Source organism: Rhinatrema bivittatum, chromosome 3 (genome assembly GCF_901001135.1).
Source record: "Rhinatrema bivittatum chromosome 3, aRhiBiv1.1, whole genome shotgun sequence".
Classification (NCBI taxonomy): domain Eukaryota; kingdom Metazoa; phylum Chordata; class Amphibia; order Gymnophiona; family Rhinatrematidae; genus Rhinatrema; species Rhinatrema bivittatum.
Window position 1 is genome coordinate 312,945,633 of NC_042617.1, and position 129,083 is coordinate 313,074,715.

At 45.5% G+C, this 129,083-nt stretch overlaps 1 protein-coding gene across 1 annotated transcript; it reads left to right on the top strand.

The window, feature by feature from the left end:
* The first annotated feature begins 35,229 nt into the window (after positions 1-35,229).
* MAP3K12 (mitogen-activated protein kinase kinase kinase 12) lies at positions 35,230-117,879 on the top strand. The gene is made up of 13 exons (XM_029596837.1): positions 35,230-35,668; positions 52,970-53,153; positions 55,044-55,235; positions 57,210-57,368; positions 74,786-74,944; positions 75,306-75,414; positions 91,061-91,170; positions 91,522-91,638; positions 102,728-102,874; positions 103,044-103,749; positions 105,707-105,777; positions 116,342-116,624; positions 117,784-117,879. Exons 1-13 carry the CDS (start codon positions 35,230-35,232, stop codon positions 117,877-117,879), a joined length of 2,772 nt encoding a protein of 923 aa, XP_029452697.1.
* The last annotated feature ends 11,204 nt before the right edge of the window (positions 117,880-129,083 follow it).

A 129,083-nucleotide genomic window follows, 5' to 3' on the forward strand; every position in this document is an offset into this window, starting at 1 on the left:
ATTACAGTATAGTGCGCTCCGACGGAGCGCACTGTTAGCCTGCTCTTGGGTGCGCGTTTTCCCTTACCCCTTATTCAGTAAGGGGAGGAAAACGCGCGTCCAACCCGCAGCACCTAATAGCGCCCTCAACATGCAAATGCATGTTGATGGCCCTATTAGGTATGCGCGCGCGATTCAGAAAGAAAAATGTGCAGCCAAGCCGCACATTTTACTTTCAGAAATTAGCGCCGACCTTTATTTCTTCCGGCACCGGGAAAGTGCACAGAAAAGCAGTTAAAACTGCTTTTCTGTGCACCCTCCGACTTAATATCATAGCGATATTAAGTCGGAGGTCCCGAAGAGTAAAAAAAAGTAAAAAAATAAATAAATAAATTTGAATTCGGCCCGCGGCTGTCGGGCCGAAAACCGGACGCTCAATTTTGCCGGCGTCCGGTTTCCAAGCCATGGCTGTCAGCGGGCTCGAGAATCAACGCCGGCAAAATTGAGCGTCGGCTGTCAAACCCGCTGACAGCCGCCGCTCCTCTCCAAAAAGAGGCACTAGGGACGCGCTAGTGTCCCTAGCGCCTCTTTTTACCGCCGGGCCTAATTTAAATAAATTAACTTACTGTATCGCGCACACAGGAGAGTGTCCTGTGCACGCACTGGGAGAGCGGGCGCTCGCCCGCTCTCCCGCTTTTTATACTGTATCGGCCCGATTGTTACGATACCTCTAACATTTTATGAACAAAGAAGCTCGCAGTACTGGAATCCTGGCCATTACTGACAAGGCACTGCTGCATAGAAGCTCACACTGATGTGCTCTTGGTATCAAGAGAGGCTGACAATGCTTAGCACTGAGTGGAGCTTGGTTTGAAGTGATACCCTATAGGAAAAGGAAAGCAGCAACATAGCTAGAGGCAGCTATAAGTGTGGAGATGAGGTCACTCAGAAACACAAGGGCTGCACAACTTCCGTGTCCCTTGGGGCTGTTTGGGGAGAATCCATGAATGAGGCACCATGTGATTTCATATCCTGTGCGGGATGGAGTCCCTTCTTCCTCTCCTCACCTCACCTCATTCATAGACTGTCTCCCTACCGCTGCCCCGTGAGGGGAGAGATGAACTCATTTTCCAATTAAGTTTTCGGAAGTGGTTTTCAGACTGAGCCCTTCCTGTCTCCTTCAATATTGTGTTTCACAGCCTTCTTCATTAGGAGGAGTCAGGAAAAAGCTCTCCCATTCATAATGGAGCCCTGAGAAGCCTTTAGAACCCAGACCCCAGTGAGGCCTCTGACCCCCAAGGTCACAGTCTGGCTCTTCTTTCATTGAAACCTGTCAGTGTCCCAGAAATAGATGTCCATCACTGCCCACTGCACACCCCGAGCAGCAAAGCAAGCAGTGTGTGTGTATTCCTCTGCCACTAGAGAAAGGGCACCTGTCAGCATCACAGCCGGTGGCAAGCCATAGGGTCTCAAGAAGGTTGCTAGCCTTCAAGGGCAGACCGTGCTAGATCTGGGCTTGGCCTCTTGTTACAGGGCATGTTGGGGTTTATAGACTGCTTGCCTTAGGCAAGAGAAGCCATAGCTTCCTTAGGAAAAAGAAAGCTCACTGCTTATAACATCAGGAGTAGGGTTACTACCTCCCCCCAGGTCCACCAAACAGGCTGAGCTAGGGTTGGATTTGCCTGGTTACATGCATGGATTTGTAGTTCAGAATTTCAATGGGAAAAATCAGAATTATGAGTCCATGCATTCATATGGGGGTAAAATCAGGACTGGATCAGTCTTTTTAGCGTTGCCACTTCACCTTCAGGTCAAGCAATTGGGAGCTGTTGTCAGATGAAGTTTTGAGCAGGGTAGGGTGCCATCTGACTCCAGCTTCGCCCACTGCATGTAAGGATTGTAGTTCTGAATTCCCTAGTGCAGTCCCTAAGAAAAGTAAGACTACAAGGCCCTGCATGTAATGGGGGAAACCCAGGATTGGATCAAACCTGTCGGGCAAATCTGGAGCCAGCTGGCAACCCTAGAGCAGGGAGAACTGAATTTCTGCTTCAGCAGTTCATTTCAGTGCCCAGAAACTGTGAGCGTAGGACAGTAATATTAAAGGAATGCTGTCAGCCGTGATAGATGGAAATATGAACTTTCTATAACATAATTTCGTTGGATCTTGCATTTTGTTCCTTATGAAAATGTGTAAATTTTAGGGCTGCTGGATTCCACACCATGTTGGATGGAACCGATTTTGGTGCACAGAGGGCCACAAAGGAAAAAAACAGGAGGAGAGAGACAGGGAGCAAGAGAGATGGAAAAGGATGACACAGAAATGAAGGCAGAAAGACAAACAAATGAAGAGAGAGACAGTCAGAGGGGGAAGATACAAATAGAAAGACAGGAAGAGGGACATGACCTTGGGATTGGAGGTAAAGATTGATTTAGAGAGAGGGTAAAAAATAGGAAAAAATTACAAAAAGAATAGGGATAAACTAAGAGAGAAAGGGAAAGGAAGAGTAAAATAATGTAGAGATAACTGATGGGGTGGGAGGAATAAAACAGAAAGAGAACAAGAGAGTAGTTCAAATCTCACTTCCCATCACATGCTCCACCACAGCACAAATACAGCACAGGCAGCAGCATTGCAAGCTTCCCTCACTCACACACCCACTCACTGCTTCACCACAGAACAGATACAGCACAGACAGCAGCAGTGCAAGCTTCCCTCACACACACACATACACACACACACACACAGCCTCACCACAGAGCAGGTACAGCAGAGGCAGCAGCAGTGCAAGCTTCCCTCACACACCCACACACCCACACACCCACACACACAGCCTCGCCACAGAGCAGGTACAACAGAGGCAGCAGCAGTGCAAGCTTCCCTCACACATACAGACACACACACTGCCCCACCACAGAACAGGTACAGCACAGGAAGCAGCAGTGCAAGCTTCCCTCACACATACAGACACACACACACTGCCCCACCACAGAACAGGTACAGCACAGGAAGCAGCAGTGCAAGCTTCCCTCACACATACAGACACACACACACTGCCCCACCACAGAACAGGTACAGCACAGGAAGCAGCAGTGCAAGCTTCCGACACACACACAGTCCCACCACAGAACAGGTACAGCACAGGCAGCAGCAGTGCAAGCCTCTCTCTCTCTCTCATATACACACACACGCATTGCCTCACCACAGAACAGGTACAGCACAGGCAGCAGCAGTGCAAGCCTCTCTCTCTCTCTCATATACACACACACACGCATTGCCTCACCACAGAACAGGTACAGCACAGGCAGCAGCAGTGCAAGCCTCTCTCTCTCTCTCTCTCTCTCATATACACACACATGCATTGCCTCACCACAGAACAGGTACAGCACAGGCAGCAGCAGTGCAAGCCTCTCTCTCTCTCTCTCTCTCATATACACACACACGCATTGCCTCACCACAGAACAGGTATAGCACAGACAGCAGCAGTGCAAGCTTCTCTCTCTCTCTCAAACACACACACACACACACACACTGCCCCACCAGAGAACAGGTACAGTACAGACAGCAGCAGTGCAAGCTTCTCTCTCACACACACACACATACACACACACACACACTGCCCCACCACAGGACAGATATAGCACGGACAGCAGCAGTGCAAGCTTCCCTCACACACACACACACTGCCCCACCACAGAACAGGTTCAACACAGGCAGCAGCAGTGCAAGCTTCCCTCACACACACACTGCCTCCCTCCTCGTCACCTTACCCCCCCCCATATACACACACAACAAATACAGCATGGGCAGCAGTAGTGCAAATTTCCTTAAAATAAAATAAAGCAGAGCTATAAAATGTACAAAGAAGGGCAACAGAAATGATAAAGGGGATGAAAAAGCTCCCTTATGAAGAAAGGCTGAACAGGTTAGTGCTTTTCCACTTGGAGAAGAGACAACTGAGATGGAATTTGACAGAAGTGTATAAAATTATGAGTGGGGTAGAACAGGGAAATAGGGCTTGCATGTATACCATTTAAAAAGTTCTAAGAGTAGGGGACACTCCATGAAACTAAACAGCAGCAGGTTTGTAAAAAATGGAGGAAGTATTTTTCTCACTCAGCTAACTGTCATGCGGTAGAATTTGTTGCAGGAGGGACGTGGTCGAGGCATCTAACATGGTGGGGGTTTACATGGAGTTTGGAACTGTTCCTGGAGGCAGGTTCACAAGCAATATTAGCTGGGTAGACTTGGAAAAAGCCTCCGCTCACCTTTGGGAGTAAGCAGTGAGGAATGGATCTACTCTCTGGGATGTGACCTGGCTGGGCCACTATCGGAGCTAGCAAGCATGCAATTTGATGGATCTTAGGTATGACCCAGCATGGCACATCTTATGTTCTTAAAGCTTTCCTCGCACCATGAGAGAGAGGAGCAGCACAGGCAGCAGCGAGGCAAGCTTCCCTCACACACACACATACACCGCCGCCAGACCACAACTTCCTCGACCATTCAGTCCTAGGGGTGAAAGGTTCCATGTTTCTGGGCCACTCTTTTCAGCAGGTACGCTCTAGGGCAAATAAAGCCCTGGCAAAAATTGTCTATGGCACCCCTCTACTACCAGGCACTTTGGAAATAACCCAAAATCCAACAAGAAAAAACCCCCATTCTGAACCTATATAGCAAACCTGCCGTACCAAAACATTACTAACTCCCAGGACTCAAACAGAAAAAAAAATCCTACCTATGAAAGGCAACACTGCAGGTATTACATCAAGCCACAGAACACCAATACACCTCCTCCTGGGAAAACAGAATAAGTCAGACTGCTGCAGATCCCTGCACAGAAACTAAACATCTCTGGCACACACTCACAGAACACGGACAAACTTTAAACTAATCTTATCGTCTATATAAATAAAAATGTAAATGTTCGTTTGTTCAAAATCTTAAATCTCCAAAAGTTCTTCACCGATTGCTTTGAAATTTTGACACAACGTTGCATTTGAATACCCGCGTGTTTGTATATACCTATATTATATAGATGTCACACCTGTGACAGGTAAAAACATGCTTTTTTGGAAAAACAGCGCCATCTGTTGGACGTAAAAGCAACACTCGCTATCTACAATATAAATGGGCTCTGACCGACGGACCGCAAATGCGCAGTTGAGAGCAGCTCTACCGTGCATGTGCGGACCATAGAGCTCTGCGCTATGTGCTGGGTGTCACAGAGGGGAGGAGGAAAGGGCAGAGGAGTCGCCGCTCCGAGAAATGGCTCAGCCCGTTCCTCCGCCGCTGGGGATGGGGGGAGGGAGCAGGGACTGCCGGACAGTTACACACAGGAGGAGGAAAGGGTAGAAGAGTTGCCGAGCCAGTCCGTCCACCACCGGGGAAGGGGGGGAGGGAGTTGGGACGGCCGGAGCAGAACAAATGCAGTAGAAAGCGGCTGTGAAGAGATCACAAGCAGCTGCAGCCTGCAGCAGCCAAAGCGCAAAAAGCTGAACAGAGAACAGCTCGCTTAAACATATTGGGGGTAATTTTCAAAAGGAGTTACATGCGTAAATATAGCTACTATTGTAGCAATTTTCAAAAGCCATTTACTCAAGTAAAGTGCACTTATGTGAGTAAATCCTATAGACAAGTCAATGGCATATATTGTAGCAATTTTCAAAAACCCACTTACTCAAGTAAAGTGAATTTACTCCAGTAAACCTGGTTTTTACTCGAGTAAATGCTTTTTAAAATCAGGCCCAATAGAAACGTGCGCTTTCTCTTTTCTTTCTTTTCCATTTAACCAGACTGAGCCACAGCAACGCGTGGCCGGGTACAGCTAGTACAGAATAAGGAACTACAAATTCAAAATATGTAGTGGAAGCCAGACTCTGCATGCAGTGTAACACTGGAGAAAGAGAAAGAAATACCTACAGTGCCTGAATGTAATCAGCTTTGAAGTGCCAACAAGCAGAATATAAATCAAAGAAACAAATAAAAAATAAATGTACTTCCTCTTGTACTCGGCAAAATAGGTATCCAAAATGCACATTCTCAAAGCTATAGGAGCCAACCTTTCAATGTGAATGGGGTGCTAAATTCAAAATAAATTGCTCCTCCCTGGACACAGTGAGGGAGTTTGCTAGTATTGGGGGTGCTTAAGCACACACTGCACCCACAGAGCTGGCACCTGTGCTGACAGCTGACGTATTCCAATCACTAAACTTTAAATAAAAGGTTTTCTACCTTTCTTGTCTGGGCATTGGTCATGGTCTGTTTTGTTTTTTTTCTGCTTTTGTTGCCTTCCTCTTCTCTAGCTTCCTTTTACAGGATCTCCTTAGTCCTTTCCATTTTTTGTTTCTTCTTTCTCCTCCTGTTTGCTTCACTTTCTCCCATACATCTGTCTCTGACATTAATCTTTTCCTTTCATCTCATTTCTCTGCCTCTTTGTTCACTAATAGCTAAATTTCTCCCCTCGTTCTTCCCCTCCAGTTCTCCCTGCCTCAGCTCTACACTTCCCTAATTCTCCCCTCCATCTCCCCTTCACGGATCTCCAGATATCTGGGCTCCGTTGTCTTTGCTCCCCGGCTACTGCTTTCTGGCTTTCTCACTCTTCACCATCCCCAAACTGACTCTTTCTCTCTCTCTTCAACCAATCCTGCTGGCTATCCCATGCCCATGTCTTTCCCTTTTTCTCCTTGCCACTTCTTCATATCTTTTACTGTCTTGTATCCTTCCTCACTCTTCCCCATCCTATCTCTCTACCTCTGACCCCCGTTGTCCCGCTCAGTCCTCACAATCATCCTGTAATCATCTCTTGCTTACCTACCTGTTTTCTATCTCCCAATCTCACTCCCCTTCCCAGCCCCTTTCCCATCTTTTGCTCACCTTCTCAATCTTCCCATTCCCCCTATTCTCACTCCTTCTTCAGCCTCCTCCTCTGTCTTTCACCCACTCTTTAGACCCACCATCTGTACTCATCCTCTCTGCAGTCCTCATCTACCTCTGTCTCTCAGCCCCTCAACAGCTCAAGCTCTTTCGCCACTAGCTCAGATCCCTTTCTTCTTCCAATCTGGGTCTTCTCCCCTTTTCATCCTGCATCCCTAATCCCTTCTCCAGCTCACTCCAGCCCTCTTGTCCTCTCTCTCTCTCTCTTTGCCTCCGCTTACTCCCTCAATCCTGATGTCCTGTACTCTCTCATTCTTTCCTCCACCCAAAATTGTCTCTCTCTTCTTCACCAGCTCCATTCCTCTTCCCTCTACAGTTCTCTCTTCTGCCACCTGTAGTCCTCTCTCCTACTCTCTCTCCCCATCCTGGGCCATGCGGCAAAGGATTCTCCTCTCTCCCTCTCCCTTTGACCCTACCACTCCTTATAGGTCTCCCTCTTCATGCCCACCCCCCAACGAATCATGTACAGTCTCCATCTTCCTGCCCCCTCCAACCACCATCTCATGTAGGTCTCAATCTCCCTGTTACCCCCCCCCCCAACACCCATTTTCTCATGTATAGTCCACCTCTCCTTATCATATCCCCACCCCATGTAGGATTCCTTCTCTCTGTCCTCTCCATCACCCCACCATCTCCTGCCCTCCTCAATTCCTGCCATTTTCAGACTCCTCCTGCCCCTGATGCTGTATCTCCAGCTCTTAATAGTGCATCATCTTTTTTGACCACATGGTGCTGGATTTTCGGTGTGAAGTATGAGATCTGGGGGGTCTTGAGGCTGACACCATGAAACTGGTCCATGCGGCAAAGGAAGCTGATGTGCTATTAAGTAGCACTTCTTCTTCTGCTGGCCGTGCTTTGGCAAGGGGTGACATGGAGGCAGAGCTAGCCCAGCCCAATGGGTGATACCAGTGGTGCCTGAGGTGCTCACCTCATCTCATGACTCCCAGGGCCATTGCCCAACTTGACTTACCTTAAAGTTGGCCCTGTCAACAGGGACCCACTCAAGTAGAGTTGCCAAGATTCAGGAGGGAGATTTTAGGCCAGTCCTGGATTTCTGACAGCCCTATTCTGATGCATTATGGGACCTGCAGGACTATTTTGATGGGTAGAATCAGAAACTATAAATATCACACTGCATTGGGATGTAAGTTCAGAATCAGGACTGGCCAAAACGTTTCCCTCCCGGAACTGGATAACTTGGCAGCTCTGCACAGGCTAAAGGAAACAAAAGAATTGTATATTTGTGGGTTATTTGGGATCTGGAAGATTCTTCCTGTTCCTTTCAGGCTTCTTAATCAGAATAAGCTTCTACCAAGGCAGTGGTTTCATGAGTCTTCATTCATACTACCTGGGTTTTTTCCCCATTTTTCTACCTCTCTCTTCTCTAGCCCAGCCAAGAGCCACAGAAGGCAGCTCCCTCCAAGACTGATTATGCACCCTTAGTTTGATTATTAGATGTAAACACTGTGCCAATGGCTGGGATTCCCTCTCTTCCCCCTAGGGGCAGTGAATGCTACCTCCACAGTATCCTCTGCCGACACAGCCCAGGATGAAGCCAAGCTTGGGAATTGAAGCCAAGTTCCTGATCTATCAAACCAGCCCAACAATTGCATGTACTTTTGAAGCATTATTGGCAGCGTTGATTGTCTGTGGCTGTCCTCTGTCTTATCAACACTAAGTGCTGATTTTGTGTAGTTAATTCACGAGAAAGAGGCTGTGACTGTGACCCTCAGCCAACAGAGGTCACTGTATGTGGCTGCCAGAAATGTTGTTGTAGGCACCCAGCTACCATAAAGACCAGCCCTGGTGCAGCTTAAGAGCGAAACGCTGGCTGTGTTGGCTTGTGTTGTACAAACAGCAGACACACAAACAACGATTGTCTTTTCATAATGGCTGGCTGAGTCTGAGATCACATTCAGCTATGGAAAGTTATGTTTCGCAGTTTCTCCACCAGATAAGTTTCTGATTTAATTTTATTTGTGTACAAAAAATAAGATTTCTGGATGTTTTTCTGACATATGATTACACTAAATCTGCGAGCTTATAATGTTTTCTCCCATTTATTAAGAAGTTTGCTATTTGAGGACTTGTGTTTTGTGAACATTTTCCAAATGATTGTTGTGCATTGAGATTTTCATTTGTCCTGTGTTTTTGACTGAAGCCATGTTAGCATACACAGCATTGGGTGAGATAAGTAGCATGATTACCAAATCCCTACCCAGACACACAACACAGAAATGGTAGTTCAGAGTAGGTACCTATGAGGCAGGTACTGATGGAACAAAGGCAGATTTGTGGGGAGCGAGAAAATGTGCAGCACACAGCTCTTTCACCCTCCCTTCTTTCTTGTCCATTTATCCAGGTGTTAAGAAGTGGGGCAAGCTCGGCTCTTCAAAATGTCTACTTGCATGCTATGTTCTCTTTCGGTTTGATTCCCTGGTCATTGGTATAATACGGTACATTTTCTCATAATTGCTTTATATATTTTTTTCTGAGAGGAGAATACAAAGTATGGTTTTATTTGGGTCATGCCCCCAATTTTAAACATTTCCCTGCCTCAGATTCGCCTTTGGCAGTCTGTGCTGCATTCATGCTTTACGTTTATCAGTATGATGCCTGCATGAGCCTCTGATGAATACCTGCTCTTCAGCTATCCATGTTTACCAGAGTATAAATTATATCGATGTGATAGGGCAGCTCGAATTGTTGGAGGGGTGGTGCTATATGTAAAAGATGGCATAGAGTCAAGCATGATTAAAATCCTGCAAGAAACAAAATGCACTGTGGAATCCTTATGCATAGAAATTCCATGTGTGACGGGTAAGCATGTAGCAGCGAGTGTACACTACCAGCCACCTGGCCAAAATGAAGAAACAGACTATGAAATGCTAGATGAAATTAAAAAAGCAAATACATTTGGCAGCACGATAATGGGAGATTTTATCAGTGCCTCATTGGGATATGCTAGAGGTGTTAAGTTTCGAGATGCCATAAATGATTGTTTCATGGAGCAGCTAGACTTAGAACTGAAGAGAGTGACAACTGCTTTAGATCTAGTCCTCAGTGGAATGCACAATCTGATATGAGGGATTACCTGTGGTGGGGCTGCTAAGTAATAGCAATTATAATACAATCCAATTTGACATAATCACTGGAGGGAGAACATTAAGTAAAAATATTACAGTAGCATATAACTTTTAAAAAGGGAGACTATGAATGATTGAGGAAATTAGTTAGAAAAAAACTAAAAGGAGCAATTGTAAGGGTTAAAAGTTTGCATGAGTCATGGACATTGTTTAAAAATACCATTTTGGAAGCCCAGATAAAATTTATTCTATGTATTAAAAAAGGTTGAAGGAAGACCAAACGACTGTCAATGTGGTTTCATGGTGAGGTAAAGGATACAGTTAAAGCTAAAAGGGCATTTAAAAAAAAAAAAAAAAAAAAGAAAGCAGACCTAAATGACAAAATTAGACAAGAGCATAAGCACTAGCAAGTTAGATGTAAAACAGTAGTAAGGAGATCAAGAGAGATTTTGAGAAAAAGTTTGCTGGTAAGGCAAAAACTAATAAAAACTTTTTCAAGTCCATTCAAAGTAAAAAAACTGTAAGGCAAGATGACCAAGGTGCTCAGGGAGGACAAGGAAATAGCAGAAAAAATGAATTAACTCTTTGCCTTGGTCTTTACGGAGGAATATATTGGTAACATACTCACACCTGAAACATTCTTTAATGGTGGAGATTCTGAGCAACTAAAGCGAGTATCCATGACAATGGAGGATGTAATAGATCAGATTGACAAACTGAAGAGTAACAAATCACTGGGACCAGATAGTATCCACCCCAGTTCTAAAAGAACTAAAATATGAAACTGCTAACCTGTTTCTAGTAATCTGTAACCTATAATTTAAAACAATCATAATTCCTGAAGACTAGAAAGTGGCCAATGTGATACAATTTTTAAAAAGGGCTCTAGAGTGATTTGGGTAACTCTAGACCGGTGAGTTTGGTGTTGGGCAAAATGGTAGAAACCATTCTTAAAAGCAAAATCTGTGGCCATATAGACAGACATGGCTTAATGGAGAAGAATCAACATGGTTTTAGCCAGGGGAAGTCTTGTTTTACCAATCATTTAGATTTCTTGTGTTGTATCTGTGGACCCTTGGGCTGGGGTGAGATTGGCTCTACCTTTAGGGAGGAGCCCTGCAGATCCTCATCGCCAGCAAGCAGACCCAGACGAAGCAGTGACCAGTCAGGAGCTTCATGTTTACCAGCCCACGTTCCCCTCTGGTTGAATCTTTGGGTGCCAGTGCTGGCAGGACTTAGGCGAAAGTCTCTGCTGAAGACTAAGGATGTGGTGCAAGGGCAGGTTATGGTCAGAGGCAGGCAGCGTACAGGCGAGTCAAGAGTCCAAGCAAGGGTCGAGGCAGTCAGCATTCAGGTGAGTCAAGAGTTCAGGAAAGGTTCAAAACCAGGTATCTTGTCTGAGGGAGAGGAAGAGGGAAGGATAGGGCAGGAACAGGCAGGGCAGAAGAAGGCAGGAACAGCCTGGGCAGATGAAAGCTGGAAAGCAACACACACTCAATGTAGCTGGACCTGTTGCTGAGGCAAGGAAGAATGTCTGAGGAGCCCTTAAATAGGCCCAGGGACGATGATTTCAGCAGCGGGAGCCGCAGCCTTTTCCTGCTGTGTGCCCTTTAAATGAATGGCCGTCAGGCGCGCGTGTGCCTAACAAGGGATTCCGGGAGGCAGTGATCACGGCAGCGTCCTGCCACATCACAGGAACAGCTGAGGCCCAGCATCAGGTTAAGTAGTGTGGCTCATTGGGTTCTCCCATGAGTTAAGAAATGCAACATTTTGAAGATGTAAATAAACATGTAGATAAAGATGAACCAGTTGATATAGCGTATTTGGATTTTGAGAAGGCATTGGACAAAGTCCCCCATGAGAAACTCCTCAGGAAATTGTGAGGTCATGGTATAGGAGGCAGTGTTCTGTTAAGGATTGGTAACTGGTTAAAAGACAGGAAATTGAGAGTAGGACTAAAAGGTCAGTTTTCCAAATGGAGGAAGGTCATTAGTGGAGTACCACAGGGATTGGTTCTGGGACCTGTGCTATTTAACATATCTGGGAAAGGGAATGATGGGTGAGGTGATCAGATTTGCAGATTTGCAGATGGCACAAAATGATTCAAATTTGTTAAAACAGCAGGAGATTACAAGGAACTGCAGAAGGACCTTGTGAGACTAGGAGACTGGGCATCTGGATGGGAGATGAAATTTAATGTGGAAAACTTCAAAGTAATGCCCATACAGAAAAATAATCTCAGTTAAAGATACATGATGCTAAGTTCTGTATTGGTGGTCTCTACCCAGGAAAAGGACCTTGGAATCCTTGTGGACAGTGCTTGAAATCCTCTGCTTAGTGCACAGTGGCGATCAAAAAAGCACATAGGAATGATCCATAAAGGAGTGGAGAATAAAACAGAAAACATCATAGTGTTCTGTATCAAGCCATGGTGCAACCGCACTTTGAGTACTGTGCGCAGTTCTGGTCCCTTCATCTCAAGAAAGACATAGTGGAGCTAGAAAAGGTGCAGAGGAGGGCCCCAAAAATGATAAAGTGGCTGCAACATCTCTCCTATTAAGAAATGTTATTTATCTTTTCAAATAATATTAAAACAAGGTAACACTCCTTGAAACTAACAACCGGCAGATACAGAACAAATCATAGAAAGAACTTTTTCACTCAGTGCACCGTCAAGCTGTGTGGAATCTGTTGCCAGAGGATGTGATCAAGGTGACTAGCATAGTGGGGCTTGGACAAGTTCTTGGAGGAAAAGTCCATAACCCATTATTAGCCAGGTAGACTAAAAAAAAGCTATTGCTATCCCTGGGAGTGATTAACAGGAATTAGATCTACTTTGTGGGATCTTCCAAGTACTTGTGACCTGGACTGGCTACTGTGGGAGACAGGATGCCAGGCTGGATGGACCTTGGTCTGGCCCAGCATGGCTTTTACCAGGAGTCTCCTGGATTTTTCTCTAGACACGTAATGGAAATCTCTGGATTTAATGTATCAAGCTGGAGGGAGGTGACTACAGTCATAGCTTCAGAGTTGAGAGGGTTAGAGGCTGTTGGTATGAGACCTGGGGCAAGAAGTGGGCGAGTGCTGTAGTCATCTTTGTGGTTAGGACCGGGTCCCAGGATGTCACATCCTTCCCTCTCCCCCCTCCACCGGTGTCTGCATGGCTCTTACCCCCACTTTGGAACATGCTAGGCTACTATTAGGAGTGCGTGCACAAGCTCTGGAGTGGGAGAGTATCCAGAAGGGGGCATGGGTTGCTCTGCTTTCTGTAATCTTTCATTGTCCTCTCTGCTTGGCACCTGACTTGCCCTTCTTGTAGGGGGAGAGAGTAAAAGTAATTGTGTGAGAAGCAAAATCCACAGTTTGGGGGGGGCGGGGGCAGAGAAAATTTGTGTATCCCTGTCCCCACCACACCTATACCAATCTCATGGTGACCAAACCTCAAAGGTAACCAGGCATGGGGGTAGGGGGGAGGAAGGAGGGTTCAGGTGATGATCAGCACAACAGTGCCCCCCGATTTACTCCTATTCGTAGTGCTAAGAGTGGCAAAGTAGGAGGAGCTTTCAAATGCTGTAAACACCTGTATCTCCTTAGGAACTAGAACATGGAATTGTCTAAAAGCAATTCTGTCTACATACTGCTGCTTAAAGTCTAGCAGAGCACCCTTTGGGCCCTGTGTAGGGACCTCTCTGCTATTTTGCCTGCTTCCCATGAAGGCATGGAAGATGTGGGATGAGATGAGATCAGGGATGAGGAGAGGGATCTTTCACCTTCAGATTACTTTAGTTTTCCCTCCTGATGACATCAGTAAGAGTGTGTGTGTGTGTGTGTGTGTGTGTGTGTGTGTGTGTGTGGAGGGGGGGGGGGAGGGTGGTGAAGGGAGGCTCACAGGGGAGGTGTGGGGCTACCTGCAGCAGGCACCACCTCACAGTTTAGCTGGCCTGCAGGCTGGGGGCGGGAGCTGCTGCCACAGAGCTGATTGGCTGATTAGGAGAGCCTGGGAGGAGAGAGACTGATTAATAAAAAAGATGAGAGAGAGAAGGGATTGTATGAGGAGGCAGAGACTGCAGCCTGAGTCCCAGCTGCTGCACCATCACTGGCGAGGATCAGACACACACACACACAGAGATAAGGGGAAAGGATCAGATCTGATCCACGGGGACAGGCAAAGAGGGATCTGATTCTCAAGAAGGAGAAGAATCACAAGGATCGGGAAGGAGACAGCAGATATACCGGGGGGAGGGAAGGAGGGATCGGATCAGATACACCAGGACAGAGAAGAAGGAGTGGGAAGGGGGAGTAGATATATGGGGAGAGGGAAGGAGGGACCTGGGAGCAGGAGAATGAAGAGCTGGAGCTTAAAGAGAGAAAAAATCAGCAAAGGGACTCGGGTGTCTTGCAGAACAGAAATCCTCTTCTGTGTGGGTGAGAGTTAGAAGGGCATGGAGGGACAGATCTGAGGTAGGAAGCGAGAGAAAGGGAGAATTTGAGGGGGCTTCAGACAGGACCGGTGTCCCTGCGGAGCACCAAGTGCATATGTGCGAGTGTGTGTGTGTGTGTGTGTGTGTGTTAGGGAACTGGAGGTCTCCCAAGGACCAAGGACAGAGAGACGGACAGCCCCGCTGCATCCCCGGCATTGTAGCCTGCTGTCGCTGAGCAGAGATCCGAAGCTTCGCTCTGAAAGGCTTGGGCTCCGAGCTCCCATCTTCCTGCCTCTTTCAAGACCAGGTCTCTCTCTCTCTTTTTTTTTTTTTTTTTTTCAAATTCCTTTGCCTCAGACCGTGAAAAAAAATGTACCGTTTGCATGCAGAGCTGAGTGCAGATCGTGCACCGGGGCTGGCATGGTCCTGCTATGAGCCGTGTGCAAGACCCCCCGTCCTGGTGCTGGCATGGTTCCTGCCCTGCCGGGCACGAGTGCAGACCTTGCCCCCCTGCTGGCACAGTACGTGTCCTGCCTGGCTGTGCTGCGCTGTGTGCAGACGCTGCCCCTGCTGCTGGCACGGCTCCTGCCTTGCCTTCCTCCGGTGTGATGGAGGTGTAGATCTTGTTCTAATCCTGGCACGGTCCTAACCCTGCCTGGCTCTGTGGGGGGTGTGTGTGTGTGTGGGGGGGGGGGGGGTGTGATTAGACAAGCAGCCCTTCACACATGTGCTGCCCAGCCATCCCGCACCAAAGTGGGTGGTTATTGGGCACTGTTACCACAGCTTCTGCTCCGTGAGGGTCGGGGAGGAGCTTCGCAGGACCAAATCGTTTTAACAAGATATGCACTAGAAAACTTGTGCTGTAGATTAGTAAAACTGCAGCCAACTCCACCTTTCTTGGGACTTTGCACTAAAGTGATTTTTTTTCCATTTTGTGTCTATGGGGAAAATGCTTGGTACATCTGTTTTAAAAATATTTGGGGGGTTTTTTTTCTGCTTTCTCTATCCCTAATGTGTTAAATCAGCTCCAAACAGACAAAATGCTTAAAATAGCTTGATCTTCTTATCTTTCCCTTGCAATTGTTGCCTTTTTACCTTGGGAACGTTTTTGTCTGTCGTCCCCTGCTTCTTTCTCTCTTCCTGCCCTGTGTGTCTGTATATCCCTCCCTCCACATCCTGGCTGTTTAGCCAACAGGAATCCGTATCCCAGAAAGCAACAGGAGAGGCATAGCCGCAGAAAGGAATGCTCTGAGAGGCGCCACTCATGGCCATATTTACATCGGATCTACAAAACTTAGAAGTATTTTTTTTTCTGCTAAGGGGGCGAAGGAATTGACTGGATTCCTCGCCTAGAGGTTGGAAGCTCAGTAGATGCCTCATTGCATGCCTCACTGTGCACTTCGCTGGGTGATGGGTGACTGCCTCGCTCAGATTTGACTAAAGTTAACAGAGGGCTGCTGTAAACTGGTTTGTGTGTGCCTTGGGGGATAGGGGATTGCAAGGTGTCATGGACTGAGGGGGAGCCTCTTTTCCTCTGGGGCAGGTGTGGGCTGAGGGGAGTCCTATGAAAGCATCTAGATGTGAATGAGAGTGCAGCAGATGTGCCTGTGAGCCCTCTGGCTATCAATGGGAGCTTTCCAGATGCTCCTGAAAGCCCCAAGATGTGCCTCGGAGAATGCCAGAGGCACGGGCAGCAGGAGCAGCTGCCTGACGTTCTGAGTCACCAGAAGAACATTGCTCTGTAAAAGTCTGTATGGGACTCGCGTTGCTTCTGGGTGTTAATGGCTGTTTTACTTCCTGCATTCCCCGTGATGGTCCCAGATTCAGAGCTTCAAGCGTATATCACCAGTGAAATGAACCTCGGAAAGAGATTCTCGATGCACAGTCTTCTGTTTGCAGCACGGATGCTATCGTTGTGTTCCGTGTGGTTATATTTTGCTGAGCGCGTGGCATTGAAATGTGATAGAGCGAGTTGTATTGGGATATGCAATATATGCTTGTGTGGCAGTATTGGGTTGGAATATGAAGTACGGTATGTAGTTATGTACTGTTAAGTGTGTGGTGGTGGTGGTATGGTGCTTTTATGACATGTGCAGTGTAGTAAAGTCATCATGATAGAGGTATATGGATTGGTACTGTATGATTGTATTTCGTATAGTATTGTAATTATGGGGCAGATATAGATATAGGTAATGTGCGGTTCTCTTATGCTGTGTTATATTGGTGTACTTGTGTTGGAGGTATGGAGTAGGTAATGTGTACCTATGTTGTGATGTGGTACTATAACTACGGTGCAGATACAGGGGTAGGTAACGTACGGTCGTGTTGTGAGTGACTTTACCATGTGGTGAAATATTTTCCTGCTATTCCAAGTCACAGCCTTTGTGAAGCAAATTGTGGTTTAATCACAGAGAAAAGCTGTATTTAGATTAAAATATTTCATTAATTCGGGGGGGGGGGGGGGGGGATATGCAAGAATGTGTGTCTTAGCCCTGCTGTTTCATTCTCATAGCTCAAGAGATATATAAACCTCAGGGTGAGATGCATGTAAAGTTTCTTTGTACTTTTTCAAATTAAGGCTTTTCTGTGCTGGGCAATAATCTCTCTCTCCCTCGCTCTCGCTCTCTGTGTCCATCTAAGTAGCTGTATTGCATTCAGTTGAAGCCATGTTAAAGGGAAATATGTTCGCTACTGAAAAGCTGACTTTATCAGGGCAGGTCATTCTCCCCAGGATACAACTCCGCCAGATGCTCCGCGTGCATGCATGGGTTTTTATAGTCTTCCTGGGGCACATTTTAGGATGCTTCTGCCCTGCATGGCTCGTGTTGGCCAGAGAATATCCCTGCTGCTGGTGGCGGCAGACGCAGGGAAGAATCAGCACCTGGACAGCTGCTTTAGCTGGCGGTCGCTGTCCTGGTGCAAGTCCCGCCCGCCGCCTGCTGCTTTTCTGCAGAAAGGTCTGGGGCCATGGGCCAGCACTGAGAGGCTTCCGATGCAGCGTGATACAACGCCAAGCCTCGGTCACACTTAGGCGACAGCATGTTAATTGACTCTCTCTGGGAGTTTGTAGAATTGGGAAGATTCTGACAGTCTTTCTCTTAAAGGGTCACTGGCCAGGTCTTGAATGCACGGGGGGGGGGGGGGGGGGGGGGGGGGAATAATTGCCCATTATGAGATCAACTTTCTGTGCTTCTGCAAGATGGACGGTGGGGGCTTCACTGCACTCAAGCCAGAGCGATTTGGTTTTGCCGGTGGTCGGGCTAGCAGTGCTCTTTACAGAGACAGCAATTCACAGTCAGGGCAGTGCTCACTCAATAACGGAATATCCAGTTGTAGCAGTGTTCGTAACAAGACAGTAAAGCAAAATCTCAAGCATCAGGTCGTCCCAAATGTGGTGACTGGCACCTGCTGCCACATGCAAAGAGGAGGAATCGTCACTCACCCCGCCCCCCCTCCCAAGACAGCCCCTGCAACCTGAGGAGGCTGAGAGAAGGAAAGAGGAAGAAAAGAAATCGAAACAAGAAAACGCCCTCCCCCCTCAAAAAACAATGAACAGAAAAGGCATAAACACAGAGCAACAGACAAAATGCAGCTAGCAAAGCAAAGGGAACGGCAAAGAAAAGATACTTTCCCAGGCGTTTAACATTTTGGCCCGTGCCCAAGCTTCCTAAATATATTTCCACCCCCATCACAACAGTCACCTCAGTGTTTACAAAGAGACAGTAATGCAGGGTGACAGCCGTGTTTATAGAAACAGTAAAGTGCAATCAAATGTACAGTCAGGGCAGTGTTTACAAGGACACAGTAATGTACAATCACTGGAAGATTACCAATGTAACATCAATTTTTAAGGGATCAGGGGGTGATCCAGGAAACTATAGACCAGCGAGTCTGACATCTGTACCAGGCAAAATGGTAAAAACTATCATAAAGAACAAAATTGCTGAACATAAAGAGATAGACATAGTTTAATGGGAAAAAGCTAATAAGGATTTAGCCAAGGGAAGTCTTGCTACATTTTTTGTGAGGGCGTTATTAAACATGTGGATAAAGGTGAGCCAGTTGACATAGTGTATCTGGATTTCCAGAAAGCATTTGACAAAGTCTCTCTTGAGAGACTTCTTAGGAAATTAAAAAGTCATGGGATAGGGGGCAGTGTCCTGTTGTGAACTGGAAACTGGTTAAAAGATAGAAAACAGAGAGTAGGGCTAAATGGTAAATTTTCCCAATAGAGAAAGGGGAATAGTGGAGTGCCCCAAGAATTTGTTCTGGGACCGATGCTTTTTAATATATTTATAAACTACCTGGAAATAGGAACGATGATTGAGGAGATCAGATTTGCTGTTGACACAAAATGATTCAGTCATTAAATCTCACAAGAGGGTTGCGAGAAATTGCAAGAGGACCTTGTAAAACTGGGAGACTGGCCATGCAAATAGCAAATGAAATTAAATGTAGACAAGTGCAAAGTGATGCACTTAAGGAAGAGTAACCCAAACTATAGCTACAAAACACAAGGTTCCACATTAGGAGTCACTATTTAGGAAAGGGATTTAGGTGTCATGTTGAAAACACTTTGAAATCTTCTGCTCAGTCTGCAGCAGCAGCAAAGAAATCAAATAGAATGCTGGGAATTATTAGGAAAGGAATGGAGAATGAAACAGAGAATATCATAATGCCTCTGCATCACTCCATGGTGCGACCTGTACAGTTCTGATCACCACATCTCAAAAAATATATAGCAGAATTAGAAAAGGTACAGAGAAGGGCAATTAAATTGATAATAAAGATGGAACAAGTCCCCTATGAAGAAAGGCTAAAGAGGTTAGGAGGTATGATAGAGGTCTCTAAAATAATGAGTGTAGTTGCTCAAGTAAATGTTAATCAGTTGTTTACTCTTTCAAAGACTACAAAGAAAAGGGAACACACAATGAAATTACTATGTGATACATTTACAACTAAAATGAGAAAATATTTTTTTACTCAATGCATAGTTAAGCTATGGAATTTAAAAAAGATTTGGACAAGTTCCTGGAGGAAAAGTCCATAAACTATTATTAAGGTAGAGTTGCAGAAATCCACTTATCCCTGGGATAAGCAGCATGGATCCTTGAAATCCTGCCAGGTATATGTGACCTGGATTGACCACTGCTGGAAACAGTTTGGCCCAGTATGGCAAATCTTATGTACTTATGTACAGTGTTTACAGACAAATATTCAGTAATTGTAGTGTTTACAAGGAGACAGTAATGTACAGTTAGTGAAATGTTTCCAGAAAAAGTTAATGTACAGTCATTTCAGTGTTTAGAAATGTACAGTATGTACAATGTTTACAAAAATAGTAATGTACAGTCTTTCAAAAAAACAGTAATGTGCAGTCACTAAAGGGTTTATAGACAATAATGTAAGGTCACAGCCATAATTACAAGAAGACAGTAATGTGCAGTCATTGCATTATTTACATTGAGACAATAATGTACCATCACAGACATGCTTACAAGAGACAGTAATGTACAGTCAGTGCAGTGTTTACAGAAACAGAAATGTACAATTACAACAAGGTTTAAAGAAATAATAATGCACAGCCACAGCAGTGCTTACAAGGAGACATTGTAAGTACAGTCTAAGCTTTGTTTAAAGATAATAATGTACCATCACTGCAGTGCTTACAAGGAATTAGGAAAAGTGCAGTGTTTACTGTTTAGACAGTACTGTACAGTCACAGCCATGTTTGCAAGGAGTCAGTAATATACAATCACTGCAGTGTTTCCAAGGAGACAGTAAGATGCAGTCACTGCAGTGTTTGTGGACAGTAATGACTTGCACCTCATCAGATTCCAGTTATTTTTATTTTCAATAGATACCCTACAGGACCATAATGGACCCACCCCCATTTCAAGTGTGGATCTAATCAATTAATTTTCAGAGATTTTTTATATTCCAGACAGACAAATGGATGGACTGAACCAGCCCCTAAATGTTTGTTGGTTTTTTTTCATGTGTTGAAAAGCCCTATCAAGAGTTCTGCCAAAGTATTTTGCACTGGCTCTGGGCAATCACTGCTTTTAATAACACTGTCTGAAGCAGAGATTCCCCTGGGTCTCAATGCCTAGAATGTGTATGAGAAACTGAGCCTATTTGTGTGTTATGTGTCACTGAGAGTATGTGTTCGTATCTGTCTGGCACCGAGGCTCCAGGTCTGTGTGTATTATGCAATAATCCAGTAAGGTAAACAATTCCACACCACAGTCATGTCTCTAGTTACATTTTCTTGATGTAAATCAACAGCTTTCCACCCAGCTAACACCTTACCTTCCCTCCTCCATCCCATATCATTGCTATCTGCAGCAAATACTATGAAAATATTCAGCCAGCGGCATGAAAAGGTGGCTGTGATACTCTGTAACTGGGACATGACATAGGAAAACCAATATTACTGCCTCTGGGCAGCATTTCCAAATGGGTTTGCTCTCTGTGCATACCTTGGCAGGAATGGACCTCATTCATAAGCCAGGGTATGGTGGAAATGATCTCAGTCTCTCAAATTTACTGCTAATGCTAAGAATATAAGAACATGCCATACTGGGTCAGACCAAAGGTCCATCACGCCCAGCATCCTGTTTCCAACAGTGGCCAACACATAAACAAAAAAGAATAGATGCCTTGATCTTTTCCAAATATTTATTAAAGTAGAGACTTATAGACATATTCATCCAAATGCCCGACTCAGGTCAAGTTTCGCAGCTCAACAGCTGCTGCCTCAGGGGCTTAGACAATCAAGAATCTCAGATGAGTTTAAAATCATCAAGGGAAGGTCACTGCAAACCAACGCTGAAAGATAACTTGCAAAACGCCGTCCTGTATTCAGTCTCTTTCAGCATTGGTTCGCAGTGACCTTCCCTTGATGATTTTAAACTCATCTGAGATTCTTGATTGTCTAAACCCCTGAGGCAGCGGCTGTTGAGCTGCGAAACTCGGCCTGAGTCGGGCATTTGTATGAATATGTCTATAAGTCTCTACTTTAATAAATATTTGGAAAAGATCAAGGCATCTATTCTTTTTTGTTTACCTGATGGCCATTATAGATTGCCTACCTCTTTGTTTTCTCAGACAGTGGCCAATCCAGGTCACAAGGACCCAGCAGATTCCCAAAGACTAGATCCAATCTAGTCTATTACCTGCTATTAAATAAGTTGACTTAGAAAATAGCCACTGCTATTACTAGCAATGGTAACATGGAATAGACTTAGTTTTTGGGTACTTGCCAGGTTCTTATGGCCTGGATTGGCCATTGTTGGAAACAGGGTACTGGGCTTGATGGACCCTTGGTCTGACCCACTATGGCATGTTCTTAATCCCTTTTTGATCATAACCAGAGATAAAAAGTGACTTATCTTATGCGTTCCTTGATATTGGCAATATGCCAAAGAGTGCATTCTGACATTCACAGGGTGTAATCTCTATAGGCAACATATCAAAGTGCATTTGGACATTTTTCTTAATCAGGCCAGGGGCCCCCAATACAACTGGGACTATTTTTGTATCTTTCTGTCACATTTTCTTGGTTTCTGATTGCATCTCTTGATACTTAAGAATCTCTCTCTCTCTCTCTCTGTGTGTATATATATATATATATAGATATAGATATAGATATATATGTCTATATACAATCCATAGAATAATTACTGACATCTCTATTAACAGTGCCATTTTTGTGTTTTTATCCTTTACCATAATATCCGGTTTTCTAGCTCCAAGCTTCTTATTGGTTGGAATGGGAATGTCCCAGGTGATCACATGTTCTTCATTCTCTACAATTCTGTTAGGGTTGTGGTCTCAGTTTTTTTTTCTGGTACAGTGGTGTTATAATGTTTCTGCTGTGCAAACACTGCTGTGACCATACATTAGTGTCTCCTTGAAAGCATGGCTGTAACTGTACATTTTCAATAAAATAAGGTTGAAAAGCAGTAGAAAATCCATTCAAATGCATTTTTTTAAAACTTTCTTCCTTTTTATTTATTTATTTATTTTGTAAATGTAAAACATTGCGCGGCTAGAGTGTTGTGCAGGCATGTGACGGCAGGAGAGGGCAAAATCTCTCAGAGGAGCTGGAACTTGTACGTGTGTGGCTCTGACCTTCGCCTCCCTGCTTGTGACAAGTGGGAGCCCTGTGAACTGGGCCAATAACCATGGCTCGGGTTGCAATCACTTCAGAATGAATTAGGCCCGTGCATGGCGGCAGGCAACACGAGAAAGCAGAGCTGTGGGTAGAAAATTGCTCCGTGCACTGTGCTGCCAGGAGTAAGTGCCAAGAAAAAAAAACCACACTGCCAATCAAACAAGGAAACCTTATTTGCTGCTTCCTTCTGCCTTGGGGGGGCGGGAGGAGTGTGAGTGTCAGCAGCGAGCTAGGGTCCGTTCCCAGAAACCAGCCAGGCTCTCACTTGCCTCAAGGAGACTAGGTGCAAAGCGACTTTCTTCTTCAGTGATTCCGCCCTTAATTCCTCTCCCCCACTCTTGGTTTTCATGTAAAGCATCAGGGATCATTTAGTTCAAAGGCTTCCATTCCTCCTGCCTGCGATGGCCTCTGCAGCTAAGTAACAGCGCCTTCCCCTTGCCGATTAAATTTCAGGAGCGCAGAAATCTCATTGACCCTACCTCAAAAATGTCATCGTCACAGCAGGGAGAATACTTGCTAAAATGTAGGTCGCCGGTTCCAACTAAGGGGCCTGTTTACAAAAGGCTTTCTTCCATGTTGCATCTCTGGGAAAAATGTTTAGTAAACAGGGCCCTTAAAAGTGTTTGTTATACCCAGCAGCAGCATCAAAACGTGCGGGACACAGGAAAGCTGCATTGTTAGCAACGCGCTGGCTGAAATAACAGGGAGGAATCAGGACCCTGGACAGTGTCTGGAGACGCTCAGCAGACAGGGCATGCAGTTTCTGATCGCCACTGTCGGCTACTTTTGGCTAAGATCCAAGTGTAAGGTCTGAGCCATGAGCTGAGGATGGCCACTTTTGGGTGAGTTTGAAAATCTGCACCGTACAGGGGAAGCAAGGGGAGTTTAACGCCCGTCAACCAATTCCACTGGGGAGCGCAAAGCTGTTTGCGCTGAGCAAACCTCCCGTTAAAATATATCTATATAAACAGAGATAAGCTAGCCCCTGTTATTGCCAAGGTATTTGTCATCCATATGGCCAAAGGAATTTTCAGATTTTTGTTTTTGTAATAGAATTCTCCAATTATGATATCTTCATTATTCAGGTTTATGTAAGCAAATGGAGCCTCACTTTTTTTTTTTTTTTTCAGCACAGCAAAGGCTTGTCATTGGCACAGATCTCTTGTGGCTGTCAGACTGAGATTACCCATAATCCCACGCTCAGTGGTGAAAACTGGTGGGACAGAGACTTTCCGTAATAAAGCTCCACTTCAAGGAGGATTAGATTTAACACGGCCTGGCAGGGGAAAGAAAAGTCCTTCATTCCCGAAACATTTATTTTGGCCAGTTTCAGCAGCTTTAACTTGCTGGAGAGATGGGTTATTGCACAGATGCTGTTTTCTATAGGAGAAAACAGGCAGTGGACACAGGAAAAGCAGCCTTGGCACAGTCTGTTGCCCACTATCTCTTGGTTCCATGAATTAATTTCCTTAATAATAAGGTATCCTGGAAGCTATGCAAAGCGTGGATTTCAAGATCTGCTGAAACAATTCTCTGATTCAAATGTTGTTTTTTTTAATTTGAAATTTTATTGAACCAATATCAAATGACACAGTTTAAGCAGAAAAATCTTATATCCTGAAATAAGGATTTCCCTTTCTGAAGATTCCCTAAAATCCATTTACTAGATAGATAGTGATGCACCTGAAGACAGAAAAATCTGTCCCTATCCCTGAGAGTTTGTCAGCCAGCTTCAAAATGCAAAATTTTGCCCAGTTCCCACAAAATACCGAACTTGCTAATGCCCAGACACCCCCAGCCCTTAAGTATACTAGAATGTAGCCCCAGAAAGAAAATGTATTATATCCAGTTGGCATGAAACGTGAGAAATCTTTCTTACCAATCAAATACATTTCCTTCAGTCCCAAACTCTCAAAGTGAGAGCAGTAAAAACTTAGCTGTTCAGGTCATTCTTAGGTCACACAGCTATGACCGGGTAGAAGCTGCTTTAAGTTAGTTATCTGGGAAGTTTGCAGCTCTGGGCCAAATTCCCCTTGTACCATTCCATACTCTTTAGGAACCCATTTCTTTAGTAAGTTGACATGGTAAATCTGGTTGGGCTATTTTGTAGTCCACCAGGTCTTTCTTTTTTTTTTTACAAGAACTCATAGGGCCCTTGCCAGTGGGCAAACAATTTGCTTTCCAAAGAGGGTAAGAGAACCAGAATCCAGTCTCTGAGTTGGAAGTTCCTCTGAACTATGGCCTGAGCAGGCCGAGCTTTCTCTAAACACAAGCGGGCCACCTGCCTGGCTTTCTTTAGGTGTTCTCGCACCCCTATAACCTAGCCCACAAGATTCTGTCCGGGGTTTTCTTTATCCTCCCACGTCTCTCGAGCCACGTCTAATACGCCTCTTGGTCTTCTACCATATAACAACTTGCAAGGCAAGAAGCCTGGAGCACTTCGCAGACTGCGAAGAGAACATACGGTTTTAGCAAGTCTCAATTTTTGCCATTTTCATCTATGCATTTCTGCAACATTTGCTCAAGCTTCCGTGAGGCCATCAGTCTGTGGATGGTGCATTGATGTATGTAGAGTTTTCACCTTAAGTAGGCTGCAGAGTTGCTTCATTACTTTATAGACAAACGGGGTCCCTTGGTCTGTCAGGATCTCTTTGGGTAGCCCTTACCGAGAGAAAACTTTCATTAAGGCAGTCGCCACTGTCGGGGTTTTCATATTTTTCAGTGGTAGGGCCTCAGGGGATCTTGTGGCATAGGGCCAGGATCATGAGAATATACTTGTTACTTTGAGCGGTTCTCTCTAGCGGCCCCCTTGAAGTCCATACCTACCTTTTCAAAAGGGAATTCAATTTTGGACATGGGAATGAGAGGCGCCGCCCGAACACTGGCAAAGTTTAGTGAGTTGGCAGAGCTGGCAATACCACTGGTCCCGTTTATATATCCCCGGCCAATAGGAGTCTTCTTCAGTAAGGCCGTGGCCAAGGAAGGTGGTTTAGGTCACAGCCGTTTGCACCGACTGTGCCTCTTGAGTCAGTGAGGTCTTCTGCTGAGCCGCTTGCTCTCACAACACGTGCTGCTGTTCGATCTGGGCCTGCACAGCATTTTACGGTTATTGCTGCCCGGTAAGCCAGAACCTGTATTACTTGCTCCATGTTTGCCTGCATTCTGGGGAGGGGGACGTGCTAGGCAACTCCTCTCCGGGGAAGGAGAGAGAGAGTGAAAAACAAAATCCTGCTGGCCTGTCCGGCCCTGCATCACTTCCTGAACCCTCTCTATACCAGGCGGGCTACCCCCTTAGCCTGTTTGTTGCGCTCTTAGGCGAGAAACTAGGGAGGCCCAAGGAAACAGAAAAAAAAAAGCGTCTCTGGGTGTTTTTTTTTTTCTTTATACTGTAGCTGTGGGTTGGTGCCTGTGGTTCACTCTTTAGGCCACCCGATCCCACCGTTCCCACCAAGTGTAGCACTGGGCCTGCCGAGGCGTTTAGAACAGCCATGAAACATAGCCGGTCAGGAACAAAAGATTTACTTACAGGAGTTTCAAAGAAAACAGCAAAACCAAACAGTAGCTCATCTCGCTTTAAAAGTTCCAAAAGAGTTCAGAAATACGGGCATACCATGTGCTCAAAGCAGCTCCGCCGAGCCTCTAGTCTGTGTTTTAAGGTGGTTTGAGGGAGTCTTTTGTGTACTCCCTCACTGCTCAACTTAAAATGCTAATCCAATAAAGGGGATGGGACAGCTCCCCTATGAGGAAAGGCTGAAGAGGTTAGGGCTGTTCAACTTGGAGAAGAGACGGCTGAGGGGGGATATGATAGAGGTCTTTAAAATCATGAACGAGTAGATGTGAATCAACACTTTTGGATAATAGAAAGACTAGGGGGCATTCCATGAAGTTAACAAGTAGCACATTTAAGACTAATTGGAGAAAATTCTTTTTCACTCAATGCACAATTAAGCTCTGGAATTTGTTGCCAGAGCATGTGGTTAGTGCAGTTAGTGTAGCTGGGTTCAAAAAAGGTTTGGATAAGTTCTTGGAGGAGAAGTCCGTTAACTGCTATTAATCAAGTTGACTTAGGGAATGGCCTCTGCTATTACTGGCATCAGAAGCAAGGGATCTTCTTAGTGTTTGGGTAATTGTCAGGTTCTTGTGGCCTGGTTTGGCCTCTGTTGGAAACAGGATGCTGGGCTTGAAGGACCCTTGGTCTGACCCAGTATGGCATGTTCTTATGTTCTTCTGTTCTTAATAAGGACATGTAGTTGCGCTGCCTCTTTAGTACTTAGCAACCTGAGGAGACTCAGTCCTTCACAGGGTTTAGTTTGAAATAACACAGACTTTGCCACCCTTGGAGGTCTCCATTTCCAAATAAATCTCAAATTTTTCTTTTGTCACAATTTGAGAACTTTATCTGTGATCTCCACTGGCAAAGTTTGAAATAAATAACAAAACCAAGGGTGCCAAGACATTTTAATTGCAGCAATCCTTCCTAACCATGAAAAATGAGAGCACAGCCAAACATCTAAACCTGTGAGAGCTTATTAAATAATGGTATATAATTTAACATGAGAAGTTTGCAGGATCTGGAATACATTTTTAACCTCCAAATATTGGAGACATTTCCTAGCCCACTTAAATGAATATTTTACCTTCAGCTGTTGTACCACATTAGAGAGAAGGTTAATATTTAATATTTCAGATTTATCCATTATCATTTTAAAACCTGAAACCCTATCAAAGGAGTCTATCTCTTCATTTAAAGAGGGCAATGAGATGATCGAATTTGTCAGCATAAATATTAAATCATCAGCGGACAAGGTTAAATTATGCTTACTTGATAATTTTCTTTGTTGTCCCATTAACAAGTTTTATTTTTGTACAGCACTGATGACTGCCGTGAGAGAGAGGTAGAAACAGATAGAATTAGGAGAGCACTGTAGAGCTACCTCACGTGATGCTTCTGGACTCCACGCTTCAGATCGCTCTTGTCTTTCTGAGCGGGATCTGAACTGGTCTAACAGGACTCGAAAGAAAATTATCAGGTTAGCACAATTTTAACCTTCCTTATCTTCCTGCTAGAGCAGTCGATGTGTATGGGAGTTACGAAAGCTTTCCCTTGCTAGAGCAGGCGGAAGACAAGGCTGTCCTCAAAACCCCCACTCCGAAGGCTGAGCCTACTCTGGCCGGTACGTCCAGTCTGTAGAATTTTGTGAAGGTATGTGGGGATGACCTTGTGGTGGCCTTACGGACCTCTTTCAGTGAAACTGCGGATGCTTTTGCCCATGACGCTGCTTGCGCTCTCCTTTTGTGAGCTCGCAGGCCTACTGGATGCTATCTTCCTGAGAGCCTGTACACCGAGGTTATTGTTTTCTTGAGCCATCTGGCTAAATTGGTTTTAGATGCTGCTTCCCCTTTCTAGAGCCCGCCAAAGAACTTGCCCAACTCCCTGAAATCATTTGTTTCTTTCCAGTACTTTAGAAGTATTTGGCGTACATCTTGACTCCGTAGGCCCTCATCCTTCTCCTTGCTTTGTGGTGCTGAAGGCTGGCAAAGAGACTTATTGATCGATTATGAAAGGCCGAAACCACCTTTGCTAAAAAGGATGGGGGCCAGGCAGAAGGTTACTGCACCCAGTGAGAAGACCATGTAAGGGTCTGTACTGTTAAGGCCTGCACATTGCTACTAAAAAGGTGGTCTCCAGGGACAGATCCTTCAAGAAAGCCTGCTTCACTGGTTTGAAGGGTGGCACTAAATTAAGATCCCGCTGAGGGATCACCTTCGTAAAGGATGGGTCCCCTCTCAAAATTTGGACCACATCTGGATGTGCCACCACCTGGGTACCCTTGGCTTGACCCTTTTGGCACATAACCTGTTTATCAGACCAGAAGCAGCGTTCACATCCCAGCTTTGTGCCACATTATCTCTCCGACCCTTGAAGCAGGCAAACATTGCCGAAACACTGACAGTGTCGGGCAGCTCCACAGTGTCTTGTTGCAATTAATTGAAGTTCAGCGGACCCTTCACTTCTATATAGCAAGCTAAGTCTGCACGACTTGCTGTTTTAGAGAGATGAAAAGGCCTGTGTTTAATATGGAGAGTTTTACAAAAATGACTTTTTTTTTTCAAGTGATGCGTCCACAGTTGGAACAAACACAGCAGAGCACTCTGTCATTCTTTTCACATTTATAAATTAAAAGCAAAAACGGGTGTTCATTTGTACAGAGGTACTTCCGATTTTTGGTTGTTACCTGAAATAATAATAGCAGACACCAGAGTTTATTCAAAAAAATCTTTTTTTTTATTCCCCGTATTTAGGTTGGTTGTTTACACACACAAAAAGGGGGGTTCACGGGTAGTTTTGGTAACCCTTGAAAACTATTCCTGTTTTTCTAGGGCCTCTACAAGACTACCATGTTCCAAGTCTGGTTCGGTCTTGGTGTCCTCTCTGGAGTCCTGTGAATGAGTGGACTGCAGAGCCGGAGTCTCTTACTCCCAGCCTAGCTGACGTTGGAGGAGGGGGCGGCCCCTTTCCTTCACGTGGGAGGGGCCAGGCTGCAGAGGAGAGAGAGAGAGAGTCCCGCCACCGGTATCTGAACAGAATATTTGATATGGAAGGTGAATGAAATCCAGGGGGGACTGCAGAGGCCCCTGCCATTGGGACCCAGGGCTCCTTCCTCTAACTGAGGAAGTCCCATGTGGTTGCCATTTGAGGACCCTTCATGGGCAGGGGTTCCCTAAAACCAGGGCCCGGGGAATCCAAAGACTTTCAGGGTCTGGTGTGGTACCATTCCCCAGCCTCTATAGCTGTGCCCGGAGGGCTCTCTGGCTGCACTTGGCCCTCCTGAAAAAGGTGAGACTACGGGCTCTGGTGACCCTTGTTCCACCTCCCTGTCACTCACTGGGTATAGGGAACCTGCTACAGTTGGCACTTTCTTAATGCCACGGGCAGTGCTTCTACAGCCTCTCATCACAGCCCATAAATGATCCTGTATAGGGTAATGCACCTTTCTTTCCTCTTTCTTTTTTTTTTACAAAATTCACTCACAGGGAAGCAACCCAAGCCTCAGAGCTTCCTTTCTTTACCAGGAAGCTCCAGTCTTAACCCCTTGGAGGCCTCTCTTTGCCTGCCCCTTATTTTTTTGGCGCAGTCGGACGTAAGAGGGGAGCCCCAGAACCACGGTGGCAGAATGTCATCCCTCCTGGATCTCCCTGCAGCTAAGCTGGGCCACTGGGATCCGCCTTGGCCTGACTGAGCCCTCAAACACAGACCTTGGGCATTGCTTCCTGCAGCCACTCTGAGCCAGGCCTCTCTTTCTCTCTCCCCCCACCCCTCTCCCGTGGTAATGCAGAAACGCTGCTGAAGTTTACTCACCATCAAGCACTTAGCTCCGGGAACTGCTCTTCTCCTTTCTCTGCCCTTTTGCATAATTGAGACGTGCATTTTAGAGAGCAGTCAGCAGGAAAGCAGGGGAGAGAGAGAGAGAGAGAGAAAAAAAAAAGAGAACAGAGAAGGAGAGACAAAAAAACAAGAGGGATGGCCCTGCCACAAGTCTCCCCTACACCAGTTCCCAATCCTCTGCTGTAGGGGAGAGGAGACCTCCCTACCAAGGGGCAGGGTATTCTCCCAGGAGCAGACTGCTACAGGGAGCGGCCAGCCCCAACGGACTGGGAGGCAAAAAGGGCCCAACCAGGCCGAGACGTCCCATGACTGTGGGAACTGCAACCTGTCTTAACTGTCACAACGGCTGGAGGCAGAGACTGCTAGAACTGGACCTCTCTTATAAGCACGGAGAGAGGTCATAAGAAAAGTGCACCCTCCGTCTTCATCAGCTGTGAGGGAGGGAAATCCCATGTGAATCTTCCTGGTCTAGCAGGAAGATAAGGAATGAGATTTTTGTACTTTCACTGACCTGAACCAAAAACCCCTTAATATCAATGTGCTTTCAAACTCTCTCAGCAAAAGCTCCAGGGCGAAAAGCAGAGGTGACAAGGGGACATCCCTGCCTGGTACCCCACCATTAACCTTCACACGTGCCAGCATATGTTCTGCAAGCCCAAGTGAGGAAATTAGAGCCCACAGCCAGCTTATCTAACCCCTTAGCTACAAAGGGCCAGTGGACTCTTGTCAAAGGCCTTCCAAGCATCTTAACAGTTAAAAGAAGCAGAGGTGTCTCTTGCATCCTGGCATACCAAATTGAGTTCAATACCCCTTGGATGATATCATTAGTTTGTCTGCTGGGAATAAAACACGACTGATCAACATGAACAACAGATCAGGAGCTGGCCCTCGCAGTCAGAAATTTTGCCACCAACTTTATGTCTAAATTTAGCAGAGAAACAGGCCTGAACTGACTCAGATATGTTTTATCCTCTGATCTCTGTTTAAAGTGTAAGAAAAACGTGGAACTATATAAAGGTGCATATTCTCTCACTGTCCGGAGAGCAAAGTTAGCCAGATAAACATATCCAGCTGCACGATTGAACAGAGCCGGCTATTTTAATGTTAGCTAGCTAACTTTAGGACAGCCTTTTCGCCCGACCAGACACAGCCGGATAATGTATCCGGCTAACATAACTCTTCCCTGAAACACCCCCAGAATGCCCCTTAGTTATCCGGCAACATTTTAGCCAGATATCGGTGCCCAAATATTCAGATAAATTCTGAGTTATCCAGCTAAATGCCTCGGAATATGGAGCTCCTTGTTTTTTCAGTAATAATCCTTCAGTTCAAAAGCAGAATGTAATTAAAAGAGCTTTCTCTCGGGGGAAAGATTGTCATTCAGTCCCGAAAACCTCCTTTGGTCTGGTCTCAGGAAACATAACAGCGGCATCAGGATAGCTTACTGCTCAGACCCTGCTGCAGACCCAACAGAGGAGCAGGACCCAGCCCAAGGTGCTTTTTAAGTAGTTTGCATATCACTGCTGGTGAGGAAGGACTCACCCACCGCTCCCCCTCCCCTTTTCCCTGTAACTATCAGAACCCAGCCCTAAGACATCCTGCCCCAAGCTAGCTTTTGTTGGAACATCACAAAAAAGGATTTCAGGAATTGGTGATTTATTTATTTATATTTTTTTAAATACCCGTAGCCTCTATGGAAGTAGAGAAAATATCCGGAACTGCGTCGTATTTCAGAGGTGATGCTGCAGTTAATGGCGTGCATGTTTTATCGGAGGAAAAAAAACAACTTTCACCCATCCCTGCAAACATCACCGAGTCTAGTTTCAGAAAATATAACTTGTGTTAGAAAGCCCTATTGCCCCCCCCAGGGTGGGGAGTTTAGGGGGCAATGGGAGTGAGAGAGGGTGGGTAGGAGGCATTCTGTCATTGCTGGTATGTTTGCTGTTGTTTCCATTTTTGTACTTGTGTACGCACAGACCTGAGTACCAATGTGTTTGCCACTGTACCAAATACCTGTGTGCGCTATTTGATGTTATTTACAATCTGGAAAAATGCGAGAAAAAGATTATTTAAAAAGAGTCTTACCATTCAGACACTGCTTCCACTGAAGAAACAGGCGGTGAGTTACAGCTAAACAAGGCTCAGTCTGTGTCTACTCAGGCTTTTCCTTGTGCATATCACATCTGAACAATAAAGCATCCAGATACTAGTTGTGTTTTCTGAAACAAGTAACATAGTAACTGACAGCAGATATCCATCTAGTCTGCCCAGCAGGGGCCGTAAGTGCCACTCCATGCAGGTTACCCCCCCCCCCCCATGCAGAAATGTTACACCAGATTACCATGGGTCACCTCAATTCTTTATTTCCTTCCTCTAGCAGCTAGGGATCCTCTTGTGTTTATCCTACAGCCTTTTTGGATCCCGTTATGGTTCTTGTCTTTGGGGCATCCCAGGCGTCCACCACTGTTTCTGTAAAAAGTATTTTCTGACATTGTTCCTGTTCTCTTGGAGCTTCATATCGTGACCCCCTAGCCCTGCCGCTCCTTTCCCTTGGAAAATGTTTGATTTCCGTGATCCTTAATACCTCTCAGGCACTTAAAGTCTGTATCATATCCCCTCGTCTTTCCTGTTCTCTTGGATATACATATTTAAGTCCTCAAGTTTCATCTCATATGTCTTTTGGTGCAGGCCCCATCCTGTCTCTACTGCCTCCAGTAGTGAACACAGTACTCCAGGTGAGGCCTCACCAAAGAACTGTACCGGGGTATTATCACCCCTTTTTTCCTGTTGGTTAGGCCTCTCTCTGTGCCGCCCAGCGTCTCTCTTGCCTTAGCCACTGCCTTATCGCATTGCTTCTCTACCTTCAGACCATTGGACACTGTCACCCCATGATCCAGTTTGTGCACATCAGTCTCTCGCTCCCCACTGCCCCTAAAATGCATCTCTTTGGGATTTCTGCACCCATAATGCATAACGCTGCACTTCCTGGTATTGAATCCTAGCTGCCAACCTTCAGCCACTCCTCAAGCTATCTGAGATCTCTGTACTCCTTCAAGGATTTCCACTCCGTTTCAGATCTTTTTGTCTTCCACAAAAAGACAAACTTTACCCTAACCCATCTGCAATGCCACTCACAAAGATATTGAATAGATGCAGTCCCCAGAACCGATCCCTGAGGCACTCATCTGATCACCTCTCTGTCCTCCGAGTGAGTTGCATTTACCACTACCCACTTGCCATCTGTCAATTGACCAGTTTCTAATCCATTCCACCACCTTGGCATCTACTCCCAGGCTGCTCATTTTATTCCTGAGAGCCTCCTATGTAAGAGTGTATCAAAAGCTTTGCTGAAATCCAAGTAAACTACATCAAGAGCCTGCCCTAGATCTAATTCTTTAGTCACCCAATCAAAAAAAAATCAATCAGATTGGTTTGACAGGATCTTCCTCTGCTAAAACCATGTTACCTAGGATCCACAACCCACTGAATTGTGGGTAGTTCCTTATCCTTTCCATCAGCAGAGTCTCCATTAATTTTTCCCACCACCGAGGTGAGGCTAACTGGCCCGTAGGTTCCAACCTCCTTTCTGCTGCCACTTTTGCGATGCGGGATCACCACCGTCCTTCTTCAAACTTACGGCACCACCGCCATCTTAAAGGATCTATTCAACAGCACCTCCCTGATCTCAGTATCTTGTCTGGTGCCATGGCCTTGTCCACTTTCTGTTTTGCCAGTTTCACCTGAAATTGGGTAGTATCCACCACACACCCGCCAACCAGCAGCAGTCCTTATCCAGAGTCTTCTAGAGTGTAAACTGAACTGACATATTTGTTTATTATTTTTGCTTTTTCCTTGTCTCTCTCCACTCTTTGCTCCTTGTCACCTCTCAATCTTACAATACCACCTTTGGCCTTCCTCCTTTCTCTGATTTATCTGAAAAATATTTTATCCCCTCACTTTGCCTCCTTAGCAATTCTTCTTCCACTTGAATTTCGCCTTCCTGATTATTTTCATCTCTTTTAGTAAATGGGGAAGCTTGCACTGCTGCTACCTGTGCTGTACCTGTTCTGTGGTGGGGCAGTGTGTGTGTGTGTGTGTGTGTGCGTATGTGTGTGTGGTTGTGTGAGGGAAGCTTGCACTGCTGCTGTGTGTGAGGTACCTGTTCTGTGGTGGGGCAGTGTGTGTGTGCAGTGTGTGTATGTGTGTGTGTGTGAAGGAAGCTTGCACTGCTGCTGCCTGTAATGTACCTGTTCTGTGGTAGGGCAGTGTGTGTGTGTGTGTGAAGGAAGCTTGCACTGCTGCTGCCTCTGCTGTACCTGTTCTGTGGTGGGGCAATGTGTGTGTGTGTGTGTGTGTGTGTGAGGGAAGCTTGCACTGCTGCTGCCTGTACAATACCTGTTCTGTAGTGGGGCAGTGTGTGTGTATGTGTGTGTGTGTGTATGTGTGAGGGAAGCTTGCGCTGCTGCTGCCTGTAATGTACCTGTTCTGTGGTGGGGCAGTGTGTGTGTGTGTGTGTGTGTGTGTGTGAGGGAAGCTTGCACTGCTGCTGTCTGTCTGTACCTGTTCTGTGGTGGGGCAGTGTGTGTGTGTGTGTGTGTGTGTGAGGGAAGCTTGCACTGCTGCTGCCTGTAATGTACCTGTTCTGTGGTGGGGCAGTGTTTGTGTGTGTGTGTGAGTGTTTGTGTGTGTGTGTGTGTGTGTGTGTATGAGGGAAGCTTGCACTGTTGCTGCCTGTAATGTACCTGTTCTGTGGTGGGGCAGTGTTTGTGTATGTGAGGGAAGCTTGCACTGCTGCTGTCTGTTCTGTACCTGTTCTGTGGTGGGGCAGTGTGTGTGTGTGTGAGTGTGAGGGAAGCTTACACTGCTGTTGTCTGTGCTGTATCTATTCTGTGGCAGGGCAGTGTGTATGAGGGAAGTTTGTCCTGCTGTTGCTCATGCTGTACTTGTTCTGTGGATAAATAGAAGATTTGACCTTCCAGTACTATCAGCCTTGTCATGAACACTATATTTTTCTTAAAAAGAAGGAAAGGATAGAAGTAACAACTCACTGGTGTTCTGTTATTCAACGTTGTGCACGCTAATGCAATCCTTGATTTTGATCTGTGTGGCATTCTTCATTACAGTCGATACTTATATGTTCTATGTATATTTTTTGGCCCTAGGATAAAGTTTGCAACTTTGGGACACTGTCAGTAAAGAGCTGAACAGAGAGCATCTGCCGATGCTAATGGTCCGAGCCCAGCATGGCCTGCCTGCACGAGACCCGCACCCCTTCCCCTTCCTTCTCCAGTTTCAACACCATCCTGACGGAGAGCTCCATCCGGAGACTGGACCCCGAGACCCCGGACTGCACCCCTGAGAAGGACCTCACCCCCACGCAGTGCGTGTTGCGGGACATGGTGAATGTGGATGGCGGGGCCCACAGCCCTAGTGAAGACCCTCGGGCTCAGTTTGCCAACAGCGTGCTGCAGCTGCACGAGCAGGAGGCTGGAGGGGGCGGCGGAGCAGGGGCCGGGGCGCCCCCTATTCTCGAGGACAGGCTCAGCAGGTACCGGGCTGACGAGGTGAGGATCCAGTGCCAGGCGGGCGGTGGATTCTTGGAAGGGCTGTTCGGCTGCCTCAGGCCTGTGTGGACCATGATTGGGAAAGCATATTCCACCGAACACAAACAGCAGTCTGAAGGTAAAAGCCATCCATCCATCCATGACCATCTGTCTGTTTGTGACAGTGACCCAATGTCGGATCTGCTTTCTGTGCATCCGAGTACCTGAATGTCTGCCATGTTGTTGTCGAGCAATCTTTCTACCATCTGTCTGTGAAACTCTCTCTCTCTCTCTCTCTCTCTCTCTCTGTCCCATGTCTTTGGAATATCTGTCTGTCCACTCTACAGTAGAGACCAGATCTAAATTTTGAACAGAGAGTAAACAAGTCAGTTGGTTGCAGAAGTTTGAAACGGTGCATCTTTTACGCAAGGTCTTAGGGGAAATTTTGAGTAGCCTGTGTAGTTACAGTTTACGTTGGTATTTTTACCGTGTGCGCTTAGAAGATTGTCTCCTTTTGAAACTCATCTAGCATGAAGTACACATGTAAAAAGTGTCTGCGTGCTTTGCACTTATTTGTGCATGTGGCTGGGGGGTGGGGAGGGAAGGGCAGTTGAGTGTGCAGACTGGTGTACTCCTCCACGCTCCTCTGGGAAGGCCCCTTTTTAGCTCAGCTGAATGGATACACGCCGCATGTACTTTTGACTGGGCAGAAGAGCAGGTTTTCAGTCAGGAAAATGTACCTGGGGAAGTGGCTTGGAAAATGACCCTCTTCATTTCCTGCAGCTTCGGGAAGGGCCTAGAGCAGACTTGCCTACTGTCACTAAATTTAAAAAAAAAAAAAGTCATGTCAGTAAAAATGTCATGAGCAACGGCCGGGTCTATGTCTCTGATGTGGGCGCAGGCTGCGAGTGACAGGGACCACGCCTCGATGCATGAAGGGGCGAATCTCGCCACAGGAAGCCCAGATGCGCCCAAAATGGTGACCGTAAGTCGTGTCAGTAAAGATCTGGCAGACTGGCAGGAAAAATATGTTTTCATGAATTTGCAGCTCTGGCGTAAAAATCCCACAGGAAAAAAAAAAGACTTCTGCCAAACCTCAGTAGTAACACTCTTGAGCAGAAATCTCCACAGCCCTTTTAGCAGACTTTCTAGGGAACACGCATTTTTTTTCTGTGTCGCTGCTGTGACCCTAATCTTCTCATGCTAATGTGAATTAGATGAGCCATCTGTTTCAGTTGCTCGGTGTACTAAGGTTATAACACTCACAAGGAATCTATATGGTTGGTAGAGGATGGGGGGAGCAGTTTGAGAGAGAGACGCTGGGTTGGAGGTTGTGGCTGGGTCAGGAGAAGGACATTGGGAGAGGCTGGGCAGAAAGTTAGGGTTGGCTCAGTGAGGAAGTTTAGGGGAAGCTGGGTCAGGGGTGAAGAGAGTTTGGGTGAGGCTGGTCACAGTCCATGATCATCCGGCCTCCATTCCCAGGCCCCTCTCTACAGTATGGAAGCACCAATTGTTACCTTGTAACCAGCCTCGCCCAAACTCTCTTCACCCCTGACCCAGCCTCCCCTAAACTTCCTCACTGAGCCAACCCTAACTTTCTGCCCAGCCTCTCCCAATGTCCTTCTCCTGACCCAGCCACAACCTCCAACCCAGCGTCTCTCTCAAACTCCTCCCCCCACCCCCTACCACCATATAGATTCCTTGTGAGTGTTATATATATATATATATATATATATATATATATATATACCTTAAAATCCCCACCTGTTCTCCTCAGCTCATTCCCTCAACACCACAAGGACTAGTGACACTGCACACTAACCAGTTATATATGTGCGGCTGGATTCTTTGGGGGAAAAGTTTCAAAGGGTTTAGGGTCTTAGGGGTCCATATGCAACAGTGAGTTATCTGGATAAATGTCGACGTTTGAATATTTCCGCCAGGTATCCTGCTAAAATTTAGCTTTCTAACTCATTATTCATCTAAAGTTTACCTGGGTAATGTAAGAGCATTCTGGGAGTGTTCCAAAGCAGAGTTAAATTAGCCAGGTACGTTATCTGGCTAACTCCGATATTCAGAATTAGCCAGATAGTTTATCTGGTTAACTTTGGTCATGCTGTAAAGTTTATCCAGCTAACTTTAAGTTAGTCGAGTAAATTCAGTGGTACAACTGTGCCACTGATATCCCGTATCCCACCAGAGTCAGCCGTATACGTTTACCTGCTAACGTTGCTGGCCGAACAGCAACAAAATGGACCCCTTAACTCTAGGATTTAGGCTCCTAAATTGGCCCTTTTAAAAACATGCTAGGGCTGAGACCCTAAAATTAGGCTCCTAGTTTCACTAAATTTCAAAGCCTAAAAAGTGAGTGACTATGGGGCGGAGTTAGCAGGGAACAAAGTTAGGAGCATAGCATTGATTTTGAGAATTAGGTACCTAATTTAGGAGCCTAAACCTAGACAAATGAATAGCAGGCCTACATTTAGGAGCCTAAATTTACATTAATTTCAGCTCAAAGTTTAGGCTTCTAAATTTGGATAAATATATTTCCTAACTCAGGGCCTCCTTTACTAAGCATTTTTCCCATAGACACAAAATAGCTGTTTTTGAATATTGGCCTGTTCGTAAACTGTGATAGATTTTATTGCGATAATATAAGACTGAACAAAAGATGTTGTGATGCCTGAGTTTTCTAGATCACAGAGGTCTTGTCTTCAGATGTATGAAGTAACATGCAAATGAGAGACCAGCTTGTGACAATAACAAGTTGTGTGTGTGTGTGTGTGTGTGTGTGTGTGTGTGTGTACTTGGGGTGAGGGGGGCTGCTGTGTGTGCCATAAGCTAATAATTTTAATGCTCTGAAAACAAACAGATTCACCTAATCACACAAGTGGATCTCATGACCATGCTTGATGTCTTACGGATCATTTGTCTAGAGCTTTCTGGAAAGTCCCTTTACTGCTCATGTGCAGGAGTTCCCATGCTACTGCAATCCTGCACTACTTTTTTGTTTGCCAAGGTCATCAGACATGATTTTTGTTTAAGTAGCCCTGCTGCATGTCTCTTAGTTCTATTCTACCTCTATCTTTGGGCATCAACCTAAAAAAATCCATAGTTTTAACTTAGTTATTTTTGCATTTAGCTAAGTTTCCTTTTTCTTTGTCATTTGTTGATCCAACTGGTGGAATATTTTCCCTCATCACAGCAACACCAAGCAGCCAAGATTTGCTGAATTTTATTATGTCTCTTCAATTGTCTTTAAAAAAAAATCTTTGATTTTACCTCATTGAATTTTCTTCACTGTGTCGGACAAGCAGACCAGCAGGTTCAAGTTCTGACCCAAGTGTAAATATCCATTAATGACTATCATGAAGTTTGTTACAAGTGTTTGGAACAAGGTCACAATGCCTCAGGTTGCAGGATCTGTGCTAAGATGTCACCCAGAGTGGTTCATGGCCTGAAAGGTCAGGCTCCTCACCTATTTTGCTGAGAAGCAGAAGTCCATCGAAGCTAATGCTGAAGGTTCATTGAAGATAATGCTGAAGGTTCAACACAAGGACCACAAAGCAACGACAACTTCTTTAGCTCCTCAAGTCGAAGACAGGCCTAGGAGTCTATAGAAGTCTCACTTGTCCACTCGAGTCAAGAAACTCTGGGCACTGAAGCATGGAGCCGAAGAGAGACAACATCAAGCAGAGGTATAAGCACATCTTTATGACACATAGTTCTGAGAGCATGGAGGTAAAGGCAGCTCCACATTATCCAAAGCAGCTGGGTCTGGAAAAAAGCTATGCCTCCCAGGCTCAGACTTTGCTGTTCTGTTCTCCAGAGGTCCAGTCGACAGCCTTTGGTCCTGACCTTCAAAGATACATGGAGGACATTAGCTCCCTTACAAGGCCAACAGCAGTATTGTCTTCAGCACTCTCTGAGGTAGAGTTGGACGTGAGAATCACTGAGGTGCTTGCTTGACACATCAAGTGCATCAAGGTTCTGACGTCAGGTGCTATAATGCTTCTTAGTGCATTGAATTAATCACCTCTCAGTGCCTTCTCTTTGGCAGTGAGCATGCTAATGCTGACAATTGTTTGGTACCCTAAGACTGTCAGTGCCATTTGCACCAAGCCAGAGTCAATTGGGTTCTTACTCCTTGACACCTTTCAGTCCTAGCGCTCAAAGACATGGCTTTTAGGCTTCAGAGGTCTTTGGCTATAGGGTTGACACATTCCCAGACATCTAGCCAATATGTCTTCTCTGAGGAGTCCTCTGGCCCTGTTTATTTATGAGAGGAATTTTGTTCTGAAAAGAAATACTCTGGTCTCCAATCACAGCCCTCTGCCATAGGCAGGAAATCAGAATCATCTGAATACCTATCCTTCCCAAATTTTATTCAGAAAATGGTTAAGGCATGTCAGGTTGCAGGTTGGTCTTCTCAAGTATTTGGATGCCCCTTAAAAGTTGGTGGCAGTGTTCATCCACACTCTTTTTCAGTAAGTATGGAAGAGATGTGGACAACCCCACACACACCACCCTTCCTGTTAGTAAAAAAAAAATAGCTGAGGGATTCAGCAGGCCCCAGTTACCACACCAAAGGGTGGTACTTAAATCTGCTCTAAAAGGGGGTCAAAAAGGCAAAAACTCATGCCTTCATGCCTCTAGGGCATGGTTTCCACTCTGAACCTTTTTGGGGGAAAGCAATATCAGAGCGCTATGCATAGCATCCTACCAGATCTACATGATGCAGTACATTTCTTCTTCAAGAGAAACAGGTAGAATTTCACCACCTTACTGGAGACATTGGGAAATGTCAAAAGCATTTGGCCCACATGATCTACAATGGTTTTTCGAACGGCATCAACTGCCTCTGCTGTGGTCAAGATTTGGGCAGGATAAGCCACCAGAATCAATTGTATGTTGTAATCTTGTCCAATGAACCAAAGTTTTATTTCCTTTTCAAACATATTTAGAGATTGCTTTGTCCAGGATAGACATCTTTATTGCCCCTATTTGACCCCATCTCTTTAATACCCCACATATGTAAACCAGAAAAGGGTTTGTAATTCAAATGGAAAAACTTCAGTTGTGAGTGAATACTGCAAAGGAAAAGACATCCCTACTATAGCCAATTTGTAAAACAGAAGTCTTGTCAGTGTTAATCTGAAAGCTGGACACATTAGGACATTTTTGGATTTCTGTAAGTGAGACCAGCAGCCTGAAGGTTCTGTAAAAAAATTAGTGTCTTATTGGCACATAGTGAGATTTTGTGCTGCACTGATCCCACCTGAATAGGTTGTTATATTTACATTGATTCTGATCTCGCAGGCAAATGGCTGGATCGCTGGTGCAAACAGCAGAGGCGAGAGTGGGCAACCCTATGGCGTGCCTCTCTTACTAATGAGAATTCCTGTGACTTAACCCCATTAACCAGAACTGCAGCCATGGGATTGGGATACAATGCCTTTATCCAACTGATAAAGTTACCTCCAAAGTGCAAATACTCTTAACAAGGCGATGAAATAACTCCACTCTACTCTAACAAATACCATTCTAGCATCAAATGACACAGTGGTTTTCCCTCTGACGGGCAGGAATAATTTTAACCACCCGCCTAATCCTGTCTGACATTAACCTAACCTGAACAAAACCTGGTTGATCAAAGTATACGAGTTTAGGGACTATAATTTTCAATTCAACAAGCAATTACCTTTGCTAGCATGCTCATGTCACGGTTTAAGAGGCCTATGGGTCTAGAGCTGGCACAATAATGAACTGATTTACCCTCCGTATGCATGACAAAAATGTTAGTTTTTTGTACATTAAACTAGCAAGGATTGTACAGATAAAAGATAGTTAAACACTCTTGCCAGGAGAGGGACCACATTCCTCTTCATTACGGTATAAAATTCAGCTGGGAAACCATCGTTCCCTGAGGTCTTCCCTAGCAAAAGTATATCTATGGCTTTCAAACTCAGTAGTTTCCTGATTTTTACTTTATCTTCATTGCCAACTGGGGGCATCTTAGAGCTGGTTGTATATTGTAAAATTTTCCTCTCTCCCTAGGCTGACCTCTGATATGCATTGTTTATTTATAATATTCCTGCAACGCCTTGCAAATATCTGACGTGCACTAAAGCTTTTCCCTCGCACGATTAGAAATGGAGGAAAAGGTTCTGAGCCTCCTTTGCTCTTGCAGTTGCCATGCGAGCTATTTGCTCACCTTCCTACCATGCTCCGAGTCATTTCTTGTTGGAATTTCGTCCTGGCTGCCTCTACATTATCTAGCCTGTTCCTTTCTTTCACTATGTGTAGATAAGTTCTCTTACCTCCAGATATTTTGTGCTTTTGCTGTAACTCTGTTCGTTCTTTCTATAAACTTGCCAGTTCACAGTTCCTTTCCTTCATTGGCCATGCTCCAATTTCAATCAGCTCTTACAAAGACTTTCCCCAGTCTCCCACAAAAGATCAGGTGCAATATCATCAGTATTGGTGTCAATAAATAAGCCCCAAGCATCCTCTAACACAGCTGTTTGGGTCAAGATGTTAGGAGACCATTGCATGATCTACAGTTATACTAGGGCTAATTTCTATTTTAGTTGCTGCATGTACCTGTCCTGCTTTGTAAGTAATCCAACCTAGAATATATTCCATATTTGGGAGAATGAAAAGTGTAATCCTGCACATTAGGAAATTTCACCCTTCAAAGGTCAAAAGGCCTCTTTTACTAAGCATTTTTCCCATAGACACAGAACTGGTTAGACGTCAAGTCATAAATTACAGTGCGCAAACTATTCCCAGATTTCACGGCTCCCAGGATCAGAGTCTTATCTGCCTTTGTATTTATTTATATGAGATGATATTCTGAAATAACAGAGGTACACGGCGTTAGCACTGTATCTGTGTCCCATATATGTGGATGCAATTTTCTGTGTAATTACAGCACTTTATTTGGAAAATAATTCACTGTATTCCAGTGTTAACATGCCTCATAGGCTTTACTAGGAGTCGTGTTAGGTTTTATAAAAAGTATTTTGAAAGCTGCCAGATAGAGGGACAACTGCTTTCAGTTTCACTTGAATCCTGAGTCGTCACAGTATAAAACGAAAATAAACAGTGCTCCTCTGCATATGAAAACCAGCTTTGTGTGCTTTGAAGTTAGGACAGAATCCTTTTGGGATTTGACAGGTAAAAGATCAGTCTGCTCTTAAGGCTTTCTGCTTTCTGCCCAGTGCAGTGTGCTTCAGTCCCACCCAATCTCATCCCTCCTCTCCTCTGCAATGAAATTAACAGATCTGAACAGAAAGGCCTCTGTTTTATTTCTATTTTGGATTTAGCTGACACCTTTTCACTGGTAGCTAAAACAGGTTACATTCAGGTACAGTAGGCATTTCCCAGTCCCCAGAGGGTTTACAATCTAAGGGCCTGATTCACTAAAGCTGTCTCCATGAGGAAATCAGGCCCTAGGTTTGTAGCTGAGGCAATGGAGGGCGATGTGACTTGCCCAAGGTCACAAGAGCATCAGTGGGATTCGAACCCTGGCTTCCCTGGTTCCCAGCCCTGCTGCTCCAAGCACTAGGCTGCCTGGGCTTCCCGTGTAAGCCTGCTGAGCATGGCGGATCGGCAGCTTCATGGTTCACCTCTGTCTGCAGGATTCTTTTTTTTCCTAGGTCTTTCATGCAGCAAATATTTTCCCTCTGCAAAACTTGGGGAAAAGCATAATTCCTGGAGGGTAAGAGTACAAAAAAAACAACCCTTAATTTTATCCTGGGGTGGGGGAGGGGAAGCAGCCATCAGTTATCATGGCTCTCTGGGGGCCCCAGAAACTTCCTTGAAAGGGGCACATGCGAGGTGGATCCGTTTGTGATATCCCGGAGCAGGAAGGTACAAGTTTTCTGTTGCAGGAAGAGATCAGGAAAGCAGACCACTGGCAAACACCTCCTCCTTTCATTGGGATACAGCACCTCTCTATTTTCCATTCCTTCTGGTGGCAAAAACGATAATTTTAACGCAGAAGAGACCAGGGAACATGATACTCATAACTCTGTTTTGGCCAAGAAAGGGACCGCTCCCTGAAGAAAGTGATCATTTTGGAAACTTGCCCAGCCTTAATCACTCAATGTGGGGGACCTTGGCTCCATCTCAACATCCAGTCCCTTGCCCTCCCAACCTAAATGTTGAAGGGGATGTAATAAAAACCCTTGGTCTGTCCAAATGGAAGTCTGGAGTCATGCTGGTTTCTAGAAAGGAGAACATTCAGGTCTCAGTGGAGGAGGTTTGCAGACTGGTATGGTCTAAAAACAACTGGTATCATGTGTGATACCAGTTGTTCCAGTTGTTCCAGCCCCTGATCAGGAAGGTTGCATTTTTTGGTTGGCAGTCACTCAAGCCCATGGAGTTAGTGAGTTTCAGGCCCTCTTGACTTACCCACCTTATCTCAGATTTCTCTCTTTTGTTTCGATCCGACAGTTTGCTCCTGCTGCTATGGATTTCCAGTTTAATCAGAAAGAGTGCAGCTACAATCCTGAGCCGGGGTTCATGCATCAGGGCTCCTTCCAGAGCCCTTTGATCATGGGCGCTAAATCTAGCCACCAGGTGTCACCTTGGCACTTGGACTATGACATCGTCCCCTTCCCCTTCCCCCCCCCCCCCCCCAAGTGCCCTGAAAATTCCTCAGCCCTGGCTGACCCAGGGAGCAGAAGGCCAGAGCCGGGAATTGGACCCAGGTCCCTCTGTGTGGCGGTGCTGCACACAACCCAAGTTCTTGTCAAACGCGATGTCAGATTTCCACCTTGGTCAGTCAGTCCACAGGCCATATCTCCAGAAAGGTGCAAAGGCTCTTCTTTTCCTAGATTACAAGAAAGCTGTTGCCTTCTATCTATCATGGAGCCTGTGGGCATGGGATAAACTCTGTGGCTGAAGGAAAGAAATGAACAAAAAGGTGCATGGGGGTAACCTGCTCGGCGGCAGTCACTAACTTTAATAATATGCATGAGGATTATTACCTATAACCAATAAGCCTTGATTCTTTTGACACAACTGCTCTCTGCTTTGACGGCATGGGGGGAAAAGGGAATTGGATTCAGAGGACAACCAGCTCTGGCCCCAACTTTTACAGACTAGGGTACTGATATGCAGACTTAAGGGAAAAAGCACAGGACTGCTTCTACGGCCAAGTTGAAAAGCTAAGCACATAAAGTAGCATTGTCTGAATTTTCAAGACGGCTCCTCATCCTGTAAAAGTGTTGCTTTGTTAATATATAAAGCTTGGGGGTAACTTGCATGGAGCGGCAGTTATTACCATAAGAAACTTGCTGGGCGATTGGATGGACCAGTTGGCCTTTTTCTGCCATCAATACTGATATTATGTTACTTGGAATGAAGCCCAGAGGAAGTTCACTCAGCTGTTTGTTTCTTATGACCCAAATAGTCGTGGCATTGTGGTGACAAAATGCACCATTTCTAACTGGGTAGCAGATTGTATCTTCTTTTGTTGTGTGCAGGCAGTTTTGACCTAAGGGGGATGAATAATGTTAGGGCCACAGCTATCCCGGTCTAAGGTCTACCACCTCTGAGGAGATTTGCAAGATTGTAGCACAGAGCTGAGTCCACACATTCCCATCCCGTTACTGACTGGTCATGGCCTCTCAGTGGGATAGTAAGTTTGGACTGCCTGTTCTTCATGACCTCTTTGACTGATAGAATTCAATTTCATCCTCCCATATGCCTCATTATATTATGTTTGGCTGTCTTCTATGTTATAAAAGGCAAATGAAATTAAGAGAAAACAGAAAAGATTTTTTTTCTCATCAAAAATGTGTTTTCCCACCTGATGCCAGTTTTTCTTTTTGTCTTCAACGAAAGAAAACAGGAAGAGTAATCCTTAGCTAGAGAGTCCCAAGTGCATGGCTTGATGAAGTGCTTGTTTTTAGTGAAAGTCAAGTTGCTTACCTGTAACCGGTGTTCTCTGAAGACAGCAGTTCACCAGGCATACCCCACTTCCTCCCTCCTCTCCTTTAGAGTTGGTACTTGGAAGTTGCGGCCCATCGGCATGCTTCTCCCAGTTGTGTTGGTGGTTGGCTCCAGAAGTCACCACAACCCACTTTGGGCCTGAGTTACTCCCATCCCATGCTCCTAGAGCAGCCAGACAGGAACTGGGGAGGTTGCAGCCCATCTGCCTATTTCTCATAGCTGCCTCGCTGATCAACTCTGAAAGTCTCCACAATCTACCTTGGTCCTGAACTGTTCCAGCCTTGCGTCTTTCAAAGAGCCAGCCAGGCACTGGGGAGGTCACAGGCCTTTATATCCTGTGGCTCCACTATATTTCATTTCCCTGATGCTAATCCTCTCCAATCATATTCCCTGCTGCAAACCACTACTAACACCAGGTTCACCTTCCCCATTTTCTATATTCTTTACCTCATCGGCCATTCTGCATCTGCACTGTCAACTGCTCTTGAACTTCAAAGTTGTCTTCCTTTCAGCCACTCTTTCTGAGAGCATCTCATTCTCATTGCTGTCATCACACCTCTACCTCTCTTCTGTGCTTTCTCCTGCTCCTCCTCCTTCTCTCAGCCAGGAATATCAATCCAATCCTGGCTCTCCAAGGCAACTTTCACCTCATCTGTGGTATATCAAACCATAAACCCTCCAGTCTTATCACAATTACCCTCCTCTTCCCTCTTCTCTCCCTTTCTCATGCTCTCTGTGGAATGCCCGCTCTATTTCTAACAAGCTTGCTGTGGCACTGTGTGCAGTCAGAATGGTTAGAGAATGGATGCAGGCTGATTATTCATGAACTTTTATTAATTCAGAACAAAACATAAGACATGCCATACTGGGTCAGTTCAAGGGTCCATCAAGCCCAGCACCCTGTTTCCAACAGTGGCCAATCCAAGCCACAAGTACCTGCAAATATCTGAACTTGATAGATCACAAGCTACTATTGCTTATTAATTACCATAATAGCAGTTTATGGATTTTTCCTCTAGGAACTTATCCAAACCTTTTTTAAACCCAGTTACACTAACTGCTGTAACCACATCCCCTGGCAATGAATTCTAGAGTTTAACTATGCGCTGAGTGAAAAATAATTTTCTTTGATTTCTTTTAAATGAGCTACTAACTTCATGGAGTTCCCTCTGGTCCTTCTATTATCTGAGAGAGTAAATAACCTATTTACATTAACTTGTTCAAGTCCTTTCATGATTTTGTAGACTTCTATCATATCCCCCCACAGTCATCTCTTCTCCAAACTGACCAGCCCTAACTTCTTTAGCTTTTCCTCATAGGGCAGCCGTTCCATGCCTCTTATCATTTTAGTTGCCCTTCTCTGCACTTTCTTCAGTGCAGCTATATCCTTTTTGAGATGTGGTGACCAGAATTGAACACAGTATTCAAGGTGCGGTCTCACCATGGAGTGATACAAAGGCATTATGACATCCACCATTTTATTTGCCATTCACTTCCTAATAATTCCTAACATTCTGTTTGCTTTTTTGAATGCCATATCACACTGGGCCAATGATTTCAATGTATTATCCACTATGATACCTCAATCTCTTTGCTGGGTGGTAACTCCTAAGATAGAACCTAACATTGTGTAACTACAGCGAGGGTTATTTTTTCCCTATATGCATCACTTTGCACTTGTCCACATTAAATTTCATCTGCTATTTGGAAGCCCAATCTTCCAGTCTCACAAGGTCCTCCTGATATTCATCACAATCCGCTAGAGATTTAACTACTCTGCATAATTTAGTGTCATCCGCAAATTTGATCACTTCACTCGTCATTTCCCTTTCCAGATCATTTATAAATATATTAAAAAGTACTGATCCAAGTATAGATCCCTGAGGCACTCCACTGTTTACCTTTTTCCAGTGTGAAAACAGACCATTTAATCCTACTCTATGTTTCCTGTCTTTTATCCAACTTTCAATCCACAAAAGGACATCGCCTCCTATCCCATGACTTTTTAGTTTTCTTAGAAACCTTTCATGAGGGCTTTGTCGAATGCCTTCTGAAAATCCAAATACACCACATCTACTGGTTCACCTCTGTCCACATGTTTATTCACCCTTTCAAAAAAATGTAGGAGATTTGTGAGGAAATAAATCCCTTGGGTAAATCCATGCTGGCTGTGTCTCATCAAACCATGTCTATCTAAATGTTTTGTGATTTTATTCTTTATAACAGTTTCCACAATTTTTCCCGGCACTGAAGTCAGGCTCACCGGTCTATAGTTTCCCGGATCACCCCTGGATCCCTTTTTAAATATCGGGGTTATATTGGCCATCTTCCATTCTTCAAGTACATCAGATAATTTTAATGATAGGTTACAAATGAATTCAAATAGGTCTGAAATTTCATGTTTTAGTTCTTTCAGAACTCTTCAGTTTGTCAATCAGGCCTACCTCCTCTTCTAGGTTCATCGTGATTTGGTTCAGTTGATCTGAATCATCACCCATGAAAACATTCTCCAGAACAGGTACCTCCCCAACATCCTCTTCAGTAAACACCGAAGCAAAGAAATCGTTTAATCTTTCCACGATGGCCTTATCTTCTCTAAGTGCCCCTTTAACCCCTCGATCATCTAACGGTCCAACTGTGACTCCCTCACAGACTTTTTGTTTCAGATATATTTTTTTAAGTTTTTATTGTGAGAGTTTGCCTCTACGGCCAACATCTTTTCAAATTCTCTCTTAGCCTGTCTTATCAATGTCTTACATTTAACTTGCCAATGCTTATTCTTTATCCTATTTTCTTCTGATGGATCCTTCTTCAAATTTTTGAATGAAGATCTTTTGGCTAAAATAACCTCTTTTATCTCACCTTTTAACCATGCCGGTAATCGTTTTGCCTTCCTTCCACCTTTTTTTTAATGCGTGGAATACATCTGGACTGTGCTTCTAGGATGGTATTTTTTAACAATGACCATGCCTGTTGCACACTTTTTACCTTTGTAGCTGCATCTTTCAGTTTTTTCTATTTTTCTCATTTTATCAAAGTTTCCCTTTTGAAAGTTTAGCACTAGAGATGTGGATTTACCTACTGTCCCCCTTCCAGTCATTAATTCAAATTTGATCATATTATGATCACTATTGCCAAGCGGCCCCACCAATGTTACCTCTCTCACCAAATCCTGTGCTCCACTGAGAATTAGATCTAAAATTGCTCCCTCTCTCATTGGTTCTTGTACCAATTGCTCCATAAACCTGTCTTTTATTCCATCCAGGAACTTTATCTCTCTAGCATGCCCTAATGTTTCACTTACCCAGTCAATATTGGGGTAATTGAAATCTATGATAAATCACGTTGTATCAATAAAGTTTTTTACAATTTTTGTGTAGCATTATTATTATATGAAAATCATTTTGTCATACCTTTATATGTATATATTGGACCTTCATACTACCCGCGGTTTGCTGAAACGCCGATAAAAGAAAATGGTGGCAGGGTCCGGAAAAATAAATTAAACCTCCTGTGAAAGTTAGAAAAAAGTGTGTTGGTGAAAAATCAGGTCATTCCTGCTGATCAGTATCTGGATATTTTTTCCGCATAGGGAACTGTTTTGTGCAGTCCCTGAAGCAGCAGCCTGCGAAACGTGAACACGTCGGACTTGTATCTTAAACTCCGGACTTTGGACTCTGAAGCGCGATAGCGCCAGCCAAGGGACGTACTTTTCTCCACATATTTTTACAAAAACAGTTTAAAACCAAAGAAAAATTTGCAAAATTGAAACACAAATAATTTAATGGACCAATGATTTAAAAAACCCATAGCAGTAAAAATTACAAGTTACATACCTGCAAACCGTGGGTAGTATGAAGGTCCATATATACATATAAAGGTATGACAAAATGATTTTCATATAATAATAACGCTACACAAAAATAGTAAAAAACTTTATTGATACAACGTGATTTATCCTAGGTCTATCTTGTTTCGTTGTACATCGGACATATTGATATAGGCATATTGGGTAATTGAAATCTCCCATTATTACAGCACTACCAGTTTGGTTAGCTTCCCTGTTTTCTCTTAGCATTTCACTGTCCATCTCACCATCTTGGCCAGGTGGATGGTAGTATACTCTTATCACTATTCTCTTCCCCAACATACAAAGGATTTCTACCCATAAAGATTCGATTGTGCATTTAGTCTCATGCAGGATGTTTATCCTGTTGGACTCTATGCCATCCTGGACATAAAGCGCCACCCCACACCAAGATGCTCCTCTCTGTCATTGCAATATAATTTGTACCCCGGTATAGCACTGTCCCATTGGTTATCCTCCTTCCACCATGTCTCTGAGATGCCAATTAAGTCTATGTCATCATTCACTGCTATACATTCTAATTCTCCCATTTTACTTCTTAGACTTCTGGCATTAGCATACAAACATTTCAAAGTTTGTTTTTTGTTTGTATTTTCATTCTACTTTTTAATTGAAAGGGATAAATTGGAATTTTTTAACTCAGGTGAGTTTTTAATTATAGGCACTTGGACTACTTTTCTTATTTTTGGAACCTCTCTGTTGGGATGCCCTAATTCTAATGCATCATCCTTTGAAGATACCTCTCTCTGAACCATGCGCTGCTGAGCGACTGTCGGCTTTCCCCTTTGTTCTAGTTTAAAAGTTGCTCTATCTCCTTTTTAAAGGTTAATGCTAGCAGCCTGGTTCCACCCTGGTTAAGGTGAAGCCCACACCTTTGGAAAAGACTCCCCCTTCCCCAAAAGGTTCCCCAGTTCCTTACAAAACTGAATCCCTCTTCCTTGCACCATCATCTCATCCACGCATTGAGACTCCAGAGCTCTGCCTGCCTCTGGGGACCTGCGCATGGAACAGGGAGCATTTCAGAGAATGCTACCCTGGAGGTTCTGGATTTCAGCTTTCTACCTAAGAGCCTAAATTTGGCTTCCAGAATCTCCCTCCCACATTTTCCTCTGTGATTGGTGCCCACATGTAGCATGACAGCCGGCTCCTCCCCAGCACTGTCTAAAATTCTATCTAGACGACACATGAGGTCCGCCACCTTTGCACCAGGTAGTCATGTTACCAGGCGATCCTCACACCCACCAGCCACCCAGTGGTCTACATTCCTAATAATCGAATTACCAACTATGACAGCTGACCTAACCCTTCCCTCCTTGGCAGTAGCCCTGGGAAACACATCCTTAGTGCAAGATGACAATGCACCACCCTGGAGAGCAGGTCCTTGGTATAGGATCATTTTCTGCTGTACCAGGTTGATGATCTCTGATCATGAGCTCTTCATCCTTCAAGGCAGTACCAAACGTCTGTTTGTTGCCTGCCTTTCTGACTACCTATTTAAAACAAAACACATGAACACACTAAATAATATACCCCAACAGTTTACTTCTCCCCAGTACTTTTAAGTTTTAAAAATTTCTCCAAGCAGTACTTATGATTCTTTCCAGCCACCAGCAAGGTGATCCTCTCCTCTCAGTACTTCCACCGAAAAACAACTGTGCAGCTCTTTGCAGCTTATAAACAAAAGTAGCAATGACTCAATTTACAGTCTCTTGGTCTGGGCTTCCTAAGATTACTCCTGAATCCCTGGAGTCTCCAGTTCCCTTCTGGGCCTGGCCAGATATACACCTTCCCAGGATCTTCCCAGACTAGGATTCCCTGCTGTCTCAGGCTTAAGGTAGACCAGGCCAGATCTCTGGAACCAGTCCCTCAAGGTATTCTGGGCTTCTCTTTTGTATATCCCTTCATACTTGCCTATATTCATGACCTCTTTATCTTTCATACTCTTCATCTCCTTGCCTTGACTGAGACCTGGCTTTCCCCTGAAGACTCTGCTTCAATTCTGCTCTCTGTCACAGAAGTTCGTTTCTCCCACATATCTCGCACAGTAGGCCGCAGTGGTGGTGTTAGACTACTGCTCTCCCTCTCTGCTCAATCCTTATTCTCCTTGATCTGTCTGTTGCTTTTGACAGTGTTGATCACCACCTATTGCTAGATACACTGTCCTCACTTGGATTTTGGGACTGTCTTACCTCTCCCATTGCGCTTGTAATGTTTCTTCTGGCAGATCCTTCTCTCCTGCCATCCTACTATCAGTTAGTATGCCACAGGGTTCTGGCTTGGGCCCCCTTGGTGCTCTGATTTCCTTTAATGGCATTCAGTACCATCTTTATGCTGATGATTCCCAGATTTACCTCTCTACACCAGAAATTTCATCAGGAATCCAGTCTTAGATCTCAGCCTGTTTGTCTGACATTGCTGCCTGGATGTCCCATCACCACCTTTAACTCAAAATGGCCAAAACAGAACTCCTCATCTTTCCCCCCAAGCCCACATTCCCTCTTCCTCCTTTCTCTGTGTCTGTGGACAACACTAATTCTCCCAGACTTCTCAATCCAGAACGTTTCAGCTCCTCTATCTCCTTCTCTACACATATCCAAAACACTGCTAAAATGTGCTGTTTCTTTCTCTATAACCTCCCTTCCTTTCTGAGCACACTACCACAACCTTATCCTCTTTCTCATCACCTCCTGCTTAGACTATAGAACCTGCTCCTCACAGGTCTGCAAGCAAACCCTCTTTCTCCACTACAAACTATCCAAAATTCAGCTGCACAACTTATCTTTTTTTCAGAATTGCTACACCCATATAACCCCTCTTCTGAAGCCACTCGTTGGCTCCCTATCCGTTCCCACATACAGTTCAGGCTCCTCTTACTCACCTACAAGAGCCTTCCCTCTGCAGCTCCTCACTACCTCTCCTCTCTTATCTTTCATTCCACCCCTCTTTATCAACTCCATTCATCAGGCAAGTCACTCCTATCTGTGCCCTTCTCCACTACTGCCAACTCCCTTCTCCACGCTCTCTACCTGGCTGCATCGTGTGCTTGGAACCGACTTCCTGAGCTGGTGCATCATTCTCCCTCTCTTGCCTTATTTAAATCCTGCCTAAAAACCCACCTTTTTGAGATTCTGTTTACAGCCTCATTCATTTTTAACCATTTTCTTAATACATGAAATTCCCAAATTCTTTTTTGCCCTGTATTTGTGTCTTGATTAGATTGTAAGCTCTACTGAGCAGGGACTGTCTCTTATGTGTTTTCACAGCATTGTGTAGGTCGAATAGTGCTATAGTCGTAGATCTTTCCCCCAATCAGAGTATTATATAGAACTGAGAGGAGCCTCAGGAACTACCATACATGAACAGTAAAGGGCTTTAATGCTTTTCCAGAAAGCTCTAGCAGGATCATCTGTTCGGCACTGAGGGTGACTGGTGAGCTGCCGTCTTTAGAGAACATCTGTTACAGGTAAGCAACTGTACATGCATGTGTGTGTGGCAAAAGCCACTGTAAGGGGTGAGACCCTTTTGTGAAATAATTTCCAGCACTGCTCCGCTCTGGAGAGCTGGTGTGTGCCCCCCCCCTGTAGCCTCACCACAGTCTTTGATCTGCAGATGCCTGGGAAGTGCCCTTCGAGGAGATCCTGGACCTGCAGTGGGTGGGCAGCGGAGCTCAGGGGGCCGTCTTCCTGGGCAGATTCCATGGTGAGGAGGTGGCAGTGAAGAAAGTGAGAGACATGAAGGAGACGGACATTAAGCACCTGCGGAAACTGAAGCACCCCAACATTATTACCTTCAAGTGAGTGCCAAAATATGTGCCCCTGACGTTATCACTCAATAATGAGCCTGTCACACTGTTACTTTCTTTACATCTGATTGCCACCATGAGCTGCTGCAGTATCTCTCTGCAGTCTGGATTCTGGCACTTGGGAACTGTAGGCCGTGGTTGGGAGGCCAGGGCCTTATGCAGGGTTGGGGGTGAGGTACCCAGGTCTCAAATCCTGTTACAGAGGGTGCCTGGGCCTTGCCTGCTAGTGAAGAATGGCATGGGTCTGGTGTGCTGGAGAGGGGGGAGCGGGTCTCAGGCTCGGTGTGGGAGAGGGGCCCGGGTATTCTGCATGCCTCTCATGTCTTGGTGCAGCCGGAAGGGGCCTGGGTTTCATGCTGTGGTACCCCCCTCATTATTTACGAGAAATCTTGTACTGTGAGCTTGGAGTGACTCATCCTGTGACGGGAATTAATTCAGTAGAGGAGAGGAGCAGAGGCGGGCAGGAGAGGGAGTGTTACTGCAGAGTCAGGGAGGGTATTCCAGGAATAGCAGACAGGGCATAAATCTGCACTGACGCGTAGCTTCTTTCACCAGCTTCTGTTGCATGCAGACTTTAATTTGTTGAATCTTAGAATCGTCTTGTTAGCCCTGAATTCAGTAATGTTGGCAGGGTGGAAGGAGCCTTTTCTACCCTTACTGCTCTGATGAAGGAGTTTCTCCTTCTGCCCTTGAAGCAGCCATACTGCTCAGAATATCACCTCTCTTGTTTTCTGGCTCTGTTCTGCAGTTTTATGCTTTTATTAATAGGTCGTCTTTATTATTATTAGATGCGTATTTTGGAGGGTCCCATCCTCCTTTTTAGGCTTCCAGCTCAATCAGAACTGGCTTCTACTGGGGGCCATGAGTCTTCATTTGCAACTGCTGAGGGTGTATTCCCCTGTTTTTATATTACTCCTCGCCCTACACATAAACTGTAGCTCCCTCTGGAAGCTGGCTAGTGGGGACTCTAAATCCAGCCAGCAGGCATCCCCAGTGAGAGGTGACTGAGACTCCTTGCTCCCCAGCCCGCAGCAGGGGCTGTGAGTGCTGCCTCAGCATCCCCAACCCAAATGACTCAAGGAGCATTAAGTCTCCTGCAGGGCACACTGCTTTCCATGCCCTATTCATAGTCTCTGTGTGCCAGTGTGATGCCCTCGTGGGGTTCTGATGAAGACCCTCGCTTCGGCTGTCAGTGCTGTAATCATGATTAATGTGTGTCAGTGTCACACTTGCATTGGATTACGATGAAGATCTGCACTTCAGCTGTCAGTCCTGTAGTCATGATTGACGTGTATCAGTGTGACACTTGTATAGGATCACGATGAAGATCTGCTCTTCAGCTGTCAGTGCCGTGTTCATGGTTTCCACGTATCGGTGCAATGTCTGCATGGGGCTCTGATGAAGATCCACTCTTCAGCTGTCAGTGCTGTCTTCATAATTTACATTTATCAGTGTGATGCCTGCATGGGATTCAGATGACAATTAGCACAGCAGCACTTCCAGCTTATTTAAATTCATAATGGTGGAAGTGACTGGCAATCTCATATCCCCTCATGAGTTATTTTGTTTACTTTAGTTGCCAACTGGATTATCTAAAAATAATTTTTGTTAGTTCTGCTACTTATAAAGATGATGTGAAAGCATTTTATTTGCTGAATACTGTGAGCATCCGTAACTTGCTGGGGGCTGGGAGAAGCTGTGAACGATGGCTCATTGATGAGAGCCAGATAGAGAGGACAAAACTGAAACAAATGATAGAACGAGATCTTTCAGTGCATGTAGAAAATGGCATTGACTTTGGTGGGGGTGTCACAAGGGGTGGGGGCCTCAAAGTTAGCTGGCTGGCATTGCATTGTAATCCATCCCTTTCCTTTCTCCTAGGGGAGTCTGCACACAGGCTCCGTGCTACTGTATCATCATGGAGTTCTGTGCCCAGGGCCAGCTCTACGAGGTGCTGCGGGCAGGCAGGAAGATCACCCCCTCCCTGCTGGTCGACTGGTCCATGGGCATTGCTGGAGGCATGAACTATTTGCACTTGCACAAGATCATTCACCGAGACCTCAAGTCGCCCAAGTAAGGTTCAGCAGTTTACGCCTTGTGACGGGACAGTAAAGGACGGCCGTGCCACCTTCTGACATGTCAGTCGCAGGGCGATACAGTCTATGGATGTGTTAGCCTACATGAAACACAGTGGAGCCTTGTTTGGTGGTGTGATCGTGGAAAAAGAGAGGATAGCCCTATGCTATCAGGGGTGTCAGGGAAAATCAGGGAGGTCCATTATGCTCACCCCTAGAAATAGTGACTCTGTCACAGCTTCATTAGTGAAGATAAGTGAGATGAGGATTTCAGGATTAAATAAATGTGGGGACTTAGTTCTTCACTTGACAAAGGAGAGAGTGGTCCATTCTAGGGCAAAAGTCCGAATCCATTAATAAGGAAGAGCTTGAGGCAGGTGGAATATTCACAATAGATGCAGCGATTTCTGAGGGAAATAGGAAATGAGAAGTGCTCCGAATCTAAAGAATGCATGTGATCACATTCTTATGAGAATAAGAGGGCCTTAGGAAACCCCCTATACATATTTTAATTAATAGAAAAACAATATCACTTTATAAATTGGCCTCTTAGCCAATCATAAAGCAACTTTTCTACAATACTGTAACACCATAGAGAAGAGAGCCATCTCCCTGGCTTATGCCAGTATGAACGGTTCCATTTCTGCCTCATTTACAAGGGGAGCAGTTCTAGTTTATATATTATAAAGTATTTCAAGTGAAAGAAAGTGGCTTTGAGCTCTGCTCATGGGACAGAACCTCACAGCTTTTCTTGGCAGCCCTCGGTCATGCCCTGCTCTTAAGCAAAGCTCCCTGAAGCCACAAGGAGGTGTCCCACACCAGCCACTCAAGGCCAAAGGAAAGGTGGAGAGAGACTTGGAGGAAATACTTCTTCACTGAAAGGGTACAGAGAAGGGCGACTAAAATGATAAAGGGGATGGAACAGCTCCCCTACGAGGAAAGACTAAAGAGGTTAGGCTGTTCAGCTTAGAGAACAGACAGCTGAAGGGGGATATGATAGAGGTGTTTAAAATCATGAGAGGTCTAGAATGGGTAAATGTGAATTGGTTATTTACTCTTTCGGATAATAGAAGGACTAGGGGGCACTCCATGAAGTCAGCAAGTAGCACATTTAAAACAAACCGGAGAAAATTCTTTTTCACTCAACGCACAATGAAGCTCTGGAATTTGTTGCCAGAGGATGTGGTTAGTGCAGTTAGTGTAGCTGGGTTGAAAAAAGGTTTGGATAAGTTCTTGGAGGAGAAGTCCATTACCTGCTATTAATCAAATTGACTTAGGGAATGGCCTCTGCTATTACTGGTATCAGTAGCATGGAATAGACTTAGTGTTGGGTACTTGCCAGGTTCTTGTGGCCTGGTTTGGCCTCTGTTGGAAACAGGATGCTGGGCTTGATGGACCCTTGGTCTGACCCAGCATGGCATGTTCTTATGTTCTTATGGTTGCTGGATGCCTGCCAGCACCTGCCAGCAGAGGTGGAAATAATCAAAACCTACGGGCTAGGTACACAGGGCTGCGGGGAGCAAGAAGGAAGCAGCCGACTGGAGATTGAGCAGGCTCCTCGGTAGGGTTCTCATCTCACCTATGTGAACCTGAGGAGGCTGATCCAGTCCCGGTTTTTGCCCTGCTGCATGCGATGGATTTGTAGCTCTGCTTTCTCTAAACTATACAACTCCGTTCATGCAATGGGGCAAACGCAGGACTGGATCAGCTCCTTTGAGATGACCTGAGTGGGGTGGCGATGCTGGGTCTGTGGTGACCCAGTAGCTGGGAAGGGGTGGAGGAGGAGAGTAGGGGGGCCGTGACCGGATGGCTTGGGTGGGCCAAGAGGTTGTCCTCCTGTGTTACTGTGTGCCTTAGAATACCAAGACGGCCACATGACGTGACTGGCTAATCGTTGCAGATTCACTTGTCATCGGACTCAGGTGGCCTCGCTGAGAATGACCCTATCTGCTGCTCTTCTGCTCCTCTGCAGCATGCTGATTACCTACGATGACATGGTGAAGATCTCGGACTTTGGCACGTCCAAGGAGCTGAGTGATAAAAGCACCAAAATGTCCTTTGCTGGCACAGTGGCCTGGATGGCACCGGAAGTCATTAGAAACGAGCCCGTCTCTGAGAAGGTCGATATTTGGTAAGAGAGCTTCATATATCAGTCAATCAGTGCTTCCAGTCCCAAGCCCCGTGCCACCAGGGAGGGCAGAGGATGGGATATGGGCTCTCTGTCTTTCGCTGTCTGACTGGGGGGGGAAGAGGTGAGCATTAGGGTGTACATCTCAGCACAGGAACAGAACAAGAAATGAATGAATACGGGCAAGGGCCAGGCCCCTGTGGTGAACGGGCGATGCGGGCTCTGGAGGGCTACAGGGAACATTCTTGCTGCCTTGAAATCTTCTTACATTGTAACTTCAAAATATGCTGCTTCTTAGCAAATGTAGTATGGGTTCACCACACACACACACACACAGCTCTGTCGCTGGCAGCTCTGGCACTGATTCCCAACTGCCACCGGGGAACTCAGCGGATAGGTCAGGAATTACCTGAAAGATTCAGAGGACTCGGGCTGTCTGCAGTTTACATCCCAGAGTGTCCATCTGGTCCCCATGTCTACCACCACTCCCTCTCTCTCTCTCTCTCTCCCTCTCTCTCTCTCTATCTCTCTCTCCCTCTCCCTCTCCCTCTCCCTCTCTCTCTCTCTCTCTCCTCTCTCCTCGGTCCCTCTCCTCTCCTCTCTCTCCTCTCTCTCCTATCGTAGCCCGCTCTCTCCTCCTCTCCTCTCTCTCAGCGCTCTCTCTCTCATCTCCCCTCTCTCTCGTCCCTCTCTCCCCTCTCTCTCTGCGCTCTCTCCTCTCTCTCTCTCTCTCTCCCTCTCTCTCTCGCTCTCGCTCTCTCTCGCTCTCTCCCTCCCTCTCCCTCTCTCTCCCTCTCCCTCTCTCTCTCTCTCGCTCTCTCCCTCCCTCTCCCTCTCGCCCTCTCCCTCTCTCTCTCTCTCTCTCTCTCCCTCAATTTCCAGCCCACATTGCTCTCCTACCGACCATTTCCACCAGCAGCAGCACAGGCTAGCCCCCCTGCCTACACCCCAACCAAGCCTTTTACCGGCTTCGCCAGGGGAGGATCCCGGTGGTGAAAGGGCCCCCGAGCAAGGCAGACAGTGTTGGGGGCAGCAGCCAGTGCTCTCGTAGGAGAGGGACCCCAGCTAGAGGCTGCCGGCGGGCCAGCAGTGTGCGGGAGGCATAAGAACCTTACTCTGTCATTATTTCTCCCTCCACAAGGCAGGAAACCCTGGGAAGTCACTAGATGTTGCCATTTAAGCAGCATTCAAAAAATTTGAAAAAATGTTACTAAACAAAAATACCCATAGAATTAAGCAGAGATTTTTATATAAGCACAAGCCTCAGCCCTGGCCGCCCTTTTATTTAATATTCCTTGATTTGCCAAATTTTGGCTAATCTTTCCAAGGGCTCTCATATTTATGCGGATGATCTACAATTCTACGTCCCTTTGGCCCCCCTTATGGGCTGATGCCACCTCGATGATCTCCCTTTGTCTAACTACCGTTCGGCAATAGCTTACCCACAGGAAGCTTGCTTTAAATTTAGCAAAAACAGAGCTCCTGGTGGTGCAGCGTAATAGTCAGATTCTGACAACTCCAGCTGTAAGAATTGAAGGCATTGATCTCCCGATTGCCACCCAGGCATGGAACCTAGGATTTATAATAGATTCTCGGCTATTGTGTATTCCACAGATGAAAGCAGTTTGATGGCCACTCTTCACATATAATAAGAGCCTATTCATATAGCGGATTTTTTTACTTTTGTCCTTGAGTATGTGCATTTCTTATAATTTTGTATTTTGCTCTTTAGCGTTCCACTCTTCAGGGTCTGGTTTCTCAGGTTTTCTGTTTTGGTTTTGTTTGCATGTTTATATTTCCAATTTGTAGTCCCTTATTTCTGTATTAGGTAGGGGTCGGTCTGTATTCTGCCTGTGTGTGACTCATTTGCAGTACTTCTGCTAGCGAGTAGTTTATCTGTAGGGATGTGTAGCAGTCCTGCTTGTTCTGTTACCCCAGTAGGTGGTGTATTAATGTTCTAGGGCTTGGGTGTGGTATTTGCATGGTTTCTTTTTCATAAGGTTGCTGTTATTTGAGTCCTGAAAGTCAGTGCTATTATATGGTATGGCAAGGTTCTAGGCGCCTTTTTTTGTTTTGTTTTTTTGCAGGGCTTTGTGTTACTTCACAAAAAGTTTAGCAGTGGAGGGGTCTTTTTTTTTTTTGTGAGATGACCTCAGAATTTGAATACAGCTTTTTTTCATGTTGGCTTGTTGGGTTTACTATATTGTAATGGTAATTCCGTTCATTCATGATTTTCTGAGGGCCAAGCCCGCACCCTGCACACATTAGAAAAAATGTAATTCCATAGGAGGTCCAAGCGTCTTTTTTGCAGGATTTTCTGGTTGGCACCACAGCAGTGCATGTAAATATAATGTGCATGTTGTAAGTGATATTTTGCCTCAGAAGACTGTTTTTTGAATATTCTTTTTTCATGTAAAATCTGTTATAAATGCATAATTGAATTGTGTGTGTACATCTGTAGAGGGTGTGTGTGTGTGTGTGTGTATGTGTGTGTGTGTGTGTGTGTGTGTGTGTAAGGCTGTAAGGTTTGCTTAGTGTACCTAATATCCTTCCCTATTCATGGGCTCTGTTTGGGGGGTGTCCATTTTTAAAAATATAGATTGCTGGAGGGAGCTGTGCTTTTTTTTATGGGCGTGGGACTGAGAGTGGATGATGCGGGGGGGGGGGGGGAGGGGGGCAGCACAGTAATTGTTTGCACAGGGCAGCAAAAATGCTAGCACCAGCCCTGGAGGCCTGCGAGACCACGGCAGAGCCCACCCTGCCGCGGCCGGAAGATACATGTGCTGCAGGGAAAGTGCATGAGGGCGTCAGATACCCCATGGGCCAGTTTTGAAAAAATCCCCCGTGCTGATATTTTCCTGCAAAACGCCCCCAGCTCAGATCATTTCTGGTTGTACAAAAGAAGACGCAAATTTCTCCAGCCCTGTTTGGCCTCCACTGGTTACCCTGTCCAGTGGAGGGTCAAATACAAAGCAGCCGTGCTGGTGCACAAACTATTGGCCATTAATTATTTTCCCTGGATAAATGCGATGCTGCAGATTTACAACCTAACGAGGGCCTTGTGCTCATCACAGAGAGCTCTGTTGGACGTACTGTACCTACCGTTCGATAGGCAAGATTTGCTGAATCGAGAGAAAGAGCTTTCCCTATAGCCGCCCCGATGCCGTGGAACCTCTGTGCTACAGGAACTAAGGCTGAAGGCGAGGACAAAGACTCTTAAGAGCCTGCAAAAAAGTGCGCCGTTCAGGCAAGCTTTTTCTTGAAGTATCGACAAAGGGACTATATAGCGGAATATTCTGTTTTGTAAGTAGTCAGTTTGATTTTCTGCTTCCTTTTTTAGTTGGTGTAATATTGCGTATATTTTAGGCATTAGCAGCATATAAATATGAATAAATAAATAAATATATGATATTATATATATATATATATACACACACACACACACATATATATATTCACACACTCACAGTATATACAAGATATCCTCTGGAACCAATTGTGTCTTAAGTCAAAATGCTATAAGTTGAAACCAGTTTCCCCTTAAGAACAATGTTATAAATAAGGGATTGGCTCCAGTACGAAGGACCAATACCCTATTTTCAACAAAATAACTTGTAGTTTAGAAGTCTGTAGTACTGTAAAAGGCATAGACTCATTTTCAAACATTACACTGCGTCGTGTCTGAAGAAGAACGTGCCAAGACATTGTTCCAAGGCGAGGACGTCCTCAGCTCCCTTTTTGCTGATATCACCTTGCCGGGCTTTATGGTCATCAGCGCACCTGCTGGGAGATGCTTTGACTTCTTAAACTTGAAACAAGTGTTGTGAATTGGATAATGGGTGTCAGTTTAGAAACATTGTAACTGGAAATGCCTTAAGTAAAGGACTTCCTGCATATAGATATATATATAGATATATATAAAATGTATTTAGATAAAGTTCAGACTTTATCACTAGCAGCTCAAGGCGAGTTACATTCAGGTACAGTTAGGAATTTCTTGTCTCCAGAGGGCTTACATTCTAAATTTGTACCTGAGGTAGTGTTTCCCAACCAGTGTGCCATCAGACCTGATCAGTCGTGCCACGGAAAAGTCAGCACTGCCTGATGCTCAGATCAGGCTTGCACCTGGGCTGTGCTCGCAGCACCTCACAGCAATAAATGACTCCAGCGATGGCTCTTAAACATGTAGGAGCTCCTTTCTTTGAATGTGTGTAATCATGCTTGCCTCTTCTTCCTAGCTACAGCATTAGCCTTGCAGTGTGGTAATCAATGGGCAGCATGCAAGGCATGGCTAGCCGGACTCTACTTTGTGTAGCGCACACAATGCACATACCACTTTATTTAATTAATTAATTAATTAATTAATTAAATTTATATACCGAAGTTCATATGGAACATCACATCGGTTTACAAAAAACAGTTAGCGAGGAAGAAATGGAAAAGGAAGGGAACATAACAAATAACTGTTTCACATTAGAAATTAAAGAATAGGGTTTAAAGGATAGAGGGGGACAGAATAGGCAAAGGGGAGGAGAAGCAATAGAGAAGCAGGTAAATGGATTAGGGGTAATATAGAGAAATCGTAGGTGGAATATATACAGGGGAGAGTATGTACATTGGTATGTACTTTCTCATCGTCCCGCCTTTGAATCCTCTGTCTTACCCCCAGGTTGAGTAAGATAGGGAGAGATTGTGCACTGAGTACTGGATGTGACTCACTCTTGAGTGTTTGGAGTGGTAGCAATGAAGGAGCTCTGGCAGCCACATGCGGCAACCAAAGTAACTAACTGAGCAGGGTGACTACACTGCACTTCACCTTTCACTTTTGAGAACTGGTGCATTGTGATGGCAGTAACATTGGCACGGGTGAACCTGGGTGGTCCTTGTCCCACCCAGTGTGGGCTCAGGCCCACCCAGTCATGCAGCCTGATGACCAAAAAAAAGAGGCTGGGCAGCCATGGACCCCATCTCTCACAGCTGCTCAAGAAGAAATGAGGGCATGGTGCAATAGGGCTGCCACAGACCCCCATCCCGTGGTTACCGAAAAGGAAAACGAGGTCATAGTGCAGCAGGGCTATAGTGTATCCAATCCCACAGCAGCCCAAGAAGAAATGAGGCCGCAGTGTAGCAGGGCCACCATGGACCCATCCTGTGGCAGCCCAAGAAGAAAACGAAGCCAGAGTACGGCAGGGCCAAACTGGACTCTCATCCCGCAGCAGCCAAAAAAGAAACGAGGCTGCGGAGCAACAGGGCCGCCATAGCATGCATCCTGTGGTGGCAAAAGAAGAAAATGAGGATGCAGTGCAGAAGAACAACCATGGATCCCACACCGCTGCAGCCCAAGAAGAGGCCTAAAAGACAGGGAGAGGCCCTGATAGTGTGTGAGTAAGAGCGTGTGTATGTGTGTGTGTGACAGAGAGAGACAGAGAGAGCCTAAGTGTGTGTGTGTGTGTGTGTGTGTGAAAGAGAGAAAAAGAATGAGAGCCTGGTGTGTTTGTGTGTGAGAGAGAGAGAGAGAACCTCTATTTGTGTGTGAGAGTTTCTGTGTATGTGTATGTGTATGTATACGCACACATGAGAGAGCCTCTGTGTGTATGTTCATGAAACAGTAATAGTGTGCGTGTGTGTGTGTGTGTGAGTAAGAGAATAAAAGCCTCTATGTGTGTGTGTGTTTTTGAGGGAGCCTCTGTGAGAGAGAGCCTATGAAGGAGCCTGTGAAAGTGAAAGCGTTTATATGTGTGAGCACATGAGAGTGAAAGTCTGTATTTATTTAGCATTTTTTTTTTTTTATATACCGACTTTCCAATAACAGAATGTGTGTGTATGTGTGTGTATGTGTGTGTGTGAGAGCCTATGAGAGTGTAAATCTCTGTGGGTGTATTTGTGTGAGCCTGTGAAAGTGAAAGCCTGTGTGTGCATGTGTGTGTGTGAGAGAGAGAGAGAGATAGAGATAAAAGCCTATGTGTGTGAGCCTGTGAGAGTGAAAGCCTGTGTGGGTGTGGGTGTGGTTGTCTGTGAGCATAAGTCTACGTGTGTGTGTGTGAGCTTGTGAGAGTGAAAGCCTGTGTGTGTGTCAGCTTATGAGAATGAAAGCTTGTGTGTATATGTAAGCCTGTGAGAGTCAAAGTGTGTATGAGAGCCTGTGAGAGTGAAAGCCTGTATGTATTGGGGAGCTGGTGAGATTGAAAGCCTGTCTTGTATGTCTTTGAGCATGAAAACCTGTATGTGTGCATGTATAAACTTAAGAGAGTGAAAGCCTGTGTGTATATCTGAGCATATGAGAGTGAAAGCGTTTGTGTATGTGTGTGTGTGTTTGAACCTGTGAGAATGAAGGCCTGTGTGTGTGAGAGAAAGCCTATGAGAATTAGAGCCAGTATATGTGTGTATGTGAGAGCATGTGTGAAAGAAAGCCTGTGAATGAGAACATGTGAGAGTGATAGCTGGTATGTATGTGAAAGAGACTGTGTGTGAGAGAGCATGTGATCCTATGTGTTATGGAAAATGCCGTAGCTGGGACTTTCTCGGGAAGCCCCTTGGCCTGACTTTGTATACTTCTGTCTAACCAATTTAAAAACTTTAAAGAAGAATTTGTAATCACTAAAGAAACAGAATGCAATTAGCTTACTCCCTTATTTTATTATCTGATTGTGCACACACAGATACAACAGGTCAACAGTTGAACCCAAAATGTGAGATCTCCGAGTTGCACAGCAAGAATTTACACCTTATAAAAGATCTTAAGATATAGATAACAAGCCATAGACAAATCAGCGGTCAGTATATCATATTCTACATGAATATTCATGACATTTTATCAATATTCATCGAATTCCAAGAACTTATACTTAATTCATGTAACTAATACCTATGCATAAGCTTACATTTTTGCCTACGTGATAACAGCTTTTTGGAATAAACAACTCTAAATATCTCCATATATGGTTATGCTTGGCTACTAAAGATTATATAGATATATAATTCCTAGCATTCAATAGCTACATCATTTTCAGTACTTCTGCCTTCAGCTGTTTCTAGCCAGGCCTAAAAGCGCAGTCTCAGTCCTTATGACGGCAGTTAGCATAACCTAACTAAGGGGCTGATGTGAAAAAAGTGCACCTCTCCTGAGGGCACCATGCAATATTTTAATTAGGAATTGCGCTGTCAAGGAGGCGCTAGGGTCGATTGCACACCCCGAGTGCCTCCTTAACAGCCGGTGCCCGAGAGTGCTTGGCTGCTCGCGGCTGTCCGCCAGTTAAGAAAATGGACGCTGAATTTATCGGCATCCGTTTTCCTGCTCGGCGCACAGGCACTGGTTCGGAAAACAGACGCTGGTTAACTGAGCGTCCGTTTCCTGAACCTGACTGCCAGCACTTAAAAAAAAAAGTTTTTAATCTTTCATTCCTCCGACTTAATATTGCCACAATATTAAGTCGGAGGATGTACGGAAAAGCAGTATTTTCTGCTTTTCTGTACAACATTTTGGGCTGCTCAGAAATTAACACCTACTCTGGGCAGGCATTAATTTCTGAGCACAAAAATGTGCTTAAAGGACGCACATTTTTTTACTGCATGTGGAATGAATAACTAATAGCCTCATTGACATGCATTTGCACGTGATGACGAGCGCTATTAGTTTCCCGGTGCGTAGGACGTGCGTTGTGCAGGCGCTGATCCCCTTATTGCATAAGGGCATATGGACGCGCCTACACAATCCGCATCCAGCTGCGGGTTAAACAGTGTGCTTGGCTGAGTGCACTGTATTGCATCAGCCCCTAAGGATTTCAAGTTGGAAATCCTAAATATACCACAGTGTGCATGTGTTTGTGTGAAGGAGTATGTGACAATTGAGAGCCTGTGTGTGTGTGTGTGTGTGAAGGAGCATGTGACAGTGAGAGCCTATGTTTGTGAGGGAGCATGTGACATTTGAGAGCCTGTGTGTGTGTGTGTGTGTGAAGGACCATGTGACAGTGAGAGCCTATGTTTGTGAGGGAGCATGTGACATTTGAGAGCCTGTGTGTGTGTGTGTGTGTGTGTGAAGGACCATGTGACAGTGAGAGCCTATGTTTGTGAGGGAGCATGTGACATTTGAGAGCCTGTGTGTGTGTGTGTGTGAAGGACCATGTGACAGTGAGAGCCTATGTTTGTGAGGGAGCATGTGACATTTGAGAGCCTGTGTGTGTGTGTGTGTATGTGTATGTGTGTGTGTGTGAAGGAGCTTGAGTGAGAGCAATGTGTGTGTATTTTTATGAGTGAGCCTGTGTGACTGAGAGCCTGTGTGAGTTTGTATTTGAGGGAGGAAGGGAGGAAGACAGGAGGAGAGAAAAGAAACAAAGAAAAAGGAACCCTGAATGAGGAATTAGGAAAAGACCCACAAGCGGAAAATGGAAAAAAAGAGACCGGGACTAACTGATTAGGAAAATAAGATCAGACAACAAAGATAAAATAACAAAAATATTTTGAATTTTTAGTGTAAGCCCCTCTTTGGGTGACAACCAGAATGCAGGGGCACACCACAGTCCTTAGGGCCAAATGTATTCTCAGTTTTCCAGTCCTCTCCTCACTCACTCCTTTGGCCACCAAGGGGTTCTTCCAGCGGGGAGGAGGACAAGTCTCCAGGCCCCTAAACGCACAGGGCTGGGAAACCTGGAACAGTCTCTCATACTCCTGTCACACAGGCGCACTCACTCCTTAATGTCTTGACTGGTACTTCAGCAGACTTGACCACTGAGTCAGTGTCCCTTCCTGGCGACAGGAAAATAGGAAAAAAAAATTCTCTCTCCCTTCGGGTGGGTAGGAAATCGGTGGCAAAAAGGTTTTCTCCCAACAAAAATGGAAAACTTCTCTCTTCTGGGCAACTGCAAAGACCTCACACAACTGCTGGAGCAGGGCAAAGCAGCGCCCTTCAGGGCAGGGGTGACTTTCCCTCCTGAGCCGGAACAGGTCCAGGAGAAACAAGGGATCTCTCTCTCCTCTTCCAGGCCTGTGAGGGCCCCGGCAGGCAGGGCCGGTGGGGTCTGAAGTTGGGGGCCACCAAACATCTCCTTCCTTAACTCTCCAAAACTCTCCAAAACAGGCCATAGAGGCCTGGCTCAGCCAGGCCTCTATGGGCAGAGCCTGACCAATCCCAGCAGCCTGGGCAAGGGGGAGGCTTAGGGCTGGTCTGAAAAGTGCCAGAGTTCTCCCTAAGAGTTAAACCAGGGAATCGTAAGCGGTAAGGGAATGAAGTGCTCCTCACGTTAGCGAGTGGAATGTGTTATCTCTGAGAGTGCACATTTCTTTTCGTTTTTGCATTTCTTCTCTCTTCAGAGTCTGGTTTCTCGGGCTTTTCCATTTCAGTTTTGTCTGCAGGTTTCTAATTTGTAGTCCCATATTTTGTATTAGGTAAAGGTCTGTCTGTGCTCCACATGTGCGACTGAGGTGCAGTATTCTCTGCCTGCGTGTAGTTTCTCTGTAAGGATTTGTAGCATTCAAGCTTGTTCTGTTTCCCCAGTAGGTGGTGTATTAGTGTTCTAGGGCACGGTATAATACTTCCATTGCTGCGTTTTCATAGATAAGGTCCTGAGAGTTACTGCTGGTATGCTATGCTATGGCAAGGTTCTTGGTGGAGGGTGTTTTGGTTTGGGTTTTTTTTTTTGCAGGGGTTTGTGTTACTTCACAAAGCGTTTGGCAGTGGAAGAAGTTTGTTTTGCGGTTACTGAGGTGACACCAGAATTTGGATTTTTTTTTTTTTTTTTGCATGTATTCACTATGAAGGGAATTTTTTCAAAGAATTATGTGCCTATAAGCTATTTTATAAACCTTGAAAGTATGCACATACTGGCAGTATCATTGGCAAATGTGAACAGGGGAAAAAAAGGGGCAGTGTACCGGTGTTCCAGGGTGGGGATCAGAAGTATGCGCACAGATAAGGCATTTTTAATGTTGGTAAGTGCTTGAAATAATTGAATTCAACTATTTTAAAGCATCCCTCATGATGCATGATGGCTGTTGCAGGCAGCTTAGAAATCCATTGTTGGGTGCACGCTAAGGCATTATTTCTTGATACGAGTACAACTGGTAGGGCCTCGTATGTGTACTGCTCACCCATGCTCACCTAGGGCTATGCCACTCCACGATGGGTTCATGCATGTCTCTGCCCCCCTCTCTCCCTGTGTCTGGAATAGGGAGCGTGAGGGGGCTTTCAGTGCTTCCCTGTTTTGGTCAAGAGGCTTCTCCGTGTCTGCACCGCCTGCTCCTTGGAGACTGGTGGGCCACACAACATTTTTGTTAATGTAGGCGTGCCGTGGGCTTGGAAAGGTTGGGAAACACTGAGGGCAAAGTGATTTGTCCAAGGTCACAACCTGCTGCTACGACCTCCAGGCTAACTCTTCCACTACGTAGATAATATGACTGGGTAGAGACCTGTTCTCTGATGATTTGTAGGCAGTTAAAGCTTCAGGATACCCCTTTATGACTCCATGAGGAAGCTGAGACCTGAGGCAGTGAACTCTGACCACTCCAGAGCTGACGGTTCCGAAATCAAGACAATTTATTTACAGGACAGGGAATATTTACCACGGTCCCGTCCACAGGCTCAGTCAGGCAGATGTAGCTACAACAAACATAGCAGTAAATACTTTAGCACCGAGAAGCTTTCCTTTCTGGGCCCGGCTGTACCAGTTTAACTTTACAGACTCACAAGCACTTCCCGGGCCACCTCTAACTGAGTCCCTGCTTGCATGAGCTGACTGGTAGCACAAAAAAACGTAGACACAACTCCCAGAAATGGCCATGAAAACCGCACCCCCTTCTACGCTTTGGAATGGGAAAAGTCAGGGTCGCCAGCTGCATGCAGGCAGAAGGAAGTCCAGAGGCAGAAGGACACTCTTAAGAGGTTGCTCCGCCTCTCCCAGTTAGGAAGCCATGGCACAGGACAAGCTGAGAGAGAGAGAGAGAGCGAGCTTGTGCAGCTGGCATCTTCCTTTTCCAGAAGCTCCCAGCAGAGCTGTAGACTCCTGAGCATCAGGAAAAGAGACCCCCCCCCCCCCCCCCCCCCCCCCCCCCCCCCCCCCCCCCCCCCCCCCTCCCCCCCCCCCCCCCCCCCCCCCCCCCCCCCCCCCCCCCCCCCCCCCCCCAGAATCCTCTGACCATCTCGGGAGCCTCCCACAAGAATTCTTTTTCTTTTTTTTTTTTTAACCGTGACTTAAAGACGTAGTTCCCACATAGGAAGGGCCTTCCTTAGCAGGGTGTGTACGATGGGGCCTGTGTTCTTGAGAGGACATTCTGCTTTTCAGCCAATCAGGGCTCTAGGTCTAAAAACTGGAAGGGCCCAGAAAAAGACTGGGGGAGGGGAGAGAGGGAGCCCTGGCCACCACAAAAAAAAAAAGGGGTTCAGGGTCACCTCTGACTGAGAAAGGCAGAGGATGGACCAGGGGAAGGAAGGGGAAGGGTCAGAGGATGGGGCTCTCTCTCTCCCTCTCTCTGGCAGGGGGGGCAGTAGATGGGATCTGGGGTAGGTGTGCTTGGCTTTCTCCGGATAGAGGACAGGTGATGGGACTCTCTCTCTCTCTCTTCTCTCTCTTTCTGGGAGGGGCAGGGGATTGGACGGGAGGTGTCACTGCTTGTCTGTTTCTAGATGGGGAGGGTAGCAGCAACCCTATTGGCTCCTCTTCTGCCTGACTTTCTTCAGTGGCAACAAATCCAAAAGAACTGCAGCTTGTCGATCTATTAGGAAACCTGCACTTTTGGTAAAAGAGTGCAAAAGATTGAAGGAATCTATTCAGGGACAGTAGGAGAGGGCGGGAGAGAAAGGGAGGAAAGCAGGACGGGGAGCGTGGAGAGGAGAGAGGGTGTCAGGGAAAGATCTCTGAGATTGAGTACCTGCGCTTTTCCAGACCTCCTTACGGATGGGAGACGTGGAGAGCAGTAGCTGAGCACACCCAGGCATCCTCTGCATCACAGGGCAATGAGTGGGCCCTGTCAGCACACAGAGTGCCCTGCGTGGGAGCACCCCAAGCTGGGACTTTCCAAGGGAAGTGAGAGAAGCGGAAGGGAAAGAGATGCTATCAACTCAGGAGGGGGCAGAGCTCCACCGTAGCAAGCACTTCTGACCAAATCCCTACAGCTCCTGACCCCCAATGCTCCTACACCATTCCCTTCAGCCTAACCCCCCTCACAGTGCTCCTACACCATTCCCTTCAGCCTAACCCCCCTCATAGTGCTCCTACACCATTCCCTTCAGCCTAACCCCTCTCACAGTGCTCCTACACCATTCCCTTCAGCCTAACCCCCCTCATAGTGCTCCTACACCATTCCCTTCAGCCTAACCCCCCTCACAGTGCTCCTACACCATTCCCTTCAGCCTAACCCTCCTCACAGTGCTCCTACACCATTCCCTTCAGCCTAACCCCCCTGATAGTGCTCCTACACCATTCCCTTCAGCCTAACCCCCCCCTCACAGTGCTCCTACACCGTTCCCTTCAGCCTAACCCCCCTCACAGTGCTCCTACACCATTCCCTTCAGCCTAACCCCTCTCACAGTGCTCCTACACCATTCCCTTCAGCCTAACCCCCCTGATAGTGCTCCTACACCATTCCCTTCAGCCTAACCCCCCTCACAGTGCTCCTACACCATTCCCTTCAGCCTAACCCCCCTCACAGTGCTCCTACACCATTCCCTTCAGCCTAACCCCCCTGATAGTGCTCCTACACCATTCCCTTCAGCCTAACCCCCCCTCACAGTGCTCCTACACCGTTCCCTTCAGCCTAACCCCCCTCACAGTGCTCCTACACCATTTCCTTTAGCCTAATACCCCCTCACAGTGCTCCTATACCATTCGCTTCAGCCTAACCCCCCCTCACAGTGCTCCTACACCATTTCCTTTAGCCTAATACCCCCTCACAGTGCTCCTACACCATTCCCTTCACCCTAATCCCCTCACAGTGCTCCTACACCATTTCCTTTAGCCTAATACCCCCTCACAGTGCTCCTACACCATTCGCTTCAGCCTAACCCCCCCTCACAGTGCTCCTACACCATTTCCTTTAGCCTAATACCCCCTCACAGTGCTCCTACACCATTCGCTTCAGCCTAACCCCCCTCACAGTGCTCCTACACCATTTCCTTTAGCCTAATACCCCCTCAAAGTGCTCCTACACCATTCCCTTCAGCCTAACCCCCCTCACAGTGCTCCTACACCATTTCCTTTAGCCTAATACCCCCTCACAGTGCTCCTACACCATTCGCTTCAGCCTAACCCCCCTCACAGTGCTCCTACACCATTCCCTTCAGCGTAATCCCCTCACAGTGCTCCTACACCATTCCCTTCAGTCTAACCCCCCTCACAGTGCTCCTACACCATTCCCTTTAGCTAACCCCCCTCACAATGCTCCTACACCATTCGCTTCAGCCTAATTCCCTCACAGTGCTCCTACACCATTCCCTTCAGCCTAACCCCCCTCACTGTGCTCCTACATCATTCCCTTTAGCTAACCCCCCTCACAATGCTCCTACACCATTCCCTTCAGTCTAACCCCCCTCACAGTGCTCCTACACCATTCCCTTTAGCTAACCCCCCTCACAATGCTCCTACACCATTCCCTTCAGCCTAATTCCCTCACAGTGCTCCTACACCATTTCCTTTAGCCTAATTCCCTCACAATGCTCCTACACCATTCCCTTCAGCCTAACCCCCCTCACAGTGCTCCTACACCATTCCCTTCAGCTAACCCCCCTCACAGTGCTCCTACACCATTCCCTTCAGCCTAATTCCCTCACAATGCTCCTACACCATTCCCTTCAGCCTAACCCCCCTCACTGTGCTCCTACATCATTCCCTTCAGCCTAACCCCCCTCACAGTGCTCCTACACCATTCCCTTCAGCCTAACCCCCCTCACAGTGCTCCTACACCATTCCCTTTAGCTAACCCCCCTCACAATGCTCCTACACCATTCCCTTCAGCCTAATTCCCTCACAGTGCTCCTACACCATTCCCTTCAGCCTCACCCCCCTCACTGTGCTCCTACATCATTCCCTTTATCCTAACCCCCCTCACAGTGCTCCTACACCTTTCGGTACAATGCTTCCTGCTGAGAGAGGCTGGGAATGGTGTGGCATCCCTAGATCTCCATATTGTCTCCAGGATTTATGACACTTATTTTGGTGCATTTAGTCTTTGCTTCAATTCTTGTTTTGTTTTCCTTGTAAATGAATTGGTTTAGGCACAGGCAGTAATTAGTGTTTGGTCTCTGGGAGCTCTGTGTAATTAATGGGGAAGAGCAAGGGTAGCTCAGCTGCTGTCTGGGAGAGGCAGACAAAGTGGGAGGGGGGGGGGAGCCACCCCATTATTAATGGGTCCTTGGCCCTGCCAGCACGCACAGGTCTGGTTGCTAGTCATCATGGAGGTGCTTGTGGCAGATGGTGCTGGCCTGGGGCTTGGGGCTGCCCCACTGCTGACTCTGGTCCCTGGAGTGCTGCTGCAGGCCTTTCAGAAGCAGTGCTGAGGCCAGACCTGGGAACGGAGAGCAGCCGCCATGCCTCATATCCTAGGACGGCTGTTCCAGACCTGCTCCTCTTCAGCTCCACAGCACATCCCTCCCTTCTGCACTGCCACCTTAGCAACAATGCCACCATGGGAGTCCCTGGTGCTTCATGGCACGCCGATCAGATATCTCTGTTCCCACATAAATCCCCCTTCCTCCTAACTCCTCCACCTGAATCCCTTCTTCCGACCGTCTCTCCTTCCCCCACTTTCCATCCCCCTTTCCTCCTGGCTCCATTCTCTTCCCTCTCAATATCTGCCCTTTGCACTCCACTCCTCTCATCCCCGCTCTCTATTTTGCTCACACTCTCTTCTCTTTTCATCTCTCTCTCCTCCTTCTAATTCCATTCTGTCTCTCCTGTTCATTCTTCTGGCTCCTAAATCCCATCTCTCTTGCATCTGATTCCTTCTTGTTCTCTTCTCTCCACCTCTCTCTCTCTCTTCTTTTCTCCCCAACTCTAATCTCCCCTCATTTCCCTTCTCCTTGACCCCCTCTCCCCACCCTCTGCTTCCTCTCTCTCTCTCTCTCTTCCCTGCCTTTACTTTTTCTTGCCGTCTCAGAGCCTGCAGCTGCCCAGAAGTGCTTGTGCGTGTGTGTGAGTAAGGGCTGGAGATGCCCCCTGGGAGACTCAGCTTCCTAGTGGAAGCTGGCACATGTGCTGGTAGAGCAGGCTGCACTGGCTGCCCGGGTGGGGGGGCGGGGTTGTTGGGGACATGGCTGTGATCCCTGGGGAGCTAGAGCAGAGGTTAAGGAGCAGTAGCAGGTACACAATCTACAGGGATTGGTTAACCCTCGCAATGCTGGATGACAGTGAACACTTAGATGACGGGGGAGGGGAATGCAGTGCCCTCAGAGGAAAAAAGGAACTAAAACTGCACAGGAGGAGGTGATCTGTTTTCTTTTGTTTTTAAATTTGTAAATTAAATATCAAGATCATCTTGACAGAAGAATGGATGAGGTAATAAAAATTCAAAAAGAAAAAAAATTTAAAAAAGGCAAAGGAAGCATCACAAGCCTCTCTTATTTTTTCCACCAATTAGGGGATCCAAGAAAAAAAAAATACAAGAGCTCAGACTTTTGGAATAAGTTAATCAAAAACTATAATGGAGGTGATATACAGCTGGCATATAATTAATGGCCAATACAGGTATTGAGTATCTGTCCCCAGCTCCAGTGCTCTAGAATACCAGTTGCCTCATTTCCCCCTGCCTGTCCCCAGAGTCCTTCTAGTCTACAGTCCAGGGAAAACCTAAGTTCGGGAGGGACAAAGAAAACCTATAGAATTAAAGAGCACGAAAGAAAAACGTCAGAGCCCTGCGCAACTGCTACTCACTCAAAGCAGCCATTTTGGACCAGGAGGTGATCAAATCTTATCAAAAGACAGAGATGGATAAATGGCACTGAACTTGTGAGAACATAGGGGCTATTAAACGATCTCTGAAATGGAAAGATTTTCCCACCTTTAAGCAGAAATTCTAGGAGCCAGGAGGCCTCCTCATCAGGTGTATGAAGCAGAATCCTGTTGCACTGACTGATGGCCAATCTCCAGAGTCCATTGCAGGGGTCGCTCTGTTCTAGGGAAGTGATTTTCCTGTGGTCATACAGAGTCAGTGACAGCTGGGAAAGAGCTGAGGCACAGGGAGATAAAGTGACTCACCCTAAGGTCACACAGAGAGTCAGTGACAGAGCTGGGATTAGAGATGAGGCACAGGGAGATAAAGTGACTCACCCTAAGGTCACACAGAGAGTCAGTGACAGAGCTGGGATTAGAGCTGAGGCACAGGGAGATAAAGGGACTCACCCTAAGGTCACACAGAGAGTCAGTGACAGAGCTGTGGATTAGAGCTGAGGCACAGGGAGATAAAGTGACTCACCCTAAGGTCACACAGAGAGTCAGTGACAGAGCTGGGAATAGAGCTGAGGCACAGGGAGATAAAGGGACTCACCCTAAGGTCACACAGAGAGTCAGTGACAGAGCTGGGATTAGAGCTGAGGCACAGGGAGATAAAGGGACTCACACTAAGGTCACCCAGAGAGTCAGTGACAGAGCTGGGATTAGAGCTGAGGCACAGGGAGATAAAGTGACACATCCTAAAGTCACACAGAGTCAGTGAAAGAGCAGGGATTAGAAATGAGGCACAGAGAGATAAAGTGACGCATCCTAAGGTCACACAGAGAGTCAGTGACAGAGCTGGGATTAGAGCTGAGGCACAGGGAAATAAAGTGACTCACCCTAAAGTCACACTGCAAGTCACTGACAGAGCTGAGATTAGAGCTGAGGCACAGGGAGATAAAGTGACTCACCCTAAGGTCACACAGAGAGTCAGTGACAGAGCTGGGATTAGAGCTGAGGCACAGGGAGATAAAGTGACTCACCCTAAGGTCACACAGGGAGTCAATGACAGAGCTGGGATTAGAGCTGAGGCACAGGGAAATAAAGTGACTCACCCTAAGGTCACATAGTGAGTCAGTGACAGAGCCGGGATTAGAGCTGAGGCACAGGGAGATAAAGTGACTCACCCTAAGGTCACACAGAGAGTCAGTGACAGAGCTGGGATTAGAGCTGAGGCACAGGGAGATAAAGGGACTCACCCTAAAGTCACAGAGAGAGAGTGAGTGACAGAGCTGGGATTAGAACTGAGGCACGGGGAGATAAAGGGACTCACTCACAATCACAGAGAGTCAGTGATAGAGCCGGGATTCCAAACTGCAGCCTGTAAAATCTGTTGCCCCTGCCTCTAAAGCAAGACAACTCCTGTTGGATCCAGTCCTATCAGACCTGCTTTATGCCCTGCTGTCCTATGGGCATGCAGTTCTGGGGTAGGGGGAATTTGAAACTCAGTCCTGCACCCCTGCTCTCATTTTCTGCCTGTTCCACTGCTTCTCTCTCCTTCTCCAGGTCCTTCGGGGTGGTGTTGTGGGAGCTGCTGACAGGGGAAATACCCTACAAGGACGTAGATTCTTCTGCAATTATCTGGGGTGTGGGCAGCAACAGCCTGCACCTGCCTGTCCCTTCCAGTTGCCCTGATGGCTTCAAGATTCTTCTCCGCCAATGCTGGTCAGTCTTCCCCAAAACAACAGCCCTACAACATACACCCTGAAAAAGCCTCTCCAGTTTCACCTCTAAACAGTGTCACACTCTGTGGAAACCGATGTCCCTACCTCTCTTTACACACAGATAATCACTGGGTCAGTTTGCCCCATTAGGCTGAAAGATTGTGGCTGCAATACTCTTGTATCCCCACTGCCCACACAGCTCTGCAAATGCACCTCAATCCTGCCCAGCAGCACCTCCTACTAATTCAGTATTGACACCTGCATGTACTCTGCTCTGCTCCCGCACCTCAGTCCTGACCCACAGGCCCTGTGTCTCAGTTCCTGTTAATGATTAATTCTGAACTGAGTTTTTCTCCCTATAGGAACAGTAAACCACGGAACCGACCATCCTTCCGTCAGATTCTGCTGCACTTGGATATTGCCTCTGCGGATGTGCTGTCTACACCACAGGAAACCTATTTCAAGTCGCAGGTATTGTTGGATGGACATCTATAAGAACATAAGATTTACCATACTGGGATAGACCAAAGGTCCAACAGGCCCAATATCCTGTCTCCAACAGTAGCCAATCCTGGTCACAAGTACCTGGCAGGATCCGTCGACAGATTCCATGCTGCTTATCCCAGGGATAAGCAATGGATTTCCCCAAGTCCACCTTAATAATGGTTTATGAACTTATTCTTCCAGGAACTTGTCCAAATCATTTTTTAACGCAGCTACACTAATGACTTTCACCACATCCTCCGGCACCAAATTGCAGAGTTTAATTATGCATTGAATAAAACAGTATTTTCTCATATTTGTCTTAAATCACCTAGTAACTTCATTGAATGTCCCCTAGTCTTTGTACTTTTTCAAAGCGTAAACAATCAATTTGCATTTAGCCATTCTACTCCGTTTATTATTTTATAGCCCTCTATCATATCTCCCCTCAGTCCTCTCTTCTCCAAGCTGAAGAGTCCTAACCTCTTTAGCCTTTCCTTATAGGGAAATTATTCTGTCCCCTTTATTATTTTGGTCGCCCTTCTCTGTACCTTTTCTAATTCTGCTATATCTTTTTTGAGATGCGGTGACCAGAAGTGCACACAGCACTCAAGATGAGGTTGCACTGTGGAGCGATACAGAGACATTATGATATTCTCTGTTTTATCCTATATTTTTCCTAATAATTCCTAGCATTCTATTTGCTTTCTTGGCCCCCATTGCACACTGAGTAGAAAATTTCAATATATTATCCACGACGATACCTAGATCCTTTTCCTGGGTGGTGACTCCCAATGTGGAGCCTTGCATTGTGTAGCTATAATTTGGGTGGCTCTTCCCTACATGCATCACGTTGCAACTTGTCCACATTAAATGTCATCTGCTGTTTGCATGCCCAGTCTCCCAGCCTTGCAAGATCCGCTTGCAATTTCTAATAATCCTGTTATGATTTAACAATTTTGTGTCATCCTGCTCAGTACCCTGTGAATTCCCTTAGTGCGTCGCACATGGAATCCTCTCCAGGATTTCTTCTCAGGCATCTTTCCCCATCTCCATTCCACTCACTGAAACACTCTTTTTTCTTCAAATTGTTTAACCAGAGGCTTTCAGTAGTGTCCTCCTCCAGCACATGACTGCTCTCAATGTAGCCTCTTGAGATGCTGTCTTCAAAGCAGTTTGTTTTGCACATAGAAAGGTTGATATTCAAAAGCCATTTAGACGGATAACTGGAAAGTTAGCCATCTAAATGGCAATATTCATCACCATATGCAGCTATCTACCTTATAAATGGGCTCTGACCGACGGCCCGCAAATGCGCAGTAGAGAGCAGCTCTACTGCGCATGTGCGGGCGAGCACGTCGGTCAGAGCCGAGCGTGCCCGAAATAAAAATGGCGCTGGGGCTGCAGGAGCGGCGGCGGCAGCGAGAAGCAGGAGTGGGAGGAGCAGTAGCAGCGCCGCGCGCGCGGGTGGGACCCCCCCCCCCGGAGATCTTCCGTCTGCCGGTTGTGGATGATCTGAAGGGGGAGTGACTGAGGAGAGGGAGGAGAGAGTGAGGGGAGGAGAGAGTGAGGGGAAGGGGAGGGGGAGGAGAGAGTGAGGGGGGGAGGAGAGAGTGGGGGGGAGGAGAGAGTGAGGGGGGAGAGGGAGGAAGGGGGGAGGAAGGGGGAGGAAGGGGAGAGGGAGGAGGGGGAAGGAAGGGGAGAGGGGGGAGAGGAAGGAAGGGGAGGGGGAGAGGGAGGAAGAGGGGAGGGAGAGGGGGAGAGAGAGGGAGAATAGAGGGGGAGGGGGGAGAGGGAGAAAGAGGGGAGGGGGGAGAGGGAGGAAGAGGGGAGGGAGAGAGAGGGAGGGAGATTAGAGGGGGAGGGGGAAGGGGAGAGGGAGGGGGAGGGAGGGGGGAAGGGGGAGAGGGAGGGAGTGAGACTAGAGGGAGGAGGGAGAATGAGGGGGAGGGAGTGGGAAGGAAATGGACCGAAAAATTTTTTTTTAAATGTAGCCCGTTGTTACAGGCTTAACGGCTAGTATTGTAGAATGTAGCCGCATAAATTAGGAATGGGCTGGAGGAAGGTAGGAGGTGGCTAACTCTGGTCGCGCCAAAGGGCTGTCCTAAAGTTAGCTGGATTTACTTATCCAGTTAACTTTAAGATAGCTGGGTATATTCACGGTTAAGTTAGCCGGATAGGTGTACCGGGCTAATGTAACTAGCCGTTCCATGGCTGAATATCGGTCTCAGCGTGGCTAGAATGAACTTTTCTCTTGTCAGGGTATGTTGGACATGATCTCGGATTTACTGCTTGGGCTTTTCTTAATAATTGCATTGTGCCAAAGAGATCTTCCTTCTGGAGTGCATATGGTGTACCATAACCGGCGTCTGGTGGATGGGTTCATAGCGGACTTGGTCAAGCAGCTCTTGTAGTGGACTGGGCCTAAGGTGTCCTTTCACTGGATAGAGGCACTTTCCCTTTTGTGGTTGGCTAACTCTACTCCTAAGTAGCTGGCTTCTTCAGACAAATTCATACAGAAGCTTCATCTCCCTGGAACTCAAATCCTGGAAATGCGTTCAATCCATTGCAAGAAATAATGCCTTCACTGTTGTAAATTTAGTTGTCTAACTTTGAACCCACAACTTAGGGTTTCTTGAACAAGTTCCAAGCCATAGTCTCCACAGTGAACAGGTTACAACAAACACTGGCATTCCTACAGGGGCAAAACACTCCTCACTCTTAGAAGTCATTCTCTGGCAATCCAGTACAGTTCATCCTCATAAGCAAACGCTCCACGTACTTAGTTCTGAGGCTTAAGGTAAATACTGAGTCTTCCAATGAACCAAATTTCCTATCCTGGAGCTCCAAAATTCTCCTAAGGGCTCGAGTAGAGCATTGAATTTACTTCTTCCATAAGAAAAGCTGCATCAATCTGCTTTTTTCTTTTTTTAATCCAGCAATTACTGGAGACCTCTCCGACTTCCTAGCAATCACTCCGGTATCTCTCAGGCATCAACCCTTGAATGAATCTACTTCCTACTGAACCTTCCTACTACTGCAGACTTCACCACTTATATCCAAAATGCTTCTCTAATAATGTCATCATTTCTTAAGGTCACAGGATTTTTTTCAGTCCTTATAAATGATAGATCACAATTTTAAGAACATTGTCATAGTAATAGAATATAGGCAACATACTAGGATGCATCTGGAAGGCCAGAGGTGCCCAAGACAACTGGGACTATGTCTGTATCTTTCTCTCCATACATAGTATAGAATAGTCATTTGGTACTAACATTTCTATTAGTAATGTGTTTTTATAGTTTTCTCCTTTACCATTACATCCAGTTTTCTAATATCAAGCTTTTTATCGGTTGGAATAGGAATATCCCCGAGGATCACAACTTTTTCATTCTCATGCCAGTATTTCTATATCCTTGGGATAATGTTTCCAGATGGGTTAGTTTTGCACACACCATGCCAGGAGTAAGCCTCACTCATTAGCCAAAGTATGCTGGGTATGATCTTTCTACCTTCACCGTAAACCTTTCAGTGCAATCATTCATGGTAACTTTCAGCGGTGAATTCCTTTAGAGTGATTGCTTAAGTCTGTTTATGTCAATTCACAAAACTTTATTCTCATTGACAATTCACAGGTTCTAGTGCTTGTCAGTATTGTCTCTGGTCAGATCATGTTTTTTGGCCGAGTCACAGGATACCGCATATTGCTGCTGTTTGTCCAGGATTAGATGGAGTTCATCCTTCCCAGCTTTGGGACATATGCATCGCTGATATATCTTTGTGCTATTTATTATTGTGTTTCTCATAAGGCAATACCTCACATGGCCCCCATGCTCCATCATTAAATCATTAGGGATCTACTTTTCACAGTTTGCACTGTAACCTCAGGGGAAGCCTCTCCAGTCCTTCCACTGGTGACACACACTTTGCATCCAGTAAACTTAGGATTTCCTCACTTACTCCAGGACAGGAAATCTAGAGCATACCTAGACACCTTTTGAAGCTATCTGGACTGTCACAGACTCTGTCAAGTGGTAGAAAGCTGCATGTCATCAGGGCTGAAGGCCACTGACCATAGAGGGCTGGCTGACCTTGCTGCTGTAAAAGAAAAAGAAGTGTGGAGGGCCAAGGATGAGACCTGGGTCATCTCCCTGTGACCAGAAGCATGGAGGGCAGAGGATACCCCAGTCCTTTCCCTGTGACCAAAAGTATGGAGAGCAGGGAACATGACTCAGAATATGAACATGAACAGAAACACAGGGAGCGGAGGTTGTGACTCTTGAGTCTTCTCCCTGGGACGACGAGCACACGGAGCACAGAAGACATGGACCCGAGCGTTTTCCCTGGAGAACAGAGGACAGAGGACATGGAATTATCATTTCTTATCTGGGAGGTTCTGCCCCTGGAATAGATTCCTAATTCTAGCAGGCAACGGAAGATCACCTACTTTATAGGGTTGCCTTCTTTGCCTGAAATCCATTCCGTTATGTAATTGGCATTTCCACAATTCCCCCTCTGGCGGGGAGTGCTCTGGTCATTTGAGCAGGATGTATATTTTTGGCTATAAGCTATACCCCCATGGTTATAGGTATTAGGGGCCTATACATTACAAAGTCTCAGACACTCTCCAGCTGTTTTCCCTTCCCATGTAATATATATAGCCCTGCCTGATAACTCTTAATGTTAAGGACTTGTGTACGAGAATGGTCACCCCTGCCATCCTAGTTCCTGAAGAAGTAAAGAAGCAGCTCCATCCTATTCCCTTTGTAGCTTAGTTTGCCTCTTTTTAATGTGGCTACAAGTAGGCACGCTGTGGGAGCTCACGGGTGCTTTTAGCCACTCTGCGGAGGGCAGTTATCAGCCAGGACATTTTTACCCAGTACTATAAGCTTTCAAAATTGCCTGCCCCATCCTTTTCCATGGCGGTGGAAAGCCTGACATCTGGTGGCCACCGAGAGGATGCCAGCTCAGAGCAGAGGGTGCCACTCAGCTTCCGTGTGCTAAGGCCCCGTGGTTTGAATGACTCAGCTGGAGGACAGTTCTCCACTAAACTGCTATATATTACAGTTTATTTTTAGATAGTTCATTCTTTTTTCTTTCAAATGTGTCAGATCCTACGGCTTCACGTGCTTTGCGTAGTGAAATCTGTGAACTTGCTGCTCTTCAGGAGGTTAGGTTGTGTTCTGGTTGACCACTGATGGGGAAGAGGGGGATGGTAGCTCAGTTTCCCTCACTAACTTTTGGGGGAGGGGAGGGAGGGACAGGAAAAGGTCTACTCCCAGTTGTAGCCAAATGATGGGGTGGAGAGAAAAGAAAAGGGAATGGAGAGGGAATAGGGAGGAAGGTGAGTAAATCAGAGAAATGTCATAGAAGGAATCGCAGAGAGAGCCTGAAATAGCTCTAAAAGAGAGAGGTAGAGAGCAGAGAGTTCATGAGGACCAAGTCTGACATGGTGACACTTTTTGGGATGAGAGAGTAGCAGCAGCAATCTGAGCGTACCCTGTATGGGAGAGAGCTCGGGCATAGGCATAGAAATCATGACATGATGGTAAAAATGAATAAACCTAAGGGGTCATTGGCCGCATTTGCATTTATTTATACAGATTTCTGGTCCATCCTTCTAAATAGAATGTTCCAGGCAGATGACAGTAGCATTTACAGGGTAGTGAATCGGCATTGCAGAAAAGATGCTTAATGCGCGTTACCAACGAGCTGTACAAAGAGACCCCGGAGGCTCTGTGACTGGTCCCTGGCTATTACCCCCAGGACTACAGTAGGCCAGAGCAAAGAGAAAGTTTCCTGTAACCTTCCTCCTTCATGCCCCCCATTAGAGATACAAGGATGGGGAGAGAGGTAGGGAAGCTACTTCAACAAATAGCAAAGTAGTTGAATCCAAGGAAAGTCCTTGGATTCAAGTTCAAGGCTCACGCCCCTACCCTTGATTGTTTTTGTGACCTTGGCCACGTCACTGTGTGCCTCAGTTTACTCAGCTCTCACTGGGAAAATCCTCTCTCTATAAATTGCATAGCCTTTATATGTTGGTCACTCTGTCATGCTGAAAAAGACCACTTTCCAAAGCATTTGGGAGCTGATGGTAATGGTTTTGGTGTTCTTCTGCTGTCCCCACCATGCAGCATCAGAAATGGCAACAGGGAAGTGGATATTCTAGAAGAAATGTAGGTTTAAAGAATTTGTAAATAATCATGCTTACTCTGGGTCCAGGAGGAAGGAAGTGCATACTAATTGCCAGTAATGCATGCAACAGACCAATAACTACTGGAGAAATAACACTCATTATTAGATGATAGTATACTCTACTGAGAAATAATGTTCACTACTGGATGATAGTGTAGTCAAGTCTACTGAGCAACCGCGCACTACTGGGATGATAGTGTACTCTACTGGGAAACAACATGCACCACTGGATGAGCGTGTACTTTACTGGGAAACAACGTGCACTACTGGATGATAGTGTACTCTACTAAGGAACCTACTGGGATGGTAGTATACTGGGATGATAGTATACTGTACTGAGAAATAACACTCATTATTAGATAATAGTGTACACTACTGAGAAACAATGCTCACGACTGGATGATAGTGTACTCTTCTGAGGATCACACACCACTGGGATGATTGTGTACTCTACTGAGCAACAATGCGCATTACTGGATGATAGTGAACTCTACTGGTAAACAGCAGGCACATAATGCCAACAGAGTGCACAAACGTCCACTAAGTCACAGAGGGGCCGATGCAATAAACCAGCATGGAAAATTGGTGCTCAGTGTTGAGCTCCCGGTTTCCTAACGTGCGCCCAGCACTTCTCCTGGGCCCGAGATTGAATATTTAAATGAGGAGTCGCACTGCCAAGGAGCTGCTAAGTGACAAATGTGTGCCCCCTGGTGCCTCCCTAGCAGTGTGCACCCAGGAGAGGTGGCTGTCAGGTGGCTGTCAGGGGTTAGGAAAAGAGACGCTCGTTAATTGAGCTTCCCTTTTCCTAACCTGATTGCCAGCACTTTTTTTTTTTTTTTTTTAATCTTTTGGTTCCTCCAACTTAGTATCACTACGATATTAACTCGGAGGATGTACAGAAAAGCAGGCCGGGCGCACATTTTTTTTTTTGATCTGGGGAGAACAGTTAAGAGCCTCATCAACATGCATTTGTATACGATGAGCGCTATTAGTTTTGCAGGGGGTTGAATGCACGTTTTGGACGTGCTAATCCCCTTATAGCATAAAGGTCTGTGGACGTGCATCCAGCCACGGGTTAAACAGTGCACGTGGCTGAACACACTGCTTTACATCAGCCCCACAGAAACAGAAATGATGACAGAAAAGAACCAAATGGTCCATCCAGTCTGCCCAGCAAGCTTATGATAGCATATACCGTGCCATGGAGGTCACTCCCATGCTATCAATTTCCCAGACTGTAAAAGTCAGGACCCTCCTTGGTTGGTGTTTGAATCCAATTCCGCGTTACCCCCATTCTTATCAGTTTCTCAGACTGTAAAAGACAGGGCTCTTGTTGGTTGCTGTCTGAGTTCAATTTCGTTACCTCTTGCTATTGAAGCAGAGAGCAATGTTGGAGTTGCATCAAAGTATCAGGCTTATTGGTTAAGGGTACTAATTGCTGCATCAGCAAGTTAACCCCATACTTGTTTCCCCAGACCATAAAAGTCATGGTCCTCGGTTGCTGAACAAATCCAATTCCCCGTTTCCCCCTGCCGCTGAAGCAGAGGGTAATGAGGGAGTTGCATCACAATATCAAGGCTTATTGGTTACGGATAGCAAAAGCCACATCAGCAAGTTACCCCCATGCTTATTTGTTTCCTCAGACCATAAAAGTTGGGGTCCTTGTTGGTTGCTGCTTGAATCCAATTCCTCTTTTTCCCCTGCCGTTGAAGCAGAGAGCAATGATGGAGTTGCATCAAGAGTATGAAGGCTTATTGGTTAAGAGTAGTAACCACCACATGAGCAAGTTACTCTTTTCCTAGTAGTAGTAGTAGGTAGTAGTAGTATTAGGTAGTAGTAGTAGCAGCAGCAGCAGCAGTAGTAGTAGGTAGTAGTAGTACTAAGTATTCCTCTCCCTCCTTTTTTGAACAGAATGGAGGGGGGAGGAGGATCTTCAGTCTCCCTTCTACTCCTTTTTTTGTTTTTGGAAAATGGGAGGGAGGAGAGCTTGGCTCTGGGGACTTTTTTCCTAAATTATAACTGAGTGGGAAGAAGGGCGGGAAAAGCAGTGGTGACTTAAAAAAAAATCAATAATAATCAGGTGGGAAGGAGAACCTTGGTGACTATTTTAAACATAAATTAATTGGATGGAGGGAGTGCAGTGGGTCTGGGGGGATTTCTGTCTTGGGGCTGTGTTTAGAGAACTTGACTAGCTACATTTAATTGAATTTTCAGTTGGGTTCCTGAAGATAACCGGTTATGTTTGAAAACTGATCTCAATTTACATCAGCATTCCTCCTCTCGTCGTTTATCTGTATATTTACCAGGAGGAAACAACACCAGAAAAATCTCTGCTCCGTGGTGTAACCTGCGCCGCCCATACTGAGTTGTAGCTCTAGGGCTTTCTTGGAGGAGGGCTGCATAGAAATTGAAAATGTAATATATAAATGCACAATTAGTAATGATTAGCATATTGGTATCAATATTCTACCGCCACCTAATGTGAGCATCAGCAGACTAATAAGACTGCAAAACCCCAACTTTTAGGAGACGAGCAGTCTCCATGTGTAGTAAACTTGCACACACGCACGTATCCCCCGTTACTTTTCGATATTGCGTGCAGGATACAAGCTCCCCTTCTTTAGTATTCTCTCTACATGGATGATACTCTCTGATCAAACAAAATGAAATGGATAGTATTTTTTTTTTCAGTGTACGGGTGAACGAGCCATCAGTGACCTAAACGCTTCTCATCAGACAGGGAAGCAATGGAGGCTCCTCAGTGCCCAGTTACTCACAACAGGACAATCACTAGGAAGAGAGTATGAGGACATTTAGACACTGAGTGCTTGTCCCTAATCTATGATGGTCCCTTTTCAGCTAGTAACTGATAAAGAAAAGTTATTTTCCTGTAACAGGTATTTTCTGAGGACTGCTGATCACCCTGGTCTTGGCTCAGGCGAGAAGAGTGAGATTTGTGTCAACCCCAGGGGCCTGTCCTTGTACTGAGGAGCCGAAGAGGTTGAAGGCCTCTGTGTGATGCGGCTTGGCCACCAGCAGTCACTGCAGCTCTGCGGTCCTTCCATCAGGCCTTCCAGGCGCAAACCACTCTGGGCGGCCACCTTGTGTGTAGGTGTCACAGCCGAAGTCACGGTGGCCTTGTCCCAGACATTGGTAACAAACCTCACGATGGACACCTTCTATTTAACCTTGAAGTCCCTTGCCTGCTTCTTGGACATGGAAAGGAAAATCACTGAGGCAAAGTCAAATTAAGTCATTTTCCTCCAGGCAGGAGAAGGTTTGAAAAGACGTAAACCCTTTTGGCCGAGCAGCCTGCTGGCATGGAGAAGAACCACGGGCTGGCTCAACAGGGGCAATAGGAAAAAAAAACCTAAGATTCCAGCAATGCCGAAAATGCCCAACTTGGCCAGTACTAAGGGGCTTTTGGCAGAAAGGCCACAAGGAAAATCTCATTCTTAAGCACTGTAGGGATGCAGCAAGCAAGCAGGGCCAGTAGTCCTGGCAGACAAAAAGAAAGTGGCTGGCAGGAACTGCTGCTGACCACGGGAGAGGGAAAGAGTTTTTTTGCTTTTCCCAGAAATCTCTGGGAATCCATCTGTTCAGCACTGAGCGCAGTCACATGGCCCACATGCGTGTGACTCGGCGAACGGCTGTCTTCAGAGAATAATAGTAGCATTGTTTCTTCTCCCCCTTCCCCGGCCAGAAATATACTGCTAACCCCCCAGAGGTGGCTGCACATCTGTTTCTAAAGGCTTGCACGGTGAAATGTGTCGGGGTTTGGTTTCCAGGACATCTCTTTATTTATCGTGAAAGAAATAGAACTAGGAGGCAAGAGCAGAGACTAGAGAAGGAGAAACCCAGAGACAACTGAAAAAGAAAAGTAGAAGGCAGGAACTTTGCTAAGGAGTCACCTGATTCCTGTCTCCAAGGGCAGAGGGAGAGAGCAGAGCTGAGGAGTGAGCGGGGAGTGCCCTGAGATCCTTGGCAGACCGAGGCAGCTCCATTAGCGAAATTAAATTTTTTTTCTTTCCCACAGCCTTCCAAGGCCAAGATGGGGGGGGGGGGGGCGGTTTCTGCTGAGGCAGGAGCACAGGAAGAAAGTCAGACCACAGTCAGGCGTGAAGGTGGGGGGGAGGGGGAAAGGGGGGGGGGGGCAGATTGAGCAAGAGGAGCAGGAAGCAGCCAAGAAGTTAAGGAGGAGAGGCGAATGGGGAAGGCAAGAAGGAAAAAAAAAAACAGAGAGAATGGAAAAAAGGCAAAGAGAGAACAACCTCCACTTTCCATCCTAGTTATTTATGTATTTGAAATATTTATTGCACCCTTATATTTGACAGCTCTAAATGAGGTGCAATCATAATGCTAAAAATTCACATAAAAATAACAAAATTTGGGGGTCTTGTACTGTTTCGCAATATTTCCTCATGGGAGGGAAAAATATTGTGGGGAAACAGGAAAAACGTGCAATGCCTTCCCCCCTTCTCACGGGGCCATCATCATCTTAAAGGGATCAGCAGAGACCCAAAATAAAATCCACCCTCCAGGGGTTTGAGTAGATCTCTTCCCACCCCTCGCCACCTCTAGAGGTAGTCCTGCAGGGGGAAAAAGTTAAAAAATAGCACTCAGAAGTAGTGCAGTGATGTCCCACACCTTCCCAAACTCTTCCCCTTTCACAAAAACCTAATCTGCCCCCAATACAATCACTGCCCCAATCCAACCCCCTCTCTTGTCCCTCCACCCTAACCCACCCTCCAGAGCCACCATAACTCAGAATATATCCTTCTTAGCCTAGTGGGGTCCCCCGTAGTCTAGAGTCCAGAACACCCCCTAGGCTCTAGGTCAGTTGCCGCCATTTTGAAAGATGGCAGTGACTGATCCTACTAGACTACCAGGGACCCCACTAGGGTACCAGGAACATATTCTGAGGTTTGGAAAAGGGTAGGGGGGGGGGGTCTGGAGAGGGAGACTGGATCAGGGGGTGATGTTTTTGTGAAAGGGGAGGGGATTGGGAAGGGAAAGGGTATCACCACATGTCTTGAGTTCTGTTTTTAATATTTTTCTCCTGCTGGGTTGCCTTTAGAGGCAACAGGGTGGGGTGGGGATGGGAAGGGGTCTACCCGAACATCCAGGGGGATATTGCACATTGGGAGAGGGGGAGTTTAGGGCCGCTGCTGGCCCCTTAATTTTCAGGCCAGGAGCATTGGGACATGCGTTACCGTCCTGATGCTCCCATGGAAAGTTGCCTAGAACTTTCCAGGAAATAATGCGGCTCTGGCAAGCCATTTTATTTTATTTTAATAGAATTAGCTAATAATGAGCTGCCTTTCATGCATTTTAAAATTGTATGCATGCAAAGCAGCTTTTAAATGCAAGGTGGGTTTTTAGGGAAAATATTGTGTGATATCGCAACTATTGTGCAACTGTGCTTATATGGTGTTTTGGCAAATGATATCAAAATCTGAAGGGTTGACAACCAGGAAGGTATGGAAAATATGAGGAGGAATCTAGCAAAGCTCGAGGAATGGTCTGGAGTCTTTCAGCTAAGATTTAATGCTAAAAAATAAAGGGCCATGCATTTGGGCTGCAGAAACCCAGGGAGCAGTATAGTATAGGGGTGAAATTCTTCTAAGCACGAAAAAAGAGCGGGATCTGAGGGTGATTGTATCTGATGATCTTAAAATGGCCAAACAGGTGGATAAAGTGATGGCAAAAGCAACAAACAGGCTTGGGTGCCTAGGGAGAGGAATGGTGAGCAGAGAAAGGAGGTGATCTTGCCCCTATATAGGTCACTGGTGAGACCTCATTTGTAATACTGTGTACAGTTCTGGAGACTGCACTTTCAAAAGGATAGAAACAGAATGGAGTCAGCCCAGAGGGGAGGCTACTAAAATGGTCAGTGGTCTTCATTCTAAAGCATATGGGATCAGATTTAAAGAGCTAAACGTGTGTACCCTGGAGGAAAGGTGAGATAGGAGAGATTTGATAGAGATATTTAAATACCTCCAAAGAATAAATGCACAGGAGGCAAGCCTCTTTTAACAGAAAGGAGACTCTAGAACGAGGGGTCATGGAATGAGGGTGAAAGAGGGTAAGCCCATGAGTAATCAGAGGAAATATTTCTTTACAAGTAGTAGAGTGGATGCATGGAACAGCCTCCTTGTAGAAGTGGTAGAGACAAAGACAGTATCTGAATTCAAAAAAGCGTGGGATAAATACCATAGGCCATATGGTCTTTTTTTTCTGCCATCATGTTTCTGTGTTTTTTTTAATAAAAGATGTGAAAACAAAGTAATTGAAAGCACTTTGAGTTTGTGTGGCTGTCAAGTCCTATTGTTTTGCTGTCACTTCCGCTGCTCGTTGCCATGTGCCCCAGAAGCTCCCGCTCTGTGCAGATGCACCCTTGCACACCTGCTTGCACTGACCCTGCTGGAGATGGGCTCATACAGAATTGGGTAGAGGTCCCACGGCTGAAGCACTACTTGGGACCCAAGGCACTCGGGAACCCTTGATCTGATCCTGGAATCCAGGCCTCTCTGATGGAAGGAGTAGTATCTTTAAGACTCGCTGCCTCCTGGATTGGGACCTGTACAAGCAGGATCTGTTTCTCCCTGGATGGAGGGACAGTGTATGTAGAACTGACTCCTCCTTGAATGGGGATCTGCTCTTCCTTGGATCAGGATTGGGGGGAGCATAGTATATGTTGGGCCTAGGTGTAGGATGAAAGGAGCAGTCCCCTGGTTTCCAAGCCTTGAGGCAGACCCATACAGGGGTGGATTAAGGGTAAGGGTGAAGGAAAAAGGGAATAAGGAGCTCATAAAATAATAAATAAAGGCAGACAAAGACCGAAATGGTCTATCCAGTATGCTCACCAGGGTTGTAACTGGTTCTCTGTGCATGTTACCCTCTCACCTTGTGTTTGGGATTATAAGTGCTGCACCTTGCAGGTTATCCCCTTCTCTTCTGTTTAGGGTTGTAACTGCCGTTTCATGGAGGTTAGTCCCTTGCCTTCTTGGAAGCACAGTGCACGCATTTTACTGCTGTTCTGGTCTGAATCCTGCTCCATGCAGGTTACCCTGTTATGATTAGCATTGGGGCTGAAAAATTACATATAGGTTAGTAGATAGGAAGTTAGGATAAGCTCTCGAAGAATGTTCTGTTTGTCTACTATAAGCCTCTCATATGGACATTTCTATTCTGGCCTATCATATAAGCCTCTTAGGATGCATGGAATAATGGACATTTAAAACTCAAACCGGATCATATGGCTAAAATGGACATTTTAAAGAATGGTGGACATTTATATATGTACATTAACCAAACTACACAAGGAAGGCCTAGAGACGTTTCAGTATTTTGGGCCTTCTACTGGAAGAATATTTTGCAATAATTGAAACTAAACTACAAAAGCAAGGTTTGTAATAAGTGAACTCTTGTCACTAATGGCAAACAGAAATCTTTCTGGAACTTGGCAAGCATTGAAAAGACTGAGGACATGATTGAAGGTGAGCCTGGAAGGCTCAGCATTGCCAAATATTGATCAAGCTGAAACTGCAAAGAGAGACTGTAGCAATCTATGTATGGATAACAAGAAGAGAAGACCTATCCTATATGGGACATCCAGTCAGAAAAAAACCTCATAATCCAAAGCCCTTCACCATGCTTTTACTACATGGCAGATGGAGCAAACAGCATGTGATGCTGTGAGGACCACTGTGACCTGAACAACCTAGACACCCTGACATTTTAAGGGGTGTAGATTCATATTCAGATCCAACCAATGAAATGAGAGACACACAATCTTGTTTTTTGTTGCGTGAGAAAAGCACCATAAAAGAACTGAGGCTGAGACCAGAATTTTGACATCAGCCCCAATGCAAACGACCAAGGCGTCCAATCGGCCCAACGCACACAACTTGGGCATACGACCAGACAGCCATCTCCAGCCCAAAGCAGTTGTAATCAGCTCAGCCAGGAATGTGATCAGAAGGAAACAGACCAGTCCATGCAGAGGTGGGCCTCAGATCTTCAAGGAGACGTGCAGAGGCAACATGGACTCCTGGCCATATTACAAGATATTTCACTTCGGGAGCAATAACAAGGGACTGGTGGGCAGTTGAAAAGCACTATTTGCATATAATCAAATGCTATGGGGAATTGAACATATAATAAAATACATATTTACCTATACAAATCGGCAATAGATTACATTATATACATTATAGCAGAGTCTTTGAATTTGTGCCAGGGTGAATGTGTGCTGCTTATGGCAGGCACAAATTTCCCACCATCCTATTCTCCAGTTGGGCTTTTACCACAAGGGCACATTGATCATATAATAGGTTAAGTGCCCAACCTTTCCATCATAAAACTTTCCAGGACAACCCGTCCTTCATTACTATCCTCTTGCCACTAGGGATCCTCTGCGGTCGATATTCAAAGGCTTTAAAACCAGTAAATTTTGGAGTTACCCAGACAAAAACAGGGATGGGAAAATTTTCCCCCCACGTCCCTGCTAAATTTTTTACAGGTGACTCATTACCCTCAGCTACGACACTGGCGGCATCCCGGGGGGTGGTTTCCCTTTCTTTGGGCAGTGCTGATATCCAGTGCTTTCCAGACAGAATTAGCCAGGTAAGTCTGATTGGAAAAATCCCTGCCCTATACTCTATCTAGGTAACCATATAGATATCGGTATGTATACTCAGCATAACACTTATCCGGTTCTGTTCTGCCGAATATCTGGGTAACGTTAGCAAGGGTAAGTTTATCGGGATAACCGTCACACTCACCAGCTGCTAAATATTGACCTCTCCGTGATTTAGCCCATGGCTTTTGAAATCAGTTACCATTTTTGTCTCCACCAGGGCATTCCAGGCATCCACCACATTTCCCATGAAAAAAAAAAATATTTCCTGACAACATTGCTCTGTGCTGCATGCCTTTTTCTCATTTTTATATGGCCTTCCTCAGATCGCTCCTACCATGGTCTGAATAAACACCACACTACACTGAGTAAACACTTTTGGGGACTTGTGTCACACTAAAGGGTCCTAGGCTGTAACTGGCCCAGGTGCTTCTCTATCCAGTGGCATCTGAGGAAACCTATTCTAGTTGCACCCCTTCTTGCAAGAAGTAAGGTGCTACCGTGACCACTGTGACAAATCCCTCCCTCCCATCCCCACCTGTGATTCCCTACTGATCCTCATCCTTTTGGGCATGATTTCTGATCTCTGCTAAAACAGTGCCTACCCACGCCGTTCCTGCCCTATTGTTATGTCCCTTGGAACCCCCTTGTTCCTTCCTGTGGGATTGTTCTCTTTTTTTGAACTATCCTTGGTTACCCATTCTTCTCTGAAAGGGGAGGGTGTGCAGGACCTGCTTCTGCCTGAGTGTTGATACTGGAGGTTCTTACTCACTGGCTTCTGGGTGTCTGTTGTAGGCAGAGTGGAGAGAGGAGGTGAAGCTGCATTTTGAGAAGATTAAGTCGGAGGGGACCTGCCTTCACCGCTTGGAGGAAGAGCTGATCAGCCGGCGACGAGAGGAGCTCAGGTGAGGTCCTGCTTCCCAGAAGACTGTCACAGATGGAAGCTGTCAGGGCTGACTGGGTTCTGTGCTGGAGGGCAAATAGATGTCTCTGACGGGTCTGCACGGGCAGACTTCCAGATCCCTGACTACCTGCTTTGCTTTCTCCGTGTCTCCTTTTTTCTTCATCTTTCTGTTCTTGTCCGATATTGGGAGTTTTTGCTCCTCTCAAGAAGTGAAGCAAATCATCTGCCTTCTGTATCCTTCTTCTCCCTGTTTCCCCACTAAGATGGGTTACCAAGGAGGCTGCCTCGCTCCCATAGTGTCCCCCTGGATAGACTAATCAGTGTATCTTACCTCATGGCTTTGTGCCCCCAGGCACGCGTTGGACATTCGTGAGCACTATGAGCGGAAGTTGGAACGTGCCAACAACCTTTACATGGAGCTGAACTCACTGATGCTACAGTTGGAGCTGAAGGAGAAGGAGCTCCTCAGGTCAGACCCCATCTCCACATCCCCTATTCTTTAATCCTCATCCTAGTCCACTTCTCCTATCCCCTTCTCCTTCCACCTCATTCATAGACCTATCAGAGTTACATTTATTTATTTATTTATTTTTAATTTTTATATACAGAAGTTCTTGTGGGAATTACAAATCACTCCGGTTTACATAAAACGATGAACTGCCCAACAGCGGATGGGGGCTTTACATAGAACTGTGGAACATAAGGAACAATAAAACCGGATGTCAATTTAACATAGTAATAATAAATATAATATAATATGTATATACAATTTAACTATTTAACGTAGTAGAGATGACCTGTCAAATCTACCATATAGATACAATAAGAATAATATAGTGAACTTATATGACACACTCGACCTCTACAATCTGCTCAACAAGGCCTATGACATACCCCAACCACCCAGCACAGCTCATCCAGTCTTTTCTGGTGCATAGAGACATTTTTGAATAGAATTGTGCAACAGAGCGGCTGGAGATGACAGTGCAATAGTCTTGTGAGCACCAATCCTTTTCAACACATGCACTAATGACCATGGCTGGAACAATATTTAAAAATCTTAGGTGTCAGCCAAACATTTTAGAAACCATGGAAAAATTGGTTTTCCTTGTTACATTTTTCTTTTAGCTTTCTTGCTTTTCACTTTAGATTTGTTTTTGTTTTATTTTGTCTAACATTTGTATTTTTTGCTTGTTTCTTTTTTTATATTTTTTTTGTTTCTCCCCCATCTCTGAAGCCTCTCTTCTGTGTTGGCTTCTGGGAATTTTCCATCTTGAGTCAATGGCAACCCAACACAAAACAATATGAGGACCTTTGTATGCATCATGGCACAGGAGAAAGACTGCCACTTGGGAGGATAGGCTGACATGGGCACTAGGCAACCTCTCAACTTATTATAATAAGAACCACTTCTTCCACTCATCCATGAACTCCTCCCTGTTGTTGTGTTCCACATTTCTACTCTCCTATCCACTTTTCTTACCCACTCATCTCTTTGCCACCCTCCCATTCTTTTCTCCACCCCATCCATATCTCCCAAGTTCTCCTTCCGATGCACTACTCCCATCCAATCACCCATACCCATTCATACCAGTGGCGAAGGTATTTCTGATGTTGTAGTGGATGATCATCTGGAAACCAGTGACCACCGGTTTAATAGGTTGCAAGAGATGAAGGTTAATTTTAAGGCAAAGGTCCTAGACTTCAGGAAAACTAACTTTCTCAAAATGGGGGGAGAACCTCAAGGAGTCGTTAGCTGGATGGATAAAGGGAAAAGGAAAAAGATACCATTATGGTATCTTTCTAAAGAAGTGGCTGTAAAGGTAAGGGAGAAAAGGGTAGCATTCATAAACTACAAGAGATCGCAGAAAGAGGAAGACAGGTGACAATAACTGGAAAAATTAAGAGAAGCTAGGAAAGTAGTCAGGAGTGTGAAAATTCAAATAGAAGAAAAAAATAGCAAATATGGTAAAATGAGGGGACAGGACTTTTTTTTTAGATTTGTTAATAATAGAAGAAAGTGCAAAAATGGCACTGTGAGACTCAAAGTTGAAGGGCAGGAATATGCAGAGGCTGATGAGGAAAATGCAAAATTGCTTAACAAATATTTCTGTTCACTGTTCACTGTGGAAGGGTCTGGAGCAGGACCATATAAAACAAACACAAATAAGAATGAAAGTGAAGTAAATTTCGATCAATTTTCAGAACAGTGTGTTGTGAAGAAATAACTAAACTTAATATAGATAAGGTGATGGGGCCAGATGGGATACAATAAGTGAACTTAGAAATGCTTTGGCAGGTCCACTGGCTGCTGTTTTCAATGCTTCTTTAGAGTCTGGAGTAGTCCTGGAGGACTGGAAAAGGACGGATGTGGTTCCTGTTCATAAAAGAGGAAGTAAGGAGGAGGCTGGAAACTACAGGCCAGTTAGTCTGACCTCTGTGGTGAGCAAACTAATGGAATTGCTGCTAAAAGAGAGGAAAGTGCAATTTTTGGAATCCAATGGATTGCAAGATCCGAGGCAGCAGGGTTTTACCAGAGGTAAATCTTGTCAGACGAACCTGATCAATTTCTTTGATGAAGTGACCAAAGAGTTGGATCAGGGGGGAACATTAGACATGGTGTACTTGGATTTCAGCAAAGCCTGTGACACAGTTCCGCACAGAAGACTTTTAAATAAATTGTGCACCCTGGGTATGGATCCTAGAGTGACTGACTGGGTTAGAAACTGGCTGAGTGGGAGGTGACAAAGGGGAGTGGTAAGTGGAGCTTTCCCTGAGGAGGGGGTTGTTATTAGCAGTGTGCCTCAGGGATCTTGGACCGAATCTTTTCAACATTTTTGTGAGCGACATAACGGAAGGGTTGTCGGGGAAAAGTTTGTCTTTTTGCTGATGATACCAAAATCTGTAACTGGGTGGACAGCCAGGAAGGAGTGGAAAACATGGGGAGGGATCTAGTAAAGCTCGAGGAATAGTCTGAGGTCTGGCAGCTAAGATTTAATGCTAAAAAATGCAGAGAAATGCATTTAGGATGCAAAAACCCAAGGGAAAGGTACAGTATTGGAGGTGAAATTCTTCTAAGCACAAAGGAAGAGCAGGATCCGGGGGTGATTGTATCTGACGATCTTAAGGTGATCAAACGAGTGGATAAAGTGACGGTAAAAGCCAGAAAGATGCTTGGCTGCATAGGGAGAGGAGTGGTCAGCAGAAAAAGGGAGGCAATATTGCACCTGTATAGGACCCTGGTGAGACCTCACTTGGAATACTGTGTACAGTTCTGGGGACCCCACCTTTAAAAGGATATAAAAAGGATGGAGTCGATCCAGAGGGAGGCTACTAAAATGGCCAGTGGTCTTCATTCTAAAGCATATGGGGATAGACTTAAAGATCTAAACATGTATACCCTAGAGGAAAGGCGAGATAGGGAAGATATTATAGAGACTTTCAAATATCTCAAAGGTTTCCATGCACCAGGAGGTGAGCTTCTTTCAATGGAAAAGAGGCTCTAGAATGAGGGGTCATGAGATAAGGTTGAAAGGGGATAGACTCAGGAGTAATCTTAGGAAATATTTCTTTACAGAGAGGGTGGTGGATGTGCGGAATAGCCTCCCAGTAAAAGTGGTGGAGGCAAAAACCATTCCTGAATTCAGAAAGCATTGGATAGATACAGGGGTTCTCTTAGGAAGTAGTGAGAATTATAATGCTAAACTGATTGGACGGATGAGACATACGGTCTTTGTCTGCCGTCATGTTTCTAAGTTTCTATGCTTCTACTCAACCGTTGTGATCTTCACTTGGAACAACGATACATAAAATAACAAAATAAATAAATCCTGATCCACCTTTCCCACCCAGCCATCTTATGCACCCTCTCTCCCATCCTCATCCACCAAGAAACCTTGGGATAAGCAAAGAGAATTGTCATTTGCAGGAAAGTGAGGATAAAACAAAGGATCAGGTATGGTCTGCAGTAGTGCAGCAGAAATAGAATTGGACAGACTAGATGAAGTTGTAGTTATTATTTACCATCATGTGTTATGTATGTTTCATGTCTTGCACCCATCCCATTTATTTATTTATTTGCAATTTTTGTATACCGACATTTGTTCGGGGAACATCACATCGGTTTCCATATAACATAAGGTAGCCAACTGGGTACTTGTCCCTCTCTCTTCCCACTCTCCTAGAACCCATCCCATCCCACCTCGCCAATCCCACATCTTTTCTCTGCTGATCCCCATCACAGCTCTCCCACTCAGCCATCCCTGTTCAACTCTCATACCTTGTCCATCCTAGTTTTCCTTATTCATTTCATCCCACTTCTCCCACCCCAACACCAATCATCCTATTTACCCTATTCCACCTCTCCAGTCTAACCTCTAGCTATCCTATCAGATTTCCAATTCTTTTACTTACTCCCATCTCATATTTATCCCATCTTAGCTTTCGTATTGCTATCTCACATCATCTCACTACTCCCATTCCCTTTTCAGTTTTCCTACACACTCCCCATCCTACCTTCCACATAAGCTCTCCTTCTTCCATTCTACCTCTCACACCTCCATTCCAGGTCTCATAATTACCCCATTTCCTATCGTGTAGACAGTTGGACTCAGATCAGTGGGTTTATGCTCCCCTGTCAGCAGATAAAGACGGAGCAAGCCGACATCATAGTATATATAGCACTGCAATGACCCCAGCCTGCCAGTATTCTCTGTCTCCAGTAGGTGGTGGACGTGCATCTTCCTATGGGGATTGCTTCCAGCTTTTTGAAAGGAGAAATTTGAAATTCTAAATTTGGGAAAAGAAAGCCCCGCTCTCCTGCAGTGATAGCTAGAGAACTCTCCCCCCGGTTGAGAATTCCTGAGGTGATTTCCATGGTCCCTCAGAGGTGTGCCTTGGTCCGGTAGCTGGGTTTCCTGGCTTGAACTTAGCTGCTAGTTTAGCTGAAAGGCAATGGGTGCAGGAGGCCGAGCGCGGCGGGTGACAGCAGATGCCCTGTCCCCCCACAGCAGGAATCCGTCTCTGTACTCAACGGTAAGCTCTAAGCTCAGGTAAGGTTTTAAAAAAACGTTTTAACCTGAATCAGAGACAGATTGGTTTCAGGACTTCCTCCGGTCTCCATTCTTGATGTGTTGTACTGATGGTCATTCCTGCTCTGTTGGGGAACTGAGCAGTCAGGTGGGTTGAGCGACCCTTGGTGGGCTAGGCCCTGCACTTAAGCTTTGTTCTTGCATGCCACGGGGTAGGCTATGGCAGCCATTTTCTTTTATTTATTTATTTAAGGGTTTTTTATACCGCATTCGTAGGTACATCATGTCGGTTTACATGGAACTGAATTAACAGGAAAAGAGAGGTACATGAAACTGTAACAAAAACAGGGTTAAGGAATTTCAAGAGAGAGGATAGTAACAATAAGATAACAATCAGAAAAATGAGGGAGGAGAAACAACTGCGAGGTTACAAAACAATGGATTAGGCATCAAACAAGATATTAATCGTGAAGTATGATGGACTAGGCATAGTTTGAAGAGCCAGGTTTTCAGTTTTTTCTTGAATTTCTGAGTGCACTGTTCTAGTTGGAGATCAGGTGGCATGGAATTCCAGGCAGATGGACCTGCAATGGATAGTGCACGTTCTTTTGTGGTAGTAAGGTGGGAAAGCTTAGGTGAGGGTATGCATAGAGTGCCTTTATAGGAGGATCTGTTAGGGGTGTGGAATTGTATGGAGTCATTTAGCCAGTGCATGCTCTGGTTGTGTAGGGTTTTATGTATGATAGTGAGAGTTTTGTAGATGATACGGTAGGAGATGGGGGAGCCAGTGAAGATCTCTGAGGATGGGGGTGATATGATCTTTTTTGCGGGTATTTGTGAGTATTCTAGCAGCGAATTTTCATGTGCTTTTGAGCGTGTGTTACTGCCCTCTATAGGCCGTCAATGTATGCAGTGCATCAGCTCTGTGCACATGTTGTGTGCTCAGTTTTGGGCGGGCTTTTTACGTGCACAAACTTTTTTATGCGCTTAACTTGGCACGTAGGTTGTGCATGCATCTTGCCGCATCTTCTTCTCGGTGCTTATTTTTTGGATGCATTTCTTTTTTGAGCGCGAGCCGTTCCAATGCATGCTTACTGCTGTGATGGCACCGGTAAGCAAGAAGCCTAAGTGTCTTCCTATTTGTGTTACTTATCCTATTAGGGCTTCTCAGCCTGAACTGGCTTCTAACTTGTGCCAGTGCTGCTCAGCCACTCAGGGAGAGTTGTCTTCCTCGGATTTTGCAAAGCCTGGCTCTTTCCATTCGGATGATGGGTTGGTCATGGCTTTGACTGGGGGAGGGGGGGGGTGCCAGATCTTGGCTCTCCCTTGTTGGGCTCCTCTACTAGTGAGGGCAGTTCTGTGGAACCAGTTCCATTTCCTTCTGGGCTTGGTCTGGACCGGCTGCATTTTCTTGGGTGAAATTTTTTCAAAGCTTACAAGCTTTTCTTCAGGCACAGTCCTCTGCTTCCCCAATTTCTGTCCAGTCGGACCCTCAACTGGTGGCTCCTCCCTCTTCCAGTCCTATGCTTAAGCGCCGGGGGCTCACCTCGGTTCCCTGCTTGTGTTCCCGACAGGAATCTGGATGGCACTGATGATAAGGTTGATACTGATTCCCTGGAAGATGGGGAAATTCCTCCAGGGCTGGAACCATATTGAACCAAATTGCGGTTCTTTCATAGAGATGAACTGCCGGCCCTGATTTCCCAGAACTTGAAAAACTGGGTGTCCCTGGTTCAGATGCTATTTCAGAGCCGAAGAAGAATCCCATTTTGTTTAGTCCCTGTGATAGATGCAATTCAGGAATTGATTGATCTGAAATGGGACGCCTCAGAGGCAAATTTTAAAGGGGGTCGGACACTGGAAGGCCCGTACCCCCCTGAACTCAGCTGTGAGAGTGCATTTGCGTTTTCCCAAATTGGATACTCTGTTATGTGCTGTGTCTAAGCAGATGACTATCCCTGTAGAGAGAGAAGCGGCCTTGAAGGATGTACATGATAGAAGGATTGAGGCTATTCTTAAACAAGGCTTTGAGGCAGTGGTGAATTTACAGATTGCGCCCTAGTGGCGAGATATTGTCTGCATCCCTCTCAGGAGCTTGATGAGTCTGGAGGTAATTCCAGAGCGGTTATGGAACCTGCTGCTGCCTTTTTATCAGATGCAGACTGTGATTTGGTCCGGACCTTTGCCAGAGGAGCGGCTTTGGTGATAGCAGCCAGGTGTCAACTCTAGTTGCAAAATTGGTCAGCTGATGCAGCCTCCAAAGCCAGTCATACCAAGATCCCTTTAAAGGCTCGTTCTTGTTTGAGAGCAAGTTGGAGAAATTAGCCAGTAAGTAGGGCAAGTCTCCGGTTTCTTGGTTGCCAGAGGATAAGAAGCAGATACAGTGCCTCTTTGGTATGAGGGGTCGTCTCTGTGGTTCCAGGTGTTTTTGTCTCTACAGAGGGATGACCTTTCAGCAGACTCAGCCTTTTGGTAGGTCTCAGTCCTTTTGTCCCCGACAGCCAAAGAGAGGAGCGGGCTTGGGTGGCGGATCCTCCCAGCTGCCCAATGAAAGTTTGCCAATCCACCTTCCGGAACAGGAAATAGGAGGACGTCTTTCTTTCTTTTATTGGAGGTGGGTCGAGATCACGTCAGACCAGTGGGTCATGGAGGTGATACGAAAAGTGTATGTGCTGGAATTTCCAGTATTCCTCAGGACGTGTTCATGGTGTCTCCTTGCCACTCCCCGCAGAAGAATCAGGCAGTGGAGTTCACGCTTCAAAGGCTCCTCAGACTGAGGGCTGTGGTTCCAGTGCCCACATTTCAAGAAAGTATGGGGTGATATTCCATTTATTTTATTGTGCCCAAGAAGTAGGGCTCCTTTTGTCCCATCCTGGATCTCAAGAGGGTCAACTGTCTGTTGAAGATAACTCATTTCGCATGGAAACCTTATGCTCTGTGATAATGGCAGTGCAGTCGGGGGAATTTCTGACCTCCTTGGATCTGTCAGAGGCTTACCTTCAAATTTCCATTTGATTGGAACACCAATGCTTTCTACGCTTTGTGGTGTTGGGGTGCCATTATCAGTTTTGGGCGTTGCCTTTTGGTCTAGCCACCTATCCCAGACATTTTCCAAGTTATGGTGGTAGTAGTGGCGGCCTTGCGAAAGGAAGGAATCCTGGTGCACCCATATTAGGCGACTGGCGAATTCGAGCCAAGTCTCAGGAAGAGAGCCACCTGGTGACACACAAGGTGATCTCCTTATGCAGGAGCTTGGTTGGGTGATGAACCTGTCCAAGAGCAATCTTCAGCTATCCCAATTATTGAAATATCTGGGGGTCTGGTTCGACACAGGACAGGACAGAGTTATTCTAGTGGAAGTTCGGATCCAGAAACTGATGTCTCAAGTGTATCAGTTGATGAACTCCATATGCCCAACTGTGTGATTCTACCTACAGGTGCTCAGTTTGATGGCGGCTAACCTGGAAATGGCACCATAGGCAAGGGCACATACACATCCTCTTCAGCACTCTCTGCTACCTCATTGGAACCAGCAGTCTCTGGACTATGCGGTCTGGCTCCACTTGCCAATGGAAATCTGCTTCCACCTCCAGTAGTGGTTGCAGAAGGATCATCTAAGAAAGGGAGTTCCCTTGATCTCTCCGACCTGGTTGGTACTCACGATGGATGCGAGCCTCCATGGTTGGGGGACTCACTGTCTGTAGTTAATGGCCCAGGGACGTTGGAATGCCAAAGAGTCCCATTGGACCTGGGCGGTATGGCTGGCATGATTGCAGTTCAGCCACAGGCTGCGGGATCAAGCTGTTCACGTGATGTCGGACAACACAACAACTGTGGCCTATATCAATCACCAGGGAGGAACCAAGAGCCAGCAAGTGTCGCAGGGAATAGACCAGTTGATGGAATGGGCAGAAGGTCATCTGCAGATAATTTCGGCTTCTCACATTGAAGGAAAAGACAACGTAAGAGTGGACTTTCTCAGCACAGAGAGTCTGGACCCAGGAGAGTGGGTGTTGTCAGCTAAGGCATTTCAGCTGATTGTGGATCACTGGGGATCTTCTATTCCTAGACCTGCTGGTAACTTCTCAAAATACGAAGGTTTCTCGATTCTACAGTTGCAGGAAAAATCTTACCTAGGAATAGATGCTCTTGTACATGTCTGGCCAGAAGACAGATTTCTTTATGCCTTTCCTCCGTGGCTCTTGCTGAGCAGGATAATTCAGAAGATCGAAGGCCTCAGGGGGCTAGTACTCCTGGTGGCACTGGACTGGTCCAGGCATCCCTGGTATGCAGATTTGTGATGACTCCTGGTAGAGGCTCCCCTTCGACTTCCACCGCACATGGATCTGTTACAGCAGGGTCTGGTTCTTCACGATGATCCGACTCAATTCTCTCTTACGGTTTGGCCCTTGAGAGGACTCGCCTGTTAAAACATGGTTATTCTTCTGCGGTGATTGCCACTTTACTCCGCACTCACATGTTCTCCTCTTCCTTGACTTATGTACGGGTTTGGAGAGTTTTTGAGGCCTGGTATGAGGAGCGAGGTGTTCTTCCTCGTTCAGTTAAGATCACTCTCATTCTGGATTTTTTGCAAAAGGTGCAGGTTGAGGCTCTTGCCTGTTTCAGAGGCCTGGTGAATGGTGTTTCTTTGTCATCTCATCCTGATATGGCCCTTTTTTTGAAGGCCTCTCTTGAGGTTACCAGTTCCATTGTGGAGTCATAATTTGGTGCTGGATTTTTGGGCAGGCCCTATGTTTTGAACATTGCGAGGCCTTTCCTTACGGTTGTTGACCTTGAAGACTGTGTTCCTGGTGGCTACATGTTCTGCGTGTTAAATTTCTGAGCTGCAGGCCTTGTCTTGCTGGGAGCCATTCCTTCGGGTGACTCCGGGGACGATACTGCTGTTTACTGTTCCATCCTTCTTGCCCAAGGTAGTCTCGGACTTTCATTTGAATCAGTCCATCTCCTTGCCATCCCTGGATAAGGTTAGAGATGCGGAAGAGTTTCAACTCTTGCGCTCCTTGGATGTCAAGCGACATGTCATGTGGTATCTGGAGGTCTCTGAGTCTTTTCAAAAGACTGATTGCCTATTTTTTCTCCATGGCAGGAGTAAGTAAGGCGGTTCGGCTTCGTAGGCTACAATAGCTCATTGGATTAAGGAGATAGTCACAGCTGCGTATGTGGATGCTAAAAATCCGTTGCCTACTCAGTTTAGGGCTCATGCCACTAGGGCTTAGGCAATGTCATGGGCGGAGGTTAGTCTGGTGTCTCCCGTCGACTATCTCTGCCGAGCTGCAACGTGGTTCTCCTTACACACTTTTTCCAGGTTTTATTGTTTGGATGTGCAGGCCTGGGAGGATGCAGCCTTTGCATGTGTGATGTTGACCAGACTGCAGCAGCCTCCCACCCTGTTAGGGAGTAGCTTTAGTACATCCCACTGGTCCTGAGTCCATCTGTCTACACACTAGGAAATGGAGAAATTACTTACCTGATAATTTATTTTCCTTAGTGTAGACAGATAGACTCAGCTTTCCGCCCTCGACTGCCGCATAAGTGTGTCAATAGTCCTCCTGTGGGGCTCTGGGTCCCAAGGGATTACTGGTAAGTATTCATCCAGTCCCTATCTTGGGGTACCTAGAATGTTACATGAGTTCAGTGTTTATGGTTGGTTGAATACAGTTCTGGTTACCTATTTTTAATCATGTTTTTTAATTGAGTTTTTGCTGGTTTATGCACAGTTGCTTTTGAAGAGAATACTGGCAGGCTAGGGTCACTACAGGGCTATATATACTGTGACATCAGCTTGCTTCATCTCCATCTGCTGGCAGGGGAGTATAAACCCACTGGCCCTGAGTTCATCTGTCTATACTGAGGAAACAAAATTATCAGGTAAGTAATTTCTCCATTCCACTTCTCCCATCATTAGGCTAATTCTATTTACCCCATTCCACCTCGCCCATCCAGCTCTGATCTCATTTCATCTCACTCAACAACCCTTACCAATCCAGCTGTCTTATCCCTCATTCTAGATCTACCACCAATTATCCCATTCTCTCACCCCAGCAGTGGCTGCTGCAGGTCAGGATTGAGGTGCATTGGCATGGTGATGTGGGTTCTAGTAATAGCATAGCAAGAGATGAATGGCGGTGTATGAGTAGAACTGTGAGGGCATCCCAGTAAAGGAGTAGTAGGGGATGTTGCAGGGCAGGATTGAGGTGCATTGGCACGGTGATGTGGGTTCTAGTAATAGCACAGCAAGAGATGAATGGCGGTGTATGAGTAGAACTGTGAGGGCATCCCAGTAAAGGAGTAGTAGGGGATGTTGCAGGGCAGGATTGAGGTGCATTGGTAGGGTTCACTGTGGACCCAGAGATCAGTGTTTGCCCATCTGGCATATCTGGTATAGGCAGGGCAGAAACCTGTTTGCCTAGGGCTCTGCAGCAGCTGCAGGGTCTAGGTGTACTTATGGCCAGAGGAGTTTCTGATATTACAACACCTACCATGTAGAACTGTCTGTCTTCATCCTAGGCGTGAGCAAACGCTGGACAAGAAATATCCTGGACTGTTCAAGCACCACTCGTCCCGTGCTTCCTCCAGCATCATCCATGGAAACACGATGGAGAAGCTGATCAAAAAGAGGAATGTTCCACAAAAACTCTCACCTCATAGCAAACGGTAACTAGCTCATTGGTCAGCCTCCTGCATTTGTGAGGGGGCAGGTATTGCCCCTGTAATTTGAGATGTGAGCTTGGAGAATTCTCATTTCATTGTTGTATGTTTATGCCTCTTAGGCTAGACTGGTTATTTCATACCATCTGATTGTCACTCACATGTCCTTTCCTAGGCCGGACATTCTCAAGTCTGAGGTTATTTTACCAAAGCTGGAGTCCAGCATGACTCAGGTCACCATCCCAGTGTGCCAGAAGGGCTCCACGTCCCCAGGACGGACTCGCCGAGGAAAGCCTCGCTACCGCAAGGCCAACACCAAGGGCAGCTATGGAGACTTGGTAGCCTTGAAGGCCACAGTGGGCCAGGAGAATCTCCCACAGAGTCAGGGACATTCATGCAAAGAGGTGCCATGCAGCTTGAATCAGGGCCTGAAGCATTTTGAGCCATGCATGGCTCTGAGGGAACTTCACCATGACCTGCTGCTGCGCAAAATGTCTTCCTCCAGCCCTGACCTCATCTCCACAGCCATGGAGACCGACATCAAGAAGAGTGGTGCCACTGCTGAGTCCCCTGTCAATGATGACAACTCCAATGAGACAGAGCAGCCACGCAGCGACACTCCCAGCGAGGACACAGCGTCCGTGCCCTTCTCCAGCAGCCCAGACTCGCCCTCAGGCAGGGCGGGAGCTGTGGGTGCCTCGGCAGGCCCTGTTGGCAAAGGGCAGGGGGTGTCGGCTCAGAGGCTGCATTCAGTGAGCGCCAGTGAGGAGGGCGAGAGAGAGCAGTGTTCCAGCAGCAACGCCAGCAAAGTGAGCAGAGGCTCCAGCCAGTATCTGACCCCAGCAGCACTGCTGTACCGTGCAGCTGTCACCAGGAACCAGGTGATCACTAGGATTGTTTTACTTAGTGGAAGATACTGAGGGCTACCACAGCAGCCAGTAGCAATGGGCCTTTATATATGTATCATAAGGCCGTCATATATAGACATGCCGCAGAGATTTACCATATAGAAATATCCCATGTAAGAATAGGTCATGAACATATTTATTTATTTAGGAACAATTGATATTCTGCCTTTTCTCAAAGTTGGTCTCAAGGCAGATTACAATAAATTTAAATAAAGAGAGGCATAGGAAGAGCTTACAGTTGAATCAGAATTTACAATTAACAGAGCATTGGGATCCAGCATAGGAAAACCCATGTGTGAATGTATAATGACAGACTGCTTTATGGACATACAGTTGTGTGCAAAGGTTAGGCCCCCCCCTGATCAAACTGTATGTTTCAGCTAATCTCTAAGTGGACTGAAGCTGGTCCAAAGTTAAACTTGACAGCTTTCTGCAGTTTTTATTGCTAAATTGCTATTTATTTGATGATTTTAACAGATTGAAAAAATTGAAAAAGTGAATATGACATATGCAAAAGTTTGGACACCCTTCCAGTTGGTTCATTACTCTATTTTTAAAAAGTTGTTAATAAGGCCCAAAAAGTTGATCAACTCATTCGGTTTTCAGCTGTGAAGTCAATTCCACAGTTGAACAAATACTCTGACCCTTCTAACTCTCAAGTTGTGACTATGTTCAGCAGCCATGGGCTCCTCAAAGCAACTGTCTGAGCATATGAAAATGAAGATAATTCACTCTTACAAAGCAGGGGAAGGCTTTAAAATACATCTCCAAACATTTCCAGCTAGCAGTTTCAATCATCAGAAACATTGTTAAGAAACAGAAGTTACATGGAATTGTTGAAGTCAAGACAAGATCTGAAAAACCAAGAAAAATCTCAGATAGAACTGCTTGAAAAATGGTCAGATCTGCAAAGTTTAGCTGACACTGTATTAATTGTCCAAGGGTCCACAGTACAGCATTGCTTACACAACAATGTTCTGCATGAAAGACGTCAGAAGGAAATCTTTTCTATGACTCCATCACAAAAGTCATTGTCTAAAGCAGAGGTTCCAAACCTGTCCTGGTGGACCCCAAGCCAATCAGGCAGTGCATGCAAATCTATCTCATGCATATTAATTGCAGATATCCTGAAAAGTTGACTGGCTGGAGGTCCTCCAGGACAGACTTGGGAACCACTGGTCTAAGGAATGGAAAACAAAACCTTGATAATCTTGGAACATTGTGGAACATTGGAGATGAAAAGTGTTTGGATATTTCAGCAAGATGATCTGAAACATACCTCAAAATCAACTATGAAGTACTTAACAGGAAAGAAAGATGAACATTTTGGAATGGCCTTCAGAGTTCACAGATCTGAATATTATTGAAAAACTGTGGTGGGGGTGCATGCAAGGATACCTAAGAATATGTCTGAGCTAGAAAAGTTCTGCAAGGAAGAGTGAAAAAAAATTCCAAAAGCAAGATGAGAGACTCTTAGTTGGCTATAGAAAACGTTTGGAAGCTGTTATTTCTGCCAAAGGAGGTATTACAAAGTACTGACTGAAAAAGTGCCCAAACTTTTACAAATATCTATTTATTTTTTAATTATTTTCAATCTGTTAAAATCAGCAAATAAATAGTAATTTTGCTTTAAAAATTGCAGAAAGATGTCATGTTTAACTTTATACTATGTAGAGGTTGTGTTAGCTTCTGTTCACTTAGAGATTTATTGAGGCATAGTGTTTGACCACGGGAGCCCAAACCTTTGTAATACAACTATAGAACTCAATTCATATAATCATAGAATATTGTGTACTTATAACACATGCATTGTAGGGTTAAGCAGCATACTGTGTTGGACACACATGAAGTACAGGTACATACCTGGCATGTGTATGAAAAATTACACGATATGCTATTTTTGCTAATGGCTGGTTTCTGTTTCCCTCAGAAGCGGGGTGTATCCTCAGAGGAGGAAGAGGGAGAGGTGGACAGTGAGCTGGAATCGCCTCACAGACAAAGGTGGGTGGAAAAAAAAAAGAAGGGCTTTGCCGTGTTTGTTATAAATTCGAAGTCTGCTGCAAGCAGCTTGTGAGTCTGAGGATGTAACTGGAAGGGGACGTGAATAAATAACGAAAGAAATAACGAAAGGGGACGTGAATAAAAAACGGAATGCTCTGGGGTTTGGCAGCTGTGTTCCAAGGAAAATAAAAAGAGTAAAAACTAGCATCTGGGGTGCAAAAATCCAACAGGCACCTATCAATTAGAAGGCAAGAACTGGAAATTGCCAAACAGAAAAGGATGCTAGGAATAATCATGTCAGGTAAACTTGAAGAAAGCCAGTCAGTGTAATAAAACAGCAGAGAAGCTAATTGTGTGCTCCGGTAGAGCTATCAGCAGCAGGAAAAAGAAAGTCATATTAGTCTTGTGTACTTTGTATCACATCTTCAGTACTGCGTTCAGTTCTCAAAGCTGCACTTTCATAAGGGCATTGAGAGGATGGAATCAGTTCAGTGAAGGGCTACAACAATGGTACAGGGTCTGCAGCACAAACAGAAAAGGTTAAAAGCACTCAAAATGGCAGAGAGAAGGAAAGGGGGACATGACAAAAACATTTAAATATCTAGCAAGCTTCAGTGAGTATAAGATGGCAATATTGTTCACAGAATGAGATGTTCATCCGTTGATTTATAGGCAGGAGACATTTTCACATTAAAAATCAATCAGCCTTTTATCTAAAATACAGGATTGCCCCAGGCCTTATCAGAAGTTTAAATATCCCGTTGCAGGTTACTAGCAGATTAATAGTGAATATACCAATAAATTTAAAGGACTCATATTTACACATTCTTAATCTCTTGGCAACCTAAACTTAACTAAGAACTCAACAAAATTAAGATGAAGGCAGCAATCCAGAAGCAAGAGGGGGAACTTCCAGTCTTCCGCATCGAATGTCTAATCATTAGACATTCGATGCGGAAGACTCTAATGTATGATTTTTTTTTTACCCACCAGTGAGAGGTTGTATGTGTGCACCCGATGCAAAGAGCTCCAGGCTCTCAGAGAACGAGTCTGATCTCTGGAGCTGCCTTGGAGGAGGAAGCTCTCCTGGTTGCAGAGCATCAACCTAGTGCAGCAGGAAATGATTCCATAGCAAGGACCTTCTCAGCAGATGATGCATTTTCCTCTCGCACCGAGGATATGTCTCCCAGGGCTACTGCCCAAGAGGGAAGGGTTAGGTCAACCATCATAGTTGGTGATTTGATTAGGAATGTAAAGAGATGGGTGGCTGGTGGGCACGAGGATCACCTGGTAATATGCCTGCCTGGTGCGGACCTTACGCGTCACCTAGACTGGGGAGGAGCCAGTTGTTGTGCTACATGTGGGCACCAATGACATAGGAAAAGATGGGAGAGTGGTTCTGGAAGCCAAATTTAGGATTTTTGGTAGAAAGCTGAAATCCAGAGTAGCATTCTCTGAAATGATCCCTCTTCCATGCGCAGATCCCCAGAGGCAGGCAGAGCTCCAGAGTCTCAATGCATGGATGAGATGATGGTACAAAGAGGGATTTAGTTTTGTAAGCAACTGGGGAACCTTTTGGAGAAGGAGGAGTCTTTTTCTGAAGGGTGGAACCAGGCTGCTGGCGCTAACCTTTAGAAAAGGAGATAAAGCAGCTTTTAAACTAGAACAAAGGGGAAAGCCAACAATCGTTCAGCAGTGCATGGTTCAGAGGGAGGCATCTTTAAAGGATACTAATGAAGCTGGAGAGTTAGGGCATCCCAACAGAGAGCTTCCAATAAAAGCAAAAGTAGTCCATGTGCCTATAAGTAAAGAATGACCTGAGCTAAATAATTTCACATTATCCCTGTCAACTGAAAAAGCAGGCTGTTAAGACAAACAAAAACACACTTTGACATGTCTGTGTGCCAATGCCAGAAGTCTAAGATGGGAAAGTTAGAATGTATAGCAGTGAATGATAAGATAGTCTTAATTGGCGTTTCAGAGACCTGGTGGAAGGATGAGAACCAATGGGATAGTGCCATGCAGGGTACAAATTATATCGCAATGATAGGGAGGAGCAGTTTGGTGTGGAGGGGTGGCACTTTATGTCCAGGATGGCATAGAGTCCAACAGGATAAGGATCCTGCAAGACCAAATTTCACTCAGGCCACTCTTGCAGCCTCTCCCGTTCACACATCAGTTTACCTGAGAAGGACTCGAACAAACTTTAAAAGACCCAGTGTGCACCTGAGCAAGAACATCCATTCCTGGCTCCCAGCTGCTCTCTCGCCCCAAAATCCCAGGCTTGCACAACACAGAGCAAAGTGATAGGTGAATACTACCATCCACCTGGCCAAAATGATGAGATGGACGATGAAATGCTAAGAAAAATTAGAGAAGCTAACCAAATTGGTAGTGCAGTAATAATGGGAGATTTCAATTACCCCAGTATTGATTGGGTAAATGTAACATCAGGATATGCTAAAGAGATAAAGTTCCTGGATGGAATAATTGACAGGTTCTGGAGCAATTTATTCAGAACCTGTCAATTATTCCATCCAGGAACTTTATCTCTTTAGCATATCCTGATATTACATTTACCCAATCAATACTGGGGTAATTGAAATCTCCCATTATTACTACACTACCAATTTGGTTAGCTTCCCTAATTTCTCTTAGCATTTCATCGTCCATCTCATCATTTTGGCCAGGTGGACGGTGAAGTGCAGGATTTGGTGAGAGAGGTTATGGTGGTGGGATCACTTGGCGATAGTGATCATAACATGATCAAATTTAAATTAATGACTGGAAGGAGGACAATAAGTAAATCCATGGCACTAGCACTAAACTTTCAAAAGGGAAACCTTGACAAAATGAGAAAAATAGTTAGTAAAAAACTGAAAGTTGCAGCTGCAAAGGTTATGAGTGTACAACAGGTATGGACATTGTTAAAAAATATCATTTTAGAAGTGCAGTCCAGATGTATTCCATGCATTAAGAAAAGTTGAAGGCAGGCCAAACAGTTGCCAGTATGGTTAAAAGGTGAGGTGAAAGAGGCTACTTTAGCCAAAAGATCTTCCTTCAAAAATTTGAAGGATCCATCTGAAGAAAATAGGAAAAAGCATAAACATTGGCAAATTAAAAGTAAAACATTGATAAGACAGGCTAAAAGAGAATTTGAAAGTTGGCCATAGAGACAAAAACACAATTAAAACTTTAAAAAATATATCCGAAGCAGAAAGCCTAGGAAGGAGTCGGTTGGACTTTTAGATAATCGAGGGGTTAAAGGGGCACTTAGGGAAGATAATGCCATAGTGTAAAGATTAAACAATTTCTTTGCTTCGGTGTTTACTGAAGAGGATGTTGGGGAGATACCCGTTCTGGAGATGTTTTCAAGGGTGATGATTCAAATCACGGTGAACCTGGAAGATGTGGTAGGCCAGATTGACAAACTGAAGAGTAGTAAATCACCTGGACCAGATGTATACACCCCCAGTGTTCTGTGTTACACTTGCCACCCGCAGTGCGGCCCTCTCACCTCTCTACTCAAGCTTCAGGGTCCAGCTCCTTGTCACTGGCGACGATGGGCCGCAGTCTCGACCTCGGACTTCCACCAGCTCCCCCGGCCCTGCTCCGCTTCCTGGGACCTCCAAGCCAGGATGCTTCCATCCATCGGGCCTCTCCACGGGGTTCGCGGAGAGATGCCGCTGGCAGTTCCGCACCCCTCCCTAGGCACACACACCAGTGAAACCTTTAAAGGGCCCGTGGCAGGAACCTGGCCGCGGACCCGGATGTTGACGTCAGTTCCCTCAATGTATAAAAGCTCAGGCAGCGCTCCTCAGCGTTGCCTTTGCAACAGGTCACCTTGGTCTCCTGTTCTTGTTTCCGAGTTCTAGTTGCCTTGTGCTTGTCTTGTTCCTGTTCCTCATGTTCGTCTTGTCTGTCTACTGGATCGACTACCTGGTTTTGACCTCCACTACGCCTGGCTTCTCCAAGCCTGCCCTCTGCTACACTTGACTTTGCCTGCCTTCTCCAAGCCTGACCTCTGCTACGCCTGACCTCACCTGCCTTCTCCGAGCCTGACCTCTGCTACATCTGATCATGCCTGCCTTCTCAGTGCCTTGACCATTGCTACATCTGACCACGCCTGCCTTCTCCGTGCCTTAACCATTGCTACGTCTGACCATGTCTGCCTTCTCTGTGCCTTAACCATTGCTACATCTGATCACGTCTGCCTTCTCTGTGCCTTGACGATTGCTACATCTAACGACGCCTGCCTTCTCCGTGCCTTAACCATTGCTACGTCTGACCACGTCTGCCTTCTCCATGCCTTAACCATTGCAACATCTGACCATGTCTGCCTTCTCCGTGCCTTGACCATTGCTACGAACAACTTTGCCTCAGACTTTCTTGAGTCCAGAGTTCCACGTTGCTTGCTATACTTTCCAAGTGCCACCAGCTTCCATTCAACCTTGACAGTGATGCCTCTGACCCTATCCTCTGGACGCGGACTATTTAGGCTTCGGCCTTCCTTTGCTCAGGCACCTTCAGTTCCTTCTTGTCCCTTGATGCTTCAGTTCCTGTTCCACATCCCGTCTAGGATAGGACCACGCTACCTGCTGGCTGCTGTCTCTAGGCTGAACCATCTCCTACCTATACTCAACCTTGAGGCCCGCCTAAGTCCTGCCGGCCCCGGCATCTGAAGGCTCAACCCGAGGGGAATGTGGGCTGGTATAGGTGAAGCTCCAGTGGCCTCTAGTTTCAGCCCACTCTGCCTCCTGATGGTGGGGACCCGTAGGCCCTCACCTATGAGTTGCATCAACCCTACCTCAGCACAAGGATCCACCTCCTACGCAACATTCTGAAAGAACTAAAAAATGAAATTTCAGAACTATTTCAATTAATTTGTAACCTATCATTAAAATCATCCGTTGTACCTGAAGATTGGAAGATGGCCAATATTTAAAAAGGGCTCCAGGGGTGATCCAGGAAACTATAGACTGGTGAGCCTGACTTTAGTGCTGGGAAAAATCTTGGAAACTGTTATAAAGAACAAAATCACAAAACATTTAGATAGACATGGTTTAATGGGCCACAGCCAGCATGGATTTACCCAAGGGAAATCTTGCCTCACAAATCTCCTACATTTTTTTGAAGGGGTGAATAAATATGTGGACAAATGTGAACCAGTAGATGTAGTGTATTGGGATTTTCAGAAGGCATTCGACAAAGTCCCGCATGAGAGGCTTCTAAGAAAACTAAAAAGTCATGGGATAAGAGGCGATGTCCTTTTGTGGATTACAAATTGGTTAAAAGTCAGGAAACAGAGAGTGGGATTAAATGGTCTGTTTTTCCAGTGGAAAAAGGTAAACAGTGGAGTTCCTCAGGGATCTGTACTTTTACCAGTGCTTTTTAATATATTTATAAATTATCTGGAAAGAGATACAATGAGCAAGGTGATCAAATTTGTGGATGACACAAAATTATGCAGCGTGGTTAAATGTAAAGCGGATTGTGATAAATTGCAGGAAGCCCTTGCGAGACTGGAAGATTAGGCTTCCAAATTGAAGATGAAATTTATTGTGGACAAGTGCAAGGTGATGCATATAGGGAAAAATAACCCTTGCTGTAGTTACACAATGTTAGGTTCTATCTTAGGAGTTACCACCCAGGAAAGAGATCTAGGTGTCAAAGTGGATAATACACTGAAATCATTAGCTCAGTGTGCTGTGACAATCAAAAAAGCAAACAGAAAGTTAGGAATTATTAAGAAGGGAATGGCAATAAAATGACATCATAATGGCTCTGTGTCGCTCCATGGTGAAACTACATCTTGAATACTGTTTGCAATTCTGGTCGCAACATCTCACTGGAGAAAATGCAGAGAAGAGTGACCAAAATGATAAGTGGCATGAAACGACTGCCCTATGAGGAAAGGCTAAGGCTGATCATTTTGGAGAAGAGATGATTGAGGGGGGATATGATAGAGATCTACAAAATCATGAAAGGATTTGAACAAGTTAAAGTAAATTGGTTATTTGTTCTCTCAGATAATAGGAGGATTAGGGGGCACCCCTTGAAGTTAACAAGTAGCTCATTTAAAACAAATCGAAGAAAATTCTTTTTCAGTCAGCGCATAGTTAAACTCTAGAATTCATTGCCAGAGGATGTGGTTACAGCAGTTAGTATAACAACTGGGTTTAAAAAAGGTTTAGATAAGTTCCTGGAGGAAAAATCCATAAACTGCTATTAATTAATAAGCAATAGTAGCTTGAGATTTATTTAATGTTTGGGTATTTGCCAGGTACTTGTGACTTGGATTGGCCACTGTTGGAAACAGGATGCTGGGCTTGATTGACCCTTGGTTGACCCAGTATGGACCCAGTTCAGTCTGCTGCGGCAGTCAAAAAAGCAAACAGAATGTTGAGAATTATTAGGAAGGGAATGGTGAATAAAACAGAAAATGTCATAATGCCTTTGTATCGCTCCATGGTGAGACCGCACCTTGAATAATGTGTACAATTCTGGTCGCCGCATCTCAAAAAAGATATAATTGCGATGGAGAAGGTACAGAGAAGGGCTACCAAAATGATAAGGGGAATGGAACAGCTCCCCTATGAGGAAAGACTAAAGAGGTTAGGACTTTTCAGCTTGAAGAAGAGACAGCTGAGGGGGGATATGATAGAGGTGTTTAAAATCATGAGAGGTCTAGAATGGGTAGATGTGAATCTGTTATTTATTCTTTTGGATAAGAGAAAGACTAGGGGGCACTCCATGAAGTTAGCATGTGGCACATTTAAAACTAATCGGAGAAAGTTCTTTTTTACTGAACGCACAAACTCTGGAATTTGTTGCCAGAGGATGTGGTTAGTGCAGTTTGTATAGCTGTGTTTAAAAAAGGATTGGATAAGTTCTTGGAGGAGAAGTCAATTACCTGCTATTAATTAAGTTGACTTAAAAACAAATAGCCACTGCTATTGCTAGCAACAGTAACATGGAATAGGCTTAGTTTTTGGGTACTTACCAGGTTCTTATGGCCTGGATTGGCCACTGTTGGAAACAGGATGCTGGGCTTGATTACCCTTGGTTTGACCCGTATGGCATATCTTATGTTCTTATGTTTTAAGAAGTCATGATATGTAGCTGAAGGGAGCAAGGTCGAGAGGAAATGTGAGGAGATGCTTCTTTACTGAGATGGTGGAAGATATGCGGAATCCTCCACCAGTGGAAGAAGTAATCGCCAAATCAGTGTCAGAATTCAAGCAAACATGAGACAGCCACACACAGGGCAGTGGTAAGGGTGAGGGAGGTAGATGACTGGAGATGGAGTAGGATCTGCAGCGAAACAGTGGTCAGGAGGTATCTGGGCAGGCCAAGAAGTCCTTATGGTCTGACAAATGCTACTACTTTTTCTTTCTGTATGTAAACCCTGACCTACAGGAGGGCCACCTAGAATGGGCATGGGTAGTACGTTCACAACGAAAAGCTCTTCCAGGGGTGGGGAAGAGAAGCTGGGCGCAGAAAATAAAATAACATAAAATAAGATAAACGTACCATATTACTATTGCAAATAACATAAGCAAAATCAGTGTATGCACATTTACATAACACATTTAGATTCTTATACTCTATAGGAGACAGAAGCACATGGCATTATAGTAAAAAGAATGAATTAGCCCTGAAAAATTAAGAAAATTAGCCTTTGCTAATTTATAACAGAAAACCACTAACCTTGCCCTATATCTCAGTTCAGTTCACTTCAAGCAAATTAAAAAATTGAGTTTCACATAAATTCTCTTTTTAATCTCACTTGATAGCTGAGCACTTTAGACAAATTTCTATGCAGTCCAGATGGTTGATGAAGCAGTTGCTGATGGTTGGGGAAATCTGAAATTGTTTCCAGCACACCACGTAGATCCAGGATCAACTTGCCTTATGAGGATCGTGTCTGAACCCTCACAGAAAGAAACAATATTCCCTCTCTGTTCTAAATAAAATCTCAATAAATCTTCTGAAAATTCTCTTAATTAAATTAGCCTAATACTAATAATATGCAAGATCTATTCTAGGACTGTGAAGCTAACTGGAAAATAAATTTTATTAAAAAAAAAATAAATCACTGCATTCAAAGCACTGCACGGACTACATTGAAAGCATTGCAACTACAAAATTCCATGGCCGTTAATTTCTGACCACAGCATTAAAGATCATGCTACTTCAATTTTATTTGAACTCTTGCTTCCAATGCAGTGGAGAATCAAATATAAGATTGCAGTGCTTGCACACAAATTGCTCTCTCTCGTGAGTCTCCCGTGGATTAATTCCATGCTCAGGATATATAATCCTACAAGGACATTGCGATCTGCACAGAGAGGACTTTTGGAAGTTTCAACTATACGTCAGGCTCAGCTAGCGGGCATTTTCGGTAGCTGACCTCAGGAACTAAGGGGCCGATGCAATTATGTGCGCTGAAAGCGGGCGCTGACTTTTCAGTTTTTTTCTGCTTTTCTGTACTTCTTTTCAATGCACTCAGCGATTAACGCCTGCTCCGGGCAGGCGTTAATATCTGAGCGATAAATGTGCGTCTGAGTAATAGGCTCATTCACTCCGCGTCAGACGCGCGTTAAATAGGCGCTAATCCCCCTATTGCATTAGGGGGTGGATTAGCGCCTATTTATCCCGCGTCCGACTGTATTGCATCGGCCCCTAAGACTGATGGACTAATGCAAAACATTTAAGGGCCTGTTAAAACTTTTTTCTTTAGACAGGCATTTTTTGTGAAGTCATGGCTGGTCCCTATTTGAGACATACTGACTATATACATGGGAGTTCTGTTTTCTTTCTTTTTTTTTTTTCTTGTTGTTCTCTATGGTTTTATTTGATTATGCATGTTTTTATGTATTCACACTGGGGTCTTGGCATAGGCGGGTTATAAATACTGCAAATAAATAAATTACTCTTGCTAAAAAAAAAAATTGTTTCTGCTTCCTGAATAGGAGAACAGCAAAGAAAATCTCCACTTTTTTTTTTGTCTGCAGCCAAGCTGCAGGAAAATGTCTCACCTTATGGCTATTTATCTCACCCTCTCTGGGTCTCTAAACAAAAGTAGACTCACCTTTTATACTTAATTAAAAGACTCATTAGTATTCAATTCCTTGCTTTTTACTGGCTACTAATAATGAATAAGTAATGTTCGCTTACTTAAGTGCTGTTATATTTGAACTGACGAATGATGCAAAGATATATTATTCATTAGTTCACATATAACCAGGCTGACCAAGAGCAGTTAATTATAATAAATTCTTCTTTTCTATTAATGTCCACTTGGTGAAAGTGTAGACTAGCAAATAGTACAGCACGGGCTTCCATTCAAAAGAGGCCCCTGCCGTGATACAAAAGGATTTCCTCAGGACATCAAAAGGTAATAACCATCTTGAGGAAGCATTAATAGCTCTTCTGTTGGCTTTCAGAGGCACATTTTCCGTCCTATTATTTGGTATTTCCTGAGTTCCAAAGAAATTGGCCAGGGACTGTCTCCTTTGTTATTTGATTTATCTTAGCCAGGCAGGGAACAAACCATTTAATAAGTCACTAGCTTACGTATAGCGCTACTAGATGTACACAGTGTTATTTCTATTATTAGGCCCCTGGTCAGGTTCTCTGGGGCACAAATGGAAAAGGAAAAGACATTTTTGTTTGTTTGGCGTTTGACTAGTGTGGCTGTAGACAGAAAAGGGTGTTGAATTAGCGCAAGTTTGAAACTTGTGAACAGTAGCACCAGTGTGATTTAAAATTCAGACTTTTAATCAGCAGTGTAGTGATCCATGTCCAACCAGAGAATTAAGTTTTGTCCAGTTGAATCTCAGGAGTAAACCCTTTACACATAATACATTCATTAGCATAACAGCTGCCTGGTTGTACAGAGAAGCCTACATACAAATCCCTATCAGCTAATTGGCTGAACACTGCTGGTGTAATATTGCATAATAAAGCAGTTTTTCTCAACCCTCTCCTGGAGGAACACCTAACCAATCAGTATTTCAGGATATCCATAATGAATATGCATGAGATAGATTTGATACACTAGGTCTTAATGTATGCAAATATATCGCATTCATATTCATTATGGCAATCCTGAAAACCTGAAGGTGTACTCCGGGAGAGATTTGGGAAACACTGCAGTAAGGCATGTTATGGGTATCAGCACATCGTCAATGTATTATGGCTTGCTGCCTTAACCCACCAGAGAAGGTTCCATGTCCTACCTAATGTAGGATTCAAGTGGTAGCATTCTCCTGGGTTATTGCTGTGTGTCAGAAACATCACAGAGCAGGGCTTCTTCCCTTTAATGTGTAAGGCAAATGTCCTATTGCCTGCAGCAGACTGTCTCACATAGTGCACTGAAAAGCTGCACCTCCCAGGTACCAACCACCTGGTATTGGGGACCCAGCATCTTTGATCTCTTTGTAACATCACCTATGCAGAAGCTGGTGCTAAGTGGCAGGAGAGAGGCACAGCATTAAATTCTTGGCTGATTATTGTAAGCTCCGGAGCCGGTCCCCTGACTTTGTATCCTCCCTTGTAGGTGGCCACCCGGGATGAGCCAGCACCAATCCCTGTCCACCTTTAGCTCTGAAAACTTCTCAGATGGTGAGGAGGGTACCACAAGCGACCCCTCACACAGCGGCACCCCTGAGGTGGGCAGCGGTCACGTGGATGAGAGGCTGGGGTCCCGCTCCGAAGACCTGCTGTTGCAGAGCTCTGAGATTCCACTGGATGTCCTGACTCAGTCAGATGGGCTCTCGGAGAAGGAGGCCACGGTGCAGCATGTGAAGACACAGCTGAACACGGGGCAGAATGCCTGCAAGGTGAGCTGAAGGCATCCACCTCCCTTTCCTGGTTACACCCATATGATTTTTGTCAGCATTTTATTGCTCTTTACTTGGTACTGAGGCACTCATGCTGTCACACATGAGGAAACTTTTCCAGCTATCGTGGTGACGACCTTTCGTAAGCATGAGCTGAGGAGCAGGGCGTGTGAAAAAGGGCAATCAATGGGCAATTTTCACCCGCACGGGTGTTAGCACATTTTCAAAGAGAAACTAGCTCTGCAGATTTTGTCCCTGCTATAGACTATGTGCTGGATTAGGCACATGCACACAATCCCCCACCAACGTCCCACTGCATCCATGTTTTCAACAGCTATATCTAGTCAGCTAGTGAACCTGAGTGGCTGTGTTTAGATGTGGGACAATTTTCAAACCTTTTGATCTACTTGTTGTTAACTCCTTTGGGAGCCAACTAGATCCTTTAAGAAATTACTCTTCCCATTTATTGTGTATACAGTGCAATGTGCATGCCCGTGCCTAGAGTCCCACTCTATCTGGCTTCCTTTCAAACTTTATCTATGATTTCTGCTTCACAAAAGTCATTTTTTCATATATAGGAATATTATTAGAACATTCTTTACATGGCATCTGCACTAAAGTTCACTAGTTTAAAAATAAACTCGGTTTCAATAGAACATGACACTTAGATGCATTTCTCCTCCATGGGTAATCTCATACGCTCAAAGGAAAGCTGGTACCCAGAAAGCTTTCAGTAGGAGCAAAGATCAGCATTTCATGCAATATCCATCTTGAATTTTTCAGCCACATTAAAGTTTTATTTGATAAAAAAAACAAAGTTTGATGATGCCAAAACTGCATTTCATATCCTTGAATACCCCCAATAAATAACTGAATGTTGCAAATTGGTGAAAGCCATTTTTGGAGTATCTTGGCACACCCTTCAAATGTAGAAACCACAGTCAAACCTTTGCCCCTGGGAACTGGTCCTGGATCAGTGCAATTTTCCTTTACTATTAACCACCATGTAGGTGGTACCTCTCATACGATAAACAAAGGCACAGCACTTTGCATTTCCTAGACTAGGAATGTGACCATTGAAAAGGAACATTGCAAGGAAAGGAGCACACTGCACTTTGTCCTGAAATAACTCCATACCTCTCTTTCTTGCTGGGAGCAGGTAGCCTCTTCTGAAGACTCGGACTGCGAAAGTACAGAGCCGGATCATTCTTCCAGCAGTGCCCCCTACAGAGTGCCCACCACGCAAGGCTTGTGATGTCACCCACAGACATTGTAAATAGTGAAATATTTATATCCAGGATAAATATATATATATATATGTATAATACATCAGATGTGAATAATGTGTTGCAAAGCACCCCTCCCCCCCCCCACACACCCAGGCAGCAGCCCTGCACCCTTCCAGTTGGCACCAGGATGTTTGCGAAGCAGTGGGCAGCTCTCCCATCAGGGCCAGTTTGCTTGCAAGGATATCCAGTAGCGTTCTCATAGCTGGGGACAGGGGAGCAGCAAGGCTCCCACAGTGTGACAAGAGGAAACCCTGCACTAGATGTTGAAAGACTGCCTCGCATGTTGTAAGCAAAAGAACAAGCTATCATCAAACTGCTCATGAGCAACAGCCGGCAAAACAGGTTATCAGAGCCGCAGTGGAGTCCTGTACTGCTGGAGAACGCTGGCTTCAGAACAAAGCTGCTGAAAAGGATTTTTTTTTTTTTTTTAAACTTGTCACTTTAAAATGTGTATTTATTCTTTTGTCACTTTAGCTGTAAGGTTCCAGCAGGCAGAGCTGTCCTTCTGCAGTCACAGGTTTGTGGCTCTTCTGCTCATATAGCACTGCAAAAAGGGTAGGGGAAGTGAGAAGAAGGCTGCACATGCTGCTGGTGGAAGCACTTGCTCTGCATTGAGAAAACTGGGGTCTGCACCTTTAAAAATCACATTTAGATAACCGCCCTCTGCCTGCAGCACTAGTGACAGTAGCTTCTCATTTTGAGGGAGATACATTTAAGTTAATGCAGGTAGAGAAAGGCTAAACCATGTTGAAATGGTGGGGGGGAAGGAGACAACTTCCAGAACAGAAGGGGGCTCCTGGCCCAGGCCCACACCTGGTACTTGTTATTCTCTACTGGCGCCAGCTTGAACCAGTCTTCCTTACTGCCCCTCCAATATGATGCTCCTAGTAGTTGTAAGGGAGTAGGACCCTAACATGGGACTAACCCTTAACAGGAGTGGGTTTGGGTTGGGGTTTTTTTCCCCTTAGCTGCAGGATGACTGCAGTAGACCCCCAAAATGGACTTCTCCAGCTCCAGTATCAGTCTAGCTCCCCTGACCTACTGTGATGTCTCCCTTTGAACAGCCCCTAAAATAAAAAATAAAAAAAAAGCTTTCAAGATGCATTCCTAAGGTTGGTTCCAGAACACTACTTGACAGAACAACTAAGCAACATCCATGGGCATAGCTAAAGAGGATGTGGTTATTACTCTATTTCTACCATGACCTAGAAAGCAGGGAGAAGTCTGAATATTTTGTTTGGTCTACCAACCAATTAAAAAAAAAACCCAGTAACAGCCAGTGTATATTGTTCATTCTCACAGTAAAAAGACTTTTCCCGCAAAGAGTGCACACTATGACCTATGCATGCACACGCCCTGTGCAGCTCGTGTTACAAAGCTATTTGTTTTTCTGGGATGAGCCTGCTGCATTTTACATACTGGTCCTGGCTTGATCAGCACTTCTCCAAAAGCAAAAAAACTAGAGTATCCTGTACTAATTTTTTTAGTAAAGTTTAAATGCAACACTGCAGTGAAGCGGTAGGATGTGTAGTTTTTGTTTTTCTTGGCACAGAAACACCTTTCAGACTAGATCAGGGCTGCTCAGCTTCCTCCACCACACGTCATGCTCCTTCCCCGCTCGCTCGCGGTGGAAAGCAGCTGTTGGCAAGGTTTTTGCATGTTCCTAGCACGTGTGGAGTGGGAGGGAATTTGGAGGGACAGGCTGTAGTTGTGTAGGAGCTCTTCCCAGCCGGTATTCATCATGGTGCTGATATCGTCACAGGCACGGAGGGAAGGGGGAGACAGGGTGGATGTGCCACACGTTGATTGCCTTCTTACCATTCTTTAAGTGTAAAGCCATATTGCTGTCAGGGGCCCCATTCTGTTTCTTATATTAAATGTGTAAAATAGATTGTATGTAGGCCATGTACTTTATCTTACTGCTAGTTGGAGAAGAGAAAAAAAAAAGTCTCTCTTTAAATAAAAAAATAACCTTTTTGTATTGGATGTGGTGTTTATCCATAGGCATGGTGAGCATGTGAGCAATTGCTCATACATTTTCACAGGTTTTACATGGTAATGCTCACATACATTTTTTCTTTGTGCTACATACAGAAAGGCAACGCTAATACTGGCGCTCAAAAATTGTTGCTCACACGAAAAAAAATTTGCACACACCTAGTCACTCCTTGGAGGGAGCATTGACCATAGGTTTAGCTAGCACAGCTTTTGACAGTACATAAAAGCTAAGTAGGAAGTAATATGGCAAATGGGACCTTTTGAATGCTTTAAGAGCCTTAACCATCATACCTAAGCACATCTGACAATTCCAGAGCTCCCACTTGGAAGCAGGGAAACTAGCAATAGGTACTGGATTCTGCAAGGGAGAAGGTGACCTCTGATGAAGATATAATTGCGATGGAGAAGGTACAGAGAAGGGCTACCAAAATGATAAGGGGAATGAAACAACTCCCCTATGAGGAAAGACTAAAGAGGTTAGGACTTTTCAGCTTGGAGAAGAGACGACTGAGGGGGGATATGATAGAGGTGTTTAAAATCATGAGAGGTCTAGAACGGGTAGATGTGAATCGGTTATTTACTCTTTCGGATAATAGAAAGACTAGGGGGCACTCCATGAAGTTAGCATGGGGCACATTTAAAACTAATCGGAGAAAGTTCTTTTTTACTCAACGCACAATTAAACTCTGGAATTTGTTGCCAGAGAATGTGGTTCGTGCAGTTAGTATAGCTGTGTTTAAAAAAGGATTGGATAAGTTCTTGGAGGAGAAGTCCATTACCTGCTATTAAGTTCACTTAGAGAATAGCCACTGCCATTAGCAATGGTTACATGGAATAGACTTAGTTTTTGGTACTTGCCAGGTTCTTATGGCCTGGATTGGCCACTGTTGGAAACAGGATGCTGGGCTTGATGGACCCTTGGTCTGACCCAGTATGGCATTTTCTTATGTTCTTATGTTCTTATGAATGGTGAAAGCATCCCGTAATCCAGCCAACTGGAATGATCCCTGTCTTAAAGCAGGAAGGGGATCATCAGATGTAAGATGCTAGCTTACATCCATTTTGTGATAACAGCAGTACAGCAATAAATGTCCTCATTATGGGGGGAGAAACATGACATGCCAACATTGCCGGTTTTGCTAGTGCAGCAAACCCCTCTTCTAGGAAGGGTAGTCCCTGACTCATACGGGCCTAAAACCTAGTCTGGCACAACAATAGGCAAAAGGCGACCTAGAGATTTAAGACAGGGTTCTCGTAGAGAGGACAGCAGCCAATCAAACTTGCCTGGCTTCATAGCAGAAATGAGCACTAGCTAAAACGTGGCAGGGTATTTCCAGCATACTAGATTAGAATTCACTTTAAACGTGATGGTACAAGGAGGTTTTCACTTTGGCATTGTAGTACAGATCTAGAATTAAATATGTAGCCTGATCCAGCTACACTCATCCAGCAGAAAGCAATACTTCTAATCATAGCTTCAGGGATTAATCATAAGTGAAACTTCTGTGGGTACCTTTAATTTAGCCCGATGTAATTAAAAAAAAGCAGGTTAAAACCAAAGCTAATTTTTAGCATAGATTTTTCTTTTCTCACGTGGAAATACACTGTGTTAGCATGGGATAAAGTAAGCAAATGACATGCAAATGGAACAACCGTTAAAAAAAACAAACGTTAAACCATGTTAAAAATGTGAGTAACGTTGAAAAACTTGAAATACACAGTAAAAACAAGAGTAAAGTGACACAGGGGCTGAAAATGGTTGGAAAGTCTGACCAGCTGTAGGTGCCCGCCAAAGAAAGTTTGCACTTCAGCGAAATATGACAGCAGAAAAAGACTATTCAGCCTATCTACTCTGCCCATCCATACAACTGCTCCGTGCTACAATCCATTGCACTCCCTTGGTGATCCCCTGTGCATATCCCATGCTTTCTTGAATTCAGATACTGTCCTTGTCACCACACTTCCACTAGGAGGCTATTCCAAGCATTCACCACCCTTTCTATAGATAACTACTTAGATTACGTCTTAGTCTTTGTTGAGGTAGATCTTCCTCCGGTTTTATTTGCTATACCTTGCTAAAATGGCCTTGGATGCAAGATAGTGTTCAAATTTGGGATGCACAGTGCCAGTCTCCTTTGCAATGCCACATTGAGATCCCATATGATGGGTGATTTCACAGTGAGGGTGGAGGTTTCACATGAAGCAGATCCTTCATGAAGCATTTAACCAAGGGCAGAAAAACCACTGTCTTCTCCTGTTCCAAATTGTGATAAGCTGTGATAACACTAAGGTGAACAAATACGGAATTTGTCCTAAGACCCATTTTAGACAAGTGAGATAAATAGTTGAGGAGATTTTGAACCAGGGCTGGTGCTTCCATTAGGAAAACTGATGGTCGCCTAGAGTGCCAAAATTTGGGGAGCAGCATAATCCCATCAGCATGGGGCGCAAGGAGGAAAGCCAGTACTGCCAAAGAAGGGAGCGCTGTTCTGGAGCTACTGCCAATAGGTAAGTTGGGGGTGGGAAGGTGCATGTCTGAAGTTTGCCTAGAGTGCCAAATACTCTTGCATGGCCCTGTTTTGATCTGGACATGGGAGAGGGCAGAGGTTAACACTGACACAGCAACTGGGAAACTCTTTCCATTCATGGGCATGAAAGTCCTGGTAGACTGTTTTCTGGACTGTGGGAGTACCTGGGCTACCTCCCCTCAGCAACCTAGAGAAGAAATTACTGTCCTTTCAACATCCCTGTGGTCAGTACCAGTCTGGGGATGTTCAAATGATCACTGGTCCTGAGAAATCAGGGTCAGTGAAGGAGGTAGATGACTGTTCTTTCACAGAGCTGTTCTTGCCTGGGGCTATTAGAATTTGAATCCCCTGATGCTTCCTTAACTTGGCCAGAGTTTTATATTAATGATATTGGGGGTAGACATATAGGAAGCCTGCCTTCTCTGTAAAAAGAACACATCTGCCAATCTTAATTGGGAGGGCTGCTTAAGCAAAATTCTCAAACTATCCTGTTGGAATTGGTAGCAACCACTTGGTTGCTTCAGGACCATTTGTGTAGGTCTAGCACTCTACTCAGCATGTCTACTAGCATATTCTCTACACCCAATAGGTAGGCATGTTCCATGGAGAAAACCTGCGTGTGATATAGTCCATTGCCCAATTAACAGCATCTAGAAAGTGGGTAGGAACCTGTTCCCTCTTGCTTATTGGTATAAAATATGGCCATCTGGTTGCCCATATTTTGAAGGATAACTGTTGGATAACATGTACTGTAAAGTTGACAGTCAGCTTTATAGCTTGCAGATATATATATATGGATATGTGACATTTTGGGGGAGGCCTTGCATTTGTAGGCCTTGAGTAGGGGGTTCCCCACTCCTGGAAGGAAGCATCTGTGGTCAGAACCCTCTGATGAGATGGCATGTTAAACAGCAGGCCAGCCTCTAGGTTACTCTTGCAGAGCTACCAGCAAAGGAACAGTGGTCATCAGTGTCATGAGGTGCCAGGCTGGAGTCGGGATACACCCCCACAGAAGAGGTACAGAACTGCATGAATGAATTAGAGTTTCTTCTGTCTAGCCAGCCCCCTTGGGTTCTGGGGTTTGGCTGAAAATTATGGTTTAAAGCAAGGCAGGCTGGACAGTCTAGATAGGCTGGGCAGGCTGGACAAGCTGGGCAGGCAGGAGCTGGATACAGACAAGGCTGGCAGCTAAGATGATACTGAGGGTGTGGCAGGAGCTGAAGACAGACAAAGTTGAATTCTGGCGCTGACTGGGGACTGGATACAAGCTCAGACTGGGGACTGGATACAAGCTCAGACTGGGGACTGGATATAGTGTACAAGCTGAACCAGGGGCAAGGGCAAGGACTGGGAAACAGACATTGAACTGGACAGGGTGGCGCAAGACAGAACAAGGATTGAACAGGACTGGACTAGACAGAACAAATAACAATGAACAGGGAAGCCCAACTGGGAACAGGCTGGGCATGAGAACCAGAAGGCCCGGAGGCCGTAAGATAAAGCAGAGAGCCCCAGGGGACCAGAGAGCAAGGCAAGGAGGCCTGGAAGACCACAGAGTGGGGCAAGGATGCCTGGGAGGGAAGGAAGCCTGAGAGGCCACTGGGCAAGGCAGAAAGCCTGAGTAGGCTGCAAGGCAGGAAGCCTGAATAGGCTGCAAAGCAAGACAGGAAAGTAAGAACAAGGTGGCCAGGTCAGGGAGCCAAAGTGACTCAATGAAGAGGCATTGATGGACTGAACAGGCTAGCTTAAGTAGTGCAGGAGCTGCTGAGTCAGGTAGTCAGTGAGGAGGTGGCTCAGATAGCTGGGAGCAGAGTTCGTTGGAGGCCTCTGCTGGTGGGGAGGCTTCATAGCAGGTAGAACCAGGACACAATGAGTCTGTACAGCAGGTGAAATTGTGACAACCAGGACTCAGTGACACAGGTTCTGAGAGTGCTGGTCACATTGACAACATAGGGTCCACTAGGACTGCCTCATATTGAATCTTGCCATTGGCAACATCTGGACGGTCTAAATCATATGGCATTGTATCTTGAGAAAATCCCATGCCAAGACTACTTGCCTCTTGGAGACTGATTATACTGAAGACACAATGTCTGTTATTCTCCCCTAGAGGAAAAACACCTTGGCTTCATTGGAATCAAAACTGACTTCACTGAACTCTATTTACAAGAAAGGATTGACTTATGATAGGTTCACTATGAATTGAGGTATTCTAGCCATTGGATTGTTACCCTCAGTGACTGGCAGGTCAATGAGAAGAACACCTCTTGATCAGGTAAGGAAAAATGTGGATATCATGGCACCTTATATTTACCACCTCCAGTGCAAGGCATGATGAAAAATTCAATGCCAATGAAAAAGCAAAGCACCTTGTAGTGCAAATGGTGCTGGCCCACCACAAATCTTAGGAAACATCCTGATGTATCAGGACATGGATATAGGCATCTTAGATCCAGAGAACTGAGCTGGTTCCCTTGCTGCAGCAGAGAAAGGATTCAGACTAGTCTGACAGCAAGTTTGCTTACCTGTAGACAGGTTTCTCCATAGATAGAAGGGTGATGTCATCCGATAGCCCAACAGGCCAGCTCTCCGAGCTCAGTAAAGACTTTGCTGAGCATGTGTAAGAGTTCCTGTGCATGTACATTTCCTCGTTTCCCCTCAGGCTCTTGCAGAACCTGTCAGGTCGATTTTGAAAGCATTGTTTGCACAAAAATGTAGGCCGTGCGTAAGCAATGAGGATTTTAGAAAGCTGCAAAATATGCACATAACGTGTAAGGAATAAGGGTATGGGACATGGGTGTTCTGGGATGGAGCCTAGACTTACACAAGTAACTCCAAATTTTAAAACAAAAACCCGCATTACACATATGCTAGATATCTGCGCAACTTTACTGCTGCTCCTGATGAGAAGCAAGTCTATAGATCTCAAGTTTTAGGGCTTATAGAACAGGGTGAGGGGTCTGGGTCAACTGGGGGATGTGTAGGATGAAGAACTAGAGAGGCCTGAAAGACCTCGCTATTAACGGGACAAACTGGTGGACTAATTGCAAAACTGGGAATGTGCCTTATACGAGTATGTTTTAAAATTTGCTGACACATGCGTAAAAGCAGACAAGGTCCTATGGAAGACACATGCGTGCTAGCTGTTAAAATTAGGAACATTCCATGGTTTTGGTGCATTTTAAAATATACACGCACAATTAAAAATTTCAGTGTATCCTTGCTCACGCACCAACTTGCACATGTATGGCCACTCGCAGCTCATTTTAAAATCAAACTCTAAGCAAGTTAGTTGAATCTCCAGGGAGGAGGATGGCTAATTCATCCAGAGCTGTAGCCAGGCAATTTGGCACCTATGGTCAAATCCGCACCCTATACACAACATAAGCTCAGAGATACTCAGTTTTATTTCTTATGTAAGCAGACATAAGTATGATCCTGATTCCAAAAGTATGACCCTGATTCCAAAAGTATGACCCTTAAAATGGTATAGATATGACCTTTAACCTCTACTCAACTGATTAGCTTTTTATTTCATTTATTAAAATGTATTAATCGTTTAACACTAGCGGCCTAAGTGATGTATAACAAAAACACTCATATATAGTAAGATATATTAAACAGAAAAACTAAAACTTGCCTTAATATTAACAAACTCACATAAAAAGCCAAATATGCTCAGAAGGCATGGAGATTCTTGGAGAAGCTAATCTGCTGATTAAAGTTATGCTGTTGGATTGATTAAGCAAAGACCTGCTTCAAAAGAAAACTTTTCAAAGATGATCTAAACATCTTAGTGCACTGATTTAGCCTTAATTCTACTAGTAGAGTGTTCCAAAGGGCAGGTGCTTCCACAGAAAATGCAGATTCCCTTGTAGTTGTAAGGCGAACAGATTTAATGGAAGGCACATCAAGCACAGGGCCGGTGCAAGGGTATTAGGCAAACCTTACAGCCTGGCGCCCCCCCATACACAATTTTAAATTATGTATTTATAACATATTTTACATGAAAAATTACATTCTGATGTAAAATTAATATACACGTTGTGATAATTTCATGCACTGTTGTCATGCCAACAAGAAAACTTTGCATCTTGGAATTCATATGGCATCATACCTATTATGATGTTTTGGCATGTCCTCTTGTATCAGCACAGTACTATCTGCCAACACTCAAAGAATAACAACCTTACCTATGAAAAAGAATACCACAAATATTACACCAGAATCTAAAATATCAATACACCTCCTATCAGGAAAACACAACAGGCCAAGCTACTACAGATCCCTACAGAGAAACCTCATGCTAAGAATGCTTCATCTCAGACTTTGCATGCAGAATACAAACCCTCACCAATTACAGAATAAAGCCACGTAAAGTATAAATAGAAATGTGCAGACAAAAACTGAACTGTAAAACGCATCACGCCAGACTCTACAGTGCACAATGGAAAAACAAAAATCACCGTTCCTCATGAAACAATCAATAAAATCAAGATATATAAATCATTAATCATAATAGTAAAATCATACTAATAAAATAAATTCAAAACAGCTGATGAATAGAATATCCGATAATTAAAGACTCATGCAAATTTTGAAAGCTTTACCAAACACCAATAAAATATTTCAAAACAGCAGACACATCACATACTACCCAATAATTAAAATGGTAGTCAATCAAGAAAAATGAACTTAAAAAGCCACCTTTACTTACCCTCTCCAGCAGTTCTCCTACTCCTTTCCCTTGCAGGCTACACCAGAAGCAGCAGTAGCTGCTGAAGCTGTCCTCATGGTCCTCTTCCTTAAGAACCACAACTAGTCTCTTCTCTCTCTCACAAACACACACCAGTCATATCCTCAGGACCAGTTTTTCGTCTCTCACATACCAATCATCTCCCCCAACCAGTCTCTCTCTCACACACACACAAGCACATATATACTAGTCATCTCCCTGATCAGTCTCTCTCACACATACACACGTCTCCTCTCTGGCCAGTCTCTCTCAATCACACAATGCTCTCACTCTCTCTTACACACAAGCTTTCAATCACACACATGCTCTCTCTATTTCACTTACACACAAGCTGTCAATCATACACATGTTCTATCTCACTTATAAACAGGCTCAATCATACACATGCCCCTCTCTCACAGCCAGCCAAAAACATGCTCCATTTCTCTCTCGCACAAACACCACACACACACAAAGAAGTACCCTCCCTGTCTCACACCACAGACACACAGAAGCACCTTCCCTGTCTCACACCACACAGAAGCACCCTCCCTGCTCACATACAGACTACACACAGAAGTACCCTCCCTGCCTCACATACACACCACACAAAGACACAGAAGCACCCTCCCTGCCTTACATACATACCACACACAGACACAGAAGCACCCTCCCTGCCTCACATACAAACCACACACAGACACAGAAGCACCTTCCCTGCCTCACATACACACCACACACAGAAGCACCTACCCTACTCACATACACACCACACATAGAAGCACCCTCCCTGCTCACATACACACCACACAGACACAGATGCACCCTCCCTGTCTCACATACACACTACACAGACACACACAAAGGCCCCCAGCTGAACAGCTCATCTTTGGGCCGCCGGCCTTGACTCCGGTGGCAGCGGACAGCGCCGATCTTCTTTTCTTCGGTCCCCGCCGACCTGCAGTGACATCACTCTCCTGGGTTCTAGCGGCGAGATTTGGGCTTGTCTTCACTTTTTTCAGCCGCTGCCAGCATGGGCTCCGACAGTGGCTCATGGCCCCTCTTCCTTTCTTCAGCCGCCACTGGCTTGGGCTCCAGTGAGGGCTTGCGGCCTCTCTTCTGGCCCCGCATGGCTGTCTTGCAGCTGTGGCAGGATAGTTCTGCTCCTGCCCCGTAGGTTTCTCTTCAGGCTGCGTGCCAGCAGACCCTCTTCTTCTCTTTGGCTGGGAAGGCCACCGGCACCAGGGGTGGATTGCCCCGATCCCCCGATAGGGCAATCCGCCCCTGGCGCCGGTGGCCTTCAGCCCCTACCATGTGACAGGGGCTACCGGTGCCATTGGTTGGCCCCTATCACATGGTAGGGGCTAAAGGCCACCGGCACCATTTTGATTAATGGCAGCTGAGGCCCCGGGAAAGGCAGATCATTCTCAGGCTGTCCGCTGGACCACCAGGGGGGCATCGGGAGGGTGGCACTGGGGGAGGGGGGGGAGGCAAGGTGAGGCGGGGGCTGGCAGAATTTTGAAAGGGCACTTTTTGCCCTTTCAAAATTCTGCTGCCTGCCGCAGCACCCCCTAGGCACAGGCCTAGCTCGCCTAGTGGTTCCTCCGGCCCTGATCAAGAATACCTCATTGGGATGATCATAACTGATGAGAGGGCTGGTAGACCTTAAGAAGTGCATTGGCCCATGGCCACATGCTTGAGTTTATCAATTTGAATATTGTCAAGCCAACTTTATAGGCAATCTATTGGTGTATGGAAAGCCACTGTAAACCTGCAAGCATAGGAGTGATATGTTGTTGGCATTTTGTTCCCCAAATTAGTCATGCAGTAGCATTTATCAGAAGCTGTAAGGGAAGCAAAGAACTACGGTATATGGCAGACCTAAATAAAGGCTGTTGCAATTGTCGAT

Bases quoted from the DNA above. Each gene is read 5' to 3' on its own strand.
- MAP3K12 (XM_029596837.1), top strand. From the start codon at position 35,230: ATGGCCTGCCTGCACGAGACCCGCACCCCTTCCCCTTCCTTCTCCAGT. The intron at 55,236-57,209 runs GTAAGGTTCAGC...GCTCCTCTGCAG, and splicing joins CGAGACCTCAAGTCGCCCAA to CATGCTGATTACCTACGATG. The intron at 57,369-74,785 runs GTAAGAGAGCTT...CTCCTTCTCCAG, and splicing joins TCTGAGAAGGTCGATATTTG to GTCCTTCGGGGTGGTGTTGT.